This window comes from Periophthalmus magnuspinnatus, chromosome 19 (genome assembly GCF_009829125.3).
Source record: "Periophthalmus magnuspinnatus isolate fPerMag1 chromosome 19, fPerMag1.2.pri, whole genome shotgun sequence".
NCBI classification, from domain to species: Eukaryota; Metazoa; Chordata; class Actinopteri; order Gobiiformes; family Gobiidae; genus Periophthalmus; species Periophthalmus magnuspinnatus.
Window position 1 is genome coordinate 2503284 of NC_047144.1, and position 142190 is coordinate 2645473.

A 142190-nucleotide genomic window follows, 5' to 3' on the forward strand; every position below is an offset into this window, starting at 1 on the left:
ACCAGCCGCCATCTTTGTTTGTTTGTTTGCTCATTTGGATGTTGTTGTGAAGTCGTAGGCGCAGGTAGAGCTGTAAAAACGTGTCTTTTTCATGTTTTGAACGCAGTTTTTAATTGGTTTCCTCGGGCTAGCTAGCGCCGGCGTTCGCACCTTGAAAGACTTGAAGACGCTCGTTATGTTCAAACCAGAGCAGCTGATAAAGAAACGTAACAAAAAACAAAGACATTATTCAGATGGACGTGAAGAAGCTCGAGCAGTGTGTTTGGGGTGAGATTACTGTTAGCATGCTAGGTGTTAGCGTCATAACAAAACTGAAAGCTGTGGAAAGCTCTTATAAACTCATCATGGTGAATATTTACGATGTTCTGAATGTGTAACGTGAGTGAAGAGGGACTGGACACGGCAAACTGTTTGAAAGGAACTAGTCCTGGTTTAGTCCTGGTTTAGACCCGGTTTAGTCCTGGTTTAGTCCCGGTTTAGTCCTGGTTTAGACCCGGTTTAGTCCTGGTTTAGTCCCGGTTTAGTCCCGGTTTAGTCCTGGTTTAGTCCTGGTTCAGTCCTGGTTTAGTCCTGGTTTAGTCCTGGTTTAGTCCTGGTTCAGTCCTGGTTTAGTCCTGGTTTAGTCCCGGTTTAGTCCCGGTTTAGTCCTGGTTTAGTCCTGGTTCAGTCCTGGTTTAGTCCTGGTTTAGTCCCGGTTTAGTCCTGGTTTAGACCCGGTTTAGTCCTGGTTTAGTCCCGGTTTAGTCCCGGTTCAGTCCTGGTTTAGTCCTGGTTCAGTCCTGGTTCAGTCCTGGTTTAGTCCTGGTTTAGTCCTGGTTCAGTCCTGGTTCAGTCCTGGTTCAGTCCTGGTTCAGTCCTGGTTCAGTCCTGGTTTAGTCCTGGTTCAGTCCTGGTTCAGTCCTGGTTTAGTCCCGGTTTAGTCCCGGTTTAGTCCCGGTTCAGTCCCGGTTTAGTCCCGGTTTAGTCCCGGTTTAGTCCCGGTTTAGTCCCGGTTTAGTCCTGGTTCAGTCCTGGTTCAGTCCTGGTTCAGTCCTGGTTTAGTCCTGGTTCAGTCCTGGTTCAGTCTTGGTTCAGTCCTGGTTTAGTCCTGGTTTAGTCCTGGTTTAGTCCTGGTTCAGTCCCGGTTCAGTCCCGGTTTAGTCCCGGTTCAGTCCCGGTTTAGTCCCGGTTTAGTCCCGGTTTAGTCCCGGTTTGGTCCCGGTTCGGTCCTGGTTCAGTCCTGGTTTAGTCCTGGTTTAGTCCTGGTTCAGTCCTGGTTCAGTCCTGGTTTAGTCCCGGTTTAGTCCCGGTTTAGTCCCGGTTCAGTCCCGGTTTAGTCCCGGTTTAGTCCCGGTTTAGTCCCGGTTTAGTCCTGGTTTAGTCCTGGTTCAGTCCTGGTTCAGTCCTGGTTCAGTCCTGGTTTAGTCCTGGTTCAGTCCTGGTTCAGTCTTGGTTCAGTCCTGGTTTAGTCCTGGTTTAGTCCTGGTTTAGTCCTGGTTCAGTCCCGGTTCAGTCCCGGTTTAGTCCCGGTTCAGTCCCGGTTTAGTCCCGGTTTAGTCCCGGTTTAGTCCCGGTTTAGTCCCGGTTCGGTCCTGGTTCAGTCCTGGTTTAGTCCTGGTTTAGTCCTGGTTTAGTCCTGGTGTGTACAAAGCTGTGGCCTCATACATTTACATTAGAACATGTCTTATTCACACGCGTGTGCGGCTCCACAGACTGAATACTGATGCAGTGGTTATCATGACAAACACGCTAAGAACACGCTAACTACATGCTAACCACAGACGCACGGGGAGGAAGAGGAGGAAGAGGAGGAAGAGGAGGAAGAGGAGGAGGGGTCATTAATAACAGAGTAGAGTAGGAAGAAAAGACCCGATAAAAACGACGTCAGAACCAACGAGACTAAAGATTATCATGATTTAGGAGATAAATCAAATAATGATTTCAGTTTTTAAATATCCAAAGGTCAAAGTTCACGTTTTAAACTCGTCCAGGAGAAATTTGAGCAGAATCCCATTTCAGAACATTTCACGTTTATAAAGGTGTAAGCGACAGGGTGTGCAGCTTTTTACACAGAATAAGACTCCATGACACACTGGGAGGGCATCTGACACACGGGGAGGGCATCTGACACACCGGGAGGGCATCTGACGCACAGGGAGGTTTGGGGTGTTTGTACTTGTCACTCGCCCCTCTCCCTCTCTTCTCATTCTCCTCACTCCCTCTCTCTTTGTCTCTCGCTCTCTACCCTTCTACCCTCACTATCTTTTTCTCCCTCCTCTCTCTATTTGTTTCTCTCTTCCCCATCCTCTCATTCTACTCCCTCCTCTTTCTCTCTCCCGCTTGACCCTCCTCTCTCTTCCCTCCCTCCCTCTCCTCTCTTCTCCTTCTCTCCTTGTTCCTCTTTCCTTGTTCCACTCTCCTCTCTTATTCTCTCCTCCCTCTCTCCTCCTCTCCTCCCTCTGTCCTCCTCTCTCCTCCGTCCTCCTCCCTCTCCACCTCTCCTCCTCTCTCCTCTCCTCCCTCTCCTCCTCTCCTCCCTCTCCTCTCCTCCTCCTCCTCTCCTCCTCTCCTCTCCTCCTCTCTCCTCCTCTCCTCTCCTCCTCTCTCCTCCTCCTCTCCTCCTCCTCTCTCCTCCTCCTCTCTCCTCCTCTCCTCTCCTCCTCCTCCTCTCCTCCTCCTCCTCTCCTCCTCCTCCTCTCCTCCTCCCTCTCTCCTCCTCCTCTCCTCCTCCCTCTCTCCTCCTCTCCTCTCCTCCTCCTCTCTCCTCCTCCTCTCCTCCTCTCCTCCTCCTCTCTCCTCCTCCTCTCTCCTCTCCTCTCCTCTCTCCTCTCTCCTCTCCTCCTCTCCTCCTCTCCTCCTCTCTCCTCTCTCCTCTCTCCTCTCCTCCTCTCCTCCTCTCCTCCTCTCTCCTCTCTCTCCTCTCCTCCTCTCTCCTCTCCTCCTCTGTCCTCCTCTCCTCTCCTCTCCTCTCCTCTCTCCTCTCTCCTCTCCTCCTCTCCTCTCCTCTCCTCCTCTCCTCCTCTCTCCTCTCTCCTCTCCTCCTCTCCTCCTCTCTCCTCTCTCTCCTCTCCTCCTCTCTCCTCTCCTCCTCTGTCCTCCTCTCCTCTCCTCTCCTCTCCTCTCTCCTCCTCCTCCTCTCCTCCTCTCCTCTCTCTCTCTGTGTCCTGGTTTATGTAACGAGCTCAAACATTTGTGCAGAATCAGAGACAGACGAGTGTGAATGTCCCTCTGCGCTTCCCGTAGAGTCGGACAGATGGCGCCACACTGTCCCCAGAGACAAGGACATCCTCTGCACCACCGCCCCCTCTGCACCACCTCCCCCTCTGCACCACCGCCCCCTCTGCATCCTCTGCACCACCGCCCCCTCTGCATCCTCTGCACCACCTCCTCCTCTGCATCCTCTGCACCACCGCCCCCTCTGCATCCTCTGCACCACCTCCTCCTCTGCATCCTCTGCACCACCTCCCCCTCTGCACCACCTCATCCTCTGCACCACCTCATCCTCTGCACCACCTCCTCCTCTGCACCACCTCATCCTCTGCACCACCTCCTCCTCTGCACCACCTCCCCCTCTGCATCCTCTGCACCACCTCCCCCTCTGCATCCTCTGCACCACCTCCCCCTCTGCATCCTCTGCACCACCTCCCCCTCTGCACCACCTCCCCCTCTGCATCCTCTGTACCACCTCATCCTCTGCACCACCTCATCCTCTGCACCCCCCCTCTGCACCACCTCATCCTCTGCACCACCTCATCCTCTGCACCACCTCCCCCTCTGCATCCTCTGCACCACCTCCCCCTCTGCATCCTCTGTACCACCTCATCCTCTGCACCACCTCATCCTCTGCACCCCCCCTCTGCACCACCTCATCCTCTGCACCACCTCATCCTCTGCACCACCTCCCCCTCTGCATCCTCTGCACCACCTCCCCCTCTGCGTCCTCTGCACCACCTCATCCTCTGCGCCACCTCCCCCTCTCCATCCTCTGCACCACCTCATCCTCTCCTCTTCATCCTCTGCTTCTAACCTCAGCATTTATATTCACTATACCTCCTGTACAGGACTAGACCAGGACTAGACCAGGACTAGACCAGGACTAGACCAGGACTAGACCAGGACTAGACCGGGACTAGACCAGGACTAGACCAGGACTAGACCAGGACTAGACCAGGACTAGACCAGGACTAGGCCAGGACTAGACCAGGACTAGACCAGGTCTATCTCTTGCTGTCCTTCATTTGTCGTGTTAATGATCAGTTGTGTGTCTGTGATCACTGCAGATGTCCACTCTGCAGGAGGGACTCAGACGAGACGGATAAAGGCCTGGGTTAGACCTGGTTCAGTCCTGGTCTAGTCCTGGTCTAGTCCTGGTCTAGTCCTGGTCTAGTCCCGGTCTAGTCCCGGTCTAGTCCTGGTTTTGCTCTGCATGTTTTAGACCCTGTTGTTTTTCTCCTGTAACGTCGCCCCCTGCAGTTTAAAGCCGACAGTTCATTGAGGAGGAAGGACATGATCTGGACCAGACTGGACCATGTGGGCTCAGTGTGAGACGCAAGTCTGCACAGAGGAGGGAGGGAGGGAGGGAGGAGAGGAGAGGGGGAGGAGAGAGGGAGGTAGAGGAGAGAGAGAGGTAGAGGAGAGAGAGAGGTAGAGGAGAGAGGGAGGGAGGGGGAGGAGAGGAGAGGGAGAGGTAGAGGAGAGAGGGAGGGGGGGAGAGAGGGAGGGAGGGGGAGAGGGAGGGAGGGGGAGGAGAGGAGAGGTAGAGGAGAGAGGGAGGGGGGAGAGAGGGAGGGAGGGGAAGAGGGAGGGAAGAGGAGAGGAGAGAGGGAGGAAGAGGAGAGAGGGAGGGAGGGGGAGGAGAGGAGGGAGGGAGGGGAGGGGAGGAGAGGCGGGAGGGAGGGAGGGGAGGAGAGAGGGAGGGAGGAGGAGAAGAGAGGGAGGGAGGGAGGGAGGGGGAGGAGAGGCGAGAGGGATGGGGAGGAGAGGCGAGAGGGAGGGGGGAGGGGAGGAGGGAGGCAGAGGAAGAGAGGAGAGGGAGAGGGAGAGGAGAGGAGAGAGGGAGGGAGGGCGAGGAGAGAGGGAGGGAGGGCGAGGAGAGGGGGGAGGGGGGGGGGGAGGGAGAGGAGGACTAGATCAGGACTAGACCAGGTCTAAACCAGGACTAAGACCAAACTCCTCACTCTGAACAAAACCCCAGAGCCTTACACTCGTTCACTCTCCTCCCACCTGCAGAGGGCGCCATCTTTCACCAGCAAAAAAAAAAAAAAAACATGACCTCAGATTTAGAGGATCTGATTCTGATCCAGTCGCCCCATGACCGGCAATCCAAACACACCTCCTGCTCTGGTCACACAGACTCCCAGAGCGCCCCCCAGAGGACACCACGAGGGACCCGGTCAAACGCCGTCTCCACAACTAAAATCGAAAATAATTGAGCAGCATCAACTTTTTTTTTTCATCTTTTTAATCTTATTTCACACTTTAATCTCAAAACCTCAGACTAATTAAAATTCAGTTCTTGCGATTTTGAATTTTCTTCGTTTTTGTCCGGGTTTTGACCTTGTTCGGTTCATTATTCCGAGTTGTTCCGTTCGTGTTTTGTTGACAAACCTCTCCGTCTTTAATTAGCCCGTTTGCATTTTAAACTTCGTACGCTAAGCTAACTCCGGTCATTAAACCCGGCGCTCGGCTGAAGTCGAGTTTAAGAGGCTCCGGTCGCCTCCGAGTGACTGACAGCTGGGTTCAATTACGGCGCGTCTTATTTTCTCTTTTGTTTGCCGTTGTTTACATCTGTCGGTTCATTATCTTCAGATCTGAGGCGGCGGAGTCGCTGGAGCGCGGCAAATTAGGAACCAAAACCCAAACGGAGAAAACAAAAGACCGTACGGCGAGTTTGTTAGAGCCGCCGCCGCCGCCACGAGTTTAAATCCACAGGGACAAAGTGGAAAAGAACGGATTTAAACTGATGAGAGGCTTTGGAACAAGAGGAGGAGAGGGGAGCATTTGACCCGTCCAGAGCACTTGACCTGTCCAGAGCATTTGATCCATCCAGAGCACTTGACCCGTCCAGAGCCTTTGACCGTCCACAGCACTTGACCCGTCCACAGCATTTGACCCGTCCACAGCACTTGACCCGTCTAGAGCATTTGACCCGTCCTTGAGTGTCTCTGGGTTTAACTTTAATTTGATGCATCACTTTAGTATGTCTTGCATTTGACCCATAACTTCAGTGTCTCTGGGTTAAATCTACATTTGACCCATCCTTAAGTGAAGTTTAAATCCGCAGGGGCAACGTGGTAAAGAACGGATTTAAACGACAAGAGACAGAGGAGAAGAGGGGGAGCATTTGACCCATCCTTCAGTGTCTCTGGGTTAAACCTACATTTGACCCATCCTTCAGTGTCAGTGTTGTTCATGGAAACAAGTTAAATGTCCACTGTGTCACTTTTCTGGTGGAGTGTATACACAACCTGCTTGTCTCCATGGAGATGTTAGAGCTTTACCTGGAATGTTCCACAGTGCAGCATTTAGCTCATCCTGTGTTTATTCAGTTGCAGATCTTTACATAAATACACCTTGAAAATTGTGCGTTCTTACTGTGTGTGTGTGTGTGTGTGTGTGGGTGTGGGTGTGTGTGAACATGTGTGTGTGAAGGGGTGTGTGTGTGTGTGTGTGTGTGTGAACGTGGGTGCGTGTGTTTGTGTTTGTGATGTGTGTGTGTGACTTTAGGCAAATCTCTTTCCCTCTTGTCTCTCCTTTCTCTTCCTCCTCTCTCCATCCCTCTCTTTCACTCTCTGTCTCATCTTTCTCTCCTCCCTCCCTCTTGTTTCTACCTCCCTCTTCCTCTCTCCACCCCTTCCTCTCTTCCTCCCTCCTTCTTTGTACCCTCTCTTCCTCTCTCTCTTACCCTCCGTCCCTTTCCCTATCTCCCTCATCTTTCTCTCTCTCTCTCTCTCCCTCCCTCCCTTCTTGTTTCTACCCCTCTCTTTCTCTCTCTTACCTTCTGTCTCTCTCTCTTTCTCCCTTATCTTCCTCTCTCTCCTCCCTCCTTGTTTCTACCCTCTCTCCCACTCTCTTACCCTCTGTTTCTCTCTCTCCCTCCCTTTGCCTCATCTTCCTCTCTCTCCCCCCTCCCTCTCTCTCCTCTCTCCTTGTTTCTACCCCTCTCTTCCTCTCTCTTCCCCTCCGTCTCTCTCTCTTTCTCCCTCCCTCTGTACTTGTCCTTCTCTTTCTTGATCTATGGTGTTAATACCAGTGTGGACGTCCCATAACTCGTCCATCGCTCTGGTTTATTGCCCCGCCTCCTTCTCCCTCTCTCCCTCCATCCCTCTTTCCCTCCCTCCCGCTCACTTTCCTGTTTTTATGATCTCACATTTCTGCTGAGTTCTGCAGACTCCACTCTTTCTTTTCTCTTCACACATTTTAAAAAGACGTCTTGTGTTTTTTTCGGTGGATTTAATAAACTAAAACATAAAGATCCGACTTTTACTTTGCTCATTTTTCAAACTGATATTGATCTAAACCGACTGACTGTTTATATAAATGGACAGAGCTAACGTGCTAGCCGCCGCCACCGCGCTCCAAACAGGAAGTGATCATGGACGCACTTCCTGCTCCATCGACTCGTCATTTTGGTCTTAAATGTTCGTTTTAACCCTCTACATGATCCTGGGGTTTTTATTTCACTTTCACGATTTTTCTTACTTTTTATTTCACTAAACATTAATAACAGACAAATCAGGCGCTTTTCTTTCCCTAAAGTCGCTCCCGTTAGCGTTAGCAACAGGTTTGATTGACAGCGTCGCTAAGTGAAGGGGCGTTACCTTCAACCGCCTCGCTCCTGATTGGCTCTTTGGTTGCTATGGTACTTGGAGTCAGAATTTTAATTTTCTTTTTTAATTTGTCCTGTGTTTGAACGTGTCCTTTGCATTTGACCCATCCTTCAGTGTCTCTGGGTTAAACCTGCACTTGACCCATCCTTAAGTGAAGTTTAAAGCCACAGGTACAAAGTGGAAAAGAACGAATTTAAACAACAAGAGACAGAGGAGAAGAGGGGAGCAGCATTTGACCCATATTTCAGTGTCTGGGTTAAACCTGCACTTGACCCATGTCTCGGTGTCTCTGGATTAAACCTCCATTTGACCTATCCGTAAGTGTCTCTGGACTAAAATCTGAATTTGACCCATTTGTCTGTGTCTCTTGGTTAAACCTGCACTTGACCCATGTCTCAATGTCTCTGGATTAAACCTACATTTGACCCAACCTTCATTGTCTGAGATAAACCTGTATTTGACCCATCTGTAAGTGACTCAGGATTGAACCTGCATTTGACCCATTCTTCATTGTCTGTGTTAAACCTGTCAGGAGCAGATCTTGAGCTGGTCAGGACGATCTTAGCTGGAGGATTTGACCCATTGTGCATGTTTTGGGTTGATGGGGCAAAGCGGAGTACCCAGATTAAACTCCACAGAGAGAACACTCAAACTCCAGAGACACAGGGAGAACACGCAAACTCCACAGAGACAGAGAGAACACGCAAACTCCAGAGAGAACATGCAAACTCCAGAGAGACACAGAGAGAACATGCAAACTCCAGAGAGACACAGAGAGAACACGCAAACTCCATAGAGACACAGAGAGAACACGCAAACTCCACAGAGACACAGGGAGAACACACAAACTCCACAGACGCACAGGGAGAACACGCAAACCCCACAGAGACACAGGGAGAACACGCAAACTCCACAGAGACACAGGGAGAACACGCAAACTCCACAGAGACACAGGGAGAACACACAAACTCCACAGACGCACAGGGAGAACACGCAAACTCCACAGAGACACAGGGAGAACACGCAAACTCCACAGAGACACAGGGAGAACACGCAAACTCCACAGAGACACAGGGAGAACACGCAAACTCCACAGAGACAGAGAGAACACGCAAACTCCAGAGAGAACATGCAAACTCCAGAGAGACACAGAGAGAACACGCAAACTCCACAGAGACACAGAGAGAACACGCAAACTCCACAGAGACACAGGGAGAACACGCAAACTCCACAGAGACACAGAGAGAACACGCAAACTCCACAGAGACACAGGGAGAACACGCAAACTCCACTCTCCACATGTTTCCGTCCAAACTTGTTCCAGGTTCAGTTTTTCTTGGCGTCTAAAGTTCGTTTGCTTTTCCTTCGTCCTTCAGTCAAATCTTTCCCTTTTAAAATGAAATTGTGGGAACGCCTTTTGTCCTGAACTCTGAACCGCGACCTCTCGACCTCCCGTTTGACCTTTTGACCCCAGACACCCATTTGCATTTCCTCCCGTAGCTCCACCCCCCACAGAGCGCCGTATTTCAGCGCGGCCGAGGACAGAGCGCGGGGTTAAACGTGGTTAAGTGTCCCGTTTTAAAGCCGAGACTCGGGGGAGGGGCCGGCGCAGATGTCCACTCCAGAACGCCATTATTTTCGCATAATTTAACTGATTTTCAACCACGTTTTTGTTGAACTTAAAGAGTGAAAGCTCAAGTGCTAATTCCTGTTTTTTGTTGTTTTTTTTATTTACATTTTTTGAGGTAAAAACGACTCAATAGATTTTTGTTCACCGTTGGCTCTAATTTGCACCTGAACTAATACAAAAGGGGCATTATGCAACTTTTTTGGTCAAACGTACGAACACCTGCTTGTTGCCATGGAGATGTTACCGCTGCTTAGCCTGGGATGCTCCACAGTATGGCATTAAACTTGTCACTTTTGCGTATATTATTGTTGAATTACAGGTGTTTTCGTTGTTCAAAAACACATTGAAACCATGTGTTTTTACTGCGAGCGCGGTCGCCTCTCCACAGATCTGACTTGTAGCTTGGTGTAGTATATATATATCACCATGCAGATAGATAAATAGGTTTGATATTTTATTTATAAGGGGAAAAATCTCACTTAGTGCAGGTTTGGACTGTCAAAAGTATCGAAAATCTTTAATACGTGACATTAAATATATTTATTAACGACAACGAAGTAAATTCACAGATGTATTTTGTCGATATGAAGCTGATAAACTCGACCAAACAAACTGAAGAAGTTTTCATGAGCCGTGATTTGTCCTTTATTAAACGAAGAATCTAACAGTGAATGAGGAAGTGAACTGACCAATCAGAGCTCTCCCTCAGGAGCCGACTCTGGTTAAACTCGAGGTTAGAGAAATAAAACCTGCTCTGGGTTTAAGCTTCACTCTTTTCAGGTTCAACAAAGTCTGAGTTTGGACTAAACCCGCTTCGTGAAACGGGGCCCGGTCGACTCGGTCCACCGCCGCCAAAAAAAGAAACGAGACGAAACATCCGACGTTCTACCATCATAACTCTTGTCTAAATGATGTGAAAAGTATCGAAAATCTGACACTAATCGATGCTTAAACTAGTGTTGAAAGTAGATACTCATTTGAGCAGGTATCGATACTTGAAAGTCTGATTCACAGAACAGATGTGAACCTTCCTGAAGCTTTAGATCGGGGGTCTCGAGCTCAAATTATCTGGGGTCCGCAGGAGGCAGAGTCTGGGTGAAGCTGGGAAATGCGCCAATACACATCGTTATTTGTTGAATCTTTTGTAACGGGGTTTACCGATTTCTACACGTAACACGGTAACGCCGCGCTAACATTAAACTTTCATATCGTCCTGCGGGCCACAAAATATCATCTCGCGAGCCGCATTTGGCACTCAGGCCGCGAGTTTCCCCACTCCCTCCAGACTCCGCCCCTCATCTTTTAAATAAAACATAAAAAAAAACCAAAAACACTTATTATCAACACTTGAACTCACCGTCCAATCACAGTCCAGGAAAATCCACTTGGCACCGACCGCATTGAACCGTGTTGTGTTTGGCGCCTCCTGTTGGCTCGACGAGGCGCGACACGTGGGAGGGAAAAGATTGTTTTTTTCTGCACTTTGCCTCCGAGAGAAACGAGATGATTTTTACACCTTAGATTATTTTGTTTCTGGGTGTAAAAAAAAAAAAAAAAGCCTCTTTATTAAAACGACTTTGGACACTTTAGTTTTTTTGTTCTTGTTGTTGTTGTTGTTGATGAGGGAGATGGACTAAATGTGCGGAGACGTGCGAATGAAACAAAACACAAGTCCCGGATACAAAGGCTGCAGCTCATCGATTAGGCGGACGATTATTTTTGTGGTACAACGAGACTTTTTAAATATTTTACCGAACAAATACAGGGTGAAATGTGACGACTGAAGACGTCTAATTCACGACTAAACTGCAAATATCTACTGTTTAGAGTCGTTTTTCAGCAATTTTAGTATAAACTTAGTACATTTGCAGCTTTCTGATAAAAAATAAATAAATCTGAGTGTTCGCCGCCTCTAGTGCCCACTGCAATATCAAGTACTATGTGACATCACGCAGGACTGCCCTGATCACTGATGCCAGGTGTTTCCGATCACAAACGTCTAACTGCGGGGGGGGGGCGGAGTTTGAAGTGTGGACGCCTGTTCGACCAATCGCACTGTTCCTTATACCTCCAGACTCCGCCCCGCCTCCCCTTTACTCCTCCAGACTCCGCCCCTCCTCCCCTTTACTCCTCCAGACTCCGCCCCTCCTCCCCTTTACTCCTCCAGACTCCGCCCCTCCTCCCCTTTACTCCTCCAGACTCCGCCCCTCCTCCCCCCCCACTCTCCCCTTTACTCCTCCAGACTCCGCCCCTCCTCCCCTTTACTCCTCCAGACTCCGCCCCTCCTCCCCTTTACTCCTCCAGACTCCGCCCCTCCTCCCCTTTACTCCTCCCCTTTACTCCTCCAAACTCCGCCCCTCCTCCCCTTTACTCCTCCAGACTCCGCCCCTCCTCCCCTTTACTCCTCCCCTTTACTCCTCCAAACTCCGCCCCTCCTCCCCTTTACTCCTCCAGACTCCGCCCCTCCTCCCTGCCCCTCCTCCCCTTTACTCCTCCAAACTCCGCCCCTCCTCCCCTTTACTCCTCCAAACTCCGCCCCTCCTCCCCTTTACTCCTCCCCTTTACTCCTCCCCTTTACTCCTCCCCTTTACTCCTCCCCTTTACTCCTCCCCTTTACTCCTCCAGACTCCGCCCCTCCTCCCCTTTACTCCTCCAGACTCCGCCCCTCCTCCCCTTTACTCCTCCCCTTTACTCCTCCCCTTTACTCCTCCCCTTTACTCCTCCCCTTTACTCCTCCAGACTCCGCCTCTCCTCTCCCATTACTCCTCCAGACTCCGCCCCTCCTCCCCTTTACTCCTCCCCTTTACTCCTCCAAACTCCACCCCTCCTCCCCTTTACTCCTCCAGACTCCGCCCCTCCTCCCTGCCCCTCCTCCCCTTTACTCCTCCAAACTCCGCCCCTCCTCCCCTTTACTCCTCCAGACTCCGCCCCTCCTCCCCTTTACTCCTCCCCTTTACTCCTCCAAACTCCGCCCCTCCTCCCCTTTACTCCTCCAGACTCCGCCCCTCCTCCCTGCCCCTCCTCCCCTTTACTCCTCCAAACTCCGCCCCTCCTCCCCTTTACTCCTCCAAACTCCGCCCCTCCTCCCCTTTACTCCTCCAGACTCCGCCCCTCCTCCCCTTTACTCCTCGCCTTTACTCCTCCAGACTCCGCCCCTCCTCCCCTTTACTCCTCCAGACTCCGCCCCTCCTCCCCTTTACTCCTCCCCTTTACTCCTCCAGACTCCGCCCCTCGTCTTTTCTTGTTCGTTTTAGTCCAGAAAACGATTGTAATGATCAAAATTAAGAACAGAAAACAAAACAGTACAGGGTCAAAAAGTCAGTTTAAAGTGTAAGGACTTTAAATATGAAACATAACGTCTCCATGGAAACAAGCCAGGTGTTCCATAGTGCAGCTTTTAAGCGTCCGCACCTGATTTTTATTTTATTTTTTTCATGTTTATTGAGCCAAATGTGTCTTGTACTAGAGCATTTTTATTTTAACATCAACTCGTATGGTCAAAATGAAAGATAAAACATTTTACTTTCCGCAAACCTGGAAGTGTGCTGTTAGCATGCTAGATGATGTTAGCATTAGAGTGACGGCCAAACGCTGCTCTGGTCTCTTGAGAGTTGATAAATGAGCTTATAAACTCATCGTGGTGAGTAATTAGGATGTTCAGAATGTGCGTAAAATAAGTGAGGAATAATTTACTAAAATAACCTCGCTCTGTTTTAAAAATGTCATGAACAGAGCCGTTTTTTGTGACATAATTTCTATAATTTATTCTATTTTTGCCAGTGGTGGAACAAAACAAAGTAAAAGTAATAAAGTATTGTAGTTAAGTATTCATTTTAGTTGTCTGTACTTTACTTACGTGCATTTTTAAGTGTAGATTTTTTTTACTTGAGTACATTTGAGAGCAGTATCTGTACTTTCTACTCCTCTATATTTTTGAACAGGACTGAAAAGTAAAAGTATTTTTGTTATAGTTTGAGACCTGCTGTTTATTTTTAACACGTTCATAATTTGAGCAAAACAAAAATATAAAAATAAAAACAGACAACAGCCAAAGTTCAGCTCGAATCTTTATTAAAATCACCACATTTGAAGCTTTAAGGCTCAAAATCTGTGTGAAATACTTTTACTTTTGACTCTTTAAGTAGATTTTTAAACAGGTACTTTAATATTTTGACTTAAGTAGATTTTTTCATGATACTTTTCCTTGAGTATTTTCGCTCCAGTATCTGTACTTTCTGCAGTACTTCTCCCCTCTGTGCTGCAGCTCTGACTGTAAACCTCGTGATTCTGTGCTGATGAATGATTTCCTCGTCTTGTTGCCGGTTCCATTGTTCCAGATCCTTCCTTTAGCCGTCGTCTTAAAAGCTGAAGCTGAATGTTGATGTTTTTGAAGTGTTTGACTCAGTACCAGAGTGCACCAGGAGAGGGCGCTGTGTCTCTGCTCTGGGACGGTCTTATCGTCAGAGGAGGGTTCTACCAGTTACACTTAGTTGAGTAGGTTTGTAAAGAAATAGTACTTTTCAGAGTACTTTTCTAGCGTCGTACTTTTACTCCTACTTTTTTATTTTTATTGAAGTAATGGTACTTTTACTAAAGTAAAAGTTCCCACGATGAGTAAGTCTGAAAGTGACAAAATACAGAGACAGTTTACAGTTTCCTGATACAGTCCTGCTCTAGTCCTGGTTTAGTCCTGGTTTAGACCTAGTTTGAACCTAATTTAGTCCTGGTTTAGACCTGGTTTAGATCTGGTTTAGACCTGGTTTAGTACTGGTTTAGTCCTAGTTTAGTCCTCATTTAGATCTAGTTTAGTCCTGGTTTAGACCTAGTTTATTCCTGGTTTAGACCTAGTTTAGTCCTGGTTTAGTCCTAGTTTAGTCCTGGGTTAGTCCTGGTTTAGACCTGGTTTAGACCTGGTTTAGTCCTGGTTTAGTACTGGTTTAGTCCTGGTTTAGTCCTAGTTTAGTCCTAGGTCAGTCCTCATTTAGATCTAGTTTAGTCCTGGTTTAGACCTACTTTAGTCCTGGTTTAGTCCTGGTTTAGTCTTGGTTTAGACCTGGTTCAGTACTAGTTTAGACCTGGTTAAGACCTGATTTAGTCTTGGTTTAGTCCTGGTTTAGTCCTGGTTTAGACCTGGTTTAGACCTGGTTTAGACCTGGTTTAGTCCTGGTTTAGACCTGGTTCAGTCCTAGTTTTCAAGGGTAAATCTATATAGTCATTACTGTGCCAGGCCAAGTGTGGACTCGCCTCTCCACAGTTCTGACCTGTAACACGTCACCTGCTTGTCTCCAGATAGATATAAGTTTAATGCCATACTGCGAACCATTCCAGGCAAAGCAATAAGATCTCCATGGAGACGATCAGGTGGCAGACCCTCCACTTGAAAAGTTCCATGGTGCATCTTTAATGAACAGACTCTTCTTTTTCTGAGATAAAACAGGTTTTTGCTGCAGGTGCGATTTCCACAGAACAAACAGCTAAAAATAAAGTGTCATTTTGTCTCCTGCCCACACGCCTCAGAACGGCCCGGATCAGTCCTGGTTTAGATCTGCTCTAGTCCTGGTTTAGATCTGCTCTAGTCCTGGTTTAGATCTGCTCTAGTCCTGGTTTAGATCTGCTCTAGTCCTGGTTTAGATCTGCTCTAGTCCTGGTTTGGATCTGCTCTAGTCCTGGTTTAGATCTGCTCTAGTCCTGGTTTAGATCTGCTCTAGTCCTGGTTCGGATCTGCTCTAGTCCTGGTTCGGATCTGCTCTAGTCCTGGTTTAGTTTAGTCCTGGTTTAGTCCTGGTTTAGTTCTAGTTTAGACCTGGTTTAGACCTGGTTTAGTCCTGGTTTAGTCCTGGTTCAGATCTGGTTTAGTCCTGGTTTAGGCCCTGATTTAGTCTTGCTCTAGCCCTGGTTTAGACCTGGTTAAGACCTAGTTCAGTCCTGATTTAGTCTTGGTTTAGTCCTGGTTTAGTCCTGGTTCAGTCCTAGTTTAGTCCTGATTAAGTCTTGGTTTAGTCCTGATTTAGTCCTGGTTTAGTTCTAGTTTAGACCTGGTTTAGACCTCAGATAAAACACTGTTCCATCTTTCAATGATAAGTCTATATAGTCATTACTGTGACAGGCCGAGTGTGTGCTCGCCTCTCCACAGATCTGGGGTCATCTCCTGTTCGTCTTAATGGACATAGATATATTATGTGCAATAGTGTCAAAAATCTCACGCAAAGCAAGAGCATCTCCATGGAGACAAGCAGGTGACAGGACCGTCCACCAGAAAAGTTACACAGTGCAGCTTTAACTAATGGTCTAAGACGCAAAAATAACTTAATGACCCGGAAACTTCATGTTTCTCTTTGTCGTCAGGTGCACGTGCCTCGGAGTTATGTCTTTAGGGAAGATTTGACGCGGATCTGGACCTCGGATCTGGACCGGACTGAGTCTGGACCAAACCAGAACCAGACCTGGACTAAGCCTGGTTTAAAGCTGGAGTTTAAGTGAGCCGGGTTTAACATGTCTCTGGTCGACAAGCACAAAGTGAAACGACAAAGGCTCGACCGCATCTGTGAAGGTAAGAGCCGGTTAGGGCGCGCTTGTAATTTTGCAGAAAAATTTAGTTTGTCGTAGACTGATGAAATTTGGCACACGCACCGATCATGTGACCCTTAGCAAAAAAGTCTATGGGGACGCCACCCTAACGCTGATGTGAAGGCGGACATTTTGAATCTAATCATAGAGATGTCAAAAATCTAGCGCTCGTACTTTCACAAACGTGTCGTAGGGTTTTTATCCAATAGACTCCAAACTGAGGCAGCATCATCAGGACATATCTGGGGTCAAAAGTTATTAAAAAGAATTTACTTAAGTCTCAGGGTGTGGTCATGACGAGCTCTTAACGAAGCGGCCATTTTGAAAGCATAAATATTCTCGTAACTTTTGCAAACATCGTCGGATTCAGACAAACCCAACGTAGCGTCTGTGCATTTTGATGAGCCGGGTAAAATGATGTGTGGATTGGAATTCTATCGTTAAAAATGTCTCTCCAGCGCCCCCTGCAAAGTCACAATCCAACCATGACACTGGAAATATTGAATCACACGTCAAGCTAACGTCGATACGCAGCCCTCCCACTGTGGCGTGTACTTCCGCAGTCGCAACGGTTACGAGGGCCCTTTATCGCTGCTTGCGGTTTTAATATTTTACATGCCAACTAATTAGAACTACATTTTTTATTGAATCTTGATTTTTTTTTTAATATACACTATAAATATTTGTAAATTAATAAAAAAAAACATAAATAAATAAGTAAATAAATAAATACATACATAAATAAATAAAAAAAATAAATGCATAATTAAATGAGTAAATAAATAAAAAAATACATAAATAAATAAGTAAATAAATAAATAAATAAATAAATACATAAATAAATAAATAAGTAAATAAATATAAAAATAAATAAGTAAATAAATAAGTAAATACTCAAAGATTCTATCCGCAAGACAAAAGCGCAACCGGCGACTGAGGTAAAAGGACTCCAGGAGGAGCTCAAACGGGAGCGAAAAAAATCCCAAAAACTCCTGGACGAGAAGAACTCACTGGAGACGTCGGTGGCGAGGGCGAGATCGGAGATGACGCAGCAGCGGAGAGCGCGAAACGGCACGGAGTCAAAGGTCAAAGAGCTCCAGAAGAGACTTGAGGACGAGCGAGCGGCTTTCGAGATCGTCGTCGAAAAGTGCCACGCCGCGTATCAGAAGCTCGCAGCCAAAGTCCAGTAAACACGTACAAACAGACACAAGTACGTGGGGTTACAAACGTAAGAACCGTCCGATCCTTCAGCCCCTTTCGCCCAACCCCCCCCCCCCCCAAAAAAAAAATAAATAAATAAATAAAACTTACAAAAAAAGATGATTTGTAATGTGTGTTTGTTCTGTTGTTTGAATATTTTACTTGTTCTTGTTCAGTGTCCTCGGTTTTGAAGGTGTTTTTAAAGAAAATGTATTATACTTTTTTTTTTTTATTCAATCTAGATTTTTTTTAAATATACGGTATAAATATTTGTAAATAAATAAAAAAATAAATACATAAATAAATAAGTAAATAAATAAAAAATAAATACATAAATAAATAAGTAAATAAAAAATAAATAAATATATAAATAAATACATACATAAATAAAAAAAATAAAAAATACATAAATTGAATGTATATATTATTATTATTATTATTTTGGCAGAAGTGGACCAAAAAAAAAAAAAAGTAAATAAATAAAAAAATCAATACATAAGTAAATAAGTAAATAAATAAATACAAAATAAATACATGCATAAATAAATACATAAATAAGTAAATAATACATACATAACTAAAATATATACATATATATATTTTTTTTATTATTATTATTTTGGCAGAAGTTCACTAAAATGGTTCGGTTGTGTTTTCTTGGGTTCAGAAAATAAACACAAGGATATGACATGACTGCAGAGAGTGTTATATCCCTGTGTGTCAGATGCCCTCCCGTCCTCTGTCCCTGTGTGTCAGATGCCCTCCCGTCCTCTGTCCCTGTGTGTCAGATGCCCTCCCGTCCTCTGTCCCTGTGTGTCAGATGCCCTCCCGTCCTCTGTCCCTGTGTGTCAGATGCCCTCCCGTCCTCTGTCCCTGATGTTGTGTTTGGATAAATATCAGGATATTAAATTTTGTCGCTTTCGTCTCTGGGCTAAAATATATTTTTCTATTTAATCACATTGTTGTAATTTAATTTTGTTTTAATTTTGTTTTAATTTAGTTTTAATTTTGTTTTAATTTTGTTTTAATTTTGTTTTAATTTTGTTTTAATTTTGTTTTAATTTTGTTTTAATTTGACACATCGAGCTGTAAAAACATTTATCAAAAACACAGAGTTCAGACTCAGTGTTTTCCTCTGAGACTCATTTTAAAAGACACCAGCGTTTACTCTTCTTCTCCACCTCTCGTTCTGTCTCTGTCTCTCTCTCCTTCCCTTTTCCCCCGTCTCTCTCTCTCCTTTGTACCATTTTCTCTCTATCCATTCCTCACGTCCTTCCTCTCTCTCTCTCTCTCCCCCCTTTCTTCTCTTAGTTTCTATTAATCTTTTTATCCTCCTCTCCTTTTTCTCTCACTGCCCCGTCTCTCCCTTTCTCACCCGTCTCTTTCTCTATTTCCCCCATCTATCTCTCCCTCCCTTTTTTCTCTCTTCCTCTCTCACTGTCTCACTCCCTCACTCCTCTCTTTCTCTTTACCCCTTCTTCTCATAGTTTCTTGTTCTCTTTTTTCCTCCCTCTCTCTCCTTTCTCTTTCTTTGTCCCCTCTTTCCCCCTGCTCATCTCCCTGTCCCTCCTCTCCCTCTCTCTCTCTCTCTTCAGAGGACAGTTTATCCCTCCTTTAACAGCCGCTCTGTCGTTCCCTGTAAAAATCTGAATAATCAGAGTCTGAGGCGAAAACAGGAAACGAACAATTAGACCTGAGACCATTTTATCTGGACTTAAAGATAAACCAGGACTGAACCAGGACTGAACCAGGACTGAACCAGGACTGAACCAGGACTAAACCAGGACTAAACCAGGACTGAACCAGGACTAAACCAGGACTAAACCAGGACTAAACCAGGACCGAACCAGGATCGAACCAGGACTAAACCAGGACTAAACCAGGACTGAACCAGGACTGAACCAGGACAGAACCAGGACAGAACCAGGACTAAACCAGGACTAACCAGGACTAAACCAGGACCGAACCAGGACCGAACCAGGACCGAACCAGGACCGAACCAGGACCGAACCAGGACCGAACCAGGACCAAACCAGGACAGAACCAGGACAGAACCAGGACAGAACCAGGACTGAACCAGGACAGAACCAGGACAGAACCAGGACAGAACCAGGACAAAACCAGGACTAAACCAGGACCGAACCAGGACTAAACCAGGACCAAACCAGGACTAAAGCAGGACTAAAGCAGGACTGAGTCAGGACTAAACCAGGACTAAACCAGGACTAAGCCAGGACTAAAGCAGGACTAAACCAGGACTAAACCAGGACTGAGCCAGGACTAAAGCAGGACTAAACCAGGACTGAACCAGGACTAAACCAGGACTGAACCAGGACTGAACCAGGACCAAGCCAGGACCGAACCGGGACTAAACTGGGTCTAAACCGGGACTAAACTGGGTCTAAACTGGGTCTAAACCACGACTAAAGCAGGACTAGACCAGGACTAAACCAGGACTGTGCCAGGTCTAAACCAGGTCTAAACCAGAAGTAAACCAGGTGCATTGTGTATCTTTAATCTCAGTACTTCTCCTCTGTTAATCTTGTCTGAAACTTAGTCCTGGTTTAGACCTGGCTCAGTCTAGACTAAGGATTAGCTCCACTTCAGGTGTGATTCAGTCTTCGTTTACATCTGGTTTGGATCTGGACAATCTGCATTAGACCTGTTTTTAATCTTGAATTTTTATTTAATTGTATTTATATACTTCTTTCTTTTTTTTATAACGTTATATTTATTATTTATTTATTTAGATATTATTGAGATTTTTTATTTATTTATTTATTTATTTTTTTATCCATGAACTTGTCCTTGTTGTTTCAGTTCTAGTTTTAGCGTCTAAATTTCGACACTGCTGAACATTTCCTACTTCACCTATTTTCTTTTTATAGCAAAACCACAATTTGCAGCCCTGTCTCCGGCCACACTTTTTCTTCTGTTTCCACATTTAAATAATTGATTTCGTTAGCCAGCAGGTAGCTACACAATACCTCCTCAACCCGAAACCACGTGGGCGGAGCTTGTCCACTAACCCATATCACTTCATGCATAACTCCTCTCCCCAATCTCCTCTATTGGCTCGCAATCGGACCTCGATGTAACTTTAAACCCGCCTCTGTTTCGTCGCCATTATAGCGCCGTTGCTTTGTCTCTTGCGCGATGACGAACGTTAGCGAGCAGACACATTTCGCTGCCTCTCTCGGCCAGGAGTTTGCCCAAAACCAACCGGAAAGACCGAGCAGCCGCTGCAACTACTGCGGCACGGTGGCGGGAAGAAGGAACTCGTTTTTGGGCGGCGAAACGGGATTCGCGTTCCAATCCGAAAACCCGGATTTGAGCTTGCACGGAGTCAATCTGCATCCTGAAAGAGGATTACAACTCGTGAGGAAGAACTGTGCCCCGGATTTGACTAGTTTGTACATGAAGCAAATGGCTAGCGATAGGGGAATTAGCCAGGAGTACTACCCGGGGGAAGTGAGTCTTTCTGGGCCCGGAGGAGGCGCAGAGGAGGTGGGGTTTTACCGGGATAAGCGCCCCCCTCTTACGAGATCAGCGTCGTATTATGGCTTAAGAACTCCTGCTAATGCTACTGCTACTACATGGGATCAAGCCAATAGACAACAAGCCACACCTTCGCTGCTAGCTTCCACGCCAACCCCAGCGCCCGTCCCACCTCCTCCCCCGCCCCCACCTCCTCCGCCGCCTCCTCCCCCTCCCTCCTCTGTTTTGGAGCTTAGCAGATTGTACAGGGAAACTCTCTCTGGTACTAAGATGCTACCAGACGCTCAGAGGCTAGCCACGGCGTCACCTGGACTTTACTCCGTCCACTCCACTCTGCCCATTTACAACACAGATCCCGCTAGCTTGAATCAGCAGGCTTACCAGCCCGCCGCCACCAATTGTACGGTGGATTTAGCTAATCAAATTATGGACGGTAGCATCGCGAGGCCCTACGGAGCGGTGGCGTCGCAAAGATTACCTTACGACCCGAGTTACGATCCAACTTCGGCTGTCGTCGCCGCTACCGCCACCGGCTTAACATCTGGCATACCCGCGCATCACCCGAGCGCTACCGATCCAAAGAAAATGGTGGATCCTACGTTTTTGGCGTTTTTGCGATCAGAAGGTTTAGCGGAAAGCACGATTACGCTTCTGTTGCAGCATGGATTTGACTCGTCCGCCATGTTGGGAATGATGGAAGACCACGATATCCGATCCGTCGCTCCGAATCTGGCGCAAGCAAGAGTTTTGTCGAGGATCGTTTTAAACTGCAAGACGGGAGCGGGGATACGCGGGAGATCGAATAGCTTCAGTCACGCCAACTACATGCAACCGCAAGGGCTAAGTATGGATCCTGGTTTGATGCAACAGCCTCCGCCGCCACCGCCCGCGATCCAAGCTAGCGTGTCCCCGCGAATGGGTGAGTTTTTGGGGAGAAGACCGAGCAGCGCCCCCTCTCAACACCTCCTGGAAACGACCTACCCAGGCGCAAGACCGTTAGCGACCGGCGCGTATCCGGTTAGCCCCGATTACAACCAAGCGAGGTCCTTTTCGATGTACAACGCACACACGGGGCTAGCTATGTCCGCTTTGGGCACGCAGTCTCAACAGATGGCACCCGTGACGCCCGGAGCAGCGCCCAAAACGTTCTCGGGATCGTATTCGCCGATGGAGTTGATGAAAAGACCGCAGAATCTACCTCCAGCGTCGCCCATTTTAGCCGCTAGCCCGATGCACAGCCCGCAACTGCTCCGGAAAGGAATAAACCCGATGCAAGATGCTTCGCTAGTACCGGTGTCGTCGGCTAACGTGCTACAAACACAGAACCTGAACAATCCAAAGATGGTGGGGAGAAGAACCGGACCTCCCGTCATAGTGTCCACAATGAGCACCACTCCCGACACAAGTAAGGCACGATTTGTGACGTACTGAAGCTATTTTATTATTATTTTTATTAATTTTTATATTTGTAACCCAGGGAAACGTTTTGGTAAGAAAAACGCTTGAATTAAAACAGTGTAGCTTTTCTGGTGAGGTAATTTTCATTTATTGACAGAAATCTTGCTGTTGATAGAACCAGGACTAAACCAGATCTAAACCAGGACTAAACCAGATCTAAACCAGGACTAAACTAAGACTAAACCAGGACTAAATTAAGACTAAACCAGGACTAAACCAGGACTAAAATCGGACAAAACAGGACTAAAATAGGACTAAACTAGGACTAAACCAGGACCCAACCAGAGCTAAACCAGGGCTGAACCAGGACCAAACCAGGACTAGACCAGGACTAAACCAGGACTAGCCCAGGACTAGACCAGGACTAAACCAGGACTAAATTAGAACTTCTATTTGCAATACAGGGCAAGGTTTTAACAAGGAAAAAAAAGGCTCAAAATAGGATAATTTTTAACTAAATAATTAAACCAAGACTAAACTAGACCTAAACCAAGACTAAACGAGAACTAAACCAGGACTAAACTAGAACTAAACCACAACCAGTTCATTAGGGTTTCATATGATTATTTATGTTTGAACAAGGACTCAACAAGGGTCTAAACAAAGACTAAAAATGGACCAAAGTGGGTCTAAACCAGGCCAAGCAGGATTAAATAACAGTTAAACAGGGACAAACGTAGGTCTAAATGAGAACTAGACCTGGTCCGAAGAGGTTTAGTCTACGTGGATCTTTTTACTGAACCAGATCACAACCAAATCCAAGAAAGGTCAAGGTTCTGCAAATCTCTTTTTTCATTTCAAAAACATGACTTGACACACTAAACATCACCATTTTAAACCAACGATTAAAAAAAAAACACCTTAGCAAAATCTAAATTTCCATATCAACATGTTCTATTTTGTGTTGTTTTGCTAATTCCGGGCGTTAAATTTCACCTGACAGTTTCGGTTTGGTTTGAAAACGCGGCGTGAACGGCGAGTTTGACAATGTAAGGAGCTTTAGGTGTTATTATGCAACGGGTTACACTGCGCCGCAAGAGTTGAGTCATTTGAACGGAGAAATATGGGACAGAAATCAGCGAAATGTGCTCGAGACGCTATTTTAAACTACATTTTGTGCCTGTCTCTATTTACACAGCGATGATTGTTTGTTTTTGTCGATTTCTGTTGTTTTTTTTCACTTATCCAGGCCAAAAAAAGATGCTTTGTTGAGTATTTAAGGTCCTGCGCCTGATTTTTTAAAAAATTTGAGTACAGACAGATCAGAAAAACGTCCGCGTCCACTAATCCTAAAGCGTTTCATTGTCTGATAAACAGGAAGTTCATGTTAGCATACTAGTTACCGTCACTGGAATAACCTTGGACCACAAACTCGTTCTATTTTTCACATTTTTAAGACAAATCATGTACAGCGCCTTTAATTATCTTAGGGGTGCGCCATCTGCTGGTCTCCATCGAAATGTCGTCGTTTTGCCCGGAATGATCCGTGGCGTGGCATTAAACGCATCGATCTTGCATTTATTCAAGTACAGGTGTTTCTAAAGCTAAAATAAAACGCGTTGAAAACTTGGATTCTCACTGTGGGTGCGCTCGCCTCTCCCCAGATGTGACCTGTAACGCGTCAACCGCCGTTTAAGACGTTTTAATGAGTCTAGTTGTTTTTTTTCTTATGACGTGAAATCGACTGTTGTGAGCTGTAAACCGTGTTATAATGCGGTTTCATCCTCAAAAACACTTTATTATTAGTCTGCGTACATCTCCAAAGCTCAAAACGCTCTGTTCCACTCTGTGATGTCATCAAGTGGTCATTTCCACAGTCAACAGCTGCTTTTTTTTTATTTTTACCTTTTGTTCAGTAGAGATTTCAGGGTTTAAATGATCCAAATGATTCTAGAAATGTGTGTGGAGTTTAAAAACACAGTGGGGCACTTCCTGTATCACCACATGATGACATCACAAGGTGGAACAGAGCGTTTTCCAGCCTAAATATGCAGGATTTGTGTGTTAAACATGTGAGAATGAAACAAAAACAAACAAACAACACAACTCCAGGTCTGTTTGTGACGAGGAAACAACATTAGAACAGAGAAAATAGCGTAACACGTGCCCTTTAAGATGAACGTTTTCCCTAAATCGTTCGATATTCCGGTGCTCTACGTTTTCCCGCTTTGTCCCAGTCCACTCCTCGTTCTCCAAACACCCCTGTCCTGTCCGTGGGCCGCACCTGTCACTTTCTTCGGGCTCTCTCTGATCAGGATTAAACTTGATCCAATTAAAGTTAATGAGCTCTGCCTCATAGTGCACACCACAGGCTGTTTATAACACCGCGCTGCGCCAGGATTTATTTATTTATGTTGAAAAAAACACGTATTAAAGTCTCCGTACGTCACTTTTACCGTCTTAAAAACGTGAAAAACTAAACTAACAGTGGTCCAGAGTTATTTCTCACTTACTTTATGCATCAGAACATCCTAATGACTCACCATGATGAGTTTTTTTCACAACTTTCAGAGACCAGAGCAACAAGAACAACAACTAGCATGCTAACAGCGCACTTCATTTTGATCCTAAGAGCTGCTTTTACGATTTGTCTGCGCTGGGGCCAGGCAAATTTGACATAATTAAATGAAAAAATTGGGTAAACTCACTTAAATATTGAGGGTTTGAAACTTTATCTGCAGGTTCTGTTTTATATTTGAGGTACAGGTTGTTGTTGTTGTTGTGTCCCTGAGCAAGACACTTCACCTCCATGTGTCCACTCCAGTCAAATAATCAGGCTGATTGTGGCAGGAAGGGCATCTCAATATATATATTTTAAATTCTCTTGATAATATCTTGATATAATCTGTAGAAAAAGTAGTTGTTTTTGTTAAAGATGTGTGTGAAATCAGCTTTTTAAGATTTTCTCCCATGTTTTAATGTCGTTTCCTCATCAAAAACACGCCTGAAGACGTTTTAAATGTCATCCGTGCATGTTTGAGTCATCTAGAGATCTCTCACGGGCCCTATTTGAACCCTCCTCACGGTTAGCTGTAAGATTCTGTACGAGGCTCCGCCCACAAGTCTACATCACCCACACTCCACACATGACAATCCACTATAAATATACAAAAACATGATACAAAACTGTGCACTACGACTTCACAAACCTGACTCAATGTGCAGTAGTTTCATTAGTGGGATGCAGCTGAGTGTGTTGTGATCGTGCTCTGAAGGGGGAGGGGCTTAGCACAGAGAGGGTCAAACATGAAAGTGAAACTAATTAAATATGTTAATATGTTGTTTTGGGTGAATGTAGCATTTTAAAAACAATAATACCCCAGAGAAGTAAAATACCTCCTCTTTAATACCCCATAGAAGTAAATACCTCCTCTTTAATACCCCACAGAAGTCAATACCTCCTCTTCAATACCCCATTGAAGTAAATACCTCCTCTTTAATACCCCATAGAAGTATATACCTCCTCTTTAATACCACATAGAAGTAAATACCTCCTCTTTAATACACCATAGAAGTAAAATACCTCCTCTTTAATACCCCATAGAAGTATATACCTCCTCTTTAATACCCCACAGAAGTATATACCTCCTCTTTAATACCCCATAGAAGTAAATACCTCCTCTTTAATACCCCATTGAAGTAAATACCTCCTCTTTAATACCCCATAGAAGTATATACCTCCTCTTTAATACCCCATAGAAGTATATACCTCCTCTTTAATACCCCATAAAAGTAAAATACCTCCTTTTTAATGCCCCAGAGAAGTAAATACCTCCTCTTTAATACCCCATAGAAGTAAATACCTCCTCTTTAATACCCCATAAAAGTAAAATACCTCCTCTTTAATACCCCATAGAAGTAAATACCTCCTCTTTAATACCCCATAGAAGTAAAATACCTCCTCTTTAATACCCCATAGAAGTAAATACCTCCTCTTTAATACCCCACAGAAGTAAATACCTCCTGTTTCAGTACAAATTGCCTCTGTTTCTCGCAGTCGTCCTGTTGTTGACGTCTCCGTGGCGACGTCTCTTATGACACATTTCGTAGTTCAGCGTCTGTTCTTCCTGTGGTCAGTTTCTCTTTCATTATTCATTCACTCCTCACACTCGAGTGACCAGTGTCTTGCCTAAGGACACAATGACACTGAACTTCCTGGAATAAAACAAACAAAACGTGTAACGAGAAATACACCTGAGGAGAGAGGAGAGTCAGACCTGTGCACCGCGCCGCCGTGTCCTTTGGCAAGACACTTCGGTCGCCTGGTTTAGGGGCAAGTGACGTTTCACTTTACCAAGAAGCTTTAGCTGAAACTCACTGATGTATCTGCGTTTCAAGTTTTAAAATAACTGTAATAAAACTCCAGGGGGCGCTACTTAGGCGTCTCAAAAGGTGTCAATATAGACCATGATGCATTGTGGGAGTCGGAAAAACAACAGTGAACAGAGACGGGAATTTAACTGGACACAACACGACTGAAGCAGAAAGAAGCTCAGGTTTATCTCGTCTTCATCCAGATCATGAATAAAACTCTGAAATAAACTGCTGCTGTGTAAAGGAGGAGGAGGGGGAGGAGGAGGAGGAGGGGGAGGAGGAGGAGGAGGAGGAGGAGGGGAGGAAGTGGGGGGGAGGAGGAAGAGGAGGAGGGGGGGGGAGGAGGAGGGGTGGGGAGGAGGAGGGGGAGGAAGAGGAAGAGGAGGAGGGGGAGGAGGAGGAGGGGGAGGAGGAGGAGGAGGAGGAGGGGAGGAAGAGGGGGAGAGGAGGAGGAGGAGGAGAGGAGGAGGGGGAAGGGGAGGAGGAGGGGGAAGAGGAGGAGGGGGAGGAGGAGGAGAGGAGGAGGGGGAAGGGGAGGAGGAGGGGGGAGAGGAGGAGGAGTAGGGGGAAGGGGAGGAGGAGGGGGAGGAGGAAGAAAAAGAGGAGGAGGAGGGGGGAGGAGGAAGAGGAGGAGGGGGGGGAGGAGGAGGGGTGGTGAGGAGGAGGGGGAGGAAGAGGAGGAGGGGGAGGAGGAAGAAGAGGAGGAAGAGGAGGGGGAGGAGGAAGAAGAAGAAGAGGAGGAGGAAGAGGGGGAGGAGGAAGAGGAGGAGGAGCGGTGGGTTTGGCTGGGGTCAGGATTTATAAAGTTGTTACGTGTGATGTCACTTCCTGGTCCATCTCACGTTACAAAATGACTGCAGTCGTTTAAAGCTAACGACGCTAAGCACGAGTCTATGGGAGGTTTAGCTAAGACGCTACGCTAGGCTAATATAGCGTTAGCAGTGACGGACAGTTATAAACACTACAAATCCTGTGTTATGATAGATTATTACTGCATTATTCACGTATTTGACACAGTTTCTTTCTTGTTTGATGAATAAGGAACAAAAACAAAGCTAAAACAAATCAGCTGTGAACTTCCTGGTTGGACCCGGAAGTGACATCATCAACGAGCGTGTATGGGTTTCTGAAAAATGCAATATTGAAGAAAATAACGTGTATTTCACATTTAAGTCGCACTTTTTTTTAAGTTTGTCTGGACTCAGATGCAATTTAAATGTGAAATATGTGTGTTTTTTTTCTACAATATTATGCATTTTTATGGCTGGTGCAATTTATACTTTTATTTATTTGTACTTTTTATTTTGTTTAATGAGAAAAGACATGACACTGACCCAAAGTATCACAGAGTTCAGTGTTATTAGGTTTGTGTTTGTGCCTTGTATTTGAAGTGTCTAATATCATAAACACGACATTTGTACATTTTCTTTTCACGTTTTGTATAAGTGGCGTTTGTTCTGGCTGCGTCCGCTCGGTGGGAGGGTCCAGTCCGTGTCCTGGAGGTGGTTGGCTGAAGCTGTAAGTCGAGCTAATAATGGCATTAGTTAAAACCGCACTGGCGCTAGTCTGTCCCACACTCTCTCTTCCCCCGTCTCCTCCTCTTCCTCTCTCCTCCGTTGCGCTCTGTCGTTCTCATGGAGCTGTCCGCGGCCTCCCAGGTGACGGCAGGTGAGTGGTCAGGTGACGCCGGGAAGAGCGGACGCGATTGGCCGAGAGGGGGGGGGGGCGAGGTGCGTCGGAGCGCGCTCAGTGGGCACGTGGGCGAGCCTTAAGGATTAGCCGCAGATATGAGGCTTTTTATAGACGCGGGTTTAAGACGAGGGAGAGGAAGAGGAGGAGGAGGAGGAGGAGGGGGAGGAAGGGGAGGAAGGGGAGGAGGAGGAGGAGGGGGAGGAGGAGGAGGAGGAGGAGGAGGAGGAAGGGGAGGAGGAGGAGGAGGAAGGGGAGGAGGAGGAGGAGGAAGAGGAGGAGGAGGAGGAGGAAGGGGAGGAGTAGGAGGAGGAGGAGGAAGGGGAGGAGTAGGAGGAGGAGGAGGAGGAAGGGGAGGAGGAGGGGGAGGAGGAGGAAGGGGAGGAGTAGGAGGAGGAGGAGGAAGGGGAGGAGGAGGGGGAGGAGGAGGAGGGAGAGGAGGAGGGGGAAGAGGAGGAGGAGGAGGAGGAGGGGGAGGAGGAAGGGGGGGAGGAGGGGGAGGAGGGAGAGGAGGAAGAGGGAGAGGAGGAAGAGGGAGAGGAGGAAGAGGGAGAGGAGGAGGGGGAGGAGGGGCGGTGGGCTTGGCTGGGGTCAGGATTTATAAAGTTGTTACGTGTGATGTCACTTCCTGGTCCATCTCACGTTACAAAATGACTGCAGTTGTTTAAAGCTAACGACGCTAAGCACGAGTCTATGGGAGGTTTAGCTAAGACGCTACGCTAGGCTAATATAGCGTTAGCGGTGACCGACAGTTATAAACACTACAAATCCTGTGTTATGGTAGATTATTACTGCATTATTCACGTATTTGACACAGTTTCTTTCTTGTTTGATGAATAAGGAACAAAAACAAAGCTAAAACAAATCAGCTGTGAACTTCCTGGTTGGACCCGGAAGTGACATCATCAACAAGCGTGTTTGGGTTTCTACTTCCTGTTTAGAGCTGCCATTTTGAGCAAGATATAATATTTTGTTTTGAAATGGCAAAAGATGTTTAAAGTTTAAATCCGTCAACTGGACAAATCGTCGTAGGTGTGAAGACGTGTCGCTTCTTCAGTTTTGTTTTGTTAATTGCTATGGTAACGGTGCTGATTTTTCATCACTCTCAAACCAGTGGATAGATAAAGGCTTTTAGTTTTTTGACTCTGTTTTAGCTAAATCCAAAAATCCAAAAATATGACGATGATGAAGTGGCGACCAAAGCTTAAAATTCATGTTTTTAATGTTTAACTTAAAGCTGCACGATGTAACATTTCTTGTGTAGAGTCCCCCACCTCCTTGTCTCCATGGAGATGTTTCCTGCCTTTGCCTTTGCCAGGGATGTTCCCCTGTATGGCATTAAACTTGTTCTTTACTTTATCTTCATGGAGAGAAGCAAGTGACACCACCACCAGGCCAAGTTACAGGTCAGATCTGTGGAGAGGAGCAATAATAAAGTGATGTTTAATGCCATAGTATGGAATATTTCAGGCAAAGCTGTTGTACCTCTCCATGAAACATTACACAATACACCTTTAACTTTCCATGTACAATGAATGATGTTTTTTTTTTTAGCCAACCTGTTTGTCTCCATGGAGATGTTTAGCCCTGAATGTTCTACAGTACAGGCATAAAACTTATAGGTCAGATCTGTGTGGAGGCGAGCCCTATCACACGAAGGATCTATGTGTTTGAGTGTATTATTAAAGTGCAAATGACTCTCTACCGATGTCATCAACAGACAACTACAGTCATCCAAACTGCAGACACAATTTACAAACAAGGAAGGAGTTTTTCATTTAACAAAATAACAGTCTGTTTGTCTAATCATAACTATTGTGTAACTTCGATCATTTTCACACGTCAGTGACTCCGACCGACCCAGTGGCTTTAGATTTAGTCCAGTTTGCTTCAGTTTTGGGTCGATCTTGTTCACACTGTGCATCATTTACCCCAAACAACAAGAGATACAACGCGCTTCAAGTGGACAGAGCGCCACGAGTACGCACACAGAGGCACGCAGACGCACACAGAGGCACGCAGAGGCACGCAAACGCACGCAGACGCACACAGAGGCACGCAGACGCACACAGACGCACACAGAGGCATGCAGACGCACACAGAGGCACACAGACGCACACAGAGGCATGCAGACGCACGCAGAGGCACGCAGACGCACACAGACGCACACAGAGGCACGCAGACGCACACAGACGCACACAGAGGCACGCAGACGCACACAGACGCACACAGAGGCACGCAGACGCACACAGAGGCACACAGACGCACACAGAGGCACACAGACGCACACAGAGGCACACAGACGTTCCCTGTATGTAGTGGTGTTTTTCTTTTACCTGTGGCTTAATACAACGTGACTGTACGAGCTGGTGATGGAGGAGAAAAAGCTTTTTAAATGACACACAGATTCACCTGCGCAGACAGACCCAGACTCACCTGCGCAGACAGACCCAGACTCACCCGTGCAGACAGACCCAGACTCACCCGCGCAGACAGACTCACTCACCCGCGCAGACAGACCCAGACTCACCCGTGCAGACAGACCCAGACTCACCCGCGCAGACAGACTCACTCACCCGCGCAGACAAACCCAGACTCACCTGTGCAGACAGACACAGACTCACTCACCCGCGCAGACAGACCCAGACTCACCTGCGCAGACAGACCCAATGCTTTTTTGCCCAATCCAAGCATTTTTACTTGTCCTGTCACAGCAGACTGCACAGGTCGGCCTGAGCTCCTTAGACGAGTTTTGGCTCTTGTTTACATTATGGTTGCTATGGTAACACACCTCTACAACCAGGAAGTAAAATTATAAACGTCTCCAAAACTAGGAAAGATTTGTATTTATTTACTTTTGATAAAAATGTTAACTGTGTTTGAGAGAAGTGGTCTAATCTGCCACATGCACAAACACCTGCAGTCAAATAAATGCAAGATTATCTGGTTTAATGCTGCACTGTGGAACATCTCATGGTTAAAGTTGCAGTAATGTTCACTGTAACATTAAGGTTTTGTTGAGAGGAAGTCGGTTCGAGTTTTGCTTTAGCCGCGATTCTATTTCGGAGGGAAAACGTGACTGTTGTTTTTCAAAAAGGACAGATCCAGGAAACGGTGGCGTGCGTCCAACTGTCCTCAGCGTCCCCACGAGTCCCCGGGGTGTGGGCGCGTCGTTATGACATTACGGGGACTCAGATCTGTTCATAGACACACACTGTACATCAGAGGGACTTGTCTCCTTCATGGGGACAAAAACCAGGTCCCCGTGACGTTGTGTTGGCAAAAGTATCGAACTAATAGATGGTAAAAGTAGTATTGAGACGAGATACTCATTTGAGCCGGTATCGATACTGAAAAGTCACATCTGCAGCACAGAAATGAAGCTTTAAAATGATGTTTCTCTGTCTGTTTCACAAGTATAAGACACAAAGACGAGTAAACACACGGCACTGACAAACATAAAAAGAAAATAACATTAGGAACAATTATAAGCATCAGAAAAAAAGTAGATCAGTGCCAAGTTTAAAAGAAAAATAAGACGAAAAATATAGACAAATAATTTCTGCTGTTTTCTGCTCATTTCTAGTTTTCTGCTGCTCAAATCCACGGAGCAAAAGACAAAAACGTTCTTTTCTGGTCTAACTTACTGGTCAAAATCGACATCTGGATATTTTACTGTTGTTTTTTTTGGGGTTTTTTTGTGTATTCTGTCAAAATGTATATTAATGAAAGATACACAATCTGTTTACGCTCAGTTCCTTTTTATATATAGTACAAAATGTATATGTATAATTTTGGTTGGAGGAAATCCGCAATTACTGCACGGAAGGAATTCAAACCTGGACGGGATTGTTTTCATTATTTTTCTTTTACTTTTTATATTATTTACTATTATTATTATTACTATAATCTTTATTAAGGCATTGTATTATTTCTATATGTTTATTTTGTATTTATTTCATCTTTAATGTGTATTTATTATTATTATTATTAACATTATTATTATTATTAACATTATTATTATTATTATTATTAACATTATTATTATTAACATTATTATTATTATTAACATTATTATTATTATTATTAACATTATTATTATTATTATTAACATTATTATTATTATTATCATTATCATTAACCTTATTATTATTAACATTATTATTATTAACATTATTATTATTAACATTATTATTATTATTAACATTATTATTATTATTATATTATTATTATTATTATTAACATTATTATTATTATTATTATCATTATCATTAACCTTATTATTATTATTATTATCATTATCATTAACCTTATTATTATTAACATTATTATTATTATTAACATTATTATTATTATTATTATTGTTGTTGTTGTTATTATTAACTAATTCTTGTCTTTATTCCCATGAGGGAGGAGGTGAAAAGGGGGCAAAACATAATCAGATTATAAACTGTACAGCTGCAGTTGAGATTAATACTTAATAATAATAAAAATTTGATCACAAAAAATAAAAATATAGACTATATATTTATATAGTTGGCCATGATTGACAGGCGAATTAACCAATCCAAGAGACACGTGTTCAGGTCGTGTCAAATGTGCAGAAGAGAAGGACGAAGTCGTGCTCCTCCACCTCCTCCAGCTCCTCCAGCTCCTCCAGCTCCTCCAGCTCCTCCAGCTCCTCGTCTCTATTTGTGCCGGACGTGATGGGAGTCAGGATGACGCTGAACTTGATTTCTGTTAAATATTTGGAGACTTTCGATTTCACGGATATAAGACACACGGGAATAGAACACAAACAGACATTTAACGCTGAAAATCACATTCTATTGTCTAAAGAAAGAGTTTTTTAATATCGCCGTGGAATCAGAATCACTACTGGGCCTCGAGTCTCCAGGCGATGAATAGACGTCAGCGTGAAGTCCGCAAGACGCAAGGAAACCCAAAGTGTGTGTGTGTGTGTGTGTGTGTGTGTTAAAATAAGCCCCTTCCTGTGTCTGATACATCTGCTCTATGTTTAAACCTGTCACCATCGCACCATCAAAGAGAGAAGGACGAGAGGAAAGAGAGAGCGATGGAAAGAGAGAGAAGAGATTCAGATAAACTTTAGGTCAAATGTACAGTGATTTTCCACATTAAAGGACAAAAGGCCCAAAAGTCACTGACAGTTGAAAAAAATAACTCTTTGGTGTCTAAATATTTTTATTTTATGTTTCCAGAGCATTTAGAACGACCCTTCTGACATTAAAATACAATAAAAAAAATCTAATCAAATAAAAAATAATTTTAAAAAATCAATTCAAATAAAAATTAATAAAAAATAAAAAAAATAAATAAATATTCTAAACTCTTAGAAATATTCAAAATTGAACATAATCTTGTTGCTGTTCTTCTAAAATTTTGCACTGTGGCCTAAACAACCCAAAATGTGTTGTCCACAGATGAGGACACCAGGTGTTTCTGAGCTGGACAGATAGTTTTTTCATAGTTTTTTTTGCATAAAAGTTACTCAAAAGTACATTCGTTTTTTATATTTTTCTTCTACTTAAACTGGTACCACACGTTTATTTGATGCAGCAAAGGAAAAATAAGGATGGATTTGTAAAATAGAGGTAGTTGTGTGAAAAGGGGCAAAAGTACATGCGGATACCTCCTTTAACGTGATTTTTATGGCTAAAAAAAGAAAAAATGACCAGGCGAGCGATAATGGTCAGTCCTTAAAGAGTCTGCACTGATCCAAAGGTTGTGGGTTCGATTCCCGCTCCGTCCCGCGCCGTCATTGGGCCCTCGTCACCTCCAGTGCGGTTGCGTGCCGTTAGGTCGCGGGTTAGACTCCTGATCCTGCCTGTGTTGTCGTGGCAGAGTGGTTAGCCCGTTAGCTCCTCCCCCTCCTCAGTATTAGGAGGTCGTGGGTTAGACTCCTGATCTCTCGCTTTAGGAGCTTATGTTCTTGCGTTTTGCGTTCGCGACAGAAATAGAAGTTACTACAGCTGCCGCGTGCCGCCGTATAATCCCGTAAAAGGTGAATGAGGAGACGGGACAAAGCTCGTCAGTGTTCTCGTTCTCTCTCGGGTGTGACGCTAACTGGAGGCACTACGGCGTCTGAAGCTCTGTTAGACTTTGACTTTGTTTTAACGCCATCTGACCTTAAGGAACCGGCTTGAACGGAGCTACGACAGTGTGCGATTTGCGCGGTTAAACAAGCCTCACGCGTAATAGTACGGTCACAAGCTAGCTAGCGTTAGCCAACAGTTTTTCAGGCAGTCGCTCTCACTTTTTTGTTGAAAATTAAACTCGTAAACTGGACCACGAACGCTCGGATTCATCACAGAGTCTTGAACGTGTGCTTTTTAAATCCATTTTGTGTGTTTTTCTTGCGTTTTCAGACCGTCTTTAAACTTATTTAGCTGCGTTGTTGCTAATGTTTACACTGTGTCTCCATGGTAACGCACATTCCACCATAGAAATACACGCAGAGCACCCCCCCCCCCAGCGTGAAACTATGGTAAACTAAGTATAATTCCTTGGACGTGTGGGTCAAATGTTCGGCGTAAAACTGGAGCGGTGATGTCATCAACGTGGGACAGGAGCGACCGCGCGGTGTCAGGTGGAGGACGGGGGTGCGGTTTCTAACTCGGGTTTCAGAAACAGACAGAATGAGAGAGGGATGAAAGATGGAGCCGAGAAACAGAGGAGGTGAGAGAGCGTAGACGGACTGAAGACGTGACTGAGCGAGTGACGTCGCCGCAGCGTTCGGCTAAAGTCAAATGAAGCTCGTCGACGCTAGGGGCAAATTTACAGCTGAGGTCATGGCTGAGGTGAGTGTCATAGCAACCAAAGAGCCAATCCAGAGCGAGGCAGTTGAAAGTAACGACACTTCCCTTAGCGACGCTGTCAATCAAACCTGTTGCTAACGCTAACGGGAGCGACTTTAGGGAAAGAAAAGCGCCTGATTTGTCTGTTTTTAATGTTCATATCTTGATTTACAGACACAAACGTGAAATAAAAACCCCAGGATCATGTAGAGGGTTAATACGAACATTTAAGACCAAAATGCAGCAGGTACAGCAGAGGTTCTGATCCTTGTTGGAGGTACTGAACCCCACCAGTTTGCACATTCACCAAACCCTTGTTTATTGAAAAAAAAAATATATATATTTTTTTTAAATTCAAGACACATGTATGTTTTACTGGTGCACAAAATGAACTGTGCATTAACATCACTGTGTTCAAAGAATAAAACCAGTACAATGTGTGAACTCAACAAATTACACACAAACCTTTTCACAAAGACTTGACCTTTTTTAATTCTACCACACTGAAATGATTTTAATGTTTAATTTTATGTATTCCAATAATGAACTTATTGTATTTATGCTATTTATTATTTTTAACATTTTAACACACACACATCACCTCATTTCCCTCAGGCTACAATAATAATGAATATTTACTGCAGTGTGACGTCTGCTGTTTCCTTTGACAGACCAGGTCAGAACACGACTTCACTCTGGCCACTCTCATGTCATTTTCACAGCAAAGTCTGTTCCTTTTCTTCGTTTTTCATGCCATTTTATGTTTTTATGCCGTTCAAATGGCTCATTTAAGTCGGGCGGTACTTCGATAGGCACATCAAAGACGCTCAGAGACGCTCGCAGTCCACGAATCATATCAGTCGGGGGCGTGTCTTGACCTCCGCCGAACCCCTGAGGTTAAGGTTAAGAACCACAGAGTTACAGAGCCAGGAGCCACAGTTTTTCAATAGAAAGTGAATTGGAGTCAATGGAGCCGGAAGTGCAGCAGAGTGAAGAGAAGGGAGAAGAGAGAAAGGGTGAGAGGAGAGAGGGAGAAAGAAGAGGAAACGAGAGAGAGCAGAGAGGAAGAGGGAGAACGTGAGAGAATAGGGACGAAGAGAGGGAATGGGAGAGAGAAGAGAGAGAGACAGAGACGGGGTGAGGGAGATGAAGAGGGGGAAAAGGGAGAAAGAGAGGGTGGAAAGAGGAAACAAGAGCAATAGAGGGAGGAGAGAGGACAGGATAGAGAAAAGGGGTACAGAAAGGGAAGAAGAAAAGGGATAAGAGGGAGAGGAAGGAGGGAGAGAAAGGAAGGGATAAGGGAGGAAGACAAAAAGAGGGAGTGAGAGGGAGAGAGAGGGAAAGGACAGAGAGATATAAGAGGGAAGAGAGAGAAGAGGAACAATGATATTAGAGATGAGGGAAGAGAGAGATTAAGGAGAGAGAAAGGAGATGAGGAGGAGGAGAGATAGAAGAGGAAAATGACAGAGGGAGAGAAACACAAAGAGAGAAAGGGAGACAGAAGAGGATAGAAGAAAGGGTGGGAGGAGAGAGAGAGACAGAGAAAGAGAGTGAAAAGGAAGGAAGGAAGGAAAGAGAGAGAGAGGATGGGGGCGATGCGATGCAGTTTCACACTGACTGAACAAACAGAGGAGCCGCACTCGTTTAACCAAATCCAAACTCATTTTTCTCCACATCTTTGGACGTTTAAGTCTCTTAATCCTGTTTTGTTTCTTGGACATTAACGTCGTGTGTGGGCGAAGTGTAAGGAGACATGGACGAGACCGAAGGAGACGTCGTTAAGGGAGTAGGAGACGAGGAGAGGAGACGAGGATGCGAGGAATAAGGACACAACATTTGGACTGATTTTCATTTCGATGCACAGAAGATGCAGCGGATTTGACGATGTGGAGACCGAGTTTTACAGGCAAGAAGCGGAGACACTTCACTGATTTAAGATGAGTTTAGTCCTGGTTTAGTCCTGGTTTTGTCCTGGTTTAGTCCTGGTTCGGTCCTGGTTTAGTCCTGGTTTGGTCTGGGTTCGGTCCTGGTTTAGTCCTGGTTTGGTCCTGGTTCGGACCTGGTTTAGTCCTGGTTTAGTCCTGGTTTAGTTCTTGTTTAGTCCTGGTTTTGTCCTGGTTTTGTCCTGGTTTAGTCCTGGTTTGGTCCTGGTTTAGTCCTGGTTCGGTCCTGGTTTAGTCCTGGTTTGGTCTGGGTTCGGTCCTGGTTTGGTCCTGGTTTGGTCCTGGTTCGGTCCTGGTTTAGTCCTGGTTTAGTTCTTGTTTAGTCCTGGTTTAGTCCTGGTTTGGTCCTGGTTTGGTCCTGGTTCAGTCCTTGCTTAGTCCTGGTTTAGTCCTGGTTTAGTCCTGGTTTAGTCCTGGTTTAGTTCTTGTTTAGTTCTTGTTTAGTCCTGGTTTAGTCCTGGTTCAGTCCTGGTTTAGTTCTTGTTTAGTCCTGGTTTAGTCCTGGTTTAGTCCTGGTTCAGTCCTGGTTTAGTTCTTGTTTAGTCCTGGTTTAGTCCTGGTTTAGTCCTGGTTTAGTCCTGGTTTTGGACAAACTTTTATAATTGCACGTTCATTTTTATTTTCCATAAATATTCCACAGTGCAGCATTAAACTTATGTATATTGTTCTTGCTCAAAAATATCTTGAAGAATATCTGTTCTCATCTGCGGAGTCTCCTCTCCACAGATCTGACCCGTAGCTTGACCTGTATTTCTTTTATTTTTATTTTTTATTGAAAAATCCCATTTTTTCCAAACCAAATCCCACAGACATAAGTTTAACTCACTGAGACGATCGAGTCTTTTCTCCTAAAAATGTTTATTGTATTTTGTCGTTTTTACGATTTAAATAAAAAAGTGTAGGTCTCCAGACGTTTGTTTCCAGTGAAGTTTCCAGATCGTGTCGTCGTCGTCGTGGTGTTTTTGGTGGAACATAAAGAGCTTCAGTTACGGCTCAGCTCACAGTCGATGGTCACGTTTTTATTTACAGTTTAGTGTTTTTTTTTTCCACTTTCCAGTCTCTCTAAAGCGCTTTACATCAAGGAAACACTCACCCGCCGTAAAGATCTTAAAGATGAAGTCGTCAGGTTTTCGACTTTAAACATCGATTAAAATTAAACTTTTGCTGCTGAAATGTTCATCTGGAGTTTGCCGTTATCTTCTGCTCTTTCTGGGGGGTCCATTTTTGTGCCAAAACGCAGCTTTCTGGTCAAAATCTAAGTGTGCGCCGCAATATCAAGTACTATGTGACATCACGCAGGACTGCCCTGATTACTGATGCCAGGTGTTTCTGATACAAACGTCTAACTGCAGGGGGCGGAGCTTGAACCGAGGAGATCTGTTCATCCAATCACACTGTTCTTTATACCTCTAGACCCCGCCCCTCCTCCCTCCCCCCTGACTCCCCCTTGACTCCTCCAGACCCGCCCCTCTTCCCTCCTCCCTCTCTCTCCCCTTTAGTCCTCCAGACCCCGCTCCTTCTCCCTCATTCCCCTTTTTAGTCCTCTAAACTCCACCCCTCCTCCCTCCCCCCTGACTCCCCCTTTAGTCCTTTAAACTCCGCCCCTCCTCCTCCTCTTTCCTTTAGTTCTCCCAACCCCTCCTCCCTCCCCCCTGACTCCCCCTTTACTCCTCCAGACCCCGCCCCTCCTCCCTCCTTAGTCCTCTAAACTCCGCCCCTCCTCCTCCTTCCTCCCTCTCCCCTTTACTCCTCCAGACCCCGCTCCTTCTCCCTCCTCCTCGCTCACGCCCCTCTTTAGTCCTCCAGACCCCGCCCCTCTTTAGTCCTCCAGACCCCGCCCCTCTTTTTGTCTAAATAAAGAGCCTTTTTTTTTTTTAAATCATTATCGTGGCATCAAAATTGCGTGTGAATCTTCAGTATCGTGACTCGTGAGGACTTTTCCTCGTCTCCGTCTTACAGTTTTGTGTTTTTTTTTTCTTCCTCTTCACAGCACATGTCCTCCTGTTTTTCCCCAAACTTCTCCGTCTCGACCCAGATCTCACTCGGAGCAGTTTTTTATAGAAGCTTAAATTAGACTCGTGACTTCATCATCGTGGAAAAGTTTAAACCTGTTAAAATCCATACTTTTCCCGTTTCCATCCCAACAAGATCGTTAATGGCGTCGGTTTATGCGCTCGTTTTCTCCTCATCATGAAAAGGACCAGAGAAAGCAAAACGTGGCTAAGAAGAGGTGGTGAAGAGGAGGAGACGGTTCTGCTGCTGCGGTGGAAATGAGGCCTTTGTAAACTGTATATAAAGTGGTCCCTCGTTTATCGCCGGGGTTACGTTCTAAAAATAACCCGCAATAGTCCAAATCCATGGAGCATCAGCTTAATTTTTTACAATTATTCTACGTGTTTTTTGGCTGTAAAACCCCTCACCACACACTTTATACACTTTATACACTTTTCTCTTGTTTAAACACTCTCAACGTTCAATGTCGAGAGCTGGATTCGAACCGCAAACCTTCAGATCAGTGGACAAACGCTCTACCAACTGAGCCACAGCTGGGGAACGCTCGTCCTGCCCGTAAAAGGAGATTTGAGGAGGAGTAAAAACCCGAGTTCGATTCCCAACCTCTGCCAAGTTCCTCTATGGCCAACGACAGGCCCAGGGACCAATTGCGGCCCTCAGACGAGATTTTATTGGCCCTCAGACCTTCAGTTGAACCGGCCCACTTGATCATAATCAGTATTTTTTATGAGTAATCCACCAATAAAACCTAAAAAACATCACATTTCATTGTCTAACAGACGTAATATTAATATTTGAAGCTTTATTTAAACTTTTCATTACCAACACGGTTATTTATTTGAATTTGTCAAATGTTTTGTGACATCAGCAGCTTTAGTGGTAATATTTATTGAAACTGACCACTATATTTTCAGTTATTTTATATCCGGTGATTTTTTTAATGGACAGCGAAAGTATTTTCCTCAATACAAAACGACAATAGTTAAATGTACGGATTTAAACGCTGAGCTGTGGAGGCGGGACATAGAGGTCAGCTCGGTCTACGATTGGCCCATTAAAAGATTGAGCGGAGCATTTGATTGGCTGTTGGAATAATGGCGACGTCTCAGTGATTGACTGTCAAAAGATCAACCGTTTGACTGGCGAGGTCTGCGTTTACAGTCCGGCGAGCGTCGGGCACCGTCACCGTCGCTCCCGTCGTGATTTCCTCGCTGCGTTTCTGCAAATTGGAATTTTGATTTGGTCGAAATGAGTTTTTCTGTGGCGCTCGGAGCAAATACAAAGTGGAAAATATAAAAGACGCTGCGGTTCTCGTGTTTGATATAATTTTAACGGTTATTTATGTGATACTTTTGTTCCGTCCAAAGGTTTTTGGTCGTCGCTCAGACTCTTCACAAACTCACGAGGATCCACCTGGAACGTCACAAACACGGAATATTTAGTGAAATCGTGCAGAGGGAAGCTGTGATTTGTGCTTTGGTTTTATCGTTCAGTAAATGAAACTGAAACTGTATTTTTGGCGTCATTATTTATCGTGTTGCTTTTTCTTTGCGCGACCGAGAGATTTTCGGTTATTTTTTGGATAAATAATCAGATTTAAGACGTAAAAGGCGGAAATAAATGACTCGTATGACTCATTACAGATGGAAAAAAGAAAAGAGGGGGAGAGAGAAAGAAAGAAAGAAAGAAAGGGGGAGGGGGTGAGGAGAAGGGAGAAGAGAGAAAGAGCAGAAAGTGAGAGCAGCAAGAGGTAGAGAGAGAATAGGAAACAAGAAAAAAGGAAAAGGAGAGGGAAGAGAGAGACAAAGAGGGGTGAGAGAGAGGGAGAAGAGAGAAAGAGACAGGGGAAAGAGGGAACAAGAGAGTGATAGAGGGAGAGAGAAAGCAGAGGATAGAGAGAAAGGGGTACAGAAAGGGAAGAAGAAAAAGGGATAAGAGAGAAGAAGGAGGGAGAGAGGAAAAGGGACAAGGGAGAGAGACAAAGAGAGGGAGTGAGAGAGAGGGAAAGGATAGAGAGGTAGAAGGGAGGGAAGAGAGAGAAGAGGAACAATGATATCGATTAGAGATGAGGGAGAAGAGAGAGAGAATGAGGAGGAGGAGAGATAGACGAGGAAAACGACAGAGGGAGAGAAACACAAAGAGAGAAAGACAGACACAAACAGAATACTCCCTCTCTTTTTCCGTCCTTCCTTCCTTTTCACTCTCTCTTTCCTCCCATCCTTTCTTCTATCTTCTTGTAGTTTTAGTTTTTGTGGTTTAAATCCTCTCTGTAGTTGCGTTTACCGTCAGTATTTACTTCAGCGGCGTCGAAATTCAAAGTTGGTTGACGTTTTGCTGTTGCGGCGCTTCGACCAATCAGATTCAAGCGCTCGTTCAAAGGTCGCGACCCCAGAAAAATGGTGTATATGTCTGTTAGCCGGGTTAGCTTGTCTGAAAAGTAGCGCGTTGTTGTTGACGTTGTCGTGATGTTTTCCGTGTTTTCCGTGTTTCCGCAGGTATCCGTCCTCAGATCATGAACGGCCCTCTCCACCCTCGCCCGTTGGTGGCGCTGTTGGACGGCCGAGACTGCACGGTGGAGATGCCCATCCTCAAAGACCTGGCCACCGTGGCGTTCTGCGACGCTCAGTCCACGCAGGAGATCCACGAGAAGGTACGCGGTTCTCCCACAAATACGTCCCACTTTAACTTTTACTGTAGGTCCGTGATCGTCTTTGTTCCGGGACAAAGGCGGATTTCTGTGGATCCGGTGGATTTGAACGAAAACGCAACTCGGCAAACTGTTGAAGATCCGAACTTAGATTCCCCGAGCAAGTGTGAGGCTTAAAGGCGCTGTAGCTGACTTTACTGTCTTCAAAAACAAAACAAAAAACCCACAGAACTACTTCATTTGCAAAGTTATTCCTCACCTCATGCATTCTGAGCATCCTAAGTATTCACCATGATGAGTTTATAAGCACAAAACTGACTCTTGTAGCTTGAAGTCGTGTTCTAAATCTGTTAATGCGTCAAAAAACAGACCTGGAGTTGTGTTTTGTTTCATTCACACACGTTTGAATCACGCTTTATTATTCGTCTGTTACATCTCCAAAGCTCAAAACGCTCTGTTCCACCTCGTGATGTCATCAAGTGGGAGTTTTCATGCCGTTTTTACCTTTAGTTCAGTAGAAGAACGACAACTCCGGGTCTAAAATGATGAAGGTGTGATGAAGGAAATGATTCAAGAAATGAAGGTGTGTGGAGTTTAAAAACACAGTGGAGCACTTACTGTATCACCACATGATGACATCACAAGGTGGAACAGTGTGTTTGAGAGCAGAATGAAACATGTTTTTATTCATGTTATAATGTTTTTTAAAAATAATTCTAATACATAATAACTGTATGGCACGTTTCATGACGCTCAGTTCAAGACAAAAACACAAAAGAAAGAAACAGATACAAAAGGAGAGGCAGATATTTGAACACGGTTTTGAAATGTAAGCTCTTCACTTAAAAACTCCCACTTGATGACATCATGAGGTGGAACAGAGCGTTTTGATCTTTGAAGATGTTACAGACTAATAATAAAGTGTGACTCAAACATGTGTGAATGAAACAAAACACAACTCCAAGTCTGTTTTTGACGTGTTAACATAATTCTAACTTAACTTAACCCTGGAGAGCCCACGGGGTCAAATTTGGCCGCAGTTCATTTCTGCTACCCAAAATGAAAAAAACAAAAAACAAAAACAATCAAAATTCAATTAAAAAAAATTCCAAAAGCCCAGAGTGTCACTTCTGGCCCCTGCAGAGAGACCACTAGTGGATGAATATTGAACTAAAATGAGCCGGAGTGATAGTGACAAGATGGATGACCTGAAAACTACACAAACAAAATCATCTTCAGCAAACCAGCAGTTGGTAAAATTGTGTTTTGTTTTGTTTTTGTTAATCTTCTTAGTAATAGCTCACAGAGTGTCTAGAACGTGGCCATCCAAACTATGGCCCAAGGGCCAAAAGTGGCCCTCAGACCATTTTTTTGTTGGCCCTCCTAAACTGGCTCAATTGATCAGGAAGTATTTTTTATGTGATGAGATTCTACCTCTACAACCTGAATAACATCACATTACACTGTGACACAGACCTAAAAATAATCTTCCAAGTCTAATTAAAGGCACAATGTCTCCGTCAAAACTGTGTTAAATCCACCGTTTGACTCCCTGTATCGACTCTGGTCTGTGGCCCTCAGCTTTAAACATGTCTCAGGATGCGGCCCTCGGTCAAAAAAGTTTGGACACCCCTGGTCTAGAAGTACGTATATTCTTTTTGGATAAATTAGAAAGCCCAAAGGGTCAAATTTGGCCCTGATCCTAAATTAGGTTATAAAGGGTTCAAATTGAAAAAGTGGATATGTCAGTGCTCAGTGAACTTATAGCAGTAATTTAAAGCAATGGTCATGATTTTCCAAAGAAGAAAAGAGTTCTTGGGTTCTCCAGATTAAAGCTACAAGAGTCATTGTTGTGTAATGTCGGACGTCTAAGTGCTGTTGTACTTTACTCCGCCTCAAAACTCTTTCTAATATCTCTCTGCTCTTCCTCTGCGATCTCATCTCTGAAATGAAAAACGCTTAGCCGCAGACACAGGGCTAATTTAAACACACAACAATATTACAGCAGCTATCGCGCGCCCATCTAAGAGGCCCACTTTACCCGCGCCGGCCCAGACCTGTGTCGGGTTTTGTAATAAGAAAAAAACACAATATCTGTCGACGTGTTTATCTTTGGCTCTCGCTGTGGCACAAATTCTAATGAAGTCATTTGCATAAAGATGATTTTGAGCAGAGGAGAGCGCAGGAGAGGCCGTCTGTGTGATTTTTACATTGAATTATTTGCAAAAAAAAAAAAAAAAACACGATTGGAAACTTCGTATTTGATCAAAAATGCCTCATTCCGCCGTTTGTAGACTGATTTATTTAGAAGGAAAAGTACCGTGAGTTTAGAAATAACTAATTAAATCTGAAACATTTGCCCTTTTCATTTGCGTTATTTTCTTGTCAAAACCTGCACGACGTCACCCGCAGCGTATCACAGCGTATCATAGCAACCAAAGAGCCAATCAGGAGCGAGGCCGTCCTGTTTTCACTGTTTCTTTTGTTTGATGAGTTTAGTTTGGGGACGTCTTCAGTTTTAGGTCAGTGATGTCGGTGTAACCCGTGTGATTTTTTTGTAAAAGTATGAGGAGTATTGTCGTGTTGATGTAATTCAAGGACTTTTCCCACGACCTTTCCAGAACTTTTCCAGGACTTTTTCCACGACTCTTTCTAGGACTTTTCCAGGACTTTCAGGGACTTTCCCCACGATTTTTCGCACAACTCTTTCCAGGAGTTTTTCTAGGACTTTTCCCACGACACTTTCCAGCACTTTTCCAGGACTTTCAAGGACTTTTCCCATGACTCTTTCTAGGACTTTTCCAGGACTTTCAAGGACGTTTCCCATGACTTGTGTCCAGGCGTGTTGGAGTAAGTGGAGCAAACTGGTGTTGGCTGCAGATTGTCCACTGGCTTTAACGGCCCGGCGCAGGGTCGGCCCGGCGCAAGGTCCGCCCGGCGCAAGGTCCGCCCGGCGCTGCGTCCTTTCTGGCTCATGAGCGCCACCTTTCTCTTGTTACATTTTTTAAGTAAATTAAAATGAACTTTTCTGTTTTAATGTTAATTTTATGATGATTATTTGTGATTATTTATGTTTTGATTCGTGTGATTTTATTGTCTTCCTTATCCTGTAAAGATCTTTGAATTACTTACTACAAATACACTTGCCTTGACGTAAACTATTTAACTTTTCGTGACCCGTTTGGCTCCTGCGTCGTCTCTTTAATAAATTTAATCCACCCGGGTCGAAACAATATGAACATTTTAAGACGAAAATGTGGAGTCTGACAGCAGCAGACACAGAGACAGGGCGTGTGTTATTATTATTATTATGGATCTCTGGCAAACGCACGTGTGAACAATCAGAAAGAAACGAGATAATCCACAACAGATGAAACCGTTTACAAGATATTTTAATAATCTGGTCATAATCTGATCATAATTATGGAAATGTGAGATAACCAGGTTTATTTAAGACGTACTTTTATCTTTATGGTTGTTTGCAGACAGTAGAAAGGAACGTCCAGAAGTGTTGTTCTTTTGGCTATAATTTTCTCCTCCTCCTGAATCTCCATGGAGAATGTTCCAGAGTGTGGCTTTAACTCTGTTTGTGAAATCACGCAGGCTCCCGTGTTGGTTCCACCCTCACGCTTTGACCTCATATCGTGTTTGTAGGTGCTGAACGAGGCGGTGGGGGCCATGATGTACCACACCATCACTCTGACCAGAGAAGACCTGGAGAAGTTCAAAGCTCTGAGGATCATCATCAGGATCGGCAGCGGCTACGACAACATCGACATCAAGGCCGCCGGCGAGCTCGGTACGTCGACGCGCTTCAATCTGCGGACGGAGAATCTGGAGCGAACGGCTACTGTTAACTTTAGTTCAGTCGAGATCAGCTATTCCAGGTCTGACGTTATCCAAATGATTCTAGTGAAGGTGGAGTTTAAAAACACAGCGGAGCACTTCCTGTATCACCACATGATGACATCACAAGGTGGAACAGAGTGTTTTCTGTCTGAGAGAAGAACTCAGCCTAAATTTGGAGGTTTGTTTGTGAGTTAAACAAAAAAAACAACAACTCCAGGTCTGTTTGTGACGAGGAAACATTAGAACAGAGATTAGAAAATATCTTAAAATGGTGCTTTAATTTTAATTTTTTATATTTTTAATTAATAATAATAAAGGAATACAACATTTGTAGTATAATAGAACAGTTCCACAATTAAGTATTGTATAAGAATGAAAAAAGACAAAAAAAAAAAAAAAAAAAAAAAACCTAAAACAAAAAGCAATACTTAATAAATTAATTCAGTGCTTTAACTAAAACCAAATACTAAACTGTGCTGTAAATAAAAACGACTGAGCTTTTAAAAATACTGTGACAAATTTAACTTTAATGATCAATCTACGAGGTGAGGAATGATTAACGGTGACTCAGGCGTGTTTCACAGTTCCTCTGACCCCGCCTCTTCGTCCTGGCGTCGCTGAAATGTCCCGTAATGTTGTTTTTCCCGCAGTCACTGATCCTCAAAGCTAAAGCCGACTCCATCCGCACCATCGTCTTTTTACTCCTTGTTCAAACTTATCGCTGCTGTCGTCCTTTTGTTAATTTCCTCCTTCTTTTTGTCACAAACCGAAGATTCATTTATTCCGTTACAGCGCCCCCTACAGCCACGGAACTTTTACCCTCAGCGTGTCCGGAAGTCCAACTTTTCCCGCGATGGTTAGCGTCTTCCTCGGGCTTTTGGCGCCTTTGTCGGTGCGGAACGTTTCATCGACTTCGTGGGTTTCGTCGGGGAGAAAACGAAAACGCAGCCAAACACACACAGAGAAATGAGTCTGGATCTAACGCGCGGAGACCAAAATGAACTGATTCAATTAAAATATTTCATAAAACAACAAGTTACGGAGCGTCACGAGGGACAAAAGTCAAACCTCTGTCTCCGTTGTGTAATTACGCCAATCGAAAAGCATTAGGGTCTGGACATAAACGGCGCTCGCCTCCTGCGTCCGACGATAATACGAGTCGTTAAAGCCGCGCGGAGCTTTGTTTACATATTTAAAGGCGGAGCTAAAGTCTCAGGAGACGCTCAGAGGAGTTTGACTTAATGGACCAAAGCGGAGGGACTGTTGTGAAAAACGAGTCTGAACCTCACCCAGAGTTTTACCCAAGAGGCCGAAGTGCGTCATGTGCGCCGGGGACGAGTCTGACGGCGATTAAGTGAGACGTCTGCGGTAGAGACGGACATTTTAGCTTTTCCCCCCCGTGTTCTAATGCTGTTCCCTCGTCGAAAACACGTCTGAAGAGGTTTTAAATGTCGTCCCTGCGTGTTTGAGTAATCTAGAGATCTGTCCCGGGCCCTATTCAAACGATTCTTACGGTTAGCACGAGAATTTAGCATTTTCAAAACAATAACAGGAAACATGGTGATGTAAATATGTTATGAGTTACAGTTAATGCCCCGTAGAAGTAAAATACCTCCTCTTTAATACCCCATTTGTTCATCATTATTGGCCTGGAAAGTCTCATAATGTTTGAAGTTTTATTTATACAAAGTTGTTCTGTTGTTACTTGAGGCATAAATAATAGCGACATAACGCAGTGTTTGAAGGAAACTCTTGTTTTTAAAAAAATTCAATTTTCAGTCTCTGACCCCTCCTCTCTCTGTCACAGTCCTCTGACCCTTCCTCTTCTCTATTGCAGTCCTCTGACCCTTCCTCTCTTCTCTCTCACAGTCCTCTGACTCCTCCTCTCTGACCCCTCTCTCTCTGACCCCTCCTCTCTGTCACAGTCCTCTGACCCTTCCTCTTCTCTATTGCAGTCCTCTGACCCCTCCTCTCTCTCTATTGCAGTCCTCTGACCCCTCCTCTCTCTATTGCAGTCCTCTGACCCCTCCTCTCTCTCTATTGCAGTCCTCTGACCCCTCCTCTCTCTCTATTGCAGTCCTCTGACCCCTCGTCCTCTCTGACCCCTCCTCTCTTCTCTGTCACAGTCCTCTGACCCCTCCTCTCTGACTCCTCTCTCTCTGACCCCTCCTCTCTTCTCTGTCCTCTGACCCCTCCTCTCTTCTCTCACAGTCCTCTGACCCCTCCTCTGACCCCTCCTCTCTGACCCCTCCTCTCTGACCCCTCTCTCTCTGACCCCTCTCTCTCTGACCCCTCCTCTCAGTCCTGACCCCTCTCTCTCTGACCCCTCCTCTCTGACCCCTCTTCTCTCTCACAGTCCTCTGACCCCTCTCTCTGACCCCTCTCTCTCTGACCCCTCCTCTCTTCTCTGTCCTCTGACCCCTCTCTCTCTGACCCCTCCTCTCTGACCCCCCTCTCTCTCTGACCCCTCCTCTCCTCTGTCCTCTGACCCCTCCTCTCTGACCCCTCCTCTCTTCTCTGTCCTCTGACCCCTCCTCTCTGACCCCTCCTCTCTTCTCTCTCACAGTCCTCTGACCCCTCCTCTCTGACCCCTCTCTCTCTGACCCCTCCTCTCAGTCCTCTGACCCCTCTCTCTCTGACCCCTCCTCTCTGACCCCTCTTCTCTCTCACAGTCCTCTGACCCCTCTCTCTTTGACCCCTCCTCTCTTCTCTGTCCTCTGACCCCTCCTCTCTGACCCCTCTTCTCTCTCACAGTCCTCTGACCCCTCTCTCTCTGACCCCTCCTCTCTGACCCCCCTCTCTCTCTGACCCCTCCTCTCTTCTCTGTCCTCTGACCCCTCCTCTCTGACCCCTCCTCTCTTCTCTCTCACAGTCCTCTGACCCCTCTCTGTCTGACCCCTCTCTCTCTGACCCCTCCTCTCTTCTCTCTCACAGTCCTGACCCCTCTCTCTCTCTGACCCCTCCTCTCTCTCAGTCCTCTGACCCCTCTCTCTCTGACCCCTCCTCTCTTCTCTGTCCTCTGACCCCTCTTCTCTCTCACAGTCCTCTGACCCCTCTCTCTCTGACCCCTCCTCTCTGACCCCCCTCTCTCTCTGACCCCTCCTCTCTTCTCTGTCCTCTGACCCCTCCTCTCTGACCCCTCCTCTCTTCTCTCTCACAGTCCTCTGACCCCTCTCTGTCTGACCCCTCTCTCTCTGACCCCTCCTCTCTTCTCTCTCACAGTCCTGACCCCTCTCTCTCTCTGACCCCTCCTCTCTCTCAGTCCTCTGACCCCTCTCTCTCTGACCCCTCCTCTCTTCTCTCTCACAGTCCTCTGACCCCTCTCTCTGACCCCTCCTCTCTGACCCCTCCTCTCTGACCCCTCTCTCTCTCTCTGACCCCAGGCATCGCGGTGTGTAACATCCCGTCGGCGGCGGTGGAGGAGACGGCCGACTCCGCCCTGTGTCACGTGTTGAACTTGTACAGGAGGAACACGTGGCTGTACCAGGCGCTGAGGGAGGGCACCAGGGTCCAGAGTGTGGAGCAGATCAGGGAGGTGGCATCAGGAGCAGCGCGCATCAGAGGAGAGACGCTCGGACTCATCGGGTTTGGTCAGTACCACATCACTGCAGGAGGAGGAGGAGGAGGAGGAGGAGGAGGAGGAGGAGGAGGAGGAGGAGGAGGAGGGGGTGGGGGGGGGGTGGGGGGGGGGAGGGGGTGAGGAGGGGGAGGGAGGGAGGAGGGGGAGGGGGGGAGGGGGAGGAGGAGGGGGAGGGGGAGGAGGAGGAGGAGGAGGAGGAGTAGTTCATATTTTAGATACTTTCTCACATGTTACAAAGTTGTTCTCATTAAAAACAAGAAACCTAGAGGAAGACCAAAGAGGAGGGGGTCAGAGGATGAAGAGGAGAGGGTCAGAGGATGAAGAGGAGGGGGTCAGAGGATGAAGAGGAGGGGGTCAGATGGAGCAGAGGATGCACAGGAGAGGGTCAGAGGATGAAGAGGAGAGGGTCAGAGGATGAAGAGGAGCAGAGGATGCACAGGAGAGGGTCAGAGGATGAAGAGGAGGGGTCAGATGATGCAGAGGAAAATTCAACTATTTACCATGACACAAAAAAGTCTTATTGGCTGATACATTTTCAGCTCTTAACAAAACAAACTCCTTCTGCTGTGTCTTTGAGCAACACACTTCTCTCCTCAAGGTCAGTGGCACAGAACCAGAGCCACGTCTGTGTCACTCTGCCCCAGGGCGGCTGTGGCGACAGGAGGAGAGTGAAGTGTGTGAGACGTTCTTCAGACATTTGTAGTTTTTGTGATTAAAAGCCCAGCGCTCCTCCTCCTCTTTCTCCTCCTCTTTTCTCTCCTTATCAGCCTCTCGCACCTGTTTTTTTTTTTTTTAATCTTTAATTGTGTTTATTTTCTCCTCGTTAAACTCGTCCCTCCTCTCAGTCTCGTCTTTATCTCGCGTCCTCAGACTCTGGTCCTAATGTCCCTTTGTCTCCGCCCAAATGAGCTCAGTCCACCTGCGACGCCATTTTAAAGAAAACTGAGAGAAAAGAGAAACAAGAGGCCTAGAGGAAGACCAGGGAGGAGAGGGGCAGAGGAAGACCACAGAGAGGAGAGAGGGGCAGAGGAAGACCAGGGAGGAGAGGGGCAGAGGAAGACCACAGAGAGGAGAGAGGCAGAAGAAGACCATAGAGGAAGACCAGGGAGGAGAGGGGCAGAGGAAGACCACAGAGGAGAGAGGGGCAGAGGAAGACCACAGAGGAGAGAGGGGCAGAGGAAGGCCACAGAGGAGAGGGGCAGAGGAAGACTGCACACTACCTGCTTGTCTCCATGGAGATGCTGTTGCTAATCCAGGAATATTCCACAATATGGCATTAAACTTTTAACTTTTGCATGTATTTCAAGCACAGGTGTTTTTATTGCTCAGAAAAACCTTGAGAAAAAAAAACAAACACATTCTGACTGTGAGCAGAATCGCCTCTCCACGGATCTGACCTGTAATGTAGCTTGGCCTGAGGGGGCGTCTCCTGCGGTCTCTGTGTGGAGATAAGTTTAATGTCGTAGTGCGGAACATTCAAGGCAAAGTTTACTGTCTTAAAAATGTGAATACAGTTAATTTTAGTTCATTTTAAACAGTTATTCCTCGTTCACTTTAAGCATTCAGAACGTCCCAATTACTCACCATGATGAGTTTATAAGAACATTTCACGACTTTCAGAGGCCAGCGCAGTTTGTCGTCACGGTAACGATAACAACTGCTAGCAACAACACCTTTTAAAAACATAGCTCTACGTTTTGTCTGGGAACAAAAACGCTCTGATTTTATTTGTATCTATGTATTTCTTCATGTGTGTTTAACCGTCTCGTCCGCTCTGTGTCGCCCCCTGCAGGTCGCGCGGGGCAGGCGGTGGCGGTGCGCGCGAAGGTCTTCGGGTTCAACGTGATTTTCTACGACCCGTATCTCCAGGACGGACTGGAGCGATCCCTCGGCGTCCAGCGAGTTTACACGCTACAAGATCTACTGTACCAGAGCGACTGCGTGTCTCTGCACTGCAACCTGAACGAACACAACCACCACCTGATCAACGACTTCACCATCAAACAGGTGGGTCCTCCTCTGCACCACCGCACATCCTCTGCACCACCGCACATCCTCTGCACCACATATCACCTACTGTACTAGAGCGACTGTGTCTGAACGAACACAACCACCACCTGATCAACGACTTCACCATCAAGCAGGTGGGTCCTCCTCTGCACCACCGCGCATCCTCTGCACCACCACATCCTCTGCACCACACATCACCTACTGTACTAGAGCGACTGTCTGAACGAACACAACCACCACCTGATCAACGACTTCACCATCAAACAGGTGGGTCCTCCTCTGCACCACCGCACATCCTCTGCACCACCACACATCCTCTGCACCACACATCACCTACTGTACTAGAGCGACTATCTGAACGAACACAACCACCACCTGATCAACAACTTCACCATCCTCCTCTGCACCACTGCGCATCCTCTGCACCACCACACATCCTCTGCACCACACATCACCTACTGTACTAGAGCGACTATCTGAACGAACACAACCACCACCTGATCAACAACTTCACCATCCTCCTCTGCACCACCGCGCATCCTCTGCACCACCGCACATCCTCTGCAACACCGCACATCCTCTGCACCATCGCACATCCTCTGCACCACACATCACCTACTGTATTAGAGCGACTGTCTGAACGAACACAACCACCACCTGATCAACGACTTCACCATCAAACAGGTGGGTCCTCCTCTGCACCACCACATCCTCTGCACCACCACACATCCTCTGCACCACACATGACCCACTGCACAAGAACGGCGGTGTGTCTCTGAACGAACACATCCACCACCTGATGAACGACTTCACCATCCTCCTCTGCGCCCTCACTATCAAACACGTGAGTCCTCCTCTGCCCCATCAAACAGGTCATCCTCTGCACCATACGACGTGCTGCTGGCTCTGTGCATGATGGCAGCTGCCGTTACATCCCAGTGTAATATAACGTCTGAGTTTTTTGCAGAGTTGCGCTAAAGTTGCTAAATTTTTACAGATCAGACAGTGACAGGGAGCTGCAGGTGGGTTAGAGGTCAGGGGTCAGAGGTCAGGGTCACACAGTGGACGTCACTGACATGTTAAACACAAATGTGACCAACACTTCACCAGAGGACTCTTCTGCGTTTACAAAGGTGCATTATTGTGTGTCAATGCTCTTCCTCTGCACCACAGCCTCAAACAGCTGAACTGTAAACATGTGATAGAGATTGTAGGATTTTCCAGTCGTCTATTTCGTTTCCCTTTTGCTCTGAAGCTTCACCTCCGTCCACATTGAGCCGTTTCCTTTTGTAAATGTGGAAATATTTGAACAGAGACATAAAAACGGGATTAAAACGGTTGACACGTCTTTTGTGGTGAGATTAAACTGATGTCTCTATAAACGCGGTGCCATTTGGAAAAGAGATGAGACGATTTAACGGTCGCACAAAAACGAGCGGCCATTTTGGATTTATTATATTTAAACTGGAATAAACCAAAAGCAGCAAGAGGGTGAAAAATCAAACGATTACTTTAATCTGTGGATGAATATGGTGTTTGAGAGAGACACAATGGACAGGTCAAGTGTAGGTTTAACCCACAGACATAGGTCAAATGCACGTTTCTCTACAGCACATATGTCAAACTCAAGGCCCGGGGGCCAAATGTGGCCCTCCACATCATTTCATGTGGACCTCGACAGAGTAAAGTAAAAGGTATGATGGTCTTAAAATGTAATTTTATCGGGAGATAATCAGTTATACAGCCACATTTTTACATCTAGGCTAATGCACATGTAATATTTGTAACTTGAATAAGTAATAAATACAGAAACAGTTAATTAACAAGTTAAAAAAGTAGATTTATTTTACATCCGGCCCTTTGAAGGCTGCTATTTTGCTGATGTGGCCCCCGGTGAAAATATTTTTGACACCCCTGCTCTACAGGGACAATAAAGTCTCAACCTGAACCTTCCCTGCCCCCTGCTGGATGCTTGGTGTATTGTCTCTGTTGTATTTCCAGATGCTTCAGAGTCTGCATTTGACCCAGAGACACTGAAGTATGGGTCAAACGCAGAGGACATGTTTCTTTACAGGGACAATAAAGTCTCAACCTTAACCTTACCTGCCCCCTGGTGGATGTTTGCTGTATTGTTTCTCTGCCCCCTGGTGGTTGTCTGACGCATTGTCGCTGTTGTTTTTCCAGATGCGTCAGGGTGCATTTCTGGTGAACACAGCCAGGGGGGGCCTCGTGGACGAGAAGGCCCTGGCTCAGGCGCTGAAGGAGGGCAGGATACGAGGAGCGGCGCTGGACGTGCACGAAACCGAACCGTTCACGTGAGTTTAATCAGTAAATAACTAAACTTTTAAACGGTCTCCATGGAAACGGAAAAAAACAAACTGTCAGAGTCCTGTATTTGTGCCGTTTGAACTGCACACGCCGCTCTTCTTCTTAGTTGGTTAAAATCCCAAGATGTGATGCTAAAAAGTGAGCTTCAAAAAACAAAAACATTTCAGAAACTGCTCAGTGTGTCAGCAGGACGGCCACAAGAGCGGCCGACTCCGCTCTGTTGCCATGGGAGTTCAGATTTCAGTCTCAAATGTTAAAATGGATTTAAAATGTGACATGTGAAGTGAAATAAATACTCTTAAAACATAAAAACACAAATATAATCGTAATTAGTAATAAATATTTTTCCAGTTGGACGTTTAATGATTTATTTTTTTTAACATTAGTTGTTGTTTTTGTGCAGATTTGCGCAGGGTCCACTGAAGGACGCCCCAAACCTGATCTGCACCCCCCACACGGCCTGGTACAGTGAACAGGCCTCACTGGAGATGAGAGAAGCAGCAGCCACAGAGATCAGGAGAGCACTCACAGGTATCCTCTGCACCACTGGACCTCCTCTGCACCATGTGACCCTCCTCTGCTCCCTCTGACCCTCCTCTGCACCACTGGACCTCCATCTGACCCTCCTCTGCATCATGTGGCACGCCTCTGCTCCCTCTGACCTCCTCTGCATCATCTGACCCTCCTCTGCATTATCTGACTGTCCTCTGTTCCCTCTGACCTCCTCTGCACCATGTGACCCTCCTCTGCCCCATGTGCCCCTCCTCTCTACCCTCTGACCCTCCTCTGCACCATGTGACTCTCCTCTGCACCCTCCTCTGATCCCCTCCTCTGCATCTTCTGACCCTCTCCTCTGCTCCTCTGACCCTCTGCCCTGCTCTTCTGACCCTCTCCTCCTCTGACCCTCTCCTCCTCTGACCCTCTGCTCTTCTGACCCTCTCCTCTTCATCTTCTGACCCTCTCCTCTTCTGACCCTCTCCTCTTCTGACCCTCTCCTCCTCTTCATCCTCTGACCCTCTCCTCCTCTGACCCTCTCCTCCTCTTCATCCTCTGACCCTCTGCTCTTCTGACCCTCTCTTCTGACCCTCTGCTCCTCTTCATCCTCTGACCCTCTGCTCCTCTGACCCCCTGCTCCTCTGACCCTCTCCTCCTCTTCATCCTCTGACCCTCTCCTCCTCTGCATCTTCTGACCCTCTCCTCTGCTCCTCTGACCCTCTGCCCTGCTCTTCTGACCCTCTCCTCCTCTGACCCTCTGCTCCTCTGACCCTCTGCTCTTCTGACCCTCTCCTCTTCATCTTCTGACCCTCTCCTCTTCTGACCCTCTCCTCCTCTTCATCCTCTGACCCTCTCCTCTTCTGACCCTCTCCTCCTTTTCATCCTCTGACCCTCTCCTCCTCTGACCCTCTCCTCCTCTTCATCCTCTGACCCTCTGCTCTTCTGACCCTCTCTTCTGACCCTCTGCTCCTCTTCATCCTCTGACCCTCTGCTCCTCTGACCCCCTGCTCCTCTGACCCTCTCCTCCTCTTCATCCTCTGACCCTCTGCTCTTCTGACCCTCTCCTCCTCTGACCCCCTGCTCCTCTGACCCTCTGCTCTTCTGACCCTCTGCTCCTCTTCATCCTCTGACCCTCTGACCCCCTGCTCCTCTGACCCTCTCCTCCTCTTCATCTTCTGACCCTCTGCTCCTCTTCATCCTCTGACCCTCTGCTCTTCTGACCCTCTCCTCCTCTTCATCCTCTGACCCTCTCCTCTTCTGACCCTCTCCTCCTTTTCATCCTCTGACCCTCTCCTCCTCTGACCCTCTCCTCCTCTGACCCCCTGCTCCTCTGACCCTCTCCTCTTCTGACCCTCTCCTCCTCTTCATCCTCTGACCCTCTCCTCCTCTGACCCTCTCCTCTTCTGACCCTCTCCTCCTCTTCATCCTCTGACCCTCTGCTCTTCTGACCCTCTCTTCTGACCCTCTGCTCCTCTTCATCCTCTGACCCTCTGCTCCTCTGACCCTCTCCTCCTCTTCATCCTCTGACCCTCTGCTCTTCTGACCCTCTCCTCCTCTGACCCCCTGCTCTTCTGACCCTCTCCTCCTCTTCATCTTCTGACCCTCTGCTCCTCTTCATCCTCTGACCCTCTCCTCCTCTGACCCTCTCCTCCTCTTCATCCTCTGACCCTCTCCTCCTCTGACCCTCTCCTCCTCTGACCCTCTCCTCTTCATCCTCTGACCCTCTCCTCCTCTTCATCCTCTGACCCTCTCCTCCTCTGACCCTCTCCTCCTCTTCATCCTCTGACCCTCTCCTCCTCTGACCCTCTCCTCCTCTTCATCCTCTGACCCTCTCCTCCTCTGACCCTCTCCTCCTCTGACCCTCTGCTCTTCTGACCCTCTCCTCTTCTGACCCTCTCCTCCTCTGACCCTCTGCTCCAGGTCGGATCCCGGACAGTTTGAGGAATTGTGTAAACAAAGAGTTCTTCATCACTTCTGGACCTTGGGCGATAATGGACCAAACAGGAGTTCACCCTGAGCTCAACGGCGCCGCCTACAGGTGAGGAGGAGTCACTGCAGCCTGAGGACGAGACAAATACTTTATATTTACCATGACATAGTACATCTGACTGGATATGATATGAGCTTAAAAGTATGTAGTAGAAGTAGTAGTAGTAGTAGTTTTAGGAGGAGTAGTTTTGTAGGAGAGTTGTTGTAGTAGCAGCAGTAGCAGTAGTACTTCAGCTTGTCTTGTAAACAGTAGTGGACAGTGGGAGGTAGTAGTTGTCCAGGTAGTTGAAGTATTTGTAGTAGTACTCAAGCATAAATCCGTTGATACAATAGTAGTACTAGCAGTAAGTAGCTGATGTAGAAGTAGATGTAGTCGCAGTAGCTGTGTAGTAATAGTAGTAGTACTCTATAGCCAAGATTTGCAAATACAAATCAACAGCAGTAGTTTGTGTAGGAATAGTTATAGTAGCCTGTGTTGTTGTTGTACAAATAGTAGTAGTCAAAGTAGAAGTAGTAGTGGTATAGTAGCAATTACAGTAGTAGCTGTCACAGTAGTTGAAGTATTTGTAGTTATAGTAGTACTCGTTAACACAGATACACACCAATACAAATCAGTAGTAATTATAATAGTCAAAGTAGTAGTAGTAGTAGTAGTAGTAGTAGTAGTAGTAGTAGTAGTAGTAGTAGTAGTAGTAGTAGTAGTAGTAGTAGTAGTAGTAGTAGTAGTAGTAGTAGCAGCAACTAAACACTTTAATAATTTCCCAGTTGCAGAAAACAGATCTAACTTGTCGTACTCTCCCTGTCGTCGTCTTAACCCCCCGACCCCGAGTCAAACACTAAACTAACCTGCGTGACCTTTGACCCCTGTGTCCTCATGCAGCCAGATGAACCAATCAGTGAGCGCAGTGACCTCAGGCCTCCCCCAGGACAAAATAAATGCATAAATGTGTCCTGCAGGTAAATATCAGAGTCAAGAGTTTAATGTGTGGACCTCCTCAGTAGAGCCTCCTCCACCACTGCTCCTCCTCCACCACTGCTCCTCCTCTTCTTCTGCTCCTCCTCCTCCTCCTCTGCTCCTACTCCACCACTGCTCCTCCTCCTCTTCTTCTGCTCCTCCTCCTCCTCTGCTCCTCCTCCACCACTGCTCCTCCTCTCCTCCGCTCCTCCGCTTCTTCTGCTCATCCTCCTTTGCTCCTCCTCCTCTTCCTCTGCTCCTCTTCCTCTGCTCCTCCTCCTCTGCTTCTGCTCCTCCTCCACCACTGCTACTCCACTGCTCCTCTTCTTCTGCTCCTCCTCTTCTTCTGCTCCTCTTCCTCCTCCTCCTCCGCTCCTCCTCTTCTCCTGCTCCTCCTCCACTGCTCCTCCTCCTCCGCTCCTCTTCCTCTGCTCTTGCTCCTCCTCCTCTTCTTCTGCTCCTCCTCCTCTGCTCCTCCTCCTCTGCTCCTCCTCCTCTGCTCCTCCTCCTCTGCTCCTCCTCCTCTGCTCCTCCTCCTCTGCTCCTCCTCTCCTTCTCCTCCTCCACTCCTCCTCCTCTGCTCCTCCTATGCTCCTGTTCCTCCTCCGCTCCTCTTCCTCTGCTCCTCCTCCTCCGCTCCTCTTCCTCTGCTCCTCCTACTCCGCTCTTCCTCCTCTTCTGCTCCTCTTCCTCTGCTCCTCTTCCTCTGCTTCTGCTCGTCCTCCTCTGCTCCTCCTCCACCACTGCTACTCCACTGCTTCTCATCCACTGCTCCTCCTCCTCCTCTGCTCCTCTTCCCTGTTTTTCCCTGTAAACCTGAGGACACTTTAGAAAAACCTTTGTCCTTTTTCTTTTCTCGACTCATCTGCAGTTTGCAGTTTTTTTTATTCTTAATATTTAAATCAAAAGTGTCTTTGATTTGTGACGTGTTTCAGTTTGAACAAATATAATAAATATAAAAAACGTGTCATTTATACCTCTCCCCCTCCTCTGTCTGTTTCTCTTGTTCTTTTTTTTTATTCCTATCTCTTTTCTCTACCCCTTTCTCTCTCCCTCTCCCTCTCTTCCTTCACTTCCTTTCCCCTTGTTTCTTTCTCTCTCTCCCTCCTTCCTCCTTTTCTCTCTCCCTGTCTCTCTCCCTCCTTCTTTCTCCCTCTTTTCCTCTCTCCCTTCATTTTCCCTCCTCGTCTCTCTCCTTCTCTCTCTCCCTCCCTGTCTCTCTTCTCTCTATTCCTCCGCTCCCCCATCTCTCCCTCACCCTCTCTCCTCTCCCTCTCTCCTTCCCCTCCTCCCCCCTCCCTCGCTCCTTCCCCTCCTCCCCCCTCTCTCTTCTCCCTCTCTCTTCTCCCTCTCTCCTTCCCCTCCTCCCCCCTCTCTCTCTCTCACCTTCTCTCCCCTCCCTCTCTCCTTTCCCTCCTCCCCCCTCTCTCTCTCTCTCTCTCTCTCTCTCTCACCCTCTCTCCTTCCCCTCCTCCCCCCTCTCTCTTCTCCCTCTCTCTTCTCCCTCTCTCCTTCCCCTCCTCCCCCCTCTCTCTCACCCTCTCTCTTCTCCCTCTCTCCTTCCCCTCCTCCTCTCCCTCTCTCCTTCCCCTCCTCCTCCCTCTCTCCTCTCCCTCTCTCCTTCCCCTCCTCCCCCCTCTCTCTTCTCTCTCTCTCTCTCTCAGATTCCCTCCCGGAGTGGGCGTGGTGGGCGTGTCTCCTGGTTCTCTTCCTGGTTCTGCTCTGGAGGGGCTGGTGCCGTCGGGCGGAGTCCCCGTGTCCCACAGCCTCCCGTCGGGTACTCACCCCTCGCAGACCCCCTCCCCCAACCAGCCGTCGTCCAAGCCCCACGCCGAGCCCCGGGAGCACCTCACCGAGCAATAACGCCTCCGGAAACGCCTCCCTCTGGACACGCCTCCCTCTGGACACGCCTCCCTCTGGACACGCCTCCCTCTGGACACGCCTCCCTCTGGACACGCCTCCCTCTGGACACGCCTCCCTCTGGAAACTTCTCCCTCCGACGCCGTCAAACTGTTCTGGAAAATAGAAACGGACATTTGTGAAGCGAGCGGACGCCGTGTGGATTTTCACATATTCAAAAATTCCAGTTTCAGCCACGGAAAGACGATAATTTGATTTGTAGCGATGATGCTACGTATTTTAGCATTAGCATTTCGATTAGCATGATTAGCATTTAACTAAAGACACTGTACCTGATTTTTACCGTCTGAAAAACATAAAAAAAACAGAACTAGCTCACTTTAAACAGTTTTCAGTGGTAAACAGTGACTCCTCGTTCACTTTACACATTGAGAACATGCTAGTTACTCACCATGATGAGTTTATAAGAGCAGCTTTAAGACCAGAGTGGAGTTTTGCCGTCACAGAAATGCTCAAAAAAATTGAAAAAAGATCAGGTACATCGCGTCCTTTAGCGTGTATATTTCAGAAGCCGACCAAAACCACGGCGATAAAATGTTAACTTCATCCACAGAACTGAATTTTTTAAAGCTTCACCATGTAACTTTTCCGTTGGAGTCTCGTCCACCTCCTGGTCGCCGTGGAGATGTTTTCGCTTCAAATCACTGTAGCTCCGTCCGTCACTGAGAGTCATAATAATAATAATAATAGAGTGATTCAAACGATGCTAATGTCCCGCAGTAGGGCATTAAACATATCTTAAGACAGGCAGGTGGCGCTACTGAGCCAAGCTACCAGTCAGATCTGTGGAGAGGCGAGCTCGCTTATAGTGAAAATGCAGCTTTTTCGAATTTGAGGTGCAATAAAAACACCTCAAACTGATTTCATGCAAGATGGATAAGCGTAATGTCTTATTGGGGAATATTTCAGGCGGTAACAACATCTCTATGGCGACAAGCAGCCGCCAGAAAAGTTACGCAGTGTAGCTTTAAAGACGAGACAAACAGCGCTGTGAAAGTATCATTTTGCGTTTGCGTTGTGCTTTTTAAACTACGGCAAAAATTATTTACGAAAGTTTGTAGATTTTTAAGCGTAAGAAAAATGGAAGGTGGCGCAGTGAAGAAAAGCATTCGCCCCATAACGAGAGAGTTCCCGGTTTGATCTAAAGGACCAAGAAGAGCAATAACATTTTTTTTCCACAACTTTCAAATTCACAAAACGACGCTACCTGGGACCAAGGACGGCTACGGACGAGCAACAAACGCACCCTTTCATAAGAAAACGTTTTTTGGGGGGATTTTCAACGACTTTTTCCGGCATCGTCCGACTGTTTTTAGAGACGTACGGACTCTGCCGCTGTTGGGAATCGTAGTTTGGACGGAGACGCTGCCCCAGTCGCTCATGGGAAACCAGGAAGTAGCGAAACAACAGAAGCTACTGGGATTTTTTTCAAACAATGCTGCATTTACGTGAAATTTAACGCAAATTTTGATAGAATTTTGGAAATAGTTTTAATTTCGGGACGATTTGATTAAACTCGACGGCAGCGTTTTTCAAATCTACTTTTTTCTCAGATTTTAATTCGTACGTAATGTTATGGCGTGTTTAATGTCTTTGTCTGTGTGAATGGGTCATACATATTTAGAGTTAGAGTTTAGTAATTTTAGAGTGAGTTTTAACCCTTTCCTGCGCTACTGCAGCCAAACAATTGCAACAAATGAACGATGCCTTGGTGGAGGTATTGAATTCATTGTTTAAACTGCGCTGGTTTTTGGTTCATATCTCTGTAATTACTGGGCCGATTCACGTGAAACAAAAAACGGAGCAAAGTTCAGACACAGATTTATAAAGTGAGTGGAATTTTAAAGCCATAAGATGAATACGACGAGGTTTTGTGGAGCTAATCCCCCCAAAAATAATGAGAAACTTCAACATGTTTGGATCAGAAGTTTGGCAATTTCTTTCAAAAAACGTTAATTTCCTGTAATTATATCGACCCCATGTCCCCAGAGCCAGTCTCCATGTCCAGAGATCCGGTCGTTGAGGTTCCCGCCTTCGACTGCCACCCAGATCTTCATGCCCCGGCCCCAGGCCTGGCTCCAGGGTGGGGCCCCGGTAACGCCGGTCCGGGCAACGTAGCTTGCCTTGATCGAACACTCGTCATAAGGGGCGTCTGAACCGCTCTTTGTCTGACCCGTCCCCCAGGACCTGTTTGCCATGGGTGACCCTACCAGGGGCATGAAGCCCCCGACAACATAGCTCCCAGGATCATTCGGGCTCAAACCCCTCCACCACGTTAAGGTGGCGGTTCAGGGAGGAAAAAGGTGGTGCCCTCTCCGGGTGGAGAGCCTTTGCCTCAAGTGGAGGAGTTCAAGTATCTCGGGGTCTTGTTCACGAGTGAGGGAAGGATGGAGCGTGAGATTGACAGTTGGATCGGTGCAGCGTCTGCAGTGATGCGGTCGCTGTATCGGTCCGTTGTGGTGAAGAAGGAGCTGAGCCCAAAGGAGAAGCTCTTGATTTACCTCAATCTACGTTCCTGCCCTCACCTATGGTCATGAGCTTTGGGTAATGACCGAAAGGACAAGATCGCGGATACAAGCGGCTGAAATGGGTTTCCTCCGCAGAGTGGCCGGGCGCACCCTTAGGGATAGGGTGAGGAGCTCAGTCACATGGGAGGAGCTCGGAGTAGAGCCGCTGCTCCTACACGTTGAGAGGAGCCAGTTGAGGCTCGGGCATCTGCTCATCTGCCTCCTGGACGCCTCCCTAGGGAGGTGTTCTGGGCATGTCCCACCGGGAGGAGGCCCCGGGGAAGACCCAGGACACGCTGGAGGGACTATGTCTCTCGGCTGGCCTGGGAACGCCTTGGGGTCCCACCGGAGGAGCTGGAGGACATGTCTGGGGTGAGGGAAGTCTGGGAGTCCCTGCTTAGACTGCTGCCCCCGCGACCCGGCCCCGGATAAGTGGAAGAAAATGGATGGATGGATATATCGACCACGCCCTCCACCTGAGACTATGACGTCATTCCCATTCGTTTCTGCATCAGTTGATCCTTTGCAGCTGACGTCATCGAGATTCCCCGGGGTTGTGATGCTAACAGGAAGCACGGCTCTGTCTGAAGCTCTGTTAGACTTTAACCTGAGCTTCGTCTGAGCAGAAAGAGCTGATTTACTTGAGGCTACAACAGATGAGCTGATTTGTGCTGTTAAACAAGTCTCTCAAGTAACATTACAGTAACACGCTAGCTAGCATTAGCATTAGCCAACAGTTTTTCAGTTAGTCACTTTTACGTTGTTTTTTTTTTTTGTTTTTTTTGGCTGAAAATCAAACTCTCGTGTTGATCACAGGCTCCTGAAAATGTGCTGTTTTAAATCCATTTTGCATTTTTTAACTGTTATGTCAGCGTTTGCTAATGTGTGCATTGTGTCACCATGGTAACTGCTGAACATTCCACTATAGAGATGCATGTATAACACCCCCAGCGTGACGTCACTGCAAAGTGTCAATTTAAATCAATAATATAAGCGTTCACCTGCTTGTCTCCATGGAGATGTTTTTGCTTTGCCTGAAATGTTCCGCAGTACAGCATTAAACCCATCTTCCAAGCACGTACGTATTTACTTACAGGTGTTTTTATTGCTCGAAAAGTTACGAGTGGCGTCGCTTTTCCACAGATCTGACCCAAAACTTGGCCTGGCAACGTCTCCGTGGCGACAAGCAGAAAAGTTACATAGTGCAGCTTTGACATAGGCCCTTTGAATAGTTAACAATCGTTTATCTTTAATAATTTTCCCACGTTTTTGTCCAAGGAAAGGGTTAAATCAAACTTCTCTTGACTCAGGAATTTTTGGAAAAACTGTTTTAATCCCTCAGTTTTGTCTTTAAGGAATTTGCAAACTCCAAATTTCATCTTTTCCCCCATTTGACTGTGGTATTTTTATAAAGATCTTTTGGTGTTGAAATTTTGGATTTGTATTTGGATGTCCCAATAGCTCGATTAGTTTCATTTCTTGTTCTCCGTGTTTTTGGGTGTAATCATTTGAGCGGTTCATAGATCTTTAGTTGTATCGGTGTGGCTGTATTTCTATTGTTTTGTTCATTGTAAACGGTGAACATTTAGCCTCAGTGCAGTTTGAATAAAATAAAATGGTTCTAACAAATGTCTCGGTGTGTTTTAACTTTTAAAATATGGAAAAATGAAACTCAAATTAGACTATATAACGTTTCTCATGAAATATGTCCCAAAAATGTGGAGATAGACGAGTTTAAATCAGACTTTTTTAGAGTTTTTAACCCCCGTTTTAGTCGTTTCTTCTCATTTTCCTCATTTTTAATCTTTAAATCGACTATTTTCAAGACGCCATTTTGTCGATAAATCCCCGTTTTCGCCTCCACTGTGACGTCTGCGCTTCCTTCTCCAGTTTTATTTTCTTAATCGTGACGCTCGTAGGATTCGGCAGCGTCGCGTCGTCATTTTGGTAAAAACGTCACACTCCTCGCAGGTGTGATGTGCAGCTGGCCATAGGGGGCGCCGCTTTGTTGCGACGACGTTCACGGCGACGTCAGCTCCCGTTGGACGCCGCAGTTTTCGAACGCGGACGTCAGCAGATTCGTTTCTTCTATCAAGTCGTTTTAGATGAATATCGTGATTTAAAATGTGTAAATTATAACAAAATGATCCACGAGCGTCAGAGATGAGAACCATAGAGACACAAGCAACATCATGTGACCACGGTGAGGCGCTAGTGAGCAAACTGTCAGGTATGAAAGCAAACTAAACCTCAGTCTGAACAAAAACAATCTTAAAAAAAAACAAATTATCGGAAGAACAGATCACTTTTTAGTTTTCCAAACATGTCTAGCGGTTTTTCAAAACGTTCGGGGTGAGACGCTAACCCGAAGCACTGCTCTGTCTCCTGATATTTCACAAAACAAATATTAAAAAAAAGCAACAACTCCAAGACGAAAATGTCAGGTGAGTCAAATTTAATCCACATTCGATACAAAGGTTTGACAGTTTGTTTTTCTCTTCCCAACATCCCGTAATAATCCTAATAATAACAATAATAATAATAATAATATTTCTAAGATCTTCATCCAAAACACTTCAAAACGTCAGTAAGCTCACTCTATAACGTCGTGCAAAATCAGATACCTCCCAAACACGTTTAAAAGGATCCAAAAAACCTAAACCTAAACAAATAAATAATGAAAAGTAAAATAGGTGCTTTGAAAATTCACACATTGGCAAAGATCTTCTAATATATGAATGAAATATATTCCACTATAGTGCAGCTTATGGTTTAATGTCGACGCTGTTATTGCAAAAAGAAGTGAACAAGTGGCTGTTTACACGACAGAAAGTACAAGCACGAAAAATGTTCACACAATATTTGGCGAATTTGTAGAGATTTTAGATTTTTAAGGTTCATTTTAAACTTAAAAGAGGTGGTATTTTGGGGTATTAAAGAGGGGATACTTGCTTCTCTGGGGTATTAAAGAGGGGATACTTGCTTCTCTGGGATATTTACTTCTCTGGGGTATTAAAGAGGGGATACTTGCTTCTCTGGAATACTCCTCTGGGGTATTACAGGGGATATTTACTTCTCTAGGGTATTACAGGGGATATTTACTTCTCTGGGGTATTAAAGAGGGGATACTTGCTTCTCGAATACTCCTCTGGGGTATTACAGGGGATATTTACTTCTCTGGGGTATTACAGGGGATACTTACTTCTCTAGGGTATTACCTCTCTGGGGTATTACAGGGGATATTTACTTCTCTGGGGTATTAAAGAGGGGATACTTGCTTCTCTGGGATACTTACTTCTCTAGGGTATTACCTCTCTGGGGTATTACAGGGGATATTTACTTCTCTAGGGTATTACAGGGGATATTTACTTCTCTAGGGTATTACAGGGGATATTTACTTCTCTGGGGTATTACAGGGGATACTTGCTTCTCTGGGATACTTACTTCTCTAGGGTATTACCTCTCTGGGGTATTACAGGGGATATTTACTTCTCTAGGGTATTACTTCTCTGGGATATTACTTCTCCGGGGTATTAAAGGGGATATTTACTTCTCTGGGGTATTAACTGTAACACATAACATTTAGATCACCATGTTTCCTTCTATTGTTTTGAAAATGCCATATTGGCTGAAAACAGAGCGTCAAAAACGAAAGTGAAACTTATAAAACATGTTAATACGCCGAGTCTCTCCTCTCTTTGCTCTCTGTGCTAAGCCCCCCCCCTTCAGAGCTCTATCACAACACAATCAGCTGCAGATGCGTACAGTTTTGTATCATGTTCTTGCATATTTATGGAGAATTGTCATATGGGAGCAAAGGAATAACATCTCCATGGAAACAAGCAGTTGGCAGACACACCAGAAAAGTTACATAATGCACCTTTTAAAGATCTAAGTATGTTTTTATAATATATTGCTGTATTGCTCGTAATTATAGATTTGACCAGAGAGAAATTCTTACACTGAAAACTACAAGAATATGTGAATTAATTTTTGTTAATTTTTTCCATCAATCGTCATGGAAACAGCCACTTTACAGATTCACATGTGCTTTTTTTTCTGGATTTTAAACCTGTATTTTCTGCTGGTTAACTTCACACTCGCATGCATCGTCACACTTTAAAGGTTTTGCAGAAATCTTGTTTTGTTCCAGTTTGTAATAAAGTTTGTGTTTTTCGCGTTTACTCGTCCTCCTCTTCGTCAAATCCACAGTCCCTCATGTGGCGGTAGCGGTCCAGCCACCTGTCAATCATCTGAGTGACCAGTGGGTGGCTCCGCTTGCTCTTCTGCATCGCGGCTAAAGTCCCGCCCTCCGTGACGCAACAGTCCAACCAGGAACGCAAGAGGCGCTCCTGCTGCTCCTCCGTGCCCATCTGGGAACGACGAACCAAAAGTAAAGAACATGTTAAGAGTTTGGACGATAGCTTTAATAACATGGAACATTTTATGCATTTTTGTGGCTTTGATTCCATTTTAAAGAGGAGGCATTTAACATTCTTTAAATATGCTTTTGGTCACTTTGAGATCAGTATTTCACATTTTCAACCTTAAAATAATTGGTAAATACACTTAGAAACTACACCCAACTTTCCAATGCAGTATTTAGGCGTTGAAGCTCCCTCTACTGTCAGCAACGGGAATTAACATTCAGAAAGTAAACATTTTCCAAGCTATTTTCCCCTGTGAGTGCTATGCTAATAGAGTCATGTGCTTGTTGTGAACACAATGTGACCACAGAATGAGTCCAGTGATGTTTTATGGACTCTGGTTTTGTCTATGCTACAACAAAACAGGCAAAATGCAAACAGAGCATTTTTAAGGCTCAGAGAAGATGACTTTGGATTAATTAAACAAGTGTAAATGAAACAAAGTACAACTCCAGGTACGTTTTTGATGAGGGGACAACAGTATAACGGGATCAAAAACTCAGAAAAGTTCCATAATACGCGTTTTGTCAAAGTCCTGTGTTATACAAAATGGTTTAAAACTCAGTCCAGGGTGAGAATCGTACCTCTTGAGCAGACAGGAAGTGCACGGGCAGCAGCTTCCTCTCGCTGTCGACCAGTGGGAGCAGAGTAACCGTGCTGTCGTCAGAGTTCAGGTTGGCCCCGGCGCCCCGGTTATCGTACCCGTCCGTCTCCATGGAAACCAGCGCAGAGAAGTGCCCGCGGGTGTAGCCCAGAGCGATGGGGCTCTTCCAGCAAAAGCTCTGCTCCCACAACAACGGCAGGTACACGCCTGAAACACAAGGGGGAGATGTAGAGACACAAACTGGAACAAGGACCGTGTGACGAGACCAGAGGCCGAGGGCGGGTGAGGCCGAGGGCGGGTGAGGCCGAGGGCGGGTGAGGCCGAGGGCGGGTGAGGCCGAGGGCGGGTGAGGCCGAGGGCGGGTGAGGCCGAGGGCGGGTGAGGCCGAGGGCGGGTGAGGCCGAGGGCGGGTGAGGCCGAGGGCGGGTGAGACCGAGGGCGGGTGAGACCGAGGGCGGGTGAGACCGAGGGCGGGTGGGACCGAGGGAGGGCGGGACCGAGGGAGGGCGGGACCGAGGGCGGGCGGGAGCAGGGGAGGGTGGGACAAAAGGTGGATGGGATTGAGGGTAAGACCAAGGGTGGATCAGACCAAGGTTGGACGGGACCGAGGATGGACGGGAACGAGGGTACATGGGACCAAAGGTGGATGAAACCAAGGGAGAGTGGGACAAAAGGTGGATGGAGCCCAAGGGTGAGCCCAAGGGTGGATCAGACCAAGGTTGGACGGGACCACGGGTGGACGAGGCTGAGGGCGGACGGGGCCGAGGGTACATGGGACCATTTTCATGTTGTTTTAGCAGCAGCCTGGCTCAGACTCCCTGTGTATTCCAATCTAGACAGAGGAGCTGTGTCATATTGTCCTCGCTGTACTACAAGCATCTAAAGTTATCATAGTACGTGAGCAAGTATTTACAGTTGCTGCAGTATTAGCACCTTGAAACCTGGTGTATCCGAGCGTCTCTCCTCTGAAGCTCTTGTAGTACTTGACTCCGTAAACGATGATGGGACGACGCAGGATGTGACAGAGGACGAAGATGTGCGTCTGCTCCAGGGACGCTCCGGGCTGAAACACAACGGAACATAAATAAATATAAAACAAGCTTCTATGAATGACCAGAGGGTGGCGCTTTAAGCTGTGGATACAAGAAGCCATGGAAGTAGTAGAAATTATAGTTATTGTACCAGTACTATTAGTATCAGTGGTGGTAGCAGTGATAGTAGTTGTAGTATTAGTACAGACCTGACTGGCCAGACTGAGTATAAAGGCCCAGTCCTCCCTCCACTGCTCCTCTCTGAGTGAAAAGTGCAGCCCACAGCTCTGCGCGTACCACGACTCCCACTCCTTCCACCGGGAATAGAACCTGAGACACAACATGGACTTAAACACCACAAAATCACATCATCAGGCACGACTCAAATGTGTTTACGGACGATTATCAGCCGGTCAGCGGGGACGGCAGGACGGGGGACGGTATTTATAGAGCCTGTGTAAACTTCCTGCGGCTCTGTTTGGCATCACAGTCTAGGGATCTTTTTTTTTCTTTTTATCTTAATTTAAAAAGGAACTGTAAGATTTTGATTTTCATTCCCATAAACACGACCCGTCTGTCTCTAGAAACAAGAATCAAATCAAACGTAGCTTTTACTTATTTTAATCTAGATTTATTCTTATGTCTTCTCCAAAACATTAGACATGACGCACAGGTTGTTTATGTTATAATTTGGCGTTTTGGCTCAAGACGTTCGTCCAATCAGAGCGCAGAATGAGCGTCACGTGACCCTCGCTCAAATCCAGTCAGTTTAAACCTAAAATTCCTCTCTCTGATCTGATTCCTTGCTCAGCCGTTGGCGCCCGTCCCTCTTCTCCCCTCGTATGATCTCCGAGCGTTTGCGTCTCACCAGTGGGAGCAGTGGTTGAGGCTCTGGTGCAGCGCCCTCCTCAGGACAGAGTCGGTATCGCACACCCCCCACGAGGCCTGCAGCACCGAGTCCAGCAGACAGTCTCCCGCCGAGCGATTCCACAGAGCGTAGAGCCGCGAGTCCAGACCGGAGACCAGCTCCAGAGACCAGTTTATCACCAAAGACTCTTCCAGCTCTGAGGAAACACAGCACAGGACTCTGGATTAGACAATCGCTACGGCAACAGTGCCAATTTTTCACAATTCAAAACAAAATATCATGTTGTTTTTGTTGTTTGTTTTTTTTTAATGGAGGTGCTGTCATGCTTCCAGATCGGTGCAAGAGCCAGTTTTTTGCTACTGATTACACTGTTTTTTGCCGTGAAACATCCAAATCAGAAATAGTTTGAAGTAACGATAGTTTATCAAAAGTTGGAAAAACGCAGTTAGATATTTTTCCAATAAATTGTGTTCATAATCTAGAACTGAATCTATGGGAGACTCACTGTTTTTTTTTAAAGAAATTTCCAAAATTATGACCCACAAATGACGATCTTTTCTTTTTCTTTCCTCCATTCTTTATTTGTCAGGGACCATGTACAAATTCATGAATCTTACAGAAGAAAAGATGATTTGTACCAGATTTAGCTACTGATGTTTTCCATCTGCAGTCTCTGGGCAGGTGAAAACACATTAAAAACACACATTTCATTACAATGTCATTATAAGACAAACAGTTCATCATTGACATTAGCAGTAAATTACAATAAATGTGCAGGTTTTATAATTCTTATTTTTTGTTTTGGGATCGTCATATTAATCTTATGGCTTAAAGTCCTTTTTCCAACATGCCAGTGTTTGTTTCATGTGGGGGGGAAAAAAAAAAACAGTTTTGGAAAGAAATCTCCAAACTTCTGACCCAAAAATGTTGAAATTTCTCATTATTAGTTTGGCATTGGCTCCACAATCGTGTCATATTAATATTGTAGTGACTCTGAGCCTTTGTCGCTTCGAGAGGAGGTTGGGTCCAGTGCGTTTGTCGACTTTTTACAAACCGCAGTGCTTCAGACAGAGTCACTTTATGCATTTTCTGGTAATTTAATGAAACAGCGGCTTAAGCAGGTTACACACACAAATGGTCAAATGTAAAAAAAAAAAAATAGTGTGGTAACAAGTAAACAAAGTGGTCAACCAAAAAATACAGCTTCCCGGCGTCTCCCTTCTCCTCGACAGCAGGAAATCCACGTGACCCCGCCCATTAGACATCGCCATAGCAACGAATCACTCATACGGCTCCTACAAATATTACAGCTTAAAGTCCTTTTTACAGCAATCATGTCTTTGGGGTTGAAAAATGGCACCACTTTATGAAGCTTTCGTGAAAAAAAACAACCCACTTTTGTTTATTAACACTGACAGAAGACACTGAACTTTGCTCCAGTTTTTCTTTCATGCGGATCCGTCCAGTAATTACAGAGATATTAACCATAAACCAGGTCAATGGTCAACACATCTGCATCTGAGGATTCGGACCCGTCTCCAGCTCAGGTTAAACTACAGACTCTACAATGCGCTGATGCCAAATGTTATAGTTTATGTAATTCCTACCATTCCAAACCGAGCGCTGTGAAACATAAACGTGATGTCAAAACCTATAAATTACAGATAAATACATGGACAAAGTTTAAAACAGACAAATTAAAGCGCATACGACACATTAGACTTATTCATTTCATTCATGTTTACAGTTAAGATGTGACTTAAAGTATTCTCTGTATCTTGTTTGTTAATTCAGACTTTTCTCTCTCTGTTTGTACACAGATTGATATCAGTCTGGTCCTCACTTCCTCTCACCTCAGACGAACACAGTTTGCTGCTTTGTTCATTGATTCTGCAGAAATCCGACATGTTTTTCAGCCTCCTGTGATATCTTTTTTACTTTATTTTTTCCATGACGACAGACCCCGCGTGTCCCTGATCGGCCCGTCTGAGTCTGGTCACTGGTGAATCTCCTCATTTTCACATTTTCATAAAGTACTGAAGAAGTGTGTGTTCTGGATCAGAGGCGAGTCTAAAGTCTATTCTAGTTTTGTAACTGTACTTCCTGGTTGGACACGAGCAGCAGACATGACGTATGTAGAGTTACGCAACAACCGTAATGTTAACGAGGGCAAAAACTCGTCTAAAGTACCGTATTTTCTGGAAGTCGCACTTTTTTTCATAGTTCTTCCGGGGGTGCGACTTATACTCAGACGCGACTTATATGTGAAATTATTCAAGTACATAAATTTTACATCTTTGTTATTGTCGGAGTTGTTCAGAAGCGACGCCGAGGACTAAGAATTCAGTGGATTTAGTGATTTGGAGTGAGATCCAGAGTAAACTTGTTGCTTGTCTGTGCTTCATGTCGCTGAATAAATATAAATGTGTTAGCGTGATGTACTGATATTCAGCCTGTTGTTCCACATTTTATTGTTTTTTTTATAATTTGCCTTTAAAGATAAAATGTCTGTTCTTGGTCTCATATTTAGTCAAATTAATTTCCCCCAAAAATGTGACTTAAATGTTTTTTTCTTCATTATTATGCGTTTTTGGCTGGTGCGACTTATACTCCAGAAAATACGGTACATGAAAATCTGCTGCCACTTGTTGCCAGTTGCAGTTTTTAAGCAGTTATTTTACATTTTCTTCAATTTAACCCACAATATTGCTCTAAAACTATCTACAGATTAAAAAAAAACTACTGCAACTTATACTTGTTTTTTTCTTCATTATTATGCGTTTTTTGGCTGGAGCGACGTATAGTCCGGAAAATTCGGTACACAAAAGTTACGCTTTTATAAATAAAAACAAAAATACATAAATTGTGCATAAATCGTCTCTGTATCTTTGATGAAGTTCTCAGCTTTGATGACGAAAGCAGACGGATTCTCAAAGCTACTTCCTGCATTTTACAACTTTTTGTTTTCTCTTTTTCCTTTTCAAACTGCCACTTTTCAGGTGTTCGCTTGTCCCAATGGAGATAATATTACACAGTAGGGCATTAAACCTTGTATTTTTCTCGCGTTCATTCAGTTGCGGGGGTTTTTATTGTTAAAAACATGTATTGTTACTGTGAGCGGGGTCACCTCTCCACAGAGCTGACCTGTAACATGACCTTGCGCCGCTCTCCTTTAAAGTTTATTTTATATGATGTTTATTTGTGATTATTTATGTTTTTATTTGTTGTTGTGTGATTTTGATGTCTTCCATGCAATGTCTTTGTGTACAAATTGTGCTGTACAAATAAACTCGCCTTGCCTTGTCTCCATGGAGATAAGTTTGATGTCACACTGTGGAACATTCTGTATAAAGAGCTACTATTATTTAATACTATGAAATTACACTGATAACTAAAAGGTACGATCCACCAGACCAGGTCAGACTTAGAGAAATATATTAAACAGTTAAATGCACTTTACTCTGGAGTTTTTACGAGGCTTTTTAAACGTTGTTGTTGTCGTTATGGTTCCCTCCCTCCTCCTCACAGATGGAAATATGCGACTGTGCAGCTCAAAGTGCCTCTCCCACAGTAACTATTTCATTACAAAGCGACTTATGATTCTCTCGACAAAGCACAAACCACAGCTGAATCTCTCCACCTGCTACGGCGGCTCCTCGGGGACAAAACACCTCGCACCTGCTTTGAGCAAATACCGAATGTGCGCAGTTTAATATTGAAACTTCGGAGACGCAGCCGAAAACGTTTTAAAGTTGTCTCAAAATGCAAGAAAAAAAACACAAAATCGACTTGAACAACGCATTTTCAGGAGCTTGTGATCAATCTGAGCGTTCATGGTTCTGTTTACGAGTTTGATTTAACAAAAAGGTGCGAGTGACAACTGAAAAACTGTTGGCTAATGCTAATGCTAATGCTAGCTTGTGACTGTAATGTGAGAGAGACTTGTTTAACAGCACAAATCAACTCACATGTTATAGCTCCAGGTAAGTCAGTTCTTTATGATCAGATTCTGTTCAAACTTAACTCAGATTAACGTCTAACTTGCTAACTGGAGGCACTGCTCTGTCTAAAGTTCTGTTCTGTTCTGACATTAGCAGCAAAGTTTCAACTGTACAAACATCTGAGTTAAAATGTCTTGACTTAAGGCAAAAATCCATCGATATTTAAGCAGTTTGACAAGTTTTAAGAGCAATCTGAACCTTATATTTTTCCGCGCTCATTTAGTCGGCGAACAGTGCGTTTACCTTTCTGTACGTCTCGATCCAAAACTTCATCAAAAAGCTTTTCCTGAACGGCGGGCGGTAGGTCCTCGATTTCTGTGATGCAAAATAAAAGAAAAAAATACATTTTATTAAAAGAACTTGCGCAACAGACAGCGAGAAGTTTATATTTGAATCCTTGGTGATATTATTTTGTCTAATCTAAAACAAACAAAAGTGACTGACGACTGCGTGTCCGTGTTAAGCCCCTCCCCCTCGCCCCTCTCACCTGCGGGCAGAGTGAAGGTGTGCAGTTCGGAGAGGCAGGAGCACGCCGGGTCCTTCCTCTGATACAAAGAGGACGAGATCTCTCTGCGGATCTGGTCTGTGAGCTCCGGACACACTAAAGACGGGATGAACTTCGCCCTCTGCTGGCTCACCTGTGACGTGACAGACACACTTTAACGCCCGATACGCAAAAAACGGCACTGTACTCGATTTTAAAAAACACGAAAAACCGAGCTGGTTCATTTTCAACAGTTTGCAGTGGTTCAAAGTCATTACCTTATGCGTTCAGAACATCCTCGTTACTCACCATGATGAGTTTATAAGCACTTTTCACAACTTTCAGAGCCCAGAGTAGTTTTACTATTACCCTAATGCTAACAACAACTAGCATGTTAACAGCACACCGGCATTACTTCCTGGTTCTAAGCCGATAAAAACACTTCGTGATTAGATGCAGACAGAGCACAGTGGTCTCATTTTGACCTCTGCTTTTATCTTGTTGTTGCCATGGTTGCGGTTGGCTGCTCTTGTGCCTGACTGCCTTTTTTTTTTTTAATTTTTTTTTATCTTGCTTTTTAAAATTAAAATTAGGGGATTTTACAGTTCAGACGACGTAAATAAAGAACTATTGGATTTTGTGAGTTTTGTGAGTCAGTTTGTTTTTCACGTTTCCATGGCTTCCAAAAAGATGATTTCTTTTTTGGCAGATTTTCCAGGCCTATTTTTAATACAATACTTTTCAGGTGGATAGTTCGCCGCCTGCTTGTCACCATGGAGATAATGTTACACAGTATAGCATTAAACATATCTCATTCAATTGCAGGTGTTTTTATTGTTAAAAAAACACACTGAAAAACATGCACTGCAAGCGGGGTCGCCTCTCCACAGATTTGACCTGTAACATGGCGTTCTGGCGTGACCCGCTTGTCTCCATGGAGATAGAGAAGTTTAATGCCGTACTGTGGAACATTTTGTATAAAGAGCTGTACTGTATTAACAGTATGAAATGACACTGATCTGAGGCTCTTACACGGGTTTATCTGGTTCACTGTGTCCACCATTTTTGTATTTTTTTTTCAGTTAAATAAATTCATAAATAAATAAAGTTAGTAAAATTAGAACACAAATGTGAAGAGTGTCACTAAAACTATTTAAAATAATTATCAATATTCACATTTTCTTACAGAATTAGGTAAAATAAAGTCAGATCTTACGGGTTTAACCTTTTTATCTCTAGATTCTAAACTCTTAATCTTTTTGCTGCATTTTAAACCACAGACACTTATGACACTAAAACTATTTAAAATAATTATTAATATTCACATTTTCTTACAGAATTAGGTAAAATAAAGTCAGATCTTACGGGTTTAACCTTTTTATCTCTAGATTCTAAACTCTTAATCTTTTTGCTGCATTTTAAACCACAGACACTTATGTTAGATCAGCTCATATTAAAGTAACAGAGCCTCAGACACACCAGTGCCTCCAGTTAGCTCCACACCCCAAAGTAAATCTTAATGACATCAGCTGCAAAGTATCAGTATGACTCTTAAAGATCTGTATCCAGGGGTGGGGTGAGGTCAAAATTTCAAAACCTTGCATCCTTTAAATAGCCAAAAGTCCTCAAAATGGCGCCCAGTCACGGGTTTCGGACCAACAACTCCGTCCTGATTTCAAAGACTTTGTGAGGACCCACAGCGGACATGACCCCATTAAAAAAAAAAAAAAAAAAAAAAAGAGATCATATTTTGACTTGAATTGCTTAATCTCTACGACCACGGAGGACGGTCGTTGTTGCGTCAAACCCACGAATAAACACGAAGTTGAAACCGATGACTATAATGTGATAAGAGTCTGTACAAAGAGCGGCTGTGTTAAATCTATAAACGCACATGTGTCTGTCCAGTGTTTATCGTGCGTGTCGTTCTCTCTGCCATGAGCTCTACTTTATAAACCGTTAATGCTTTTGCTATATTTTAAATCTCTAATGCTCATAATGTTTTTTTTTCCGCCATTGTTTACGTAACCTGTTCTACGTTAAAGTGAAGTCTGTGTAATCCATCGGGACGCTCGTGCAGCTCTGCCCATTTGAATAATCTGCTTTGATCCTGCGCTTCCTGATACACCCAGAACACACACACACACACGACAAAAACATATCCGTCCGTCTTTCCCCGTATTCATCGCTTTTAAACGTAATAAAGTCCCATGTGTCTTATCCCGGTACAGACAGTTGTCCCTCGCTTTTTCCAGCACTTCTTTACAGTGTTTGAACGCGCATCGTGCTCTGCGTCCCGACCGGCCAAGGCGCTGCAGACCACTGTCGATCCGTGTCCTCTGTGCCGCGTCTCCACAGCACAGAATGTGGTGGAGCCAAGTTTAATTCATACAAAATAATGCTGCAAATTTACAGAGTGTTCATATTCTGTTATAAAGGCTGTTTTATGTTTACATGAATAAGTTAATATCTGATTTATAAACATAAGCTACATTTATTTTATTGCATCAATGTTGAGGTTAAAATATCTTAGAACTGTTATTATTTAAGTTTTATATAAATATGTTACCGTCACTTTAAGAGCGACAGCACGCACGAGGAAAAGAGCACACGCCTGGGAAACGTGCTGAGGCGACGCATGAAGACGGAGCTAAATGGTTTTCTCACCGTAGTATTGCTTATTTTTGAGACTTGGTTTGATTATTTCTGTAAAAAAAGTATTTTGCAAAGATGGGAATTAAAATTTTGTAGGTCTTTTTACGTCGGAGTCCAGTGGAAGTTATTTACTCTTCAATAAAAATACATGAGTAACACCAACGGACGACAATAAAAAACAAGCCCCAACCAGCACAGAATGTGTTCAGACAAATTTACATAAATGTAAATCGACACGACAGCGTAACTATTCTAGCAACCGTGATGCTAACAAGGGCCAAAGCTCGCCAAATGTTCAAAACGACACCTTAATTTTGTTAAAAGCAGCTTTAAACTGTCAAAAAAAAACGCATTTTCGATGGAGTTTTTGATGTTGATGACGCAGATGGGAGGATTTTACAACTCAGCGCTGCTTCCTGCATTTTCATACTTTCAATTTGAACTTTCTTTCCACAAACTGTCACTTATCTGATGTAAAACTATGATAAATATTCACCACAAACCGAGTCAGAATCAGAAGAACATGAGCCCGTGTTCACCTCAGAGAGCAGGAGGGAGAGCATGTCTTGTCTCTGGAAGCGAATAGCCAAATGCACCAGGGTGAATCCGACGTCAAAGGCGGAGGATCGGCTCAGCACCTGCACCTCGTCTGCGGAGAGCTGCCGAGAAATGTCCCCCCCTGAAGCTTTAAACGCCTCCACAGCAGCCAGGTCTCCATCCACTACACCTATGGAAGATACAGAGAATAAACCAGTTATTTCAGTTATTCAAGTCTTTTTTCTTTTGTCTTTCTCAAATTGACAAATCACGATTTTATTTTGTCTCGTTAAAAACTAATTTAAACGGCTCTCAATATTAATTTCTCTAAAAGCTAAACCTGTACTTCAGAACATTCTCCACAGAGATGAGAGTTTAATGCCAGTGATTAACGACCAAACAGATGATTGAACGAGAGAGAACGCAGACTCAGGTGAAAACAAGACGGCAAAAAGCAGATAAAAACATAAAATAATCATTTCTTACTAAACACTGACTGGATCACGTGATAAACCGCCCTTTTTCCAGTGATTTGACTTAAATATTGAGCTGAAATGAGTCACAAAACACTAATGCAACAGTGTAAAAAGCATCCAACATGAGCCACACCTACTGCAGTACAGAAAGTTTAGAGAGAAAGAGCATTTAGGAGAGTTTAAAACAACAGTACAGAGGCGCAGAGAAGAGAAATAAATGCAAAAAACACGTCTCAGCACTACAAACAGAATTAATGTTTTTTTGAGAAACTCTGTGATTAGTCTCATGATTCAGAGAATCATTCAGGAAAGATTTTGATTTGTTTTATTAAGAAAATATGAGTTATGTTTGTGTGACGTCAGTGTCTTTAGTCGACTGGAGGGGGCGCACCAAACAGACCCACTCCAAGCAAACCTCACTGATGGAGAAGGGGCTTAAGAGTCAGGTTTGTGGAGATGCAAGCCCATTCACAGTAAGGACATGTGTTTTTTTCTATCGTTTAATTGCATCCATAATTTGACTTTATGTTGAGTCCATTCTTTTATTTAAAAAATCTGCAGTGTCCAAAACAAAACGTCAAACTTCTTCTTTCCAAAGTGTGATCTTGGTCCCTGATCTTGGTCCCTGATCTTGGTCCCTGATCTTGGTCCCTGATCTTGGTCCCTGATCTTGGTCCCTGATCTTGGTCCCTGATCTTGGTCCCTGATCTTGGTCCATTAATTTTTTAGGTCAAATTTTATTGTCAGTACTGTTTTATGGAACAACAGGGAACATGTTTCAGTACAGACACAGACTAAGCTGTTCCATGTTAGAAATGCTTTTGGGGGATAATAGTTTCAAATATATTTTCTTCCGGGTATATCACTGTATATGGACCCTTTTTCGTGCATTTTTCTTTGTTATTTCCACGATTATTCACATTGTCGATTCTCACTGAAGCGTCAAAACTATAAATGGAAACATGTGGAAGGTAGTAAACATTCAAAACAACTCAAAACTGGTTTAGATTTCTTGACCCTGACGTGGCGCAGCTGTGAAGTGAAAACCATTTCAGGAGACTTCATGAAGCTCACAGAGAAGAACGGCAAAGGTTTACAGCTCTGTCCAGAAAGCAAAGCAAAGACTCTGAGGATTTGGATAGAAAATACTTAAATTGTGTAGCGAAGAAGGAAAAAAAGTGAAATAACTCTAAATATTTCATATATCTTGGATCATATATTTGAGGTCTTGTGTGTGTGTATAAAATGTAGAACGTAGCAAACATAGAAAAAAAAAAAACACAGAGTGAGAGGTCGTGTATGTGTATTTTCTGGACTATAAATGTTTTTTCATAGTTTCTCCGCGGGGTCGACTTAAACTCAGATGCAACTTATATGTGAAATTATTAAAATATATCATTTCACATCTTCGTTATCATCAGACTGATAACTGCACGAGGTTGTACCAGTATCTATTCTGTGACACGGCGCTTCATCTTCTTCATTATTATGCATTTTTTGGCAGGTGCGACTTATACTCCAGAGCGACGTGTATATATATATATACTCTGGTACACAGTATTGTTTTCTACTTAACCCTGGTGAAGGCTCCTGTGTTGGCGCAAATAAATAAACCTTCAAAGTCAGAGTGTGTTGGACGTCTTTGCATCCTGCTTTTTATAAATCAAAATTTGTACTCGTGACTGGAGTATTTACCCCCTCCACACATAAACGCACGCGCACACACACTCCTCTTTCTCGCTCCAATCTCTTGAGTAGTTCTTTTATCCTCTGAGAGCCCACAGCCGCTCAGTGCCAGCCCCTCTCCTTCTCTCTTTCCCTCCCTCTGTCCTTCTCTTCTGCTTTGGCTCTGGCTCAAACCTCACAAACACTGGATCTTAAGTGAGAGACGAAAATAACCAAACTACAAACTCCACTTACAAAAAACAGAAACAGAAACGCGTGAACTCCGAACCTTCACCTCGTTTTAAAGTCAATATTTTCGCGGGGTCACGGAGAACAGGTCGTGTTACCTTTGGTCTAGATTGGCACTGAACAGTAAACAAGCTACAAGGGGAAAAACATGCCATTTCATATTATTGCAAAAATAAATATAAAAAAAAAATTAAATGAACTCCTGGGTCTAAAAACATGGACATAATTTAAAGCTGCAGAATGTAACTTTCCGAGTTAGGGTTGTGCCACTTGCTTTACCTGGAATGTCCCGCAGTAGGGAATTAAACTATTTCTACAAAGAGAAGCAGGTGATGCTGTCAAGTTACATGTCAGATATGTGGAGAGGCGAGCCAACTAACATAGATTTCATGTTTAATAAAAAGGTATTAACCATTAAAAACATTTGTAACTGAATAAATGCAATACTGTGAAATATTCCTGGTGAAGTAATAACATTAAACTTTACATGCATTTTGTATCTCCAAGCAGGTGATGTCACCAGGCTGTTACAGGTTAGATCTGTGGAGAGGTGACTCCACTCAGTGAGAATGCAGAGTTTTAAAATGTATTTTTGTACTAGTACAATGACATGTAATATGTATTGTGCATATATTACACAAGTTTAATGCCAGACTGTGGAATGTTCCAGGCAAAGGAATAAGGTTTCCATGGAGACAGGAAGCCTCAACACACCCTAAACCAGAAAAGTTACATAGTAAACCTTTAAGGCTCTGATTTAACATGAGATCAGAGGCTCTCAAACTTTTCACACCAAGTACGAGCAAACAAGAGATTTGGCTTTTTGAGTACAACCAGGCCTAAACCAGGCCTAAACCAGGCCTAAACCAGGCCTAAACCAGGCCTAAACCAGGCCTAAACCAGGCCTAAACCAGGCCTAAACCAGGCCTAAACCAGGCCTAAACCAGGCCTAAACCAGGCCTAAACCAGGCCTAAACCAGGCCTAAACCAGGCCTAAACCAGGCCTGAACCAGGCCTGAACCAGGCCTAAACCAGGCCTAAACCAGGCCTAAACCAGGCCTAAACCAGGCCTGAACCAGGCCTGAACCAGGCCTGAACCAGGCCTGAACCAGGCCTGAACCAGGCTTGAACCAGGCCTAAACCAGGCCTAAACCAGGCCTAAACCAGGCCTAAACCAGACCTAATCTAGGGCCAAACCAGGTCTAAAAAGAGGACAAAACCATGTATAAAATGAACTCCAAACACTGGCCTAGATTACTTGGCACATATTGTGGAAATCTTGACATGGTTTGGTCTTGTCAAAATCCAAGTTATTCTTAGTTTTGTCCTAATATTAACTCCAGCCTCCTCCCTCAGTTTAGTCCCATGATCCCCGAGTCACTCACCAGCGCAGGCGTTCAGAAACAGCCAGTCCCTCTTCTTCATCCTGTTCCGGATTTGTTTTAGTTTCTTCTGATCCACTTCCTGCTCCTCGTTAGCGCTCGTAGCCGCGGCCGCTAACTCTATCCTCCCCTCCGATCGACCCAGCGGCGGGGATCTTCTCTGGGCCGCGCTGCCTCCTCCTCCCCCTGCTCTCCTCCTCTGGCTCCTCTCCTCTTCGTTTATAATCTGATCGTCGATGCTCGCTCTTTCTATCATCGCTTCTTGATGTTTCGGGCCGTCGCACACTACGCATTTGGCAGATTTCGCCCAGTTTTGATACATGCAAGCCGAACAAGTCCATTGCGTGTTTAACCTATTTCTATCGTTATACTCTTCGACTGGCGAGTGCGAACCGGAACGCAAGCTAGGAGAGATCTGCGCGGATTCGGTCGGGGTTATAGATTTCGGACGCTGGCACAAACACTGCGTGCACCGTATCGCTCGAGGCCAGTTCAAATAGGTACACATCTGGCAGGACCACTTGCTAGCGTTTTCGTTAGCGCCGCTTGAAGGAACTCTAGGTCGAGCGCTGGAGTCGGGGCAAATGAGGAGGCCGCTGGTGCCGCCGGTCTCGGTTCTGGAGAGGTCCGAGTCCAGATCTGGTCCGGTTTTGAAGGGGTCTTCTTGGATGATCGGCGTCGGTCGCGGCGCTCGACACATGGTGCATTTGATAGCGGAGGGCCAGTTTTCGTACGTGCAGTAATCGCAGGACCACTTTACCCTCTGGTCCGACATGGAGGAAGGCTTTGGGTCCGTCTGCAGAAGAGAAAGCAAAAATACAAATTATTATACTGTAGTTACGTCACAAAACATTTCAATACTAAAGGAAAAGACTTGATACCCGATACCAATTCCAATATCGCAATGATCATTTAAAAAAACTTTCTTTAAGCGTATACTAGTCCGTGTGTCTTATACTTGATCTCAGAAGAAGAGGAAGAGGAGAGGAAGGAGAGAGGGAGACAGAGGAAGGAGGAGAGAGGGTAAAGGAATGGAGAAAGGAAAGAGGAGACGAGAGAAAGAGGGAGGAGGTGGTAAAAAAAAATGGGGAGAAAGAGAGAGAAGGGAGGTGTGAAGTGGGAGGAAAGGGCGAGGAAAAGAGAAAGGAAAGAGGGCAAAGGAATGTAGGGAGAGAAAAGAGAAAGGAGGGGAAGAGAGGAAAGGGATAGGAGTAAGTGGTCCAGGTAGGTTGCATAGTGGTCCATGGGTGTATACTAGTCCGTGTGTCTTATACTTGATCTCAGAAGAGGAAGAGGAGAGGAAGGAGAGAGGGAGACAGAGGAAGGAGGAGAGAGGGTAAAGGAATTGAGAAAGGAAAGAGGAGATGAGACAAAGAAGGAGGAGGTGGTAAAAGAATGGGGAGGAAGACAGAGAAGGGAGGTGTGAAGTGAAGATGAGGAAAGAGGGAGGAAACGAAAGAGGGCAAAGGAATGTAGGGAGAGAAAAGAGAGAAAGAGGAGGGGAAGAGAGGAAAGAGAAAGGAGTGAGTGGTCCAGGTAGGTTGCATAGTGGTCCATGGGTGTATACTAGTCCGTGTGTCTTATACTTGTGAAAGATACAGCTCAAAATCGTTGTAAAGCTTCAGGAAAGGTTCATTTCTGTCCTGTGAATGTGACTTTTTCAGTATCGATACCTGCTCAAATGAGTACCTAGTTTTAATATTAGTTTTAGTATTGCTTAGTATCTGATTTTTGATACTTTTGTTATTGCTTTTTTTTTTGTTTTTCCTTTGCCGAGAAGGAGAGTCTAAGGACATTTGCTTGTTTTCTGTTGATTAATTTGCTCGTCTGTTTCTGTTTCATTGTTGATTTTCTGACTTTCCGTTGGTCAAATCATTTCTCATGTTCAGCCCAAAGAGGCGACGGCTGTTGTGCTTTTTGCGCTTTACAAAAACAAACTGAATAAAACTGAATCATTAACAGGATGTTTCGATCCCTCTGACCTAATAAAAGCGACCCGAGCGTGAGACAGAGTGCGGGAGTCTTCTTAACCTTTCAGTCAAGTGTCTCTCCTGTGACGCACCTGTCGCCCGGTCAGGTGTGCAGAATCTACACAAACATTTTAAAAAGGTGCAGAATGTAACTTTTCCGGTGGAGGGTCAGTCACCTACTTTTTTTTCCCACGCAGACTTAAGACTTAAACGCTTGCCTGGAACGTTCAACAGTACAGAATTAAATATATTCATCATGTATTTATAATAAACTTTGCACAATTTAGTTACATATTGGCAAAAAAAAAAATCACAAATATGTTCTGAAATGTCCCTTTCCTGTGTCTCCACGGCGTCTTATTCTGCGCAAAAACTGCTGACCCTGTAGTTTAAACCTGTTCCGAAATACACGAGATTCTTGTTTAGCAGTTGAGATTTCAGTGTCATTTCTGTGTCATTTCTGTGCACTGCGAACACTATGTAGATTACAAAACGTCGCATATAGTTCCTCTTTAGTGGACATTTATCATTATGTCACTGCTGAGTAAGGTTACTGTATTCTAAATGTGTCTGTGGCATTTCCCTAAGTCAACAACAGCTTTGCAGAAGTGAATAGAGGTACAAAAACCCTAGACACCGCTGTGGATGAAACTAAACTAAATCGAACAAGTTGGGTATTTACTTTTTAACTCCTGACAAAAGAACAGGGACAGTAATTGATGCTAAAACTAGTATTGAAACTGGATATTCATTTTTCGCAGGTATTGATACTAAAAACCAAAGTTAAATCTGTCAACGGGACTAAACGTTGTACGAGTGAAGACGTTCCGCTGCTCAGATTACTGCCGGACACTGCCTTATATCTGTGGATCAGACCCGGACGACTGAAGGATTACACAGATACTTAAAAAAACAAAAAAAACAATGCACATTTACAGGACACAAATGAGCCTTTCCTGAGCATTTTTAGAACGATCTTGAGCTGTATCTTTCACGTGTAAGACGCATAGACAAGTATACACCCATGGAACACTATGAACCTACTGGACACTGAGGGATATACATGGAAATATGCAAGAAATGCTACTATTTAATGTTGAAAATCACACTCTATCGTCTAAATCAAGAGTGTTTCCTTACATTTTTGTATCGCGACAACGCTAAACTGAACCCTAGTTGATTTTTTGTTATCTTAACTGCCATATTTAACAGTATTAGCTTAATCAGTGCTTTGTTGAGACATTTCCATGGCAACACTGTGCAGGTTAGACAACCACAAACACAATAATAACCACATGTACTTTAGTTTTAATCACAGCTGAATAATATTTTAAAAGATGGTTGTTAAAAAAATCTCAAATTGGTTATAGAATTTTTTATTTTTTTTTAAACTATTAAAATACCCAAAGAAATGTTGATAGTAAAATCTGGCAAAAAAAAAAAAAAAAAAAAAAAAAAAAAAAAAAAAAAATTGTTTTAAATTGAAAAAAATTAATAAATAAGACAATAAATATTAAAAAAAAATGTGTGAAAACAGTGTGCAGTGTGGAAAACATAATATTTATTACTACGTGTCTTTTAAAGTGAAATAAATGACATATTTCCAGTGTTTATTAGCATTAGCATGTTACAAAACTTTAGCTTCACGGCTGGAACAATACAAACAAATGGTGCAAGAGTTAGCAATAGCAATGTTTACGTTCTTTAGCGAATATAACCGCGTTTTTACTCAACAAAGACACAATAAAACGTCTGAAAATAGTCAAATAGGGTGTAAAGTTTACGCCAAATAGCAGTAAATCGCTCACCATTTCGCGAGAGTTCCCGAAAAGCTCCACAAGCCGAGAGCGGGGGTCCGTGTGAAGCCAAGCCGAGGCAGCTGCTCCTCTCTCCGGCTGCGCGCTCTGCCGTTACCCGCTGTCCCTGGGTCTCGCTGCGGGTCCTCACATGTTTTGGGTCCGTGGAGACGTGAAACCTTCGTGGGTCGGTTCCGGGGCCGGGTGAGGCGTGTCGGAGCCCGGGATCATGTCAGAAAACCGGGTAGATTTGGGAGAAACATCGCGGTGTGTGGGTTTTTAATGGCGGCAGAAGCGAATGAGCTGCGGAGCGGTGCGGAGCGGAGCGGCGCGGAGCGGAACGTGCGGAGTGGTGGGGAGCGGTGCGGTGCGTTGCGGCGCGGTGCGGTGCGTCGCGTCACGGAGGAGACGCAGGAAAACTAAAATAAATAAAAAACAATTGTATTTAAATCCCTTTTGTCCTCTTATATTATTTTTCTAAACTATTTTTCAAACCCAAACGCCCTGAAAACAAAAGCACTTTGCACAGAATTTGAAATTTAACTGTAACTGAACTACTGTATTTATTTTTCTTCGTTTTTTAATATTTTTACACATGCTCCATGAATGTAATGTAATGTTTAAACCTCTTGCCGTTGTTGCTTAAAAAATAATAAATAAATAAATAAAAATAAACATTAAATAGTGCACGTTGTCACTCAAATACCGTATTATCATAAAGTAAAATAAATAAAATAAAATTGAAACAGATAAAAAATAATGAAACCTAATGTAACGCACAACCAAACATTCTTAAACTTAATTTTTTAGCAAGATGAATACAAGTTTTACCGTTCAGCTAAATATTTACCGCAAAGAATAAGACTAATAATTATGCTTTTGTCCTTTTGCCTTACAAATTTAACAACTGACAACTACAAATATCACATAGTCTTTAAAATCTATGTCATCAGAGCAGAGGCACGTGGAGGCAGTGAGTAACTGACGAACTGATCTAAATGCGAATGGTTTTATGAAATTATGACAGAAAATAAACAACAATTTTCAATTCCCAAGCAGAGGCGGCACCAGACATTTTTGACATTTGACATTGACATTTTTGTGACTTTAAACCAGCTTTTTTTATTGGAGTCTTGTGAACATTTTTAGTCAACACTGGACATGTTATGAAAGTGGGACAAAAATCTTAAGGGGGCCTTCACCATTGAGGAGGGTAGTGCCCCCTCAAGCCCCCCCTGGCGCCGCCCCTGTTTCAAAGTACAAATGAGTTCATTTGCTTCTCTGTTAATAAAGATGGAAAAATACAATTTTCTAACCTCAAAATTACACTTGAGCTTCATAAAAAGTCAAATTTATGCTGAAATGTGAACTATCTCTGTAGATGAGGTAAAAAAAAACTGTAGTGGATTAAGTTACGGTAACAAATTTTGATGTGAAATATATAGATAAAGTAAATATAGATGATAAATGATAATATTGAAAATCCTAAATCTACAATATTGTTAAAAAATCATTAGCTGCAATGAATAAACAGCAAAAATGAAACACGTTGGCTCTTAGTTTCTATCTATAATGACTCATAGAAATGATTCATTCAACCTTGTACGGCTTAAATCTTATCATACGGCCAAAAAATAACCAAAAATCTCTCTGAAGTGCAAAGAAAAATGAAAGCTTTGTCACTAATAGTACACATTTTATTTTAAAATATACATATATATAATATACACTCAAGTAAATTGTAACTAAAATATACTATAAATGTGTATAAAAATCACTAAAATGTAACTAAATAACTATATATTTCACTAAAATAACTAAATAACTATACATTTAATTTAAAAACAACTAGAATGTAACTAAATAAGTATAAATTTCACTAAAAATAATTACAATTTTACCAAATAACAATACATTTTACACTAAATAAGTATAAATTTGACTAAAAATAACTAAAATGTAACTAAATAACTATAAATTTATACATAGTAATAATATATATAATAAAATAATATAAATAATACACTTTTGCATTTAGTTTATATCTATAATGAGTCATAGAAATGATTCATTCAACCTTAAATCTTATCATACAGCCAAAAAAACCCTCAAAAATCTCTCAGTAGAGCAAAGAAAAAGTCCACACGATAAATATTGACACCAAAAAATCATGTTCCAGCGTCACATATTGAACGATAAGTTGTCTCCTGTTAAATAAACTAATAACATAAAACACGACAGTAAATGTGTCTAAACCAGGCTCTGAGCAGTTTTTATTCGACAAACTCCCCCTGGATTTGTCATATTTTGTGATATTCTGAGGGTAATCCCGGTTTCCACTTTGAACTCACATCAACGTCCCGCTTCACTTTTGCCTTCAGCTTCCTCCATTACATTTTTGTTCACACAGTTTTAAAGGATCTATAATTATCCTGATTATTTTAATGTATCTCGTTAATCAAATGTATTACAATTTTGTGCAGTATTGAGTCACTCGTGGTATCAGCTGCCCCGGGACGGACGCACAAAACATGGTCCGAGATTTACTCAAGTAGAAGTACAAAGGTATTTGGGAGCAGGGGATGTGGCACAGAAAGATTAACTGTAAAACAAAATATTCAAAATTAACTTCTGATTTATAATTTAGTGTTCATGAAGGACAAAACATTAAAGGTCCTATTTTAAGATTTATGTCATGCTCTATTATTGTCAAAATAAAAGCTTTGTCACTAGTAATACGTGTTTTATTTTAAAAGATAATAACTTAAGTAAACAGTGACTAAAAATCTATTATAAATTTGACTAAAAATAACTAAAACGTAACTAAATAACTATAAATGTAAATAAAAAATAACTAGAATGTAAGTAAATAACTATAAATTTGACTGAATATAACTCAAATTGAACTAAATAACTATAAATTTGACTGAAAATAAGTCAAATTGAACTAAATAACTATGAATTTAACTAAAAATAACTACCATGTAACTAAATAATTAAACTTTTACTAAAAAATGACTAGAATGTAACAAAAAATTTAACTAAAAATAACCAGCAGTGTCTCATCTACAGCTGCTATTACAATATTATTACTATATTTTTATTATTTTATTTATTATTATTATTTTTTTTTTTTTCAGTGAATACCACGTGACTTCGCTCTTGTTTGTGGGCGTTCCCTTCCGCCTTCAGGCCCCGCCCCTCCGCACACGTCACTCAAACATGGCCGCGTACATCCAGCGCTTACACCACATTTCTCTGCACGTCTCCAGCGCGGACAAAATCTCCCGGGAGCTCGTTTCAAAGTTCAAATTCAACCTTTTCGCGGCGAGACTCCAGGACAAGTCCAGACAGTTCGCGTTTAAGAAGGGAAGAGCCGTGTTTGTGGTGAACGAGAGGCCGAATCTGGGTAAAACTCGATTGAATGAACGACACGAGCCGAATCTGGAGGATTTTCAAGCCGGAAAACTGAACCGTGAAAGTTTATCCGCGTGTCTTTATGATGTAACTCCTCATTACTCTGTGGACACCGTCGCAAATGTGTGTTTTGAAGTTGAAAACGTGCAGAGGTCATTCCACACTTTGCGCCAGTTGGGTTGTACGTTCCTGGTCCCGCCCACCACTGTGCGTGATGACGGCGGCGCGGTGACGTACTCCGTGGTCAAATCCATCGTGGGAAACGTGTGTCACACTCTCATCGATAAGTCTGAGTACGAGGGCGGGTTTCTGCCCGGGTTCAAACTCGTTGGAGACGCGCGTAAAGATGAAGAGGACGCGACGTGCCCAGTGACGCACTTTGACCACGTGACGTACGCGTGTCCGCGGAGGTTCACGCACAGCGTCATGGACTGGTACGAGAAGCTGTTTGGGTTTAAAAGGTTTTTCATTGGCAGGTAATTCCTCCTCTGACCCTCTCCTCCTCTGACCCTCTCCTCTGCTCCTCTGACCCTCTCCTCTGCTCCTCTGACCCTCTCCTGCTCTTCTGACCCTCTCCTCTACTCCTCTGACCCTCTCCTGCTCCTCTGACCCTCTCCTGCTCCTCTGACCCTCTCCTGCTCCTCTGACCCTCTGCTCCTCTGACCCTCTCCTGCTCCTCTGACCCTCTTCTCCTCTGACCCTCTCCTGCTCCTCTGACCCTCTTCTCCTCTGACCCTCTTCTCCTCTGACCCTCTCCTGCTCCTCTGACCCTCTGCTCCTCTGACCCTCTGCTCCTCTGACCCTCTCCTGCTCCTCTGACCCTCTGCTCCTCTGACCCTCTCCTGCTCCTCTGACCCTCTCCTGCTCCTCTGACCCTCTGCTCCTCTGACCCTCTGCTCCTCTGACCCTCTGCTCCTCTGACCCTCTCCTGCTCCTCTGACCCTCTCCTGCTCCTCTGACCCTCTTCTCCTCTGACCCTCTCCTGCTCCTCTGACCCTCTGCTCCTCTGACCCTCTCCTGCTCCTCTGACCCTCTCCTGCTCCTCTGACCCTCTCCTGCTCCTCTGACCCTCTCCTGCTCCTCTGACCCTCTGCTCCTCTGACCCTCTCCTGCTCCTCTGACCCTCTTCTCCTCTGACCCTCTCCTGCTCCTCTGACCCTCTTCTCCTCTGACCCTCTCCTGCTCCTCTGACCCTCTGCTCCTCTGACCCTCTCCTGCTCCTCTGACCCTCTGCTCCTCTGACCCTCTCCTGCTCCTCTGACCCTCTCCTGCTCCTCTGACCCTCTGCTCCTCTGACCCTCTGCTCCTCTGACCCTCTCCTGCTCCTCTGACCCTCTCCTGCTCCTCTGACCCTCTCCTGCTCCTCTGACCCTCTTCTCCTCTGACCCTCTCCTGCTCCTCTGACCCTCTGCTCCTCTGACCCTCTTCTCCTCTGACCCTCTCCTGCTCCTCTGCCCTTCTCCTCTGACCCTCTGCTCCTCTGACCCTCTGCCCTTCTCCTCTGACCCTCTGCCCTTCTCCTCTGACCCTCTGCTCCTCTGACCCTCTGCTCCTCTGACCCTCTTCTCCTCTGACCCTCTCCTGCTCCTCTGCCCTTCTCCTCTGACCCTCTCCTCTGACCCTCTCTCCTCCAAAGGTTCATGAATCAAATCTTTTATTGTCATATGTAAAGAAACACATTTCACAATTAGGTATAAAATAGACAAATAACAAGATAAAAAAAAAAAACATATAATCAAATAAATAATAGTGCGAGGTGTACGTGGATGTCCAGGAGGGGGGGCTATCGCTCAACAGTCCGAGAGTCTGACGGCCGTTGGAGAGAAAGAGTTTTAGGGTCTGTTTGTCCTGCGTTTCACACTTCTGTCCCTTTTAATGTTCTTCTCTTCTATGATCAGTGGTGAAGACCCAGACGAGGGCTTCGTGCTGGACCAGGAGGGCATAGGTCTCCGTCTCACCGCCATGGAGTACTGGAAGTGCAGCGAGAAGGGTCTGACTCTGCCGTCGGCCCACCAGAGGGAGCCAGACTGCAAGTTTGTCATCGCCGAGTCGCTTCCTGAACAAGGTTTTTTTTTTTACTCCGCACGACAACAAATACTTTTTAATGCTCTGTACAATATTAAAAATGGCGCTATACGTTATTATATCTGTTAATTCTGTCAACGGGGCAAAAGGTTTTAAAAGTGGATATGTTAAAACGACAAACAGACAAAATTTAGCTTATTTTTAGGACGATAGATGGAATTGAAATGACCAAATATCTGCGTCTAAAATAGAGGTAAGATCGGGCCTAAAAAATCCAGCCCGACCCGACCCAGGCCCGCGGGCTTGATTTTCAGGCCCGAGCCCGAAGCAAACCCGAAATTTCATATTTTATTTGTGAGGATAAATAAAAAAAATAAAGAACCAAACTTAAACATGCGTAAAAATAAGCCTACTAATAAAAAACCTTCGCCACTAACTACTGAAAATGGTCTAAGGTCCTGACAGCAAAAGTCCACACACTTGTCTGTGATGACCTGCTTAGCGCGAAGAGGTGCGGCCTGTGGGACAAATGATAATATAGATGTTTGACGATCATCACTTTTGCCAGTACAGCTGTTTAAACGTCTGCTCAGCGTCGAGGTGCCAGTCTTTTTGCTCTCGTATGAAAGCAAAGCGCCACATTTACTACATTCAGCGAAGCCAACGCAAGTTTCTGTAGCATTTTCAACAATCAATTGAAGCATTTCCACACCTCACTCTTGCCGGTGCGTGTTTGCCTTTTCAGTTCCTCTGTCTTTAGTTTATCCTTTACTTCTTGCTGCTCCATATCAGGGATACCAGGTCTAAATAGATGTGGACTTGCGGAGGTGAAGAGGGGGCGTTCACGTGCGCAGAGTGTGCTCTAGTTAAATAGAATTACCTTACAGCGCCTTCTGTTTTATCCAAATTATTTTTTTAATAACAAGTATTCCTAAGTTTAGTATCCACACATCGTTTTAGTATACATTTTTATAAACATATAGAATAGAATAGAATAGAATAGAATAGATCTTTATTGTCAGTGCAACATGCCACATGTACAACGAAAATTTAAAAGTGTCGAGCAGTTTAAGGTGCTTAGGAAACAAAACCCCCCCTCACACATACATCACACATACATCCCACCTATTTCACAATCACATACAAATAATAAATATATAAAAAATATACATATATTTAGTAAGCGCGGGAATGTTTATTTAGTATAGTTATGATTGTAGAATAAAAACTATTCTTCAGCCTATTTGTCCTTGTTATATATATATTTATTTTTAAAAAGTCAGCTAGAGAGAAGCCCGCCCCGCCCCGCCCCGAACGTAATGATTGACATTTTAGGCCCGACCCGGCCCGAAATTCGGGTCGGGCTCGGACTCGGGCTTGGGCTTAAGATCTTACCTCTAGTCTAAAACTGTCAGGATTATGTTTTTTAAAGTTCTTCTTACGTTTGTTCTGTGGCCTAAATCACGATTAACCAAATAATCTTGACATAACTACTAATCTTCCTCTAAATTGCCGTGAAGAGCCTGTCGTCGCTGTCACGTTCCATTATTTATTTATTGTTTTGTTCTTTTTCCAGGGCGTAACCAGGTGGACCAGTTCCTGCAGCAGCACCGAGGAGCAGGGATCCAGCACATCGGCCTCTACACCGACGACATCCTGTCCACGGCCCAGAGCATGAGCCGGGCCGGGGTCAGCTTCTTCTGCCCGCCCCCGGCCTACTACACCGAGGTGGGTACTCTGCTACACCGAGGTGGGTACTCTGCTACACCGAGGTGGGTACGAGGCTCTCCACCGAGTGCTGAGGCGTCTGTCCTCACCCGGAGTCACTGATGTGCTCCGATACTTCAGAATAAATTACATAAAACATGTTAATATTTATAAAATCAGACCTATTTTGCAGAACTCTTCAGAGCTTTTAACCATGTTCCAGTTCATTCTTCGCATTGGCCCTCTGAATTTGTTTTTGCAGTGATTTGTGCACGTTTCAGCAATCTTTAAACGCTTATTTTTAAGACTCTCTTTTCTGATCAATGCCCATTTTCACCGCCGCTGGTACACGGTACATTTTGAGTTTATTTAGATTTTTTTTTTAGTTTTTTTTTTTGGTATTTTTTTGTTATTTTGACTTTATTTAGAATTTTTTTTGGTATTTTAAGTTGTTTTTTTTGTTTATTTTCAGTTTATTTAGAATTTTTTTTAAGTTGTTTTTTGTAATTTTTCTTTGTAATTTTGACTTTATTTAGATTTTTTTTGTTTATTTTCTGTTTATTTAGATTTATTTTAAGTTGGTTTTTTGTAATTTTTTTGTTATTTTGACTTTATTTAGATTTTTTTTTATTATTTTGAGTTTATTTAGATTTTTTTTTGTTATTTTAGGTTATTTTGAGTTTTCTTTATTATTTTCAGTTTTAGATTTTTTTAAGGTGTTTTTTTGTTATTTTTAGGGTTTTTTTTTTAAGTTATTTTGAATTGTGACGTACACGCCCACTGCGATGTACGCACTTAGTTTTTCTATTTTATTTTTTAAATCTGATACTCGTAGGTTTTCCATAGTCGTTTTAATACAAATGCAGAAGAAAAAAAACACTCGTGTGATGTGCTGCCGTCCATTTGTTGTGATGACGTTTACGGCGACGTCCGCGCCCGACAGTTTTCTAACGCGGATTTGTTTGTTTTATTAAGTCGTTTTAGATGAATATTGTGATTTAAAATGTGCAAATTATAACAGAATGATCCAAAAGTGCCAGAGATTATAACTATAGAACAGAGGCGTCAAACACATTTTCACTGAAGGCCACAACAGCAAAATGGCTGCCATCAAAGGACCAGATGTAAAATAAATGTAACTACTTGTAACTGTTTCTGTATTTATTACTTATTCAAGTTACAAATATTGTACATGCATTTGCCTAGATGTAAAAATATGCCTGTGTAACTGTGTATCTCCTGAAAAAATGACATTTTAATCCCATCAGACCTTTTAATTTACCCTGTCGAGAGCCACATTTGGCCCATGAGCCTGGCGTTTGACACATGTGCTATAAAAACACACAAGCACAAACGGGTCTGATTTAATAAAACTTATAAACCACTTTGTTTCTCTGAATGTGAACCAGACTCGTGTCCACTGCCTGTTGTGTAAAACTCGGTCCTGCCTCGTCCAAAGACTAATTTTGTTTTTAAAGAGTTTGATACGGAGCGACTCTGGAGTGAGATGTCAAATAAAATGAGAGACTCGCCAAATCGACAGACTTTTAAAAAGGCGTTGAAATCCATAAGATGATGCTTTTTTGTACCGTTTATTACTCTTTATTATTCTAATATCTGCAGTGTTTTAACGTTATGTAACTCCAAGAAGATTAGCACCACCACAGAACAAGAAAACGATAAAACATTTCAGTGTGGAGTTTGCATGTTCTCTCCATGTCTGGGTGTGGTTGCTATGGAGATAAGCAGGTTGCAGACTCTTCACCAGAAAAAAAAAGCTTCTTAGTGCACGTTTTAAATAAATGTGCTTGTGGTTTTTGCAGGTGGGGAAGCAGCAGGAGATCGTAGAAGCAGGTCACAGCCCCGAGCTTCTGTCTCAACACGGGATCCTCCTGGACACGGACCTGCAGGACACAGAGGGGACGAGAGACAAGACACAGGGACACGAGAGGAGGTATGGACACGAGAGGAGACACAGGGAGGGCGTCTGACACACGGGGACATTTCAGAACGTGTGTGTAGAGGTCTAAACTACAGGGTTCACCCATGGAGATACAGAGGCTTTTCAAACTTACCGATCGACGGGGTAAAAACATCCAGGATTAACTAAAATGATAAATAACCACAATCACGTAAAGGTCCACGAAGTAACTTTTCTGGTGGAGAGGTCTGATAGCTGTCTCCGTGGCACATAGTCTGGGTGGTCCCTGGTTTATCGTAGGGGTTACGAAATCCGTGAAGTATCAGCTTTATTTTTTACAGTTATTCTCTGTTTTGCAGCTGTAAAACCCCTCACCACACACTTTAGTATTTATAAGTTATTTTGAGTTTATTTAGACTTTTTTCTTTTGTTATTTTAAGTTTTTTCTTTTTTTGTGTGGTAATTTTAGGGTTTTTTTTGTTATTTTTAGTTTTTTTTTTGTAAAGTTATTTTGAGTTTATTTAGATTTTTTTAAGTTGTTTTTTGTTATTTTTAGTTTTTTTGTTAAGTTATTTTGAATTTATGTAGATTTTTTTGTTATTTTTAGTTGTTTTTTTGTTTCTTTTTTTTATTTTGAAGGGTTTTTTTTGTTAAGTTATTTTGAGTTTATTCAGATTTTTTTTGTTATTTTGAGTTTTTTTATTTTGACTTGTCATTTTGGTCTTAAATGATCGTATTAACTCGCTCTACATGATCCTGGGTTGTTTTTTTTGGGGGGGGGTTTGGGTTTGGTTTTTTTTTGTTATTTTGAGTTATTTTAAGTTTTTTTTTTGTTTGTTTTATTTTATTTAAATTTTTTTTTTAAGTTATTTTGAGTTCATGTAGAGTTTTTTTTGTTATTTTAAGTTGTTTGTTTTGTTTCTTTTTTTGTTATTTTGAGGGTTTTTTTTAGTTATTTTGAGTTTATTTAGATTTTCTTTGTTATTTTAAGTTAGGGTTTTTTGTTTCCTTTTTGTTATTTTGTAGGGTTTTTTTTGTTATTTTGAGGGGTTTTTTTTTTTTTGGTTATTTTGAGGTTATTTATGTATTTATTTTTTGACTCGTCATTTTGGTCTTAAATGTTCGTATTAGCCCGCTCCCGTTAGCGTTAGCAACACTTTTTCCTACAGTCTGTAGTTTGGCTTGTGGAACTTTGTGCTGGTGTTTGTTTCATATTGTGATCTCTTTGAGCTCCATTGTCCCCTCGCTCTTTCCGTAGATACCTGCTCCAGGTGTTCACGCGGCCGCTGTTTTCCGAGGACACGTTTTTCCTGGAGCTGATCGAGCGGCGAGGAGCGTCCGGGTTTGGAGAGGGAAACATCCGAGCGCTCTGGAAATCTGTGCAAACGTACATGGAGAAAGAGGAAAAGAACAACAAGAACAACCAAACGCTCCAGTCGGCCAAAGGCTAACGCACGACGAGCACGTTTATATTTTAGTTTAGTTAGTTTGTTTTAAATTAAATGTTACTTAAAGCTGCACTGTGTAACTTTTCTGGTGGAGGATCTGTGGGAAATAACAAGCGAGCACCCGCCACACGCTACAGGATCGTCTGCCTCATTTTGAACCGGACTTCAGGACGTTTTTGCGCCGTTTCGCTCCTCGTTTGTGCGGCGACCGAGCGACTCTGAGCTTCTTTGTCATCTTAACCGCAAAATATCACCACGGCAACAGCCAATAAAACAGAGCACCGGGGTCAAACAGAGCGACGGACACCGACGCGCGAGGTACAAACTCACAAAACAGCTGAAATAGTTTAAAGAAGTCGTAAAGTTGTAAAGTAGCTTGTGGTGTGCGGTCTCTTCGCTGCCATATCCCGCACTCAGAGATTTAACCGTATTGCGGCGGAGTTTCCGTTACCGTAACTTAGCAACCATTTGTGCCGTCGTGTAAATTCAAACTGACACTTCCTTAAACATGATTTTTTGAGTTTTACTTTAGAAACATAAAAAAACGACAGTCACATTTAAACAGTAAACAAAAGAAACAAAAGTTGGACGTAGCGTCGTAATGTCACATAAAACAACAGTCACATGATCAGACGAATTCCGGTTTTCTAAGCAGAATATAAGATTTCCAATTTTTCCATATCTTGTCAAATTTGTCCTTTTGGAGTCTGTTGTACGTGGTAATCCGTTCCATGACAAATACTGAGTTCACCAGGTCGTGCCAATCGTTTAAGGTGGGGATGTTTGTCCATTTTTTAGTTATTGTTTTTGGGCTATTTTCTTTAGACAACATGTAGTAATTTTTTTTAAAATTATTATTATTTATTTAGATTTTTTTTTTTTTTTTGGTATTTTGAGTTTATTTAGATTTTTTTAAATTTTTTTTGTTATTTTGATTTTTTTATTAAGTTATTTTGATTTCATTTATATTTGTTATTTTAAGTTTTTTTTGTTTCTTTTTTTTGTTATTTTATTTTATTTTTTTATTTTTTTTGAGGATTCGTCTAATCGTCCAACGTGGGGATGTCCGTCTTTCACCATTTTTTTAGTTATAGACTTCCGCGTCGCTAAGCTCAACATTTAAACACGATTTTTACGGCTAAAAACAATAAAAGTCCAGTTGAATTCTACTGATCTAAAATGTGCTCAGGTCTTAAAGGGTTAAAACCGATTCTCCTCACGTTGTCGCACGTTTAAAAATCGTTTAAATCCTGTCGTGTGTGGCGGGTTTAATAAGGAGCCGTGTTTGTTTTGACACGAGCGTGCGGGTAAATTTACCTCAGTTTAAAGGCACTTACAGGGAAGAGGGATGTATTTATGTATTTATGTATTTATGTATATGAAATATTTAAAGACAGATTATATGCAGGGGCGTCAGATTTGGGGGGTAAAGTGCTGTTTTTGGGCGTTTTTCTTTAGACTAGTAAGTTTTTTGTTTTGTTTTTTATTTTGAGATTTATTTAGATTTTTTTTTGTTTTTTTTTATTTAAATTTTTTTTTTTTTTTTTTTTTTTTTTTTTTTTATTAAGTTATTTTGAGTTCATTTAGATTTTTTTGTAAAGTTTTTTTTTTGTTTCTTTTGTTATTTAGAGTTTTTTTAAAGTTATTTTGAGGGTTGTTTTTTTTTGGTAAGTTATTTTGAGTTTATTGTGATTTGTTTTTGTTATTTTAGGTTCTTTTTTGTTTTCAGTTTTTTTTTTTTTTTTTTTTTTTTTGAGGGTTCGTCCAACCGTCCAAGGTGGGGATGTCCGTCCATTTTTTTTGTTTTTGGGCATTTTTCTTTAGACGAGTAGTATGTTTGTTGTTTTTTTTATTATTATTTATTTTGAGGTTTGTTTGTTTTTTGTTAAAATATTTTGAGTTTATTTAGGGGTTTTTTTTAAGTTTTTTTTTTTTGGTATTTGGATTTATTATTTTTTTTTTAGTTATTTTGAATTTTTTTTAATAAGTTATTTAAGTCTAAATTAAATTTACTTTTTTTTTGTTTCTTTTTTGTTATTTTGGGGGGGGGTTTGGTAAGTTATTTTGAGTTTATTATAATTTGTTTTTGTTATTTTAGGTTGTTTTTTTGTTTCTTTTTTTATTTTAAGTTGTTGTTTTTTTTGTTTTTTTGAGGGTTCGTCCAATCGTCCAAGGTGGGGATGTCCGTCCATTTTTTAGTTATTGTTTTTGGGCATTTTTCTTTAGACGTGTAGTACGGGGCCCATCTCGATTTGTACCCGGGCCCCCGAATTTGGTGCTGCGCCTCCGTCTGTACGACGCCAAAACACTGTTAAACTTGATATACGTGACATTTAATCGCACATAAACGTCATATCTGTTCGTGGGTTTCAGGAACGATGACACGTTACGACCGTTGCCATGGTATTTAACAATTTGAATGTTTAGTTTGAATGTTTTGAATGGTTTCGAAGGGTCCGTCGTCCTCAAAATGACGGCGTTTACAATGATTCTGTCTGAAAAATGAGTTTTATTTGAGCTCGTCGGTTTGTCGGTGCAAGTAAAGGTTATGAAATGTATATATATTTTACTTTTTTTTTTTTAGTTATTTTGAGTTTTTTTTTTTAAGTTATTTTGAGTTTATGTAGATATTTTTGTTATTTTAATTTTTTTTTTTAGTTATTTTGAGTTTATTTAAAAAATTTTTGTTATTTTAAGTTTTTTTTGGTGCTTTTAAAGTGAGTTTCATCATCAGATCATGTAAAAAAGGACTTGGATCTTGGATAATATGATTCTGAAGTGTAAATGTGTTTGTTCCTGTGTTTTAAATTAAAAAACTGCAAAGAAAATGTGAAAAAACACAAAAATGTGTTTGTCTAATGTTTAAACAACAGATGAGCTTTGACACGACGAGGCTTAAAAACGTTCAACATGACACAAAACTGACTGTTGTGTCTTTAAGTCGAGTTTAAATCTGTGAACGCGTCAAAATCAGACCTGGAGTTGTGTTTGTTTCATTCTCACATGTTTGAGTCACTTTATTATTCGTCTGTGACGTCTACAAAGATCAAAACACGACGTTACACCTCGTGATGTCATCAAGTGAACAGAGACTTTTACCTTTAGTTCAGCAGAAGAACGACAAGAGACAGAGATGAAATGATACAAATGAAGAGAGAGAAGAGAGAAAGAGTGATGAGAGAGGGGGAGAAAGACAGAGAGGAAAGAAAGGGATGAGAGAGGAAAGAAAGATGAGAGAGAGGAAAGAAAGTGATGAGAGGGGGGAGAAAGATGAGAGAGAGGAAAGAAAGGGATGAGAGAGGAAAGAAAGATGAGAGAGAGGAAAGAAAGGGATGAGAGAGGGTCGAGAGGAAAGAAAAAGGGATGAGAAAGAGGAAAGAGAGATGAGAGGAAAGAGAGGGGTGAGAGAGAGAAAGAAAGTGAGAGGGGAAAGAAAGGGATGAGAGAGAGGAAGGAGTGATGAGAGGGTGGAGAGGAAAGAGTGATGAGAGAGGAAAGAATGAGGGATGAGAGAGACGAAAGAGTGATGAGAGGATGGGGAGAGAGAAATAGAGAGGAAAGGGTGAGAAGAAAGGGTGAGAAAGAGATGAGAGAGAGAAAGAGAGCGAGAGGGGAAATAAAGGGATAAGAGAGAGGAGGGGGGAAAGAGAGAGGAAAGAAAGGGAGAGAGAGAGGGATAGAAGGAGCCAGAGAGAGGGAGAAAGAGGAAAGGAGGAATAGAGGAAGAGAAAGGGGGTAATAAAAAAAGAAGGAAGAAAATAGCTAATAAAAGAGAGGAGAAAAAGAGGGGGAGGACTTAAAGGACAGAAAGAGAAAATCCAGGTCTGAAATGATCCAAATGATTCTAGTGAAGTTTAAACACAAAGGCCGAGTCTCAATTCTCCAAATGCTCCTTTTGAAGTTTCCCTTCTCAGTTCTCCTCAAAGTGCAGTTTGAAGGTTCCGGTGGAGAATCTGTCCTCCTCAGTGTAGCCTCCATCTTGCTGAAGTGGGACAGGCCCACACCACGGACCGCACTTCCACCGCTGTCTTTGAGCGTACGATACGCACATTACGTACGTTATTTTTAATTATTTATTATTTAATAGAAGAAAAGTCAAGATGTCGTCGTCACAGCCGTTTCTTTTTTTAGATTGAATATCAATAGGCAAATATAACGTTCGAGGTGATTCTTTTCTCATTTGTAGCTACTTCATAACTTTAACAAAATAAACCTTGTGAAAACGTAATAACAGAGACAGAGGAAACAGCATCATTTTCACATTCATAGTCTATAAACCAGAGACACTGATTAGTTGTACATAAAGTGGGATATTGCAGTTTAATGGTTCAGTATTTTGTCCAGTGGCTACACCACTTTAATAACAGTAGAGGGCGCTGTTTCCCTTCTATGCCGTGCCAGTTCTTTTCATCTTATTATTGCGAGGTATTTTCTAGCAGTGCAGCGCTACATCAAGCTAACATCTTGATTTACTAACATGAAGGTAAATGACACGTGCCACCAGGGGGCGCAGACCTATGGAATGTACCGGAACTCATGAAGATTTTGTGCCCGTCTCAGGACTCTGTTCTGTCCTTTCCTCAGAGTCCGTTGCTTCATTGTTCACATTACCTGTGTGGATCATTAAACTCTTCTGACTTTATGTTTCTCTTGGTCTTTGACACAATAGAAACAAACATTCTTACATTTTTCTTATTGCAATAATAATTTTTAATGATAATATTGTCTTCTTATTGTCAATAACTGCACATTCCTTTATTCCATGTAACTCTCCTCCTTTTTAATCAAACACACTGTACAGATCTTTATTCAGATTTAACAGTTTCATGTCGCACTGATGAGGTAAACCAGTACGAACATTTGAACGTGTTTTGCGCAGTGGACTCCATTTTCTTCTCTTTTTGCGTCATGGTGCATGATGGGATATAGAAGTGTGTGAAGTCTGCATGGATTCACGCTTCAGTTACGTCCGATCTCCATGGAAACGCAGGAAACGCAGGGCACATTTTGTCTCGCTCGTTCTTCAGGTGCATTGAAATGACACAGCCCTTGACGCGCCGGAAATTACGTATCTACCCTTCGACGCTTTCAGTGGTGAATCTAAGGCCATTTTGGCGAATTGAGACACGGCCACAGTCCCTCCAGTGTGTCCTCCTCCCGGTGGGACACGCCCAGAACACCTCCCCAGGGAGGAGTCAACATAAAATTAATCAACATAAAATGAACATTAAAACAGAAGAGGCAGAATAAAAAACTCTCAGTCGTTTGCACAGATAAACTTGTGGGATTGTGGGATTTTTGCTCACTGTTGTTGTGTCATTTTGACCCCACAGAGTTTGAGTGTGACTGTTTGAGGTTGTGGACATGTGTCTTTTATACTGAGAACGAGTTCAAACAGGGGCCATTAATACAGGGAACGAGTGGAGGACAGAGGAGCCTCTGAAAGAACAAGTTACAGGTCTGAGACACAAATCTTGTTTGTTTGTTTGTAGGTGACAAATATTTATTTTACTGAGGAATTTATTGATTAATTCATTAAAATCCTACAGTGTGATTTCCTGGATTCTTTCCCCTCATTCTGTCTCATAGTTGAAGTGAAACTGATGAAAATTACAGGCATCTCTTTTTAAGTGGAGAACTTGAACAATTGGGGCTGAATAAATACTTTTTGTCCCACTGTAAGTGAAAGTAAAAATGTAAAAGTGTGTACTTTTTACTTTTACTTCAGTACATTTGAGAGCAGTATCTGTACTTTCTACTCCACTACATTTTTGAACAGGACTGAAAAGTAAAAGTATTTTTTCTGATTGTGTGAGACCTGCTGAAAAGGCTGAGGGTTTATTTTTAACACGTTCAGAATTTGAACAAACAAAAATATACAAATAAAAACTAAATTCAGCTCAAATCTTTATCAAAATCACCACATTTGAAGCTTTAATAGATCTGAAAATCTGAAACAAATACTTTTACTTTTTACTCTTTCAGTACATTTTTAAACTTTTTTTTTGTCTTTGAGAGGAAATAAAACATTATAAAATAAATCTCTGGTCAAATGAAGTCAAAATAAAATCAACATTTACAAAGTGATTTTTCTACAGATTTGACTGTTGTATTTTACACAGAGGAGGGTGAGTCTGTCGGACACAGAGACACTGAGGAGTTTTCAGACCAGACCTCAAACCCAGGGATCAGAGTGTGAGTGAATGTGGTGTTGAAGGTGTGGAGGTGGGTCAGTTGGTCAGAGGAGACTGTGTAGAAGGACAGAGAGCCAGCAGGACAGTCCACAAACACTGAGACTGTCCCAGAAGAGGACGGGCAGGACTGAGGGAGGGAGGTGCGTTTGTTATTATGATAAACAGAGAAACCACCTGCAGAACACTCCAGACTCCAGGACTGATCATTGCCTCCAAACTCACTGTCATCACTGTCCCCTTTCCTTCTGATTCCTCTGTAAGACACTGATATACAAACATCTCCTCTCCACTGGACCTCCCAGTAACAGCGACCAGTCAGACCAGTGGAACACAGAATCTGAGGCCTGATCTCAAATCTGTCCTGATGATCTGGATACGGCTGCTCCTCTGTCACACATGTCACCTTCTTGTTGTTGTCAGACAGTTTGAGTTTTCTGTGAGCTGTGTTTGGATCCAGAGTGAGATCACAGAAATCTGATGGAGAGAAGACACAACACAGCAGCAGTTAGTCCCATGTGGAGACACACATTTAATTATAGTTTAATATGGGTCAATCTATTCATGAAAGATGGATTTAAAGTCAATTATTTATGATGAATGTATTTTTATTCTGATGATTTTATTTGTGAATCATGTCAGTCTTATATTTGGCTCATGTTTCTTTTGCATCAGCTCTATATTTCCTTTAGTTTCAGAGCCTCACATCTATTTCAGATTCTTTTCAGTGTAAAACTTGAGTTTGTTGCTGCAGTGACAAAGTGCAGCTCCAGTCTCTGACGTCACTCCACACATTCCTACACTCCTCTGTGCTCCATGACACAGACTTTCTCCTTTAAAATGTCTCTATATGAAGGAGAGGAGAACAGGGGATTGGTTTAAATCCACTGTCTCCAGAAGAAGAATGAAGATCACTGTTGTGTTTGAGCTGAAACATGAGTGCAGTTACACAGCTCCAGACTGGACTCTTCAGGATCTGCTTTAAGAAGAACTCTGGATTCAGTCATGGACACAGCTGTGGACCTCACAGTCTGAGGCCACACCCACAGAGGAGAGAGCGCCGTGGGGGAGGGGCCAGTGAGTCTCAGTCTGACTGACAGAGATGAGACATGCTCCAGGTGTCTGGTTATTTCCCATGATGCTTTATTTGAAACACATTAAACTCATAAAAAACAGTAATTTAAATCATAATAACCAAGGGCAGTATTAAAGTGTTGTTTGTGTGAGAATGAAATTATAAAAGTCACTTAAAAGGATTAAGTCAGACTTACATCTCCAGATCGGATTCATCCATCGTTCTCCAGCAGGACTCAGTCTGAAACACACGACATCAGACTGAAACACACGACCTCAGACTGAAACACACGACCTCAGACTGAAACACGCGACCTCAGACTGAAACACGTGACATCAGAATGAAACATCAGACTGAAACACGCGACATCAGACTGAAACACACGACATCAGACTGAAACACACGACATCAGACTGAAACACACGACATCAGACTGAAACACACGACATCAGACTGAAACATCAGACTGAAACACTTGATGTTTTTTAAATGTCAGTTTCAGTTTGTTGTGATGTTTCAGCTCTAAAGCAGTGATTTGAATTGTCCACATGTTTGTCTCCTCCTCTCCTTTATATTCTCCATGTTCACTGCTGCTTTATTTTGTCTTTGGAAATACATTTGACTTTATAGACTCAGGTCAAAGTTCATATCTCTGCTCAGACTCTAATGACCAACCCTCTGCTTTTTAAAGTCCTAGATTATGTAAAAGTGACTCTGTGAGCTCCATGTTATAATGATGTTTCCTCCTCAAAAACAAACTGGACTTGTGTTTTGTTTCATTCACAGGTTTGAGGAATCATTTATTATTAGTCTCCAAAGCTCAAAATGCTCTGTTCCACCTTGTGATGTCATGAGGTGCTACTTTTTAAGTGACTGAAATGATCCAAATGATTCTAGTTTAAAAACACAGTGGAGCACTTCCTGTATCACCACATGATGACATCACAAGGTGGAACAGAGTGAGAGAAGAACTCAGCCTAAATCTGCAGGTTTGTGTGTTAAACATGTGAGAATGAAACAAAACACAACTCCAGGTCTGTTTGTGATGAGGAAACAACATTAGAACAGATGAGAGAATAGTGTAATATGGGCCTTTAAAGTCCTGAGAATGATGAACACACCACATTCACACTCATCATAAACTGGTTCTTTCAGCACATGGGGCATGAAGGACACAGACTCTCCAGTAGTTTTTGTGTTGAATGGACAGTTCTACTGCTCCTGATTTGAGGAAAAGTCCACTTTAAGTCACTCTTAGTGACTGCATGCTGCAGCGCTCACAGGCCCCAGGAAACATGAGCACGTTTCTCCTGTGTGGGCCTCTGGCTCCCTGTCAGCTTCAGGACTGACTTTAAGATTCTCTTTGGAACTACATTTCACACTGGACATGATTAGAGCCCTGTTGTACAGACAGATGGAGCTCAGACTTGTCTCTGTCACTTTTTAAATGATCCACAAAGACCCAGGAATCAGTGAGAAACAGCCGCTAAAGTCTTCAAACCCAGAGTGGAGAAATAAATAAGTGAATATGTGCGCGGGGAGTTAGCCATGGAGTTTTCAGCTCTGTAAACACAGGACAAGCACAGGACTTAGGTGTATGTATGTATATATCTCCTCATCCTCAACACCCACGTGCACAGGGTAGAGACCCAGTCCTGTCAGAACCCCACCCTGAGTCCTGCACAGTGGACCCTCAGATCCAGACTGAGACCAGGAGAAGGACCAGGTCTAAACCCAAGATCCAGGACAGACCTCAGCCCAACCCCATCGAGCTCTGGGACAGTCCTGACACTTCTGTCTTTAAGGCTCCACAGGGGACATATACAAGTATAAATACTACTAGTACACATACTAGTATTAGTAGTATTATTATTATTATTAGTAGTAGTAGTAGTAGTAGTAGTAGTATTACTGCTGCTGCTGCAGGACAGGACTTAGTGGGAGCACTGAAGTATCTTCACCTTTGTTCATTTGAGCTGACAGAGAAAACTCTGACCTTTGTGCCAGTTTTCAGTTCTTGTGAGGTCCAGTAATTACACAGATCTGATCCATAAACCAGGTCCAACATCCTTGAACAATGCAGATGGAGCTGGGAGTCGCCTGAGGGTTGGTGGTTCCTCTGCCTTTGTGCCTAAAGGCCTCACCTCCAGTGTGCTGCTGTGTGTGTGGTTGTGCCTTTGACAGACAGCAGGGGGCGCTCTCACCTGACAGACAGCAGGGGGCGCTGGTCCTGTAGAGCGGTCAGGAGCTCGGCTGAGGGTCCTGGATGGTTGTAGCTCAGGTCTAACTCTCTCAGGTGGGAGGGGGCGGAGCTCAGAGCTGAGGCCAGAGCAGCCCCGCCCCTCTGTGAGACCAGACATCCAGACAGCCTAAAGACACAGCATTACACTCATGTGGACACAAGGGGGCAGAGTGCATCATGGGAGCATCTCACCTGAGCGTCTCCAGTCTGCAGGGGGCGCTCTTCAGTCCAGAACACAGCAGCTCCACTCCTGAGTCCTGGAGGTCGTTGTGACTGAGATCCAGGTGTGTGAGACTGGAGGAGCTGAGGACTGAGGCCAGAGGCCCACAGCTGTGAGGGGACAGTCCACAGAGGGACAGACTGAGGAGACAGAGGGACATTAGAGACTAGAACCACCACACAAGAGTTGAAGCCTCAGCCTGTGGGGCCGGTGCTTGTTTGACTCCAGACGTGAGAGATGTGAGAGGGGTGTGGCTGAAGGGAGCTCCGCCCCCTCACATGTCTCCCATCTGACACAGAGCGACTCTGCTCCTCTATGAGGAGCGGTCAGCGGCCCACCCTTCCTATGCTCCTGGTGGATTACTGATGGGCCACTGCATTGTAAGTAGATTTCTAGTAGATTTTGTCTCATTTTGGGTTAAATGCAGGGGAAAAGTCCCATGTTTTGATCTTACTTTAATCAAATATTGTTTTCCATGGAACAACCAACAGGTTATGTAATCACAGTGAGTTATATTAACCCCTCTGACCTGAGCTGATCCAGTTTACAGTGAGGACTCTTCAGACCAACAGACAACATCTTCAGCCCTGAGTCCTTCAAGTCGTTGAAACTGAGGTCCACAACTCTCAGACTAGAGGACTGGGAGCTGAGGACTGAGGACAGAGCGTCACAGCTACTCTCTGACAGGTCACACTGGCGAAGTCTGGAGGAAGAGACAGGAGCTCATTAGAGAAGGCTTCAGACACATTCTTTCACTCAATCAATCTCAATAATCCTAAAAAAATATATATTTTGTATTTATGAAAACAAAAACAAGACTTATTTTTTCTATAGGCTGTTGTATCAGTAATCTTTAAACATGTCAGTTATTCATTTCATGCAAAATACTATAAAATCCATCAACAAAGCGTGAAAATAAGACGGAATACACTCGTCTGAGTGTGAGATTGACCAAGGAAATCGACAAAATACCAGAGTAAAAAATGAACAGTGCACCAGTATCATTCTGTATATTTGTTACCTGAGCTGTTCCAGTTTACAATGTGGACTCCTCAGACCAACAGACAACATCTCCAGTTCAGAGTCCTTCAAGTCGTTGAGACTGAGATCCAGGACTCTCAGACTAGAGGACTGGGAGCTGAGGACTGAGGACAGAGCATCATAGCTTTTCTCTGACAGGTTACAGCCGCTCAGTCTTAAAAACAGAAAAAGTTGTTTATGTAGAAGTTGAATCAAACCATCCTCTGTTAAACAAATGTTGCTCACAGAGCTTTGTTGGAGGCCTTGACCACTGGCAGCAGCCTCAGGAAAGCCTCCTCTGAAGAAGAGTATTTCGTCAGCTCAAACTGCTCCAGGTCTTCTTCTGATGAGAGTAAGATGAAGGCCAGAGCTGACCACTGAGCAGGAGACAGTTCATCTTCAGACAGACGTCCTGAACTCAGATACTGTTGGATCTGCTTCACCAGAGAACGATCATTCAGTTCATTCAGACAGTGGAGCAGGTTGATGCTCCTCTCTGCAGACACATCCTCACTCAGCTTCGTCTTGATGTACTCAGCTGTTTCCTGATTGGTCAGGGAGCAACTTCCTGTCTCTTTCAACAGACCTTGTAGAAGGCTTTGATTGGTCGACAGTGAAAGACCCAGGAGGAAGCGAAGGAGCAGGTCCAGGTGTCCATTTGGACTCTGTAAGGCCTGGTCCACAGCTGTCTGGTAGAATTTGAGCAAATCTTTGTAAATTTTGTGATTCTTTAACAGAGAGATCGCAGACCTTTTCTCTACTAGCAGATTGATCCCTTTGTTCATGAAGGTTTGGTGGACATGAAGAGCAGCCAGAAACTCCTGCACACTCAGATGGATGAAGCCATAGACCTTGTCCTGGTACAGCCCTGGCTCCTCTCTAAAGACCTGTGTGAACACTCCAGAGTACACTGAGGCTGCTGCAGCGTCCAGTCCACACTCACTCAGGTCATGCTCATAGAAGATCAGGTTTCCTTTCTGCAGCTGCTCAAAGGCCAGTTTTCCTAGAGACTTCACCATCTTCCTGGTCTCTGGACTCCAGTGTGGGTCTGTCTCAGATCCTTCTTCATACTTGATGTTCTTGACTTTGGCCTGAACCACCAGGAAGTGGATGTACATCTGAGTCAGGGTCTTGGGCAGCTCTCCTCTCTCTCTGCTTTTCAACACATGCTCCAGGACTGTGGCAGCGATCCAGCAGAAGATTGGCATGTAGCACATGATGTGGAGGCTTCTGGACATCTTGATGTGGGAGATGATTGTGTCTGCCTTATCCTTGAACCTCTTCCTAAAGTACTGCTCCTTCTGCGGGTCAGTGAACCCTCTGACCTCTGTCACCATGGAGATGCACTCAGCAGGGATCTGATTGGCCGCAGCAGGTCGTGTGGTTATCCAGAGGCGAGCGGAGGGAAGCAGGCTCCCCCTGATGAGGTTTACCAGCAGCACGTGCACTGAGGCGGACTCTGTGGGGTCGGTCAGGGCCTTGGTTTTGGTGAAGTCCAGAGGAAGTCTGCACTCGTCCAGACCGTCAAAGATGAAGAGCACCTGGAGGTGTTCAAAGCTGCAGAGTTCTGTTTGTGTTTGACTAAAGAAGTGATGAACAAGTGTCACCAAGCTGAAGCTTCTCTCCTTCAGCACATTGAGTGCTCTGAAAGTGAACGGGAACAGCAGCTGTATGTCCTGGTTGGCTTTGCCTTCAGCCCAGTCCAGACTGAACTTCTGAGTGAGCACTGTTTTCCCGATGCCAGCCACTCCCTTTGTCAGCACTGTTCTGATTGGTCCATGTGTGTGAGCTGGGCCTTTAAACATGTCTTCACATGTGATGGGTGTCTCTGCTGGGTCTGGTTTCCTGGAGGCTGTTTCCATGTGTCTGACCTCATGTTCCTGGTTGACCTCTGAAGACCCTCCCTCTGTGATGTAGAGCTCTGTGTAGATCTGATTCAGAAGGGTGGGGTTTCCTGCTTTAGCGATGCCCTCAAACACACACTCAAACTTCTGCTGCAGGTTAGACTTCAGTTTACGAAGATGAATTCCAAAATAACTCCCTGAATGAAGACAACAGATACAGGCCTGAGTCTCAGAGAATATAAAACGACTGTGAGCACCTTGTTAAATGTGTTAAATGGTCCTACTGCTCCTCAGACGCTCAGCCAGCTCCTTCTGCTTCATCCTCCTCAGGAAGTTCAGTGTGATCTTCAGAACAGCCTCACTGCTGCTCCTCTGCTCTTCATCCTCCTCTGGCTCTAAGCATTCTGGGTAATCTGTACTCAGAACCTTGTGGAGCTTCTTCAGCTCCTTCTGGACAAAAGTGAAGATGTCCTCCTCCAGAAGCTGAACAGACACATTATAAACAACACAAATGCAGTCAGTGTCAGATCTGTGTGGAACAAGTTCTCATTCATCTGAACATTTACAAACTTTAGTGACAGACCTTAAATATGGAGTCCAGCTGTGTCTGATGGTGCTGACCACTGGAGACCTCTGGACCCTGCTGCTCCACTCTGTGAGAGAGACTCATCAAACACTTATGTTCATTTCTATTGATTTATTCAACACTTGTGGAAACTCACGGTTCTGTGGCAAAATTAAGTGGATGGTCCATAGACATGTCACTCCTGAGGGACTCACAGATGGGACCAGGTTCAGATGGAGGATGTTTCTGGTGGATCCTGAGACACAGAAGAAAACACACTTCAGTCACAGTGACTCTTCTTAACACTTGTGACTGCACAGTCCATTAAAACAGCTGGAGCTGGTAAAAGTAAATAAAGAAAACCCCTGTGTCCATGTGTGCTGAGTGAGTGATGAGTGTGTGGTGTAAGTGGAGGTTGAACAGTTTTATTACGTCTGGTCCAAAAGCAGGACACTTGTTTTATGAATGAAATGTTAGTAACTTATATGTGATAATGTTTGGTGATATGGTCATGTTTCCATCTACTTTTAGATTCTGTAAACTGTTACATCAACCTGCCCAGGGACGACAGGTGGAAATGATCATTTTCTGCTCTAACCTGGTACAATGCATCTTTCCTTTTGGTCAGTGTTTAGTGACACTGTCCCTGTATGAATAAAAAACATCCCATACAGAGCAGCACAGTAAAGCCCTCTCTACTCCAAAACACAGGACTTCTGCCAGTGTGGGCCCTGTACAACTAAGACACATCCACACATTCAAAAATAAAACAATTACAAGAAAAGACCAGAGAAAGTCAAGCATTTCAAACTGTTCACATCCAGACAAACATGAGCAATGCAGCATGAACAAGTCTCTCCATGGACCAGCACCAAAGAACATCTGACATGAGCCACATGAACCATCTCACATGAGGAGGACCTCAGGGACCCAACTCCTGATGGAGTCCTGGTTTAGTCCTGGTTTAGTCCTGGTGTAGTCCTGGTCTAGTCCTGGTCTAGTCCTGGTTTAGTCCTGGTCTAGTCCTGGTTTAGTCCTGGTCTAGTCCTGGTCTAGTCCTGGTCTAGTCCTGGTTTAGTCCTGGTCTAGTCCTGGTTTAGTCCTGGTCTAGTCCTGGTCTAGTCCTGGTCTAGTCCTGGTCTAGTCCTGGTTTAGTCCTGGTTTAGTCCTGGTCTAGTTCCTTCCTGAAGATGTGAGACAGGCCTCTGCTCTGACAGTGTTTAAATCCAGGCTCAAACGGTTCTGTTTATCTGTGCATATGACTGAGAGGTTTTATTCAGCTCTACACTTTTATTATGATTATTTATGTTTTGTTTGTTTTGTGAGTTTAATGTCTTTCTTATTCTGTAAAGCTCTTTGAATGACTTTGTGTGTGAATTGTGTTATAATAAACTTGTCTATTTGTCTGGGCCATGACAGTTTTATCTGAATTATTAAAGTCAGTATCTTTTTTCCTTTTCCTGAAAGAAGTTTGTCGACTGTTGTCTCTTTTCAGACTCCATTTTAATTCCATTTTCAAATCAAAAGTGTCTCTGTTGGAGAAACACAGTGGTTAAAGTCATGTGACTTGAGCAGGTCCAGCGGGTGATGGGCCTGGACTAGGATCTCATAGAAGGACTTTTGTAGGACAAAGACATAAGTGTGTTGCATTTCCTGCTGCTGAGACGAGCATGAAGTTCCTCCTCACAGTCACAGAGGTCATCTGCAGCTCTTACACTTATGTTGAGTTTAATAAAAAACAAGTCATCCATATCATTCTAAAAAGGCTGTGAACATAAAGTCCTGACATTATGAGGTGAGTCTGACTTACTCTGGACCATGTTCTCTTTTAAAATTAATCCATCGTCCTATAGACTCATCACTCTTGAATGAGACGGCGCTGGCCCCAGGAGCAGGTCTGTGGACACAGATGGAGCAGTGGCTTTAGTCTGAGCTCTGACATGGAGAACAGTGGTGGAGTGTTAGTGATCCTCTCTTACCTGTGAGCTTTTATAGAGGGAGGGGCTCCGTCCTCTCTGGTCTCTCTCTGATCCATGCTCAGTCCAGTCTGAGTGACAGTGAGAGGGCAGAGGTGCTGCTGAGGGACACAGGGGACCTCACATTAGATCACAGTCCTCAGCACTGGAGTCTGGAGTCTCATTTAGGGACTTCATTCCTGTGTTTTATTGGGACATGTGTTTAACTTTCTCGTGTTTCTTCTTCTACTTTGTTTATCTGTGGTTCTAGAAAGTTTAATTTTCTTCTATGTTTTTGGATTTTTTTGTTTCACACATTTTTCTGTACAGTTATTTTTGAGATGTCTTTAATTTTTTGCTTCATTTTGTCCCAGATTAACCAGATATGAGTTTAAGATTATATTTCACAAGGAAAATACAGCTAATGTTTGTCTGGAATTTAGATCTAAAAAAAGACAGTCTCCAATAACAGAGTTTTTTCTTGACGATCTTCAAGTGGCACAACCCTTAGGCAAGACACTTCAAACAGAAACTCAGAGAGACAATGAAGTAAGGTAAAGGAATCAAAGACACAGAGGCACATTTGGACTCAGCGACAGGTTGGTGGTTCTATTCCCATGTGTGTTAATGTGGACTCAGCAGAACAGAGAAATAAACCTGACATTACTCAGAGCTTTAAAGCTCAACTCCTTCCATCACTGCTGCTGTCTGGACCTGTCCTGGACCTGGACTTTGGACTCTGTCTGTGGACTTGGATCTGGCCCAGATCCTGAGTCTGGTCCTGAATGTTTCCCTCTTTACTTTTCTACAAACATCTTATTTTCTCTTAAAGGTGCACTGTGTAACTTTGCTGTGGAGGGTCAGACACCTGCTCGTTTACATGGAGATGCTTTTCTTTTGCTCAGAATATTCCACAGTATGGCATTAAACTCTATATTGTAACAAGCAGGTGACATCATTTGGTGGTGATTGCGCTCATAGTAAAAATGTAAGGTTTTTTCTGAGTAATAAAAACACCTGGATTTGAATAAATGCAACATAGATAAGTTTACGTATTGTGGAACATTCTGGGCGACACAGTAACATCTCCATAGAAACAGTGAGGTGGTGTACCCTCCTCCAGAAAAGTTCCATAATGCCTCTTTAACTGAATGGAGCGTCCAGGGCCTGAGGGTGTGTGTGCTTCAGCCTGTGATCCCTGTAAAACTGCTCGTCTGATTCTGTTGAGCACAAAACTACAGATTTTGGACTAAATCATAAATCATAATGTTTTGGATTTCTGCAGCATCTTTACACTGTATTATTCATTCAGTCCACACTCGCTAAATAAAGACAAGGCTTAAATGTTTGTCCAAAGTGGATCTGTCTCTGTTGGTGCTGTTCAGACTCTAGAGCAGGGGTCTCCAACTCAAATTATCTGGGGGCCGCAGGAGGCAGAGTCTGGGTGAAGCTGGGCTACATCAGGTATTCCACAAAAAAAGCTTTGTTCAAATCTTCTCAAACATCATCATTTTTTTCAACATACATGAGGAAATATGACAATTCTTGTGGATTTTATGGATATACTTTGTTATTTGTTGAATCTTTGTTGAAACATGGTAACGCCGCACTAACATTAAACTTTCATATTGTCCTGCGGGCCACAAAATATCATCTCACGGGCCGAAATTGGCCCCCGTGCCGCGAGTTTGAGACCCCTGCTCTAGTGTGATGATGTCATTCTCTCAGATGGGACGAGAGACACATTTCTCTGTTGATCACATGGTATTTTCACGAGTCACATCAACATGTAAATCCACAAATGTTGAACCTGATTGTTTCTGTTTGTGACTCGAGCCAAGAACTCACATTATTACAGCAAATATCTGTGTTTGAATCAGACACATTTGACTCTTCTGTGTTAAATATGATTGTTCTATAGAATGTTGTGACGTCTGAAACACAGCTATAGCAACACAATAATAAAACATGAATGATTAACCTTCATCAGCCTCTGGAGGATCACAGTCCAACATCTTTACTGTTTATCAGAGATCTCAGGAGAGACTTTATATCAAACCTGTGACCTGTGATTAGGAACATAAAACAAACCAATAACAGCCTCATATCCCAAACACTCAAGTCTTTCTGACACTTCTCTGTATAAACTACATTAGAAAACCAAAAGATGATTTGGTGATGGAATAAATGTAAGTAAAATGTCTGAGCTCTGTCCAATCAGAGCAGGCGATGCAGTGATGTTATGTGTGTTTGTTTATAAAGGAGCAGATACAGAGGAGAGACAGACGTGGATCAGGACCATTGGGACTTGTGCTGTACTCACTACTCATATGATTTTAAATGTAACTAAGTACAATTACATGGCTGCAATTATACTCCATTACAAGAACAAGTACAGGTTTAAACATCTACTCAAAAAAGTACAATTACTTCAAAAATCTATACTCAAACACAGACATAGAGCAGAAAACTGGGCTAATTCAGTTTTTATCTCAGATTGAAATGAATCAAGTCCAAGTTCAAATCTAAGTGAAAAGTTCAGTTTATTCTAAATGTTAAACAGGTGAATCTGAAAATGTGACTCAATAACCCATTAGAAGTGAAGAGTCTGATACCATAAAACTAGGATTACATAAAGAATGTGTTCAAAAAGCCACAAAGTGACTGTGACACAACACAAGTAAATATAAGTCATTATTACCTCAGACAAACAGTCCAACACCTCCTGAGTCACTGTGAGCCTCCTCTGCTCCTCTGCTCCTCTGCTCCTCCTCTGTTTGATATAAAGTCTCTCCTGAGATCTCTGATAAATGTGAATAAAACAATCTAATCTGGTGTTTTTTACAGCTGTGTGCAGTAAAGATGTTGGACTGTGATCCTCCAGAGGCTGATGAAGGTTAATCATTCATATTTTATTATTGGGTCCATTTAGTTCAGAGTGTTCACTCTCCAGCGCCGCCCTGCTGGTGGTGGGAGGCACTGCGTCCTCTCTGGTCTCTCTCTGATCCAGGCTCAGTCCAGAGTCCTACAGAATGACATCATACTGTTTAGCCCCGCCCACTGCTCACACGGTTCATCTCATGTCGTTTTGTCAAGTGTCTCCATAAAGAAACTTTCAAATCAAAATGTAAAGGAGGAGACGTCAAAAAAGCTAAACATTTATGAAATACAACTGTACAATGAAATGTTCCCATTGAGAAGAAATGACAAAAACACAAAATGACCTTCCATCAAACAAACAGCAATCAGAAGTCAAACTTTGAATTAGATGTGATTTATAAAGACATGGGTCACAAAGAGCACACTCCACAGATTAGAGAATGACTTAAAAAAAGAAAAAATGACATGAGAAGATATTAACGAGGTTAGAACGTGACATAGAACATTCTACTGCACTTCACCTGGAATCTGTTCATTGCTGTTCACAAGTTGTTCCCTGTCAACTGCTTCAGATGCCCTCCCACTGACCGCCCAGTGATGACTGACCAGATCCTCCCCTTCCCTCACCTGGATGATCCCTGTCCTGGATGAGCCCCCCTCTGTCCCTTAGTCTTGAGTGGGCTCTGGGTCTACACATTTGAACTGCATCTGCAAATGGACACGTCATAGTCCTGGTTTAGTCCTGAGTTAGACCTTATTTAGTCCTGGGTTAGACCTTATTTAGTCCTGGTTTAGACCTTATTTAGTCCAGGTTTAGTCCTGGTTTAGTCCTGGGTTAGACCTTATTTAGTCCTGGTTTAGTCCTGGTTTAGACCTTATTTAGTCCAGGTTTAGTCCTGGTTTAGTCCTGGGTTAGACCTTATTTAGTCCTGGTTTAGTCCTGGGTTGGACCTTATTTAGTCCAGGTTTAGTCCTGGTTTAGTCCTGGGTTAGACCTTATTTAGTCCTGGTTTAGTCCTGGTTTAGACCTTATTTAGTCCAGGTTTAGTCCTGGTTTAGTCCTGGGTTGGACCTTATTTAGTCCAGGTTTAGTCCTGGTTTAGTCCTGGGTTAGACCTTATTTAGTCCTGGTTTAGTCCTGGTTTAGACCTTATTTAGTCCAGGTTTAGTCCTGGTTTAGTCCTGGTTTAGACCTTATTTAGTCCTGGGTTAGACCTTATTTAGTCCTGGTTTAGACCTTATTTAGTCCAGGTTTAGTCCTGGTTTAGTCCTGGGTTAGACCTTATTTAGTCCTGGTTTAGTCCTGGTTTAGACCTTATTTAGTCCAGGTTTAGTCCTGGTTTAGTCCTGGGTTAGACCTTATTTAGTCCTGGTTTAGTCCTGGGTTGGACCTTATTTAGTCCTGGTTTAGTCCTGGTTTAGTCCTGGGTTAGACCTTATTTAGTCCTGGTTTAGTCCTGGTTTAGACCTTATTTAGTCCAGGTTTAGTCCTGGTTTAGTCCTGGGTTGGACCTTATTTAGTCCAGGTTTAGTCCTGGTTTAGTCCTGGGTTAGACCTTATTTAGTCCTGGTTTAGTCCTGGTTTAGACCTTATTTAGTCCAGGTTTAGTCCTGGTTTAGTCCTGGTTTAGACCTTATTTAGTCCTGGGTTAGACCTTATTTAGTCCTGGTTTAGACCTTATTTAGTCCAGGTTTAGTCCTGGTTTAGTCCTGGGTTAGACCTTATTTAGTCCTGGTTTAGTCCTGGTTTAGACCTTATTTAGTCCAGGTTTAGTCCTGGTTTAGTCCTGGGTTAGACCTTATTTAGTCCTGGTTTAGTCCTGGGTTGGACCTTATTTAGTCCAGGTTTAGTCCTGGTTTAGTCCTGGGTTAGACCTTATTTAGTCCTGGTTTAGTCCTGGGTTGGACCTTATTTAGTCCTGGTTTAGTCCTGGGTTAGACCAAACAATAACAAAAACTGAAGGCCCAGGGTCATAACAGTGACATTCTGATGCTGTCATTCCTCTTGAGGCGTAGGTCATGAGCTTCCAGTCGTCTCCATGAGCCACATAACACAGCTCCAATCCCATCCTTTAATGAATCTGTGTATATCTTTGTCTTTCTCCTTGGATCTAAATATGCCAGCACTGGTTCTGTGGTTAGTGTTGTTTTCAGTTGAAGCCATTACTTTTCCAGATAATTACTTCATTTGAACTCTCATCCTTTGTGTAGAAGCTGTCTCAGGTGCACAGTTTTTGATGACAGGTTTGGAATGAATTTTCCAATAAAGTTGATTGTTCCAAACACCCTCAGAACTCCCCTTTTCTCCTCCGGTCGTGGCATATTCAGTTTTGCTTGTAATTTGCCCTTGTCTGGCTCAGTGTTGGCTGCTGTCATTTCATTTATGATCTTAAAACAGTGCAGGAGACTATGGGACTTTTACCTGTGAAGTACCTGTTGTAGTAGTACAACTCCTCATTTGTTTGTTTTTCTCTTGAAGACATTAAAGTGTTTAGTTAGAGAAGAGAGAGGGCGTGCACGAGAGAAGAGAAAGAGAGCGTGCGAGAGAAGAGAGAGAGGGCGTGCTCGAGAGAGAAGAGAGAGAGGGCGAGAGAGAGGAGAGAGAGAGGGCGTGCTCGAGAGAAGAGAGAGAGGGCGAGAGAGAGGGCGTGCGAGAGAGAAGAGAGAGAGGGCGCGAGAGAAGAGAGAGGGCCCACACGAGAGGAGAGAGAGAGGGCCCACACGAGAGGAGAGAGAGGGCCCGCGCGAGGGCGCGAGAGAGAGGAGAGAGAGGGCGTGCGCGCGAGAGGAAAGAGGGCGCGTGCGAGAGGAAAGAGGGCGCGCGCGAGAGGAAAGAGGGCGCGCGAGAGAGAGGAGAGAGAAAGGGCGTGCCCAGGACGAGAGAGGGCGCGCGGGAGAGAGGAGAGGGCGCGTGAGAGGAGAGAGGGCGCACGCGCGAGAGGAGAGGGCGCGCGCAAGAGGAGAGAGAAAGGGCGCGCGCAAGAGGAGAGAGGGCGCACGGGCGAGAGGAGAGGGCGCGCGCAAGAGGAGAGAGAAAGGGCGCGCGCAAGAGGAGAGAGGGCGCACGGGCGAGAGGAGAGAGGGCCCGCGTGAGAGGTGAGAGAGGGCGCGCGAGGAGAGAGAGAGGGTGCGCGCGGAAAGAGAGAGGGCCCACGCAAGAGGAGAGAGAGGGCCTGCGCGAGAGGAGAGAGAGGGCCTGCGCGAGAGGAGAGAGAGGGCGCGCGCGAGAGAGGAAAGAGGGCGCGCGCGAGAGGAGAGAGGGAGCGTGAGAGGAAAGAGGGCGCGCGCGAGAGGAGAGAGGGAGCGTGAGAGGAAAGAGGGCGCGTGCGAGAGGAGAGAGGGAGCGTGAGAGGAAAGAGGGCGCGTGCGAGAGGAGAGAGGGCCCGCGCGAGAGGCGAGAGAGGGCGCACGAGGAGAGAGAGAGGGCGCGCGCGGAAAGAGAGAGGGCCCGCGCGTGCGAGAGGAGAGAGGGCGCGCGTGAGAGGAAAGAGGGCGCGCGAGAGAGGAAAGAGGGCGCGTGCGAGAGGAGAAAGAGAGAGGGCGCACGCGAGAAGAGAGAGAGGGCGCGCGCGAGAAGAGAGAGAGGGCGCGCGCGAGAGGAAAGAGGGCGCGCGCGAGAGGAGAGAGGGCGCGCGCGAGAGGAAAGAGGGCACGTGCGAGAGGAGAGAGAAGGCGCGCGAGAGAGGAGAGAGAATGCGCGCGAGAGAGGAGAGAGGGCGCGCGCGCGAGAGGAGAGAGGGCGCGCGCGCGAGAGGAGAGAGGGCGCGCGCGAGAGAGGAGAGAGGGCGCGCGCGCGAGAAGAGAGAGAGGGCGTGCAGGAGAGGAGAGAGAGGGCGCACGCGCAAGAGGAAAGAGGGCGCGCACGAGAGCAGAGAAGGCGAGTGCGACAGGAGAGAGAGAGCGCGCACAAGAGGAGAGAGACAAGTGGCGGTCGATAAAATCCTCCTCGGCCCCAGAGTCCACCAAGGCCTGGACAGGCAGCGTCCTAGAGCGGAGACAGAGGGTGGCCGGGAGCTGCAGTCTATTACAGTTCGCTGGGATCTGCGACTGACCCACCAGTACTCCCAGGGCTACTGGTGGGCTCTCTCTTTTGACCGGGCTGGACAGGCGGCGACGAAGTGTCCCCTCCGCCCGCAGTAGAAGCACTCCCCAGCCGCACGGCGTCGTGTGCGCTCCTCAGCCATGAGACGCGCCCTCCCGATCTGCATGGGCTCCTCCGCAGTCGGTGACGGGGGACGGACCGTGGACCGCACGGGAGAGTGTCGAGCCTGCCGCCGACGCTCCTGCGGACGGTTGTCGATGCGGTTGGCTAGCGTGACCAACGCCTTGAGGTCCGAGGGCTCGTCCCGTGAGGCCAACTCGTCCTTAAGTGTGTCACGGAGCCCCTTGGCAAAAACCGCTTTAAGCGCGCTGTCGGACCAGTCCACTTCCGCGGCGAGTGTCCAAAACTCCACGGTGTAATCCGCCACCGTCCTGGAGCCCTGAGTGATGCCGAGTAAGCGGGAGGCGGCGTCCGCACGATAGTGAGGGTGACTAAAAACGAGCTTGAACTCATTAATAAAAGCCTCGAAGTCCGTAGTATCCAACGCGGAGTTAGAGAACCTAGCCTCCGCCCATTGGAGCGCCCTGCCCCGGAGCAGCCGGTGTCTTTATTCACAATAAATGTTCATCGAAATCAAAGTTCATAGAAGTGTTCATAGAGATCAGAGTTCATAGGTCCAACGTAGCTGGGGAGCGTGGGTGCGGGTCCGTGAGCGTAGAGAGACACAGTGCACGGCAGTGAGGATACAAGACATACCAGGGCGGAGGTGCGGGTGCTGGGGGAGTCCGGAGCAGGTTCTGGGACGGAGATGTGAAACACGCGGACGTTCCGGCGCCGAGTGACTCGTCCGAACCCCTCTTATCCACGGCAGGTGGCGTTGATTGCGCTGATGGAGAGCAGGTGCGCGTGGGAGGAGTCCGGATTCCGCCCAGCTCCGAAGACAGACAGGTGAGGGAGGGGGGAAGACGAGGACACGGGGAGAGCAGAGCAGGAACCGTGACAATTTACCCACAATCCTATTCACTTAAATAGGAAAAAAAAACAATATGAAACTAACACTGGAGTCTGCACCTGACAGGCCGACTGAACGACTCCTTACACACAGGATAAAGAGCGTCTCATGTGACTCTTGGACAAAACCAGCGCCCCCTGGCTTATATTCTGTATTAAAACAAATATTCAGAGGTCGTGTAACTCGGTTAATATCAATATTATGAACAAACCTCATCTCCAGGCGTCAATCGATCTTGGTTAAACTCAAATAAGCCTAAAGAGTCACATCTAAATCAGATTACATTAAAGTCTGGGCAGATCAAACACACCCAGACTCATATATTTATATTTTATGAAACCTGGTTATCAAATAAAATTAGTGAGAAGGAAATCGATACTGAAAATTGCACATTTTTTCGTTGTGACAGATGATTTAAAGGTTTTGTTGTCATTTATGTCACAGATCACGTGTCTGTGGACCTTCTATTCTCCTGCTCAAAGCCTAAATGTTTTAAATATCTGTCTCTATGAACGATGTAAATGATCCTGTTGAAAATCTGGTTCATCATCCACCTTGAGCACCTGAAAATGCTCTTAACGATGTGTTCACGATACTTTCTAAACTGGAAAATGATGAAATCCTAATAATGGACGAATTAAATATGAACTGACTGGAGAAAGAGTCCAAAACTTTGAAAGACCAACGCAATGGCCTAAATCTGACACAGTTTATTTCTATTTCGATAAAACCTGACCCTAGAAATGTCAATAAAGGCAAACTCATCGATGTAACTGAACAAACTCCATAATTATGAGACAAATGGTGTTTTCCCACTGGATTTTAGTGACACTGTCCAACTGGGAGTGTCCGAAATACAAAATAGGAGAAGATCATACGAACATTTCAGTGAGAAGACCTTCCCCGACCCTGATATGGCCTTAGATTTGTAAATTAATACATGAATCAAATAAAAATTGGATGGAAAACTGTAACAATCTTTGGTTCAACTCAGACATTTTACATTTAATTAGAGAAAGAAATGCTGCCTGGAAAACTGCACAAAACAAGGTTAGATATGGATTGGGCTTATTTTAAAAAAAAAAAGATCTTTATCAACAGTTAGAAAGGCAAAAACTCTCAGAACTTTGACTCATACATGACAAATTCAACCAACATTTTCTCAGATTGAGGCTTTTTATCTGTACATGTGAAGTTTTGGATCATAATGTTGGTCCTTCTGGTCTTGATTATGTTGAGTCTGAACCTCGGGCAGATAACAGTCACGTTTTCTCTTTAAGACCTTTCACTTTCATGGAGGTCTTAAATGCTCTCCTCTCCACAGACCTGAACAAGTCCACAGGAGCTGATGACCTTGATCCAGATCTTCTATTACTCACTGCCCCATATTTAATTCAACCTTTATTACATATTTATAACAATTCAAGGTGGGACGACTGAAAATGTAAATCATTTCCTGTGTCTAAAAAACCTCGTCTTGCAAAAGTTTTAGAAAAGTTAGTTGCAAATCGAGTTACAACTTATTTAAATAAATGTTCTATTTTCAAGTCTTGTCGATCAGGTTTGAGAAAAGAGCAGAGTGTCACTGCAACCACAAAAGTTTGAAATGACATTTTTTCAGCCCTTAACAACAAACAAAAGTGTGTCTCTGTTTATTGATTTAACTGAAGCTTTTGATTCAGTGGATCATGGAGTCGTCTTGAAGCGTCTGAAGCAGATTAGTTTTGACAAGGCTAAATGTGATTGGTCCTAAAATGATCTTTCAAACAGAACCCAGGCAGTAGAGGCCAGTGGGTTTAATATTTTGAATTGAAGCAAAGGAGCACCCCAAGGCTCAATTTTGGGCCCGCTACTTTTCACTATATTTATTAATTCAGTTGGTTGCAGTTTAAGAGAAAGGTTCATACATTTCTGTGCAGATGATGCTGTTTTGTTACGTGACTTTACAACTGCAGCAAAATGTGTGTTTAGGCCTGTCTGTATAAAGGGCATTGGAGAGGCCTGTTCTCATTAGTCCTGGTGTCAGCTTTGGATTCAACTGACCAAACCATCAGCTTTCAACAACAGGCTATGAACAGTCTGTCTACAACAACTGGACATTTATTATTTTAAAATGTTAGCATTTTATGACATCAGTTTAGACTTAAGTTCACAATGAAACTGATCCAGATTCTAAGAAAAAGAACCAGGACCAAGACCAAAGTCCAGAGGCTGCAGAGAAGGACAACCACCACCAGGGGGCAGTAATGCACTTGAAACTGTAATAGGGGAAACTTTATGTGATACAAAATACAGGAAAACAATTTTACTTTTACTGTTTTTATAAGTAAATGTGATGTAGTTAAATTTGTATATTTGATGGATATTTGGATAAGATTTGTCGTCAATGAGCCAAAAACTGTTAGCAACAAAAATGTAACAAGGACCAAAACTAGTATTGATCCTTTGCAGCTCGTGTCATCAACATTCCCTGGGGGTGTGATGCTAACTGGGGGCACTGCTCTGTCTGAAGCAAGTTAGACTTTAATCTGAGTTTTATTTGAACATAATCTGACCATGAAGAACTGACTTAGTTGGAGCTACAACAGGAGCTGATCTGTTAAAAAAAGTCCCTCTCAAACAACATTACAGTCTCAAGCTAGCAGCATTAGCCAACAGTGTTTCAGTTTGTCGCTCTCACCTTTTTGTTGAAAATCAAACTCTTAAACAGAACCATGAGCTCGGTTTGATCTAAGGCTCCTGAAAATGTCAAGTTTAAATCCATTTTGTGTGTTTTCTTGACTTTTCAGATAATCTTAACATTTATTTTACTGTGTTTGCTAATTTGTGCATCGTGTCTCAATTGTAACTGCTGAACATTCCACCATAGAGATACATGTAGAAGACCTCCAGTGTGATGTCACCACAACATAACAATAGTGACAAAACCAGCTAATAAAGAACAGGTGTTTCAGGATATATGGACTTTTTGAGTCGATTTATAAAACTGTACTTGTACTTAAAGCCATAGTATGTGACTTTTTTGCCAAAATGTAGAGAAAAATAAAAGAAAGACTTTTTCATTATTGTTTATTGGACTGAAAATCGTAGAAAACACATTTATCCTCACTGTGAGTGGGCTCACAACTCCACAAACCTGACTCTTATTTGACCTGGAGTAGAGCCTCTTCCTGTTTGTTTCCATGGCGATGCTGATCCTTTTGTTAAAATATTCCACATAGTGCCATAAAAAGTATTTATCTCCATGTAGAATGTTCCAAAGTATGACTTTAACATTCTATTTCTATCATGCAGATGACTTTCCATGCACAGAAAGTTCCATATTATCACTTTAATAATAATAATAATACATTTCTATCTGGTTCACTTCACATTGTTTCATTGATTCACTCTGTGGTGGTTGAGTTACTGTTACAGACACAGACAGAAGTGACACTGAGCCATCGGCCCCAGACACCACTTTAACAAGTATTTTTCATATATTTTTTAGACTTTTACTTCATTTTGGCAGCAGTACTTGTACTTGTAATTCAGTACAGGTTTATCCATGTAACTGTAACACTGTCAGAGTCCAGTCACGTTCAGTCTGATGTTGGCAAAATCTCAAATGAAGGTGTTTCATGGGACAGGCCAGAATCCTCAGGTCGACATCTTCTGTCAGCGAAGATTCAACAGACGTGATTGTTGAAAAAAGGACGAACATCTGACATTTGAGATCTTTTGCAAACTTTGAGCTGAACTTCGAATCAAGACAATGCGAGTTTTACATCATTTTCAACTTGTTTTTCTCTTTTTCAATCAGTGCCTTCAGATACTTTTTTTTTTTTTTGTGTAATTATATTTGTGGATGTGGCTTTGCACATCGACTCTCTGTCAAACTGTAAAAACGTGTTAAGTTTGTCATTAAAAGTGAATAAAACACATCTTTAAATCTGATTGTTCCACGTCGTGTCTAGATTTGAACACCAGGGGGCAGCACTTACATGAGGATTACATTGGCTCTGCAAAAACTGTTTTATTTAATCAGCCAATTGTGTCATTATTTAACCTCCTCTCACCACTAATGACATTTGAGCTGTTTTGAATCAGGCTTAAGTTTGTCACAGCCTGGATAATTATAATTTACACATATTAATGTTGAATTTAAATAGGATTCAAAACAAAGATGAAGGTGAAGGATTTCTAAGGCCATTTATTTACTATTAGCACATTAGCAAAGGTTTATCCAATAGACATAAAAACTACTGTACACACCAAAAACAGGCTTAGATACAGTTTATAATGTGTTTTACTCATTATTCTATAGTAATAATACAATATATTTACAGCTTGAGACTCACACAGAGTAAATCAAACACAAATATTTAAATTGTGATGAAAAAGTATGAAATATGTTAATGAGATATAAATTTAGCCTATAAAAAAACTAAAATCAACAGGTGTAAGTCGATAAAACACTTAGAGATATTTGACTGACAGTGTATTTGAATTTAAATAAAGAGAAGAACATTTAAGGGTCATGTGGAAGTGTCAGTGTGAGGCAGAGTAAATCAGGCTAAAAACAAGAGCATTAGATGTTTGTGATGAGGAAAAACAAGCCGGGTCACGGGGGCAGCAGTCTAAGCAGGGACTCCCAGACTTCCCTCACCCCAGACACGTCCTCCAGCTCCTCCGGTGGGACCCCAAGGCGTTCCCAGGACAGAGAGACATAGTCCCTCCAGTGTGTCCTCCTCCCGGTGGGACGCACCCAGAACTAGTGATGGGAAAAACTAACCCGAGCGCTGAAGCTTGTGCCGAGTAAAATGGGCGTGGACAAGCGAAGCTTCCCGATTCAAAAACACCAAAACCACGTGACCGAAGCTCCAGTCACTGAGGGTGACGTCATGCTCCATTTGCCGGTTCACTTCCTTTATAAGCGCTTTGAATCCGGTGACCCCTCGTGGGTGTTGTCGGCGTTTGTAGTGAGTGAGCTTGTTGGAGAGAGAGTCTGTATTTGAGAAATTACTTAATCCTTTTGTGAACTTGTACAAAGAATATTCCTCTAGTCTTGGTGTAAGTACCAGGCACTTTATTCTTTCACTCTGGTGATTGATTAAAATGGGTGTCTGAGTTTTAAATTATATTTATTTCGGTATGGGCACATTCTGCTGTCACATAATGCACAAATAAATCCTCTCCCTTTACAGATGGAGCCTGCTAGAAAAAGGAGGACTTCCCCTGTATGGAGATATTTTGAAATGATCTCGCACAATAAGGTGTCAATAAATTGGGCTAAGCCTAATGACACTTACTGTATTTGAGGTTCTCTAATGTGAAGAAATGATTGTTTGTTGTAGTAGAAGGTTAAATTACATAGTAAGCTAATTGATGTAGGCCTCAGTTTCACAAGCATTTACTTGACTTCAAGTCAGCAAACATTAACAAATGCAAATACTTTCAAATTTGGTTCTGCCCAAGACATTTAGTAGGCTACATTTTGTATCGTTTGCTGGAACATAGTTGTTTAAAATAATACCATTCCCTTGACTTAGCATTTGTCAGGGCGAAATTTATTGTGTAACAAAATTTGACTGAATCTTTTTTGTACAAAGAAGTGTGAACCTTCAACCAACAAAGTCTGCTGAGCATTTATTTAAGTGTTCTTTAACCTGTGTTCTTCCCCCTCCCCTACCTGTCTGCCTGGAGCTGGGCGGAGTTCCTCACTCCTCCCGCGTGCACCTGGAGTGCATCAGCGTAATTACCCCCACCTGCTGCTGAGTATATGAGGGCTCGGCAGAAGGCACTCGGTGCCAGACCGTCCGTGTGTCAATATGCCTCAGCTTAGCTTTGTATTTGTGTTGCCTGTCCGCCTGTTACCTTCCAGAATCCTGCTCTCGCTCGTCACTGCTCCTGCCTCTGCACTCCAGCTCCGGTACAGTTCTCAATGCCTTTCCTCCTGTCCCGTCTTGGCCTCCGGCTTGCTTCCCGTCTCCGGCCCTGTCTCCCGCTCTCTGGACTTTCCCTGTTGGGTCTTCCCTGGCCCTGTTCCTGGTCCCGTCGTGCTCCGGCCCTGGCTGTCTTCGTGCCAGCTCTGGACATCTCTGCCTGGCTTGCTCTGGTCTCATCCTGATCCTGTCCTCGTCTCGGTCCTGGTTTCCCGTCTTTTTTTCCTCCTCGGGCCTTGAAGGAAATGGTAGAGAAAAAATACAATGAGGCAAAGGAAAAATCAAAAGAACAGCTGCAGAAGGCTTCTGCTTTGAGCCTCACCTCGGATATGTGGACCTCCATAAACATGGGCGCATATCTGGCTGTTACTTGTCATTTTTTGATGATGACCAGTTGTGTAGCACTCTTCTAGGAGTTAAACACTTCCCACAAAGCCACACTGCTGAAAACCTTGCAGAAGGACACATTAACCTGATGGAGGAGTGGGGCATCAGAAAAAACTAAATTTCTTATAACGGATGGTGCCTCTAATGACAGCAAGCGCAAAACGCTTAAATGTCAGACATACTGTCTGTGTAGCACATGCCATTAACCTCATGGTGAGAAAACCTTTAGATGATGCTGCAGGAATGAATGAGCTGCAAACCAAATGCAGAAAAGTTCCGATAGTGTACTGGAGCAGAGTAAAGCACCTATATCCAAATCTTTATAAACTGACAAGAATTTATTTGTGTTCTCCGGCATCTTCAGTGCCATGTGAAAGAATATTTTCTAAAGCTGGAGAAATACTTTCTAAATAAAGAAATCGACTAAATCCAAAAACTTTGGAAAAGATTCATTTGGAAAAGAAACAAGATTCCAATTTCAGGCATGTTTTTTGTAACACCGTTAACAATGAGAAGATGCATGTTCTATTTCAAGACCGTGTCCTGTTTCAATAAAACCACCTAATATTTGCTATACATTAAATCAACACCAGATGGCAGTATTTTGAAGCTTCACAAATGAACCTCTTGGTGAAGCAATAGTCAGGTAGGCTCCAATGGTTCATAGCGCTTTTTCCCATCACTACCCAGAACACCTCCCCAGGGAGGCGTCAACATAAAATTAATCAACATAAAATGAACATTAAAACTGAAGAGTGCAGAATAAAAACCTTTCAGTCGTTTGCACAGATAAACTTGTGGGATTTTTGCTCACTGTTCTTGTCATTTTGACCCCATGTTTGAGTGTGACTGAGGTTGTGGACAGGTGTCTTTTATACTCATGAGTTCAAATAGGGGCCATTAATACAGGGAACGAGTGGAGGACAGAGGAGCCTCTGAAAGAACAAGTTACAGATCTGAGAGACACAAATCTTGTCACCACATTTGAAGATTTAAGAGATCTGAAAATCTGAAACAAATACTTTTACTTTTTACTCTTTCAGTGCATTTTAAAACTTTTTTTTTGTCTTTGAGAGGAAATAAAACATTATAAAATAAATCTCTGGTCAAATAAAGTCAAAATGAAATCAACATTTACAAAGTGATTTTTCTCCAGATTTGACTGTTGTATTTTACACAGAGGAGGGTGAGTCTGTCGGACACAGAGACACTGAGGAGCCAGACCAGAGCCTAAACCCAGGGATCAGAGTGTGAGTGAATGTGGTGTTGAAGGTGTGGAGGTGGGTCAGTTGGTCAGAGGAGACTGTGTAGAAGGACAGAGAGCCAGCAGGACAGTCCACAAACACTGAGACTGTCCCAGAAGAGGAGCAGGGCTGAGGGAGGAAGGTGCGTTTGTCATTATGACGAACACAGAAACCATCTTCAGAACAGAACAGACTCCAGGACTGATCATTGTCTCCAAACAAACTGTCATCACTGTCTCCTTTCCTTCTGATTCCTCTGTAAGACACTGATATATGAACCCATCCACTCCACTGGACCTCCCAGTAACAGCGACCAGTCAGACCAGTGGAACACAGAATCTGAGCCCAGGTCTCAAATCTGGCCTGATGATCTGGATATGGCTGCTCCTCTGTCACATGTGTCACCTTCTTGTTGTTGTCAGACAGTTTGAGGTTTATCTGAGCTGTGTTTGGATCCAGAGTGAGATCACAGAAATCTGATGGAGAGAAGACACAACACAGCAGCAGTTAGTCCCATGTGGAGACACACATTTAATTATAGTTTAATATGGGTCAATCTATTCATGAAAGATGGATTTAAAGTCAATTATTTATGATGAATGTATTTTTATTCTGATGATTTTATTTGTGAATCATGTCAGTCTTATATTTGGCTCATGTTTCTTTTGCATCAGCTCTATATTTCCTTTAGTTTCAGAGCCTCACATCTATTTCAGATTCTTTTCAGTGTAAAACTTGAGTTTGTTGCTGCAGTGACAAAGTGCAGCTCCAGTCTCTGACGTCACTCCACACATTCCTACACTCCTCTGTGCTCCATGACACAGACTTTCTCCTTTAAAATGTCTCTATATGAAGGAGAGGAGAACAGGGGATTGGTTTAAATCCACTGTCTCCAGAAGAAGAATGAAGATCACTGTTGTGTTTGAGCTGAAACATGAGTGCAGTTACACAGCTCCAGACTGGACTCTTCAGGATCTGCTTTAAGAAGAACTCTGGATTCAGTCATGGACACAGCTGTGGACCTCACAGTCTGAGGCCACACAACAATATATATTCTATGTGAGGTCCTTGGACCATTTTATCCATTTAAATAAGTGTCTGTTTCAAATGGAGTTTCTCAAAACTTACACTTTCTGAGTCCTGGTGTTAACCACTGAGCTCCAGCATGGTCCAGTCTGAAACACACGACATCAGACTGAAACACACGACATCAGACTGAAACACGCGACATCAGACTGAAACACACGACATCAGACTGAAACACACGACATCAGACTGAAACACACGACATCGGACTGAAACACACGACATCAGACTGAAACACGCGACATCAGACTGAAACACGCGACATCAGACTGAAACACGCGACATGAGACTGAAACACGCGACATCAGACTGAAACACGCGACATCAGACTGAAACACGCGACATCAGACTGAAACACGCGACATCAGACTGAAACACGCGACATCAGACTGAAACACGCGACATCAGACTGAAACACGCGACATCAGACTGAAACACACGACATCAGACTGAAACATCAGACTGAAACACTTGATGTTTTTTAAATGTCAGTTTCAGTTTGTTGTGATGTTTCAGCTCTAAAGCAGTGATTTGAATTGTCCACATGTTTGTCTCCTCCTCTCCTTTATATTCTCCATGTTCACTGCTGCTTTATTTTGTCTTTGGAAATACATTTGACTTTATAGACTCAGGTCAAAGTTCATATCTCTGCTCAGACTCTAATGACCAACCCTCTGCTTTTTAAAGTCCTAGATTATGTAAAAGTGACTCTGTGAGCTCCATGTTATAATGATGTTTCCTCCTCAAAAACAAACTGGACTTGTGTTTTGTTTCATTCACAGGTTTGAGGAATCATTTATTATTAGTCTCCAAAGCTCAAAATGCTCTGTTCCACCTTGTGATGTCATGAGGTGCTACTTTTTAAGTGACTGAAATGATCCAAATGATTCTAGTTTAAAAACACAGTGGAGCACTTCCTGTATCACCACATGATGACATCACAAGGTGGAACAGAGTGTTTTCTGTCTGAGAGAAGAACTAAATCTGCAGGTTTGTGTGTTAAACATGTGAGAATGAAACAAAACACAACTCCAGGTCTGTTTGTGATGAGGAAACAACATTAGAACAGATGAGAGAATAGTGTAATATGGGCCTTTAAAGTCCTGAGAATGATGAACACACCACATTCACACTCATCATAAACTGGTTCTTTCAGCACATGGGGCATGAAGGACACAGACTCTCCAGTAGTTTTTGTGTTGAATGGACAGTTCTACTGCTCCTGATTTGAGGAAAAGTTTTCAGTTCCTGTGAGGTCCAGTAATTACACAGATCTGATCCATAAACCAGGTCCAACATCCTTGAACAATGCAGATGGAGCTGGGAGTCGCCTGAGGGTTGGTGGTTCCTCTGCCTTTGTGCCTAAAGGCCTCACCTCCAGTGTGCTGCTGTGTGTGTGGTTGTGCCTTTGACAGACAGGGGGCGCTCTCACCTGACAGACAGCAGGGGGCGCTGGTCCTGTAGAGCGGTCAGGAGCTCGGCTGAGGGTCCTGGATGGTTGTAGCTCAGGTCTAACTCTCTCAGGTGGGAGGGGGCGGAGCTCAGAGCTGAGGCCAGAGCAGCCCCGCCCCTCTGTGAGACCAGACATCCAGACAGCCTAAAGACACAGCATTACACTCATGTGGACACAAGGGGGCAGAATGCATCATGGGAGCATCTCACCTGAGCGTTTCCAGTCTGCAGGGGGCGCTCTTCAGTCCAGAACACAGCAGCTCCACTCCTGAGTCCTGGAGGTCGTTGTTACTGAGATCCAGGTGTGTGAGACTGGAGGAGCTGAGGACTGAGGCCAGAGCTTCACAGCTTCTCTCTGACAGGTTACAGCTGCTCAGTCTGGAGAGAGAAAACATTGTTTATGTAGAAGTTGAATCAAACCATCCTCTGTTAAACAAATGTTACTCACAGAGCTTTGTTGGAGGCCTTGACCACTGGCAGCAGCCTCAGGAGAACCTCCTCTGAAGCACAGTATTTATTCAGCTCAAACTGCTCCAGATCTTCTTCTGATGACAGTAAGATGAAGGCCAGAGTTGACCAGTCAGCAGGAGAAAGTTCATCTTCAGACAGATCTCCTGAACTCAGATACTGTTGGATCTGCTTCACCAGAGAACGATCATTTAGTTCATTCAGACAGTGGAGCAGGTTGATGCTCCTCTCTGCAGACACATCCTCACTCAGCTTCTTCTTGATGTACTCAGCTGTTTTCTGATTGGTCTGGGAGCTGTTTCCTGTCTCTTTCAACAGACCTTGTAGAAGGCTTTGATTGGTCAACAGTGAAAGACCCAGGAGGAAGCGAAGGAGCAGGTCCAGGTGTCCATTTGGACTCTGTAAGGCCTGGTCCACAGCTGTTTGGTAGAATTTGAGCAAATCTTTGTAATTTTTGTGATTCTTTAACAGAGAGATCGCAGACCTTTTCTCTACTAGCAGATTGATCCCTTTGTTCATGAAGGTTTGGTGGACATGAAGAGCAGCCAGAAACTCCTGCACACTCAGATGGATGAAGCAGTAGACCTTGTCCTGGTACAGACCTGGCTCCTCTCTAAAGACCTGTGTGAACACTCCAGAGTACACTGAGGCCGCTGCAGCGTCCAGTCCACACTCGCTCAGGTCATGCTCATAGAAGATCAGGTTTCCTTTCTGCAGCTGCTCAAAGGCCAGTTTTCCCAGAGACTCCACCATCTTCCTGGTCTCTGGACTCCAGTGTGGGTCTGTCTCAGATCCTTCTTCATACTTGATGTTCTTGACTTTGGCCTGAACCACCAGGAAGTGGATGTACATCTGAGTCAGGGTCTTGGGCAGCTCTCCTCTCTCTCTGCTTTTCAACACATGCTCCAGGACTGTGGCAGCGATCCAGCAGAAGATTGGCATGTAGCACATGATGTGGAGGCTTCTGGACGTCTTGATGTGGGAGATGATTGTGTCGGCCTCGTCTCTGAACCTCTTCCTGAAGTACTGCTCCTTCTGTGGGTCGGTGAAGCCTCTGACCTCTGTCACCATGGAGACGCACTTAGCAGGGATCTGATTGGCCGCAGCAGGTCGTGTGGTTATCCAGAGGCGAGCGGAGGGAAGCAGACTCCCCCTGATGAGGTTTACCAGCAGCACGTGCAGTGAGGTGGACTCTGTGGGGTCGGTCAGGGCCTTGGTTTTGGTGAAGTCCAGAGGAAGTCTGCACTCGTCCAGACCGTCAAAGATGAAGAGCACCTGGAGGTCTTCAAAGCTGCAGAGTTCTGTTTGTGTTTGACTAAAGAAGTGATGAACAAGTGTCACCAAGCTGAAGCTTCTCTCCTTCAGCACATTGAGTGCTCTGAAAGTGAACGGGAACAGCAGCTGTATGTCCTGGTTGGCTTTGCCTTCAGCCCAGTCCAGACTGAACTTCTGAGTGAGCACTGTTTTCCCGATGCCAGCCACTCCCTTTGTCAGCACTGTTCTGATTGGTCCATGTGTGTGAGCTGGGCCTTTAAACATGTCTTCACATGTGATGGGTGTCTCTGTTGGGCCTGGTTTCCTGGAGGCTGTTTCCATGTGTCTGACCTCATGTTCCTGGTTGACCTCTGAAGACCCTCCCTCTGTGATGTAGAGCTCTGTGTAGATCTGATTCAGAAGGGTGGGGTTTCCTGCTTTAGCGATGCCCTCAAACACACACTCAAACTTCTGCTGCAGGTTAGACTTCAGTTTACTTATGGAGCTTATGGAGTCCAGCTGTGTCTGATGGTGCTGACCACTGGAGACCTCTGGACCCTGCTGCTCCACTCTGTGAGAGAGACTCATCAAACACTTATGTTCATTTCTATTGTTTTATTTAATGACTATGGAAACTCACGGCTCAGCGGCAAAATTATCTGGAAGTCCCATAGACCTGTCACTCCTGAGGGACTCACAGATGGGACCAGGTTCAGGTGGAGGATGTTTCTGGTGGATCCTGAGACACAGAAGAAAACACACTTCAGTCACAGTGACTCTTCTTAACACTTGTGACTGCACAGTCCATTAAAACAGCTGGAGCTGGTAAAAGTAAATAAAGAAAACCCCTGTGTCCATGTGTGCTGAGTGAGTGATGAGTGTGTGGTGTAAGTGGAGGTTGAACAGTTTTATTACGTCTGGTCCAAAAGCAGGACACTTGTTTTATGAATGAAATGTTAGTAACTTATATGTGATAATGTTTGGTGATATGGTCATGTTTCCATCTACTTTTAGATTCTGTAAACTGTTACATCAACCTGCCCAGGGACGACAGGTGGAAATGATCATTTTCTGCTCTAACCTGGTACAATGCATCTTTCCTTTTGGTCAGTGTTTAGTGACACTGTCCCTGTATGAATAAAAAACATCCCATACAGAGCAGCACAGTAAAGCCCTCTCTACTCCAAAACACAGGACTTCTGCCAGTGTGGGCCCTGTACAACTAAGACACATCCACACATTCAAAAATAAAACTATTACAAGAAAAGACCAGAGAAAGTCAAGCATTTCAAACTGTTCACATCCAGACAAACATGAGCAATGCAGCATGAACAAGTCTCTCCATGGACCAGCACCAAAGAACATCTGACATGAGCCACATGAACCATCTCACATGAGGAGGACCTCAGGGACCCAACTCCTGATGGAGTCATTCTGTAGACCTGGTTTAGTCCTGGTCTAGTCCTGGTCTAGTCCTGGTCTAGTCCTGGTTTAGTCCTGGTTTAGTCCTGGTTTAGTTTCTTCCTGAAGATGTGAGACAGGCCTCTGCTCTGATAGTGTTTAAATCCAGGCTCAAACGGTTCTGTTTATCTGTGCATATGACTGAGAGGTTTTATTCAGCTCTACACTTTTATTATGATTATTTATGTTTTGTTTGTTTTGTGAGTTTAATGTCTTTCTTATTCTGTAAAGCTCTTTGAATGACTTTGTGTGTGAATTGTGTTATAATAAACTTGTCTATTTGTCTGGGCCATGACAGTTTTATCTGAATTATTAAAGTTTGTTGTTTTCTTCATTTACTGAAAAAAGTTTGTTGACTGTTGTCTCTTTTCAGACTCCATTTTAATTCCAGTTTCAAATCAAAAGTGTCTCTGTTGGAGAAACACAGTGGTTAAAGTCATGTGACTTGAGCAGGTCCAGCGGGTGATGGGCCTGGACTAGGATCTCATAGAAGGACTTTTGTAGGACAAAGACATAAGTGTGTTGCATTTCCTGCTGCTGAGACGAGCATGAAGTTCCTCCTCACAGTCACAGAGGTCATCTGCAGCTCTTACACTTATGTTGAGTTTAATAAAAAACAAGTCATCCATATCATTCTAAAAAGGCTGTGAACATAAAGTCCTGACATTATGAGGTGAGTCTGACTTACTCTGGACCATGTTCTCTTTTTGACTCTATCTCTTGTCCCATAGAGTCATCACTCTTGAATGAGACGGCCCTGGCCCCAGGAGCAGGTCTGTGGACACAGATGGAGCAGTGGCTTTAGTCTGAGCTCTGACATGGAGAACAGTGGTGGAGTGTTAGTGATCCTCTCTTACCTGTGAGCTTTTATAGAGGGAGGGGCTTCTTCCTCTCTGGTCTCTGTCTGACCCATGCTCAGTCCAGGTTCATGTGATCTCAGACCCTCAGGAGGAGCCGACGCATGAAGCCACTGCAAAAAGTCCACTCTAAAATCAAACATGTGGAAACAAGTAAATACAGACAATATTTTCTATGGCTCAGGAAAACCTCAACTAGATTTAGCTGAAACAAAGAGAAATAAAAAAGAACACTTAAAATGTAATGAAATATTAAATAATTAAAAATGAAAAAGCCACAGAATTAACCAAATCACACGAGCAAAACAAGAGAAAGTCTCATTTTAGTTGAATCCACAATCCAAAAGTCCAAATCACTGCCTGAAGATGAAATAAAAGTCATTTAAAACCACTGAAAACCACAATTAGGCCCGAGCCCCTACAGGGCGTAGGGCCTAATTGTTGTCGCGGTGCTGCAACTTCGTGGCAGCACCGCGACCTTGCATAGACTCCTGTGTCCTAGCAACCCATGCCGTAGGCATGGGACATACATATTTGTTGTTGCTAGCATGTCAGCGTCAACATTGAGTCAATGGACGAAGCCCATTGACTCAATGTTGACGCTGACGCAGCGCGAAGCGCTCATGTCCCCAAACACACTCCTGGCATCGAGCCCTATCCAAGCCCCCATGCTGCAGGCATGGGCCATACTTGTTACTGCCAAAATGAATGGAAGTCAATGGGAGGTCAATGGCGGACCCCGACGTTAGCGCTCGTCATTCGCCATTGACCCCACGGTGACGTGGGGAAGATCGAGAGCTTTCTAATGTTTCTAATGTTATCGGATATATTGTTTTTGCTAAAAATATTATTATTATTTTTATTTTTATTTTTTTTCTTCTTCTGCTCTTTGAGCAGTAATTTGACCCCCTGAACATATTCAAAAACTCACCAAACTTTGCCCAAAATTCAGGTCTGGCGAAAAATTTATTTTTTTATGTGGTGCATCATTGGGCACAAAAAAATGGCGCGACAGCGCCCCCTGCAACAGTCAAAATACATTGCGTCAATGGGAGACGTCCCGACGTCAACTTTGGCGTAGAGCCACGAAATTTGGTACACGCAATCTTCAAGTGATGCCAAATAAAAAAGATTATTATGGCCACGCCCCCTGACGCACCGGAAGTCGGCCATCTTGGATTGAAAATTCCAAAATGCCGAGTCAGCGTTTTCGCTGACGTCGCATTTTCGTCAACTCCTCTGAAGGCGCTTCACTTGCAGGGCTGAAAATCACTGTACATCATCTAGACAAGTGGGGCATCAAAAGTTATCCAATTCATGATGATCTCTTTTACGGTTTCCGTGCGGCGAAGCCGCAAAATTCCATCGGAATTTTTGCAATTTTCAAATTTCAAAATTTGCTCCCGTTTGCGCATGCAAAGTCCGATTTTGGTCAAATTTGAATCAGTTGTAAAACTTTCATGCCTAATTCTCCTGATTGTGAAACAAATAAATTTGGCGCGACAGCGCCCCCTATAGAATAACAAATAAATTTGTATGGAAGGCTGAAAATTTTGTTTTCCCAAATGTTACCAAATTTGACACAAAATTCCATTGGGTCATCCCGACCTATGTCGTCTTTTGCACCGTGTTGCCATGGCGATGCGCCAAACTGCCAATGTTATCCTAATGGGAAACCTCCCAATTTTTCCCATTCATGGGAAAAATATTAGTTTCATGGAATAATGTGAAATTTGGCACCATGACTCTTCATGTCATCCTGATAAAAAAAGTCAATCAGACCCAAGTCATATTTTTCACTGGGTTGCCATGGCGATGCGCGAAAGCGCCCATGTTATCCTAATGGGAAAATTTCCAATTTTTCGTACATTTCAAACTCTTATAACGACTTATTAACGTCAACGACGAACACAAAATTTGGCACAGTGATTCTTCACGTCGTCTCTGACAAAAAAGTCTGAGGGGCCAAGTTTGTATTTTGCACGGTGTTGCCATGGCGATGCCTGGAAAACCCATGTTTTTGCATTTTGTGCATCAGCACTTCACATGTGTTTTGACTTGTTTGGTGACAAGTGCAGCCCAAAGCCGCAATAAAAAAGGGACAAGTGGCGCGTCAGCGCCACCCACAGGGAGTGCGGGGCCGGCCTAGTGCGAAGCACGGCCCGCGAGGGCCGTTCGATGCCGCTTGCGGCTTTAATTATTTTTATTTCTTCTTCTGCTCTTTGAGCAGTAATTTGACCCCCTGAACATTTTCAAAAACTCACCAAATTTTGCCCAAAATTCAGGTCTGGCGAAAAAAAAATTTTTTTATGTGGTGCATCATCATCAGGGCATAAAAAAATGGCGCGACAGCGCCCCCTGCAAAAGTCAAAATACATTGCGTCAATGGGAGACGTCGCAACGTCAAATTTGGCGTAGAGCCACGAAATTTGGTACACGCATTCTTCAAATGATGCCAAACAAAAAAGATTATTATGGCCACGCCCCCTGACATACCGGAAGTCGGCCATCTTGGATTGAAAATTCCAAAATGCCGAGTCAGCGTTTTCGCTGACCTCGCATTTTCGTCATCTCCTCTGAAGGCGCTTCACCTGCAGGGCTGAAATTCACTGTACATCATCTAGACAAGTGGGGCATCAAACGTTATCCAATTCATGATGATCCCTATTACGGTTTCCGTGCGGCGAAGCCGCAAAATTCCATCGGAATTTTTGCAATTTTCAAAAGTGAAAATTTGCTCCCGTTTGCGCATGCAAAGTCCGATTTGGCTCAAATTCAAATCAGTTGTAAAACCTATGGGCCTAAAGCTACTCATTATCACAGAAAGTAAATTGGCGCGATAGCGCCCCCTACAGAACATCTAATACATTTGTATGGAGGACCGAAAATTTAGTTTTCCCAAATGTTACCAAATTTGACATAAAATTCCATTGGGTCATCCCAATCAATAAAGTCAATCAGACCTATGTCCTCTTTTGCACCGTGTTGCCATGGCGATGCGCCAAACTGCCAATGTTATCCTAATGGGAAACCTCCCAATTTTTCCCATTCATGGGAAAAATATTTCTTTCATGGAATAATGTGAAATTTGGCACCATGACTCTTCATGTCATCCTGATGAAAAAAGTCAATCAGACCCAAGTCATATTTTTCACTGGGTTGCCATGGCGATGCGCGAGAGCGCCCATGTTATCCTAATGGGAAAATTTCCAAATTTTCGTACATTTCAAAGTCTTATAACGAGTTATTCGCTTCATTGAGAAATGTGAAATTTAGCACAGTGATTCTTCAGGTCGTCCCCATCAAAAAAGTCCGAGGTGACAACTTTGTATTTTGCACGGTGTTGCCATGGCGATGCCTGGGAAACCCATGTTTTTGCATTTTGTGCATCAGCACTTCCAGTGTGTTTTGACTTGTTTGGTGACAAGTGCAGCCCAAAGCCGCAATAAAAAAGGGACAAGTGGCGGAGAGTGCCGGGTCGGCCGAGTGTGAAGCACGGCCCGCGAGGGCCGTTCGATGCCGCTTGCGGCTTTAATTTATTATTCTTTCTTTTTCCTTCAACGAGAAATAAATCCTCAAAACAAGACTTGATCAAACACAGATGTAGAGGCTGAATCCACTTGGACAACACGTGTCTGGACAGATCCTCTGCTGTAGTTTCTCCTTTTACGTATCACGTGATTTCCTGAAACCATCGTCTGATTTTAAGTTCGTGTTGTGTCAAAACGTGGAACTGATGATGTTTTAGCTCAGATTTGGCAGTTTTACGCTGATATTACATTGTACAGATGGAAAATGACAAATTCTGTCATAAAGAATAAACTTAAAACAGACAAACAGGAAATAAACGAACAAACAGGACTAAACCAGGACTAAGCCAGGACTAAAACAGGACTAAACCAGAACTAAACCAGGACTAAGACAGGACTAAAACAGGACTAAACCAGAACTAAACCAGAACTAAACCAGAACTAAACCAGGACTAAGACGGGACTAAAACAGGACTAAACCAGAACTAAAGCAGGACTAAAACAGGACTAAACCAGGACTAAACCCAGTGTTAAACAGAATTAAACTAGGGAAACCTGAGCAGATCCGAAGAGTCCAAAGTGTCTCTGAGAAAAGTGCGCAGAAGGAAATAGTTTGTGTGTGAGGTCCGTCTCAGAGTGACTCAGAGAAAAATGCCCGGACGCCCCTGAGCTGTGTCTGTGCTGACCTTATTTAGTCTGATACAACTGAAATGAGCCAATAGGACACAAATATGGAGGAGAGGACTAAACCAGGACTAAACTAGGACTAAACCAGGACTAAAGACAAAGTCCTGATCTGTTCTCTATTTACACTCCTGTTATCTACAACTGGGGCCAGTTTAGTTCAATACAGAGACTTAAAACTGTTCTGTTTAATCGTACTTCGTCCTGTGTTCTTGTTTGTTCTGTTATTTCACTTTATGGACAAAAGGCCACAACAAAGATGAGGACATTTTCTACACAGTCAAATCATGTGTAAAGTGTTTCCTTCTGCTGAAAGACGACAGTATCATGGACACTTCTCCAGTGTTGAAATCCTCTGGAGGAACCTGATCAGGAGAGACAGCGGGTTGTACTGGTGTGTACAAAGCTTTGGTGGAGAATGTTTATGACACAGGATCATGATGTTGATTGTAAAGTCAGACCTAGATTTAAGGTTTTGTCTTTTGGATTTGTGTTAATGTCAAGTCTCATGTTGAATCAGAGATAACAGCCTGAACTTACAAAGAATTTACTGTGATAAAGTGCAAACATGTCACTTTAATATTAAAATGTCTGTATTTATTACTAAAACAAAGTTGATGTAGTACTCATGGTGATCACAAGAGGGCAGCACCTGTCTATATGATGCTTTACACTCCAATGTGAATCTTCTTTTCCTCATGTTTCATTCATGAAAAGCATAAAACTTGGATTTTTTTTTCAATCAAAATGAGCTCTTTTAATGTTCAGACTAACACTAACAACTATCTGTCATGAACCATTTGACTCTTTGTCATTTAAAAACATTTGTGTGGATTCAACAATGTCTTATTCTTCAAAAAACACACACAAAAAAAAAATATATATATATATATATATATATATATATATATATATATATATATATATATATATATATTTGTCTCAGAACAGACAGGATTTTACACTTGTGTTCTGGTCTGGTCTAGGTCTGGTCCTGGACTAGTTCTTGTCTAGACCTTGTCTGGATCTGATCCTGGTCTAGTCCTTGTCTGGGTCTGGTCCTGGTTCAGTCTCAGTTTCCTCCTGGTTTAGTCCTGGTTTAGTCCTGGTTCAGTCTCAGTTTCCTCCTGGTTTAGTCCTGGTTCAGTCCTTGGTTCAGTTCTTGGTTCAGTCCTTGGTTCAGTCCTTGGTTTAGTCCTTGGTTTAGTCCTGGTTCAGTCCTGGTTCAGTCCTTGGTTCAGTCCTTGGTTTAGTCCTTGGTTCAGTCCTGGTTCAGTCCTGGTTCAGTCCTGGTTCAGTCCTGGTTCAGTCCTTGGTTCAGTCCTTGGTTTAGTCCTGGTTCAGTCCTGGTTTAGTCCTGGTTTAGTCCTTGGTTCAGTCCTTGGTTTAGTCCTTGGTTCAGTCCTTGGTTCAGTCCTGGTTCAGTCCTGGTTTAGTCCCGGTTCAATCCTGGTTTAATCCAGACTCTGGTTTCCGCCTCTTGCAGCTCTCCTTGTAGTCCCGCTCCTGGACTTGAGAAGTCCGGTCCAGGATCCAGGTCTGGACGGAGGGATCCACCTGCAGCTCCATAGTGACCTCCTTAAACACTTTACACGAGGACACCTGCAGGAGAGGAGGGGAACAGCAGGTCAGATACTTATTCTAACATTGAATATGATTTATGAGAGAAGTAACGAGCTGAAACATGCGCCCCTAGTGGTTTAAAGACGTCATTACCATCCCTCTTAAACCTGTCTCTCATCTGTCCATTTACTGAGGACACACCGGGTCATACAGAGTCATTTTAGGGTTTACTAAACTGGTTTTAGTCGTAGAATCTCACAACACAAAGCTCTGTGACCGGAGAATCACCATATTTCACAAAAACATTTACATCACGTTTGAAAAACTCTTTACCTCGCGGAAGTTGAGTTTCTTGAACATGTTGATGCTGATCTGATTTTCCAAACCAATTTTCACCTGGAACTTTTTAATCCCGAGTTTGGAGATTCCTGCACAAACAGAACGGACTGATTACACAATGTTTATAGACCCCGTTGCTATGGTAAAGTGACCGAATTATAATATTTTTCAAGTTAATGAACATTAGTGGACACTTAAAGCTGCCATCTGTAATTAGACTCGCCAACCCACTGTATTCTCACATATCACCATGGAAACAGGTTTCACATGTGATAAACTCACAGACTTATCTTTAATATGTCAATACCATAGACTGTAGACTTCAGCTCCATCGACTCTGGCTCCAATTCACTTTACTTTGAAAAACTGTGTCCTCTTTGTACCTGCTGCTTCAGACTCGTCATTTTGGTCTTAAAATGTTTGTATTAACCAACTCTACATGATGCTGCAGTTTGTATTTCTTTGTTTCTTTCTTACTTTCTCTTTTTTTCTTTATTTCTTACTCTTTCTTTCTCCCGTTCTTTCTTTCTTTCTTTCTTTCTTTTGACTTTTTTCTTTCTCTTGTTCTTTCTGTCTTTCTTTCTTTCTTTCTCTTGTTCTTTTCTTTTTCTTTCTCTCTTTCTTTCTCTCTCTTTCTCTTTCTTTTTCTTTCTTTCTTGCTTTCTCTCTCTTTCTATTCCCTTTCTTTCTTTCTCTCTTTCTTTCTATTCTCTCTTTCTCTTTCTTTCTTTCTCTTTCTTTCTTTCTTTCTCTTTCTCATTCTTTCTCTCTTTCTTTCTTTCTTTCTCTTTCTATTCTTTCTTTCTCTCTCTTTCTTTCTTTTTCTTTCTTTCTTTCTTGCTTTCTCTCTCTCTTTCTATTCCCTTTCTTTCTTTCTTTCTCTCTTTCTTTCTATTCTCTCTTTCTCTCTTTCTTTTTCTTCTTTCTCTCTTTCTTTCTCTCTCTTCTTTCTCTCTTTCTCTTTCTTCTTTCTCTCTTTCTCTCTCTTCTTTCTTTCTTTCTTTCTCTTTCTCTTTCTTTCTTTCTCTCTATTTCGTTGTTTATTTCTCTCTTTCTTTTTCTTTCTTTCTTTCTTTTTTCTCTTTCTGTCTATTCTTTCTTTCTCTCTTCCAATACAACATTTCTCCAAATCCCTTCATGTTCACAGTTTTGTTCAGATCAACTTCTCTTCATTTCAAACTTGCCTGAAGATTCTTCTCTTGATTCTTTTCTTTTCTCCTCTTCTTCGTTGAAAGGGTCTATATCGTTCTTCTATCATCAGATCTCGTTTATTCGCTCAGATTCTCTCTCGTCGATAAAAGTTCTTTGGGAGGGAGATGTTGGTGAGACTCTGATGAGCTGTGGTCACAGATTTGAACACGTGTACATGAGTCTTCCATATGTGCTCGGCTCAGTCTCATACAGTGTCACGTGTTTCTATGCTCATTAATAAAAACATCACTATAAAAGTTCCAGAGGGAAGCTTTATCATCATTAACATATCAATAAATAACAACACAGTCACTGCAAACATCTACGCTCCTAACTCTGACAACCCGTCCTTTTCACGAGCATAAACGAGCATTTTAAGAACGTAGCAGCGAGCGTGACTGTTCTCTTCTGTCTTTTAAAATCCAAGCACTTTTTCATGTGTTTATTTATTTGCCAAATGAGTTTAGTTTTATTATTCAACAGACAAAACGACTAAATGTATTTTCAAGTCGCCTGTTGAGTTCAGCTCCTTTCAAATCTGACATTAAAGAGTTTTATGCAAAATCATTTACCGTGTTATAACCTCATCAAAAACACGTCTGAAGAGGTTTTAGACGTCATCCATGCATGTTTGAGTAATCTAGTGATCTCTCCAGAGCCCTAATCAAACCCTCCTCATGGTTAGCAGTAAGATTCTGTTCAAAGCTCCGCCCATAAGCCTACATCACCCATGTACGAGGCTCCGCCCACAGGCCTACATCACCCACGCTCCACACGACAATTCTCCATAAAGGAGAATCCTCTGTATTTGACCCAATATGAATCAGTATCCTCTGCATTTGACCCACCCTTAACAGTCTAAATCCTTCTCTTCGTGCTGATTTGAGAGAGTTTAAATGTTCCGCAGTGAGAGGACGTACAGCTCGTCGCCGTGGAAACGCTCCTTTCTCAGTGACACATCCAGTCTGCAGTCTTCAGCTCCAGATGTTCCTCCTTGTTGAAAATGGAGCCTTGTAATTGTGCAGATCACAGCCTTATCCACAGGGCGCGCGAGAGGGCGCGAGTGAAGCGAGAGGGTGCGCTAGAGGAGAGAGGAGAGAGAGGGCGCGCGCGAGAGGAGAGAGGGCGCGTGCGAGAGGAGAGAGGGCGCGTGCGAGAGGAGAGAGGGCGCGCGCGAGTGAAGCGAGAGGAGAGAGAAGGCGCGTGCGAGAGGAGCGAGAGGGCGCGTGCGAGAGGAGAGAGAGGGCGCGTGCGAGAGGAGAGAGGGCGCGCTCGAGTGAAGCGAGAGGAGAGAGAAGGCGCGTGCGAGAGGAGAGAGGGTGTGCGCGAGTGAAGCGAGGGGGTGTGTGCATTGAATGAACAACAGCAATGTTTCACTTTTTTCAGTGCTCGGTGTCAACAAGTTTTGATAATTTTGATTATGTGATTAAATAAAAAAAAAAAAAAATGTTGTGCAAATGTTTGTTGTTTTGTGTCAGTGCTAATGCTAACTTTGGAACCTGATAAATATTTAAATAACGCCACTGAGTGAGTCCAGTGGAGCAACAACGGTCCTGACTGTGATGTATTGAAGTTAGAACAGACAGGCACCCGTAGACAGGAAGACACGTGTGTATAGTGAGCGGGAGTTGTGTGACATGCTCGGGGGACCACAAGAATAAAACCTGTTCTCAAAATGATCACTCGTCAAGCCTCCTGAGTCTTGAACATAACATGGTGTCAGAAGTCAACGCGGATAAAGAAGATGGCACAGTTTCAACCACCACAGAACCTGAGTTTGCATGGCAACCTAGCGGAAAATTGGAGAAACTGGATCCAGCGCTTCGAACTTTTCTGCACGGCTAGTGGCATTGCCGAAAAATCTGAAAAAGTGCAATGCGCGACTTTTCTGCACGTTGCCGGAGAAGAGGCAATAAAAGTAAGCAACACGTTTCACTTCGCAGAGGATGAAGAAGACAAAATCGCCGTTCTAAAAAAGAAGTTTCAAGAATATTGTGAGCCACGAAAAAACTTGCCTTACATACGACACATGTTCTTCACCAGAGCACAAAAACAAGGTGAGAGTATAGATACATATGTCACTGATTTAAAGAATAAAGCTAAAGACTGTGAATTTGGAGATTTACACGATTCGCTGGTGCGTGACAGAATAGTATGTGGCATAATAAACGACCAAGTGAGAGGCAGACTGTTATGAGAAGCAGATCTGACATTGGATAAAGCTGTGGATATATGCAGAGCAAGTGAGATCACAACCAGCCAAGTCAAAGCGCTAAATGAAGAAGTAGAAGTGAACAAGCTGAGAACAGTCAAGACAAAAGAGATTAACACACAAAAAACAAGAAAGGTTGAACAAAAAGACACATGCTGTAATAGATGCGGATATAAACATGGAGAAACCTGCCCTGCGTATGGTCAGACATGCAATGTATGCCGTGAGAAAAATCATTTCGCAAAGATGTGTAGAGCGCAGGACAAGCGTAAACAATATGGAAAGAAAGTTCATGCGGTTGAGCAAAGTGACAATGAAACCGAAATGTTCCTGGGAACACTCAAAATGGAGAATAACAAAAATGTTTCTGAAATGGAGTCGACTGACACAAGTCATGCACAAACCATATGGACAGAAAAATTCAAGATAATGAATAAAGTTGTGACATTCAAGTTGGACACCGGTGCGGATTGCAACGCAATGTCAATCAAGACACTGGATGCACTGGGACTCGGGGACAAGCTCGAAAGAAGCAAGACAAAACTCGTTCCCTTCTTTGGTCACAAGGTGGCAGCATTGGGCAAGAAATCGCTGATATGTGAGTTTAAAGGAAAAAAACACAAGATTGAGTTTGAAATCACAAAAGAAGATGTTTCAACTATTCTGGGAGGGTCTACCTGCTTAAAGCTAGGCTTAGTGAAAAGAATGTATGAAGTCACAAAAGAGCACAACATTCTGAAAGACTATAATGATCTGTTTGATGGACTGGGGTGTTTACCTGGTCAGCACCACATACAGCTAGACCAGGCAGTCACACCTGTGGTGCACGCCCCCAGAAAAATACCAGTTGCACTGAGGGAGAGAGTAGTTCAGGAACTACAGCGCATGGAGAGAATGGGAGTGATAGCAAGGCAGACAGAGCCAACGGAGTGGGTCAATAGTATGGTCACTGTAGTCACGCCAAAGAAAATACATATCTGCATGGACCCCAAAGATTTAAATCAAGCTATTAAACGTGAGCACTACCCATTACTCACCGTAGAAGAAGTTGTATCTCGCATGCCAAATGCCAAGTATTTCTCAGTGCTGGACGCAAATCAAGGATTTTGGCAGATTGAACTTGATGAGGAAAGTTCAAAGTTATGTACTTTCAACTCCCCCATTGGACGATACCGATTTCTGCGTCTGCCATTTGGTATCTCATCGGCGCCGGAAGTGTTTCAGAGAGCCATTGCACAAATGATTGAAGATTTGGATGGTGTTGTCAACATTATCGATGACTTACTGGTGTGGGGAGACTCTAAAACAAGAGCATGATCAAAGACTGAAAAAACTGTTGGACAGAGCAAGAGAATATAATCTGAAACTCAACAAAAACAAGTGTTTCATTAGGACAAATGAGATCAAGTACATTGGACATACACTCACCGACCATGGTTTAAAACCAGATGAAGAAAAGGTGAGAGCGGTGACACAGCTACCTCCTCCACAGGACAAACAAGAGCTGTTAAGATTCTTGGGTATGATTCAGTATCTTGCCAAGTTCATACCAAACTTGGCAGATATCAGTGCACCCCTGAGAAAGCTGCTTGAAGGAAATGTGGAGTGGCACTG

At 43.9% G+C, this 142190-nt stretch overlaps 5 protein-coding genes across 11 annotated transcripts; 2 read left to right on the forward strand and 3 right to left on the reverse strand.

The window, feature by feature from the left end:
- The first annotated feature begins 15803 nt into the window (after positions 1-15803).
- Positions 15804-58880, forward strand: LOC117386977 (C-terminal-binding protein 2). Its single transcript, XM_033984364.2, has 9 exons — positions 15804-15988; positions 41431-41585; positions 45237-45381; positions 48815-49021; positions 50804-51018; positions 53206-53336; positions 53753-53880; positions 55765-55882; positions 58453-58880. Exons 1-9 carry the CDS (start codon positions 15931-15933, stop codon positions 58649-58651), a joined length of 1356 nt encoding a protein of 451 aa, XP_033840255.1. The 5' UTR covers positions 15804-15930; the 3' UTR covers positions 58652-58880.
- Positions 58881-63655: 4775 nt separating this feature from the next.
- LOC117386964 (ubiquitin thioesterase Zranb1-like) lies at positions 63656-83651 on the reverse strand. 5 transcript variants are annotated; one of them, XR_008649136.1, is made up of 11 exons: positions 83373-83651; positions 79598-80390; positions 75825-76012; positions 72634-72784; positions 72390-72461; positions 68146-68341; positions 67487-67607; positions 67180-67309; positions 66227-66453; positions 64601-65588; positions 63656-64509 (listed from the first exon to the last, which is right to left on the reverse strand). XR_008649136.1 is itself a non-coding variant. In XM_033984348.2 (10 exons), the coding sequence occupies exons 1-10, from the start codon at positions 83373-83375 to the stop codon at positions 65397-65399; spliced, it is 2073 nt and encodes a 690-aa protein (XP_033840239.1). In that variant the 5' UTR covers positions 83376-83651; the 3' UTR covers positions 63656-65396. The 5 variants fall into 5 exon arrangements, 1 of the variants encoding a protein (XP_033840239.1); XR_008649135.1 differs by having other exon boundaries at positions 63656-64526; XR_008649134.1 differs by having other exon boundaries at positions 63656-64526; positions 64572-65588.
- A 2931-nt stretch (positions 83652-86582) lies between these two features.
- Positions 86583-97050, forward strand: LOC117387597 (4-hydroxyphenylpyruvate dioxygenase-like protein). The gene is made up of 5 exons (XM_033985134.2): positions 86583-87253; positions 88676-88842; positions 90379-90530; positions 92333-92463; positions 93689-97050. Exons 1-5 carry the CDS (start codon positions 86583-86585, stop codon positions 93879-93881), a joined length of 1314 nt encoding a protein of 437 aa, XP_033841025.1. The 3' UTR covers positions 93882-97050.
- Positions 97051-99588: 2538 nt separating this feature from the next.
- Positions 99589-111876, reverse strand: LOC117387010 (NLR family CARD domain-containing protein 3-like). The gene is made up of 13 exons (XM_055229694.1): positions 111692-111876; positions 109015-109112; positions 108846-108932; positions 107193-107291; positions 107054-107123; positions 106755-106953; positions 104873-106667; positions 104628-104801; positions 104136-104309; positions 103579-103746; positions 103349-103513; positions 101341-101384; positions 99589-100546 (listed from the first exon to the last, which is right to left on the reverse strand). The coding sequence occupies exons 2-13, from the start codon at positions 109068-109070 to the stop codon at positions 99993-99995; spliced, it is 3585 nt and encodes a 1194-aa protein (XP_055085669.1). The 5' UTR covers positions 109071-109112; positions 111692-111876; the 3' UTR covers positions 99589-99992.
- Positions 99589-135235, reverse strand: LOC117387598 (protein NLRC3-like). 3 transcript variants are annotated; one of them, XM_055229717.1, is made up of 10 exons: positions 135143-135235; positions 131058-131186; positions 130889-130975; positions 129380-129478; positions 127466-129310; positions 127228-127395; positions 126998-127162; positions 125608-125654; positions 124292-124955; positions 99589-99821 (listed from the first exon to the last, which is right to left on the reverse strand). In XM_055229717.1, the coding sequence occupies exons 2-9, from the start codon at positions 131111-131113 to the stop codon at positions 124408-124410; spliced, it is 3015 nt and encodes a 1004-aa protein (XP_055085692.1). In that variant the 5' UTR covers positions 131114-131186; positions 135143-135235; the 3' UTR covers positions 99589-99821; positions 124292-124407. The 3 variants fall into 3 exon arrangements, with proteins under 3 accessions (XP_055085692.1, XP_055085693.1, XP_055085690.1); XM_055229718.1 differs by having other exon boundaries at positions 131058-131170; positions 135143-135228; XM_055229715.1 differs by lacking the exons at positions 99589-99821; positions 135143-135235 and having other exon boundaries at positions 124304-124955; positions 131058-131206.
- Between the last annotated feature and the right edge of the window lie 6955 nt (positions 135236-142190).

Bases quoted from the DNA above. Each gene is read 5' to 3' on its own strand.
- LOC117387010 (XM_055229694.1), bottom strand. From the start codon at position 109,070: ATGGATCAGAGAGAGACCAGAGAGGACGGAGCCCCTCCCTCTATAAAA. The intron at 108,933-109,014 runs GTAAGAGAGGAT...CTGTGTCCACAG, and splicing joins CCCTCTATAAAAGCTCACAG to ACCTGCTCCTGGGGCCAGCG. The intron at 107,292-108,845 runs GTAAGTCAGACT...TCTGTGTCTCAG, and splicing joins AAAAGAGAACATGGTCCAGA to GATCCACCAGAAACATCCTC.
- LOC117386977 (XM_033984364.2), top strand. From the start codon at position 15,931: ATGTCTCTGGTCGACAAGCACAAAGTGAAACGACAAAGGCTCGACCGC. The intron at 45,382-48,814 runs GTACGTCGACGC...CTCTGACCCCAG, and splicing joins CAAGGCCGCCGGCGAGCTCG to GCATCGCGGTGTGTAACATC. The intron at 53,881-55,764 runs GTATCCTCTGCA...CCTCTGCTCCAG, and splicing joins GATCAGGAGAGCACTCACAG to GTCGGATCCCGGACAGTTTG.
- LOC117387597 (XM_033985134.2), top strand. From the start codon at position 86,583: ATGGCCGCGTACATCCAGCGCTTACACCACATTTCTCTGCACGTCTCC. The intron at 87,254-88,675 runs GTAATTCCTCCT...TTCTATGATCAG, and splicing joins AAAAGGTTTTTCATTGGCAG to TGGTGAAGACCCAGACGAGG. The intron at 92,464-93,688 runs GTATGGACACGA...CTCTTTCCGTAG, and splicing joins ACACAGGGACACGAGAGGAG to ATACCTGCTCCAGGTGTTCA.
- LOC117386964 (XM_033984348.2), bottom strand. The intron at 68,342-72,389 runs GTAAACGCACTG...GTGTTTCCTCAG, and splicing joins GGATCGAGACGTACAGAAAG to AGCTGGAAGAGTCTTTGGTG. The intron at 66,454-67,179 runs GTGCTAATACTG...CTTGTGTTTCAG, and splicing joins CGGATACACCAGGTTTCAAG to GCGTGTACCTGCCGTTGTTG.
- LOC117387598 (XM_055229715.1), bottom strand. From the start codon at position 131,200: ATGTTTGATTTTAGAGTGGACTTTTTGCAGTGGCTTCATGCGTCGGCT. The intron at 127,163-127,227 runs GTGAGATGCTCC...CTGTGTCTTTAG, and splicing joins TGCAGACTGGAAACGCTCAG to GCTGTCTGGATGTCTGGTCT. The intron at 125,655-126,997 runs GTGAGAGCGCCC...CGTGTGTTTCAG, and splicing joins CGCCCCCTGCTGTCTGTCAG to ACTGGACCATGCTGGAGCTC.